The sequence below is a fragment of the Lactuca saligna genome, chromosome 5 (assembly GCF_052625555.1).
Source record: "Lactuca saligna cultivar CGN05327 chromosome 5, ASM5262555v1, whole genome shotgun sequence".
In the NCBI taxonomy this organism is placed as follows: Eukaryota; Viridiplantae; Streptophyta; class Magnoliopsida; order Asterales; family Asteraceae; genus Lactuca; species Lactuca saligna.
This window is the reverse complement of record NC_136421.1, coordinates 272,163,925-272,308,103: the sequence shown is the minus strand read 5'-3', so window position 1 is coordinate 272,308,103 and position 144,179 is coordinate 272,163,925. Positions and strand designations below refer to the sequence as shown.

At 34.7% G+C, this 144,179-nt stretch overlaps 9 protein-coding genes, 3 long non-coding RNA genes, 6 other non-coding genes and 2 pseudogenes across 23 annotated transcripts; 10 read left to right on the top strand and 10 right to left on the bottom strand.

Annotated features, from left to right (window-relative positions):
- The first annotated feature begins 686 nt into the window (after window positions 1-686).
- LOC144997834 (putative nucleobase-ascorbate transporter 10) lies at window positions 687-3,506 on the top strand. Its single transcript, XM_078957698.1, has 13 exons — window positions 687-794; window positions 888-985; window positions 1,093-1,269; window positions 1,368-1,468; window positions 1,550-1,625; window positions 1,727-1,786; window positions 1,892-2,073; window positions 2,151-2,247; window positions 2,354-2,440; window positions 2,530-2,588; window positions 2,684-2,775; window positions 3,021-3,178; window positions 3,263-3,506. Exons 1-13 carry the CDS (start codon window positions 743-745, stop codon window positions 3,467-3,469), a joined length of 1,446 nt encoding a protein of 481 aa, XP_078813824.1. The 5' UTR covers window positions 687-742; the 3' UTR covers window positions 3,470-3,506.
- Window positions 3,507-3,603: 97 nt separating this feature from the next.
- On the bottom strand, window positions 3,604-5,342 carry LOC145047845 (ABSCISIC ACID-INSENSITIVE 5-like protein 2). 2 transcript variants are annotated; one of them, XM_078996209.1, is made up of 4 exons: window positions 5,177-5,342; window positions 4,097-5,017; window positions 3,946-4,017; window positions 3,604-3,848 (listed from the first exon to the last, which is right to left on the bottom strand). In XM_078996209.1, exons 2-4 carry the CDS (start codon window positions 4,898-4,900, stop codon window positions 3,768-3,770), a joined length of 957 nt encoding a protein of 318 aa, XP_078852335.1. In that variant the 5' UTR covers window positions 4,901-5,017; window positions 5,177-5,342; the 3' UTR covers window positions 3,604-3,767. The 2 variants fall into 2 exon arrangements, with proteins under 2 accessions (XP_078852335.1, XP_078852336.1); XM_078996210.1 differs by having other exon boundaries at window positions 4,097-5,342.
- A 12,635-nt stretch (window positions 5,343-17,977) lies between these two features.
- On the top strand, window positions 17,978-20,226 carry LOC145046682 (uncharacterized; annotated as a pseudogene).
- Window positions 20,227-25,264: 5,038 nt separating this feature from the next.
- On the top strand, window positions 25,265-26,997 carry LOC145047844 (putative sugar phosphate/phosphate translocator At3g11320). Its single transcript, XM_078996208.1, has 4 exons — window positions 25,265-26,036; window positions 26,123-26,226; window positions 26,338-26,566; window positions 26,656-26,997. The coding sequence occupies exons 1-4, from the start codon at window positions 25,581-25,583 to the stop codon at window positions 26,800-26,802; spliced, it is 936 nt and encodes a 311-aa protein (XP_078852334.1). The 5' UTR covers window positions 25,265-25,580; the 3' UTR covers window positions 26,803-26,997.
- A 1,292-nt stretch (window positions 26,998-28,289) lies between these two features.
- LOC144999331 (small nucleolar RNA U3) lies at window positions 28,290-28,504 on the bottom strand. The gene has a single exon (XR_013660841.1). It is a non-coding gene; the product is annotated as a small nucleolar RNA U3 (small nucleolar RNA).
- Window positions 28,505-39,496: 10,992 nt separating this feature from the next.
- Window positions 39,497-42,054, bottom strand: LOC145047843 (uncharacterized). The gene is made up of 2 exons (XR_013682477.1): window positions 41,473-42,054; window positions 39,497-40,316 (listed from the first exon to the last, which is right to left on the bottom strand). It is a non-coding gene; the product is annotated as an uncharacterized LOC145047843 (long non-coding RNA).
- LOC144999333 (small nucleolar RNA U3) lies at window positions 40,148-40,268 on the bottom strand (annotated as a pseudogene).
- Window positions 41,749-41,960, bottom strand: LOC144999332 (small nucleolar RNA U3). Its single transcript, XR_013660843.1, has one exon. It is a non-coding gene; the product is annotated as a small nucleolar RNA U3 (small nucleolar RNA).
- Window positions 42,055-57,720: 15,666 nt separating the features above from the next.
- Window positions 57,721-59,564, top strand: LOC145047841 (reticulon-like protein B12). Of its 4 annotated transcripts, none has more exons than XM_078996205.1 (5): window positions 57,721-57,911; window positions 58,002-58,078; window positions 58,638-58,812; window positions 58,921-59,132; window positions 59,239-59,564. In XM_078996205.1, exons 2-5 carry the CDS (start codon window positions 58,009-58,011, stop codon window positions 59,406-59,408), a joined length of 627 nt encoding a protein of 208 aa, XP_078852331.1. In that variant the 5' UTR covers window positions 57,721-57,911; window positions 58,002-58,008; the 3' UTR covers window positions 59,409-59,564. The 4 variants fall into 4 exon arrangements, with proteins under 4 accessions (XP_078852331.1, XP_078852329.1, XP_078852332.1 ...); XM_078996203.1 differs by having other exon boundaries at window positions 57,722-57,911; window positions 58,632-58,812; XM_078996206.1 differs by lacking the exon at window positions 57,721-57,911 and having other exon boundaries at window positions 57,918-58,078.
- Window positions 59,565-76,897: 17,333 nt separating this feature from the next.
- LOC144999397 (U2 spliceosomal RNA) lies at window positions 76,898-77,094 on the top strand. Its single transcript, XR_013660870.1, has one exon. It is a non-coding gene; the product is annotated as a U2 spliceosomal RNA (small nuclear RNA).
- Window positions 77,095-78,498: 1,404 nt separating this feature from the next.
- Window positions 78,499-78,695, top strand: LOC144999398 (U2 spliceosomal RNA). The gene has a single exon (XR_013660871.1). It is a non-coding gene; the product is annotated as a U2 spliceosomal RNA (small nuclear RNA).
- A 4,991-nt stretch (window positions 78,696-83,686) lies between these two features.
- Window positions 83,687-86,022, bottom strand: LOC144998216 (uncharacterized). Its single transcript, XR_013660197.1, has 3 exons — window positions 85,848-86,022; window positions 85,580-85,647; window positions 83,687-84,941 (listed from the first exon to the last, which is right to left on the bottom strand). It is a non-coding gene; the product is annotated as an uncharacterized LOC144998216 (long non-coding RNA).
- Window positions 86,023-100,042: 14,020 nt separating this feature from the next.
- LOC144999403 (U2 spliceosomal RNA) lies at window positions 100,043-100,239 on the top strand. Its single transcript, XR_013660875.1, has one exon. It is a non-coding gene; the product is annotated as a U2 spliceosomal RNA (small nuclear RNA).
- Window positions 100,240-113,104: 12,865 nt separating this feature from the next.
- Window positions 113,105-113,301, top strand: LOC144999381 (U2 spliceosomal RNA). The gene has a single exon (XR_013660856.1). It is a non-coding gene; the product is annotated as a U2 spliceosomal RNA (small nuclear RNA).
- A 1,087-nt stretch (window positions 113,302-114,388) lies between these two features.
- Window positions 114,389-116,278, bottom strand: LOC145047838 (Cysteine proteinases superfamily protein). The gene is made up of 8 exons (XM_078996202.1): window positions 116,117-116,278; window positions 115,873-116,029; window positions 115,452-115,536; window positions 115,271-115,334; window positions 115,041-115,146; window positions 114,888-114,942; window positions 114,745-114,798; window positions 114,389-114,678 (listed from the first exon to the last, which is right to left on the bottom strand). Exons 1-8 carry the CDS (start codon window positions 116,136-116,138, stop codon window positions 114,535-114,537), a joined length of 687 nt encoding a protein of 228 aa, XP_078852328.1. The 5' UTR covers window positions 116,139-116,278; the 3' UTR covers window positions 114,389-114,534.
- A 10,596-nt stretch (window positions 116,279-126,874) lies between these two features.
- LOC145046681 (uncharacterized) lies at window positions 126,875-127,764 on the bottom strand. The gene is made up of 3 exons (XM_078994962.1): window positions 127,719-127,764; window positions 127,218-127,657; window positions 126,875-127,141 (listed from the first exon to the last, which is right to left on the bottom strand). The coding sequence occupies exons 1-3, from the start codon at window positions 127,762-127,764 to the stop codon at window positions 126,875-126,877; spliced, it is 753 nt and encodes a 250-aa protein (XP_078851088.1).
- Window positions 127,765-129,949: 2,185 nt separating this feature from the next.
- DET2 (3-oxo-5-alpha-steroid 4-dehydrogenase family protein) lies at window positions 129,950-130,867 on the top strand. Its single transcript, XM_078996201.1, has one exon. The coding sequence runs from the start codon at window positions 130,055-130,057 to the stop codon at window positions 130,817-130,819; it is 765 nt and encodes a 254-aa protein (XP_078852327.1). The 5' UTR covers window positions 129,950-130,054; the 3' UTR covers window positions 130,820-130,867.
- Window positions 130,868-131,015: 148 nt separating this feature from the next.
- LOC145047836 (RING/U-box superfamily protein) lies at window positions 131,016-133,306 on the bottom strand. Of its 2 annotated transcripts, none has more exons than XM_078996200.1 (4): window positions 133,197-133,306; window positions 132,184-132,451; window positions 131,983-132,041; window positions 131,016-131,893 (listed from the first exon to the last, which is right to left on the bottom strand). In XM_078996200.1, the coding sequence occupies exons 2-4, from the start codon at window positions 132,439-132,441 to the stop codon at window positions 131,116-131,118; spliced, it is 1,095 nt and encodes a 364-aa protein (XP_078852326.1). In that variant the 5' UTR covers window positions 132,442-132,451; window positions 133,197-133,306; the 3' UTR covers window positions 131,016-131,115. The 2 variants fall into 2 exon arrangements, with proteins under 2 accessions (XP_078852326.1, XP_078852325.1); XM_078996199.1 differs by having other exon boundaries at window positions 132,184-132,502; window positions 133,197-133,305.
- Window positions 133,307-133,336: 30 nt separating this feature from the next.
- Window positions 133,337-134,152, top strand: LOC145047839 (uncharacterized). Its single transcript, XR_013682475.1, has 2 exons — window positions 133,337-133,694; window positions 133,741-134,152. It is a non-coding gene; the product is annotated as an uncharacterized LOC145047839 (long non-coding RNA).
- A 743-nt stretch (window positions 134,153-134,895) lies between these two features.
- LOC145046680 (uncharacterized) lies at window positions 134,896-136,870 on the bottom strand. The gene is made up of 4 exons (XM_078994961.1): window positions 136,372-136,870; window positions 135,831-136,300; window positions 135,229-135,752; window positions 134,896-135,161 (listed from the first exon to the last, which is right to left on the bottom strand). The coding sequence occupies exons 1-4, from the start codon at window positions 136,855-136,857 to the stop codon at window positions 134,896-134,898; spliced, it is 1,746 nt and encodes a 581-aa protein (XP_078851087.1). The 5' UTR covers window positions 136,858-136,870.
- Between the last annotated feature and the right edge of the window lie 7,309 nt (window positions 136,871-144,179).

The window sequence follows — 144,179 nt, the reverse complement described above, 5'->3', positions numbered from 1 at the left end:
CAGAACCTATATATATATATATATATATATATATATATATATATATATATATATATATATATATATATATACACACACGCATTAAAGTTGTAAAATAGTATAAGGTTTGATTTTAGAATTATTAAAAGTGTAAGGGCATTTAATGTAACTTGGAAAGTAACTTCTTTGTGAATTTGTATAACACCGATACAAATTTAATATAAATATATTAAAAATGGTCAAATTTAGTAACTGTCGTATATCATTCAATCAATCCATTCGTGTATTTGGAAGTGAATCACTGAATTGGTGCATTTAGAATTCCCCCAATATTATTTGTCATGTCATAAAGAATGTTAAACCCAAGTTATAAACTTGATATTAATTGGTTGATGGGATGTTGCTGGATTATAAAGTGTTGAAGTTCAAATTTGAATCACCTCTAAACATATACAGTAAAGTAACTGAATTTCTTATGATTCCAATCAATTCCATATCTCAGAATTTATTACTAACGAATCAGTAACGGTCAAATTCATACAAATTTGATTCATCATTAATTTCAAGTTAATTACACACAAAAATTCAAGAGTATTTCTTCTTCATTTTGAGCCAACTATATACACAAAAACATCGTCTCTTTGTTTAAGCCACAACAATGTCTAATAATCAAGGCCATGGAGAATCCAGACATAATCAAGGCCATGGAGAATCCAGACAAAATCAAAATGCACCTAAGCAAGAGTTGCAACCACACCCAGTAATGGAGCAACTTTCTGGTGTTCAGTATTGTGTTAATAGTCCACCTCCATGGAGTCAGTAATCATTCTCTTCTTGTAAATTTTTACAATTCTACACATTCAAAAAAGATAGCTGATAATTCTTGTATATATCTTTTGCAAATGTAGAGGAAGCAGTGTTATTGGGGTTCCAACATTACGTTTTGTCTTTGGGTACTAATGTGTTGATATCAACCATGACAGTTTCTCAAATGGGTGGTGACAATGTAAGTAATTAGTTACAAGTATCCATTTATATCTGATTATCAATTATGAAACATTACATTCAATGAAGAAATTACAAGTTTGAATCTTGTTGAATGAATCGATCCAGGCTGAGAAAGCCAGGGTGATTCAAACGCTGCTTTTTCTTTCAGGATTCAACACATTAACGCAAACCATGTTTGGAACTCGATTGCCATCTGTTGTTGGTGGATCACATGCGTTTTTAGTCCCTGTAATCTCCATAATTCATGCTAAAAGATATCGTATGTATCAAGAACCTCATCAGGTACCTACATCATCTTATCAAACATATTGACTGTTTTTTTTCCCTTCTTCTTCTTCTTCAATTCTAATGGTTTAATTTATTTGGTGTGTTGGAAAAAGAGATTTGCACAGACCATGAGAGGAATACAAGGTGCTCTTGTCATCGCCTCAGCTTTCCAGATGATTCTTGGATTCCTTGGTTTGTGGAGAAACGTTGTAAAGTAAAGTGTTTGATGTTAATTACTCAATTTACTTATTGTATGTTTGTTTATATTAACTATATATGTGTTATGTGTGTATAGGTATCTTAGCCCTCTTTCGGTTGTTCCTCTTGTTACTTTCACTGGACTTGGCCTTTATCATCTTGCTTTTCCCATGGTAAGATCCATTTCTAGTTCTAAAAAAGATAATAATTGGGATGAAAGAAAAAGAAAGAAAATAACTTTTTTTTTTTATTTTACTTTTTCTTGTTGTTTTAGTTGGGAAAATGCATAGAAATCGGGCTTGGGGAGTTGGTGTTGATAGTCCTCATCTCACAGGCAAGTTCTAGTTCTGGAGAAATCACTGATAATATTTAGTTATTAATATAAAGAAAGTGAAACTAACTTTGTATATATGCATGATCATTTATTGACTTTTTGTAGTATCTTCCTCCATATATGACCTCCAAGAAGCCAATATGTGATCGGTTTGTGGTGTTGTTTTCTGTGTCGATTGCATGGACATGTGCTGGAATCTTGACATGGAGTGGTGCATACAACAAATCTACAGACACTTTAAACACTTGTCGAACAGATCATTCTGGACTCATACATGGAGCTCCTTGGTATACTTTTATTCAAAACTTGCGTTGTAGTTCTTAGTGATGTTATTGTTATAAATGACTAACTAGTAACTACACAGGATCTATGTTCCTTATCCATTTCAATGGGGTACTCCTACTTTTGATGTTGGTGAAGTTATCACCATGATAGTTGCTTCTTTCGTCTCTTCCATTGAGGTTTAATTAAATTCTAGATCTCCTCTACCTATGTCTTTAATTTATTATATTTTTTAATTTCCTAAATGCATGCATTGGAAAAATTAATCTTTTTCTTCATGTGTAGTCAACAGGGTCGTTTAGTGCATCAGCAAGATATGGAAGCGCCACTCCTGTCCCACCTTCTGTTTTGAGCCGTGGTATTGGCTGGCTGGTATATATACGCATTACAAATTTAATTGAGATTAAAATAAAACTAAAATAAAAAAATAGATAAATAACACATTTTTTTGTTGTTGTTAGGGAGTAGGGACTTTCATCGGTGGCATGTGTGGAAATGTTACTGGATTTGCTGCATCCATGTAATGACAACAACTTAATGATCTTGTGAACTTTCATATTAACAATATTTAGCCATTTTTACCTTTTATGAAGCACAAAATCCCATGATTTGTAGTGAAAATTCTGGTGCATTGGCTTTAACTAGAGTTGGGAGTCGACGTGTGATTCAAATATCAGCTGCTTTTATGATCTTCTTCTCAGTCTTTGGTATCCCCACCTTCTTTCCTTTCATCAAAATTTGCTCTCAGACTAATTAACTGATCATTGTTTTAATGTTTTCCATTCAACAGGAAAGTTTGGAGCTTTTTTTGCTTCAATACCTTTACCAATCTTTTCAGCTTTATACTGTATCTTGCTTGGTTGTGTATGTATGTCCCACTTCCTAATTCATCACTACCATACATTTTCATATCCAATTAATTAATACAAGTTATTGTTAAATTTGAATGCAGCTTCAGTAGGTCTAGGACACTTGCAGTTCTGTAATCTCAACAGTTTCAGGACCAAAATCATATTAGGCCTTTCTTTCTCCCTTGGACTTTCACTTCCACAGTTCTTTCGAGAACATTGGGTCTCCAATCATGGCCCCATGCACACCCATGCAAAATGGGTATGTTTGACTTCATATCTTTTACATAGGCCAATCAGTATCAGTATCAGTATCAGTTAACAGTGCATATAATTTGGTTTGCAGTTTGACAACATGGTGTCGGTGGTGTTGATGTCACATGCAAGTGTTGCAGTGATGATTGCAGTGATATTGGACTGCACGATTACTCATGGGAAAAACGAGAATGGGAAAGAATGGTGGGAGAAGTTTGCAGTGTATGGAAAAGATGTTCGAAGTGATGAGTTTTATAAACTTCCATGGAAACTTAACAAGTTATTCCCAGCGTTATAATTCATATGTTTCTAATGTTAGATGAATTTTGGCAATATGACCCTTTTTTTTATCCTTTCCCACGATATGAATCAAATTCAATTTCTTCATTGTCCAATTTTCTTTCAAAAAAATTATAACTCAACACTACTATATACGCCCAAAAGTCTTGTTGAAGTTACATATCCATGACATATAAATATGACACCTTGATGAAAAAGAAAACTAAAAACTAAAACATGAAATATGAAGTAGTCCCAATAGGAGAAAGACATGAAGGTTTGTTTGTTTGTACATATGATGTTTGACATGAAGAGTGTTAGAAAGAAGCTGAGGTTGTTCTTCTGAGTTGATACTTTGGTTCAGGAGGAGGTACACATGGCAAAACGTTCTCTGCCTCCTGCAAACAGATATTAAAATAATCAACAAAAAAAAATTCGCACATATTCATGATTTTGATTAAATTCTAGTTTTCTTTTCTTAAAAAAAAGAGATACCTGCTCTCTTCTCAGTCTTTCATTTTCCTCTTCCAAACGTGAAACTTTGTTCTCCAGTTCATGGGTATAAGCCTATCCAAGTTTATACAACTTTCTTATAACATGATAGTATTTCTAGGATTAAAAATAAATATAAATTTGGAAAACATACCTGTTTTCTTGCTCGTGAACGTGCAGCAGATTCCCTGTTCTTGATCATTCTTTTTTGCCTTCTTTCCACAGTCTTCTCCATCACATCTCCAGATGCAACTCTTTTCTTGCCAGGAATTTGTGTATCAGAAAGAGTGGCCATCAATGGAGACATTGTCATCTGAGTCTCGGAATAAGCAGTCTCCATAGGAAGTGGCTGCTGAACTTGATGATGACCTGGAATAAACACATGTTGTGGCTGCTGTTGAATTGGCTGGATCTGATACTGCTGCATCCATTGTGCTTGTTGTGGATTGATATTTTGTTGGGGCAATGGAATTGATTCAACTCCTGCAACAGAAACAGGATTCTTCTTCTTCTTCTCGTGAGAAGATTCTGCAACAATCCCTGCTTTGGCCAAGAAATCCTCCAGTGTCATCTCACCAAGAGTTGGTTGTTTCTCTCGTGTAGTTTTCCCTTCAAGATTGTTATCATTACTAACGCTACTATGAGTAGTAGTACTCTTCTTCTTTTGGATATCTTGCCATAACTCATCAACAGTTTTCTTGCTAAGATCTGGCATGGATGATGTGTGTTGATGTACAGGACCTTGATTAGATTCAGCTTCAGCACTCCAAACATTCTTGAGAAGCTCATCGAGATTCATACTACTCAAAGGTTTCCCTAAATCCCCTAATTGTTGTTGAACCTCATCCAATGTTAGGTTATACAAAGGGCCTTGTTTTGACAATCCGTCGGATTTAGGATGTTGGGTTCCACCATTTCCACCACCACCACCATGCGATCCCATGGTTCGAGTCCCCATAGATAAAACCCTAACCTATATACACTAATCAATTTCTTCGAAGAGATGAATTTCAAATTCCGAAATGGAAAAATCGATCCCTTTTCCTCTAAACAATCGAAATCCGCGACTCCTTACCTGCGATTGAAAATTCGAAAGAGAAACAACTCAAATCTGTATGATTTGTTAGCGGAATTCGAACTAAAGTTCATGAATTCTATTCGACCTTCCTAATTCAAGATAATCGGCGTTGAATGAGGAATTGATGATACAAACCGGATTGGAGGAAAAACTAACCAGAGATGCAAAATTTTGAAAAGGGGGAAGAATCATGGGGCTGGTAAGATGGATTTAGGCTCTTCTTCCATGCAGCAGAAGCAGCAGCAACATATGTTCACCATTTTCTTCCATAACAAAACATTTATTCCAGAGAAATCAGCAATCTTAGAACACAAGTGATCAATTATATACTCTAATGTAATAAAATAACCCAAATTCAATCATACTCCCGTTAAATAAATAAATAAATAGAAAATTACATAAAAACCCATAAGTGCTTTTAAAAATTACAGTTTTACACTAAATCATTTTTATACCTAATTTGGAAGTTTTCAAGATTTGTTGCATGCATCCGTCATTTAGCAGAATTCACCATTCTCAGCGGTTACCAAGCTGATGTGACATCAAACGTGTCATGTTAAAAACATTTTTACCCCCGTTTAGCAACGTTATGTCTTGAGAAGCCAAAAAAACCAACTTTGCGTACCTCAATGGAGCTGGAAACCTTGGCCTTTTGCAAGTAATTATTAACGTAAAATGGGGTTTAAGAGGAAATGAAGGCTTACAGGGTGGTATAGTTTCAAGAGTGAGACAAAAAGTTGGGTAATTGAAGGTGTTGGTTGAAGAAATACGTGCACATGTATATTATTTTGTCATGTAAGATAGAATTTTTTGTTCTTTCATAATGTTGTTGGTTGATTGTTGGTGTTAATAACGTTTGTTTGGACCGAAAAAACTGATCGGAATCGGTACGGTTGGTACCGCATAAGGTATGTCGGTCTGGTTATCAGTTATGCATTTGACTCTTATTGAGTTATCAGGAAAACAAAGTTCGATATTACCAAGCGATTCCAAATAACAGAAACCTGTAGTGCAACAATTTGTATTCTGTTTCTCTCATGCTTCTATTCATAGTTGTAAAATGTCTCTATACCTATTTCACATTAAAAGAATATGTTCATGCCCTCCCTTTTGTCTTTTTTTTCCAATCAGTTTAATGATGATGTGTATTTTAATGACAATATCATAGTTCGTCTACAACGTAGCTTAGAAGAAACATAGGTTGCAAAGTGCAACAAAAACAATGAAGTGATGTTGAACAAGTTTAGATTTTTAAACACGCCTAGGATTTTGATTTTAATCATATGACGTGTTCTCTCTAATTGTCTCTAATTGTCTATGTAATCATAAATGCAAGCTATAGTAACCATCATGGAACTTCCCAAAAACCGAGATAAAATTTTCATTTTTAAAATCCAACCAAAAACCACAATTGTTTACAAAACATTGTTTCCAAAGATAATAATCACATATCAGAGTGTCCCAAAATCAAATATCATAAATCAGGAGGATATGCTTAATTACGTCTTTGCTTTCCCCTGATCATGTACTTGAAACATAAAACTTAAAATGTAAGTCAAAACTTACTGACTTCCCCCAAAATATCACACAACAAAACATATACAAAACACATACTAGGTCCACAACCTCCTGGTTGGATTACCCCCGGCCCACAACCTTCCGGTTAGAATGTTCAAGTTTGTTGGCTTACAGCACAAAGTAATGCATCCTCAACCCAACCACACTATGTCGACATATACAACACATAACATATAACCAACAAACATATAATCATATAGATCTTCCAGTATAACACATACTCAACATAACATCAATCTGGTATACCAGGATACATAATCCAGTGGGTCGGTATTGGTGTCATCGATCCACAAGTACAGTGAGGTGAAAATTCACCTCACAGTCTAACGAAATAGTTAAACAACACATCGCTCTGAATACAACTCTACCAATCACCTTTACAACAAACAGTAACCAAACCTTAGACTACAACTCAAAATACCCAAAATACCCCTAGGTCAAAGTCAAAGGTCAAAAAGTCAACCGAGTTGACTCAGGCTGAGTACGCCTAGCGTACTCAGCATGTACGCTTAGCGTACACACAATCTAGGATATGGAGGCTTAATGGGGTACGTGTAGGCGCGCATCGTACTCAAAAGTACGCCCAACATACTCTTCTACCAACCTTTCCTTCTAATAAGAGCTTAATATAATAAGTCTTTTCGTTCCAAAACCCATATCTAGTCCCAAATAGTGTTCTAAACCATAAAGTTTGCAACTTTATGATCTTGCATGGCTATTAAGTGCCCAAACCTTAAAACCCTATCTTCTTAACCCAATAAGACATTATAACCTTTGCATGGAAGGACTAGAAGGGCCAAGATCACATTTCTATCACTCTAGGCACTCTAAAACGTCCAAAAGGACAACACATTTGGTCTAGAGTAGCTCATACTCAAATAAACCAAGGGTATGTGGCTAAAAGCCACAAAACTCTATAACCACCACGATCTAATGAAACAACCAACAAGTTCAGAGCTTTATACCTTTACACAAAGCTTGAGGGCAAGATGCTTTTGGATCCAAAGAGGTCTTGAGCTTCTAAGGTGAATCCACTTCCTTCTTCCACTTTCAAGAACACCAAAAACATACTCCAATGCTCAAAATGCTCACAAAGGTGGATAAGGGTTTGCAATATACGAAATGGTGCTGGAGGCTGATGGGGGAAGGAGTCTGGGGAGTTAATGATGCTTAAATAGGGTCCAAAACCTAAAAACTAGGTTTTGGCCTTCGGCCACATACGCCTATGTACAAGGCTAAAAGGCGTCATCCTCATTAATCCACCATGGGACTAATTTTGCAATAACTTTCATGCATAAGGGTCCAAAATGTAATTTTCCAGGATTATGAATGTCACAATTCTCCCCCACTTGAATCAGACTCGAAGTCCGCTGCCGCGAATACCTCAGGGTTGTAACATACGGATTTCCAGGTATCATAATTTAAATATTTGTTTTTGAGATGAGAAGAGGGACTCGACGAGTTGACGCCTAAACTCGTCGAGTAGGATCGCGACTGATGACTCGGATTAATGAATGGACTCGACGAGTCGGAGAGTCGACTCGACGAGTCCGTGTTGTTGGCAGAAACCCTAAATCTTTGGGCCTGAGCCCTATTTAAAGGCACTTATGGCCTTCAATTACGGCTACCTTTCCAGAAGAGAGAACCCTAGCGAGTTTGAGTGTGTAGAGTGAGAGGAAGAGCTATCTTGAGCTATTTGGTGTGATTTTGCAAAGGAGGAGAAGAGTTCCAGCAAGAAGGACCAGAGGAGGTTGTTGTTCTAAGTTAGTCAAGCAAGGAGCTTAATTCTGAGGTACCAAATCGAACCCCTCTTCTTCCCTATTGTGTAGATTCCATTTTTGGGGTTAGGGCTTAAATCGCTTCATTTTTGGGATCTTGAATGCATCAAATCCCTCTTCCTAGTTGTGTTGTAGATCTGGACCTTTCTAGGTCCAGAGAGCCAGAGAGTATAAAGCTTTAGTCGAGTAATCATAGGGTTTTGAAGGTAGGAAGCATTAATGGGGTTTCTATGGTATATAATGCAAGATACACCATGCATGGACACCAAGTTCAGGCCTTTACGTGATTTTTGGGTGTTAGAAGGTCGGATCTATAAGTTAGAGAAACAGATCTGACCTCAGAAATTCGTTTGAGCATTGTCATGGAGGAAACTTGTCGATCCATGAGAGGACTCGACGAGTCAAATCGTGTTGTTCAGCGATTCGTGATCAGTGGTACCCCGTCGAGTAAAAGGTTAACTCGATGAGTCGAGGCCTTAGGAGGATTCAGAGGACACACATGAACTCGTCGAGTCACCCAAGTGCACTCGAAAAGTCTGGTCAAAGTTGGACCGTTGACTGGAGTTGACTTTCGTTGACTTTTAGGGTTTGGTCAACATTTGGACATTTGGACCATTGGAGGGGTAAAATGGTATTTTCCACTTCTGAGAGATTATCGGAAGGGATTAGTCTAGCTTATGAGAATCGTTGTTAATTGGAGATAAATTACTTTATGTGATTAGGCGGAGGCTAGATCAGTATTTCGAGTTCGAGACTTTCCGAGATTACCCGAGGTGAGTCTTCTCACTATACTTTACCTAGAATGGTAACTATGTGTGACCGGAAGGTCTTATGTATTTGTATGAGTTATGTGACTAATGTGAGATGTTTACTGTGATATGTATATGCTGAATTAATTGGGTCAGAAGGCAAACAGAGTTGGGGCCGGAAGGTCTACCAAAGCTGTGGGACCGGAAGGTCCCACTAAGACACATTTACCGGAAGTTCATGTGATGTTATAGCCTTGAAAGGCTAATACGTGAATGTAGTATTTTGGGGAACTCAATAAGCATTTATGCTTACCGTGTTATGTGATTTGTGTTTCAGGTACTAGCGAGGATCGTGAGAAGGCGTCGACATGATTTGTACACACTGGAAGAGGATTTTGTAATTGAGATTATGGGATATGTTTTACTGTGATAACATTCGATACACTTGATTTCTGAAATGATTTATATGAGATATGATATGTTTGAAAAATGAAAAATTGTTTTAAATTTTCACGTTGTTACAAGGGTAGTGCTCTCGCATCTCCATCTCGGGTTCCCAAGTCCATTCGGAACCCTTCTGATGCTGCCATTAGACCTTGACCAAAGATACCACCTTGTTGCGCAATGCCTTCGTCTTCTTATCCAAGATCGTCACTAGCCTCTCAACATAATTCAGGAGATCTTCAACGTGAATATCATCTAAGGGAACAACCGTTGAATCATCAGCCACACACTTCCAAAGCTAAGAAACATGGAAGGTGTTGTGAATCCAACTGGCTCCTCAAGAAAATCCAACCGATAAGCTACCCTGCCAACCCTGGCAATCACTCAAAATAGCTCAATATACATGGGCCCCAACTTTCCCCTCTTCCTGAAGCGTATTATACCTTTACAAGGTGATACTTTTAGTAGAACCATGTCGCCAACCTGAAATTCCAACTCGGATCGACGACAGTCGTCATAAACTCTTATGTCAACTTTGTGTTGTATGTAATCACTGTCTGATCTGTTGATTAAGAACCGTCGTCTGAAGAACCACCTTTGTTTTCCCCATGACCATGTGACCGACCTCTCCCCAACAGACCGGGGTACAGTATTTCCTCCCACAGAGAAGCTCAAACGGTGGCGCACGGATACTATAGTGATAGTTGTTGTATGAAAACTCAGTTAGGGACAGTTTAGAGTCCCGAATCCCATCGAAATAGGTCACACAGGCTCGTAACATATCCTCGACCGTTTGAATGGTTCTCTCTCTCTGGTCATCAGTCTGTGGATGATAAGAATTGCTAAAGTGCAACCTCGTACCCAGTTCTTCATGGAACCTCTGCCAACACTGAGAAGTGAACTGAACATCTCGATCAAATACAATTGAAATTGGAACACCGTGCCGAGCGACAATCTTGCGCACATAAACATCGGCCAATTTCTCGGCCGAGGAGATCTTTTGAATAGTTAGAAAATACGCACTCTTGGTCAAATGATCCACTATTACCCAAATCTCATCAAACCCCTTGGTCGTCTAAGGTAACTTGGTGATGAAATCCATGGTGATCTGTTCCCATTTCCACATGGGAACCTCCAAAGGTTGAAGGTTGTCATGCGGCCTATGGTACTCGGCCTTGACCATCCGACAGGTCAAACACCTCTCAACATACCAGGTTATCTCTCTCTTTATACACGACCATCAATAACTAAGTCGCAAATCCCAATACATCTTGGTGGCTCCAAGTTGTATCGAAAATGTAGACTTGTGTGCCTCCTCCAGCACCGTCTGTCTGATCCTACCATAATCCAGTACCCAAACCTGACTACACCGGGTCAACAATCCATGATTGTTAGTAGAAAACTCGTCGATCTCACTCCTAATCCACTCCTACTTCCAATTCTCCTTCTTGACTACCTAGGCCTGAGCCTCCCTACTTAAATCCAAAAGTGGAGAATCGATCGAAATCCTCATACATAAGCTCCTAACAGACCTAGCCGACTTGCAACTCAAAGCATCAGTGACCACATTCTCTTTCCTCGGGTGGTACAAAATTTCGCAGTCATAATCCTTAACTACACCTAGCCACCTACAATGTCTCATGTTCACATTCGGCTAATCCATGAGATATCTCAAATTCTTGTGATCCGTGTAGATGGAACATCGGACCCCACAAAGATAATGCTGCCAAATCTTGAGAGCAAACACCACTGCTCCCAACTTCAAATCATGTGTCGGATACTAAACCTCATGTGGCTTCAGTTGCCTATAAGCATACATAATAACCCTTCCTCGTTGCATAAGAAATTCCCCAAGACCAGTGATGGAAGCATCACAATAAACAACAAAATTCTCAACACCCTCAGGAAGGGTCAACATTGGGGCCTCACATAACTTTTTCCTCAGTGTCTCGAAGGTAACCTACTACTCAGGTCCCCCAACGGAAATCCACGCCCTTCCTCGTCAAACGAGTGATAGGCACAACAACCTTGGAGAAATCCTGAATAAATCTCCAATAATACCCTGCTAATCCCAAAAACCTCATAGTCTCCGAAGGAGACTTCGGAACCTCCCACAACATAACAGCCTCAATCTTAGTCGGGTCAGCCAGAATCTCGTTCTGGTTAACAAGGTGTCCTAAGAACTGGACCTCCTATAACCAAAACTCACACTTTGAGAACTTGGCATACAATCGTTCCCGCCTCAGAACTCCTAGTAGTTGTCGCATATGCTCCTCATGCCGCTCCCTGGTCTTGGAATAGACCAGGATATCATCAATAGAAATAATGACTGATTGATCGAGAATCATCCTGCACACTCGATTCATCAAATCCATAAATGTCATAGGCGCATTGGTGATCCCAAACGACATCACCACGAACTCGTAATGACCAAAACTAGTCTGAAATGATGTCTTCTCCACGTCATCGTCTCTAACCCTCATCTGATGATACCCTGAGCTAAAATCAATCTTGGAGAACCAAGATGTACCATGTAGTAGATCAAAGATATCATCAATTCGTAGAATTGGGTAACGGTTCTTCACCGTTAGCTTGTTTAACTCCCGATAATCAATACACATGCGATGAGTCCTATCATTCTTCTTCACAAACAAGATCAGTGCTCCCCATGGTGAACTGCTTGGTCTGATAAACTGCTTGCCCAACAGCTCCTAAAACTGAGAAGACAACTCATGCATCTCTGGTGGTTTCAATCGGTATGACGCCTTAGCAATCGGGGCCGCACCAGGGACCAAATCGATCCTAAACTCAACCTTCCTCTCAAGAGGCACACTGGTAAATTCCTACGGAAACACGTCAGAGAACTCTCTAACCACAGTCACATCTAAAACCTAAACCTCCTTCCCAACCCAGGTGTCAACCACATACGTAAGATAACCCATACACCCATGATGCAGTTGGTGTCGAGCCCAGGTAGCAGAACAAAAGGTCGATTTAATCCTTGTCCTTTCTCCATAAATAATCAGTTCTCCCCTAGTTGGGGTTCGAACTACGACCCGTTGACCCTCGCATGCAATAATCGTACCAAACCTGCTCAACCAGTCCATCCCTACTATCATGCACACATCCACCATAGAGATAGGGATTATATTAATTGGATAAGGCACCCCGAAAATCTCCAAGACACAAACCTGATAAATGCTCGATGTAAAAATCATGTGTTTGTTGGCGATAGAAACCCACAACAGACACTCCAACTCTCCAAGAGTCATAGAAAAACTCATACTTAAGGACTGATATACAAAAGACCGGCTCGCACCTAAGTCAAAAATCACAAGAGCAGGTAAGGAATTCACTAAGAAGGTACATAGAAGAATCATAAACACAAGCATACCATAAATAATCAACAAAATAATAAATGAAAACATACCAGTAATGACGTTTGGCGCCGTCGTAGCTTCCTCACTGTGAGCTGGAACGCACGACCTCGAGACCTCGAGGGCTCTACCCTGCCCTAGCATCCATCTGTGATCCTCAATTTATAAGTAGCGGGTGCCTTCACGGGTCTAGCAGTAAGCAAGAGACATTAGGCCTTCACATGGCCTACCTGCTCATAATGATAACAAATCCTGTAATTTTATAGAGAATGGATAAATAGTGACACGATTGAAGAATTTGAAAATAAGTGGAAAGTTATATGTGGTGAGTATAATTTGGAAAGTAATTGTTGGGTAAGTCAAATGTATAACCAACAGATACACTAAGCTAAATCCTTCTTAAAAGATATTTTTTTGTTGGTATGACAACAAGTGGGTGAAGTGAGAGTGTTAATTCATTTTTTGATGGATATGTGAATTCGAGGACCATGTTGAATGAATTTGTACTACAGTATGACAAAGCAGTTGAGTCTCGAAGGGCCGCCAAAGAAGATGAAGACTTCAAGACTATGAACTCGAGTGCAGTTCTATCTTCTATGCATCCGATCGAAGCAAAAGCAGGTGAGTGTTATACTAGAAAAAATTTTGGTAATTTTCAAAAATAATGGATGGAAACCACTAACAATTTAACTCATGAGACTTTAAGTAAATGTACAGAAGAAATCAAATATCAAGTGGGGAAATTGAACACTAATAAAACATATTGGTGAATTGTTAGCTTTCGGTCTTTGAATCAAGTAAATGTCACATGTTCTTGTGATAAGTTTGATACATATGGGATATTATGCAAGCATAGCCTACATGTGATGAAGAAGAGACATTTTGAGACACTTCTGAGTCACTATATTTTACCTAGGTGGACTATTAATGTAAGGTACAAGGTGGGTAATGGTAGCATCGGACTCGAGAAAATGGATAATGAAAATGGGGTTAATGTTTTCACTTTGTGGTGTGTTCGTTAAAATTTTACTAAATTAATTGAACAAGCAAGGGACTCCCCTATAGAGATTAAAAAACTCAACACTATGCTAATAAGTCTTTAAGATGATCAAGCGAATCGAAAAAAGATTAAAAATTTTTAGAATGCATCTCAAGGTTCTTATGTGGGAATTTCACAAGTCGATATCGTGTCTCGGTTATCCGTTAGGGATCCTCGTGCCAAAAAAACGAACATGTTCTTATTGCCATGGATTGGGTCATTATGCCACTAGTTGTTCCAAAAAGAAAGGTCGTTACCATACTATTAATTTTTCATGATTTTCCTAGTTTCATAATTATACTGATTATTTATTTAAATTTTCATGTATCGGATGAATCGTCGCAAGAGAAACAGTGATGGGATGATTTTCTTTTCAAGTTTTATAGTCTACTTCAGTTTTGGGACCTGTTTCAGAAGTTGCTTAGATCTTGCTTCATTTTTTATTTCCAGTTGTATAACCTAAATCATAACCTACTTCAGTTTTAGAGCCCATTTCATTTTTTTTTGAACCTGATTCGTTTTATAAGTTTTAAAACTTGTTTCAGTTCTGGAATAAATATTTTGAATGATGGATGTTGGTATTTTTGTCAATAACATAAGTACGGTTGGTGGTTGTCGAGGCCAACAAAATAAATACCCTAAATATTACTCACTAAAATAGTGTATAGTGGTAAAGGGATCATATCCACGGAAATTGGTTCAATTATATAACTCTATGATAATCTTGTTGTACAAATACTTGTAAAACTAAAATAAAATAAAATTTGGCGATTTTGATCTTTTGATATGTTTAAAAGAAAACTAGAATCACACTAAGATTTAAAAACACAATTCAACAAAAGCAAAGTTTGATGTAAAATCAATAAGATAAAGATGGTTGAGTTTGGACTTTCAATACTTGAACATTTAGCTAGATAATCATGAGAATACCAAGGTGCAATACTTGTGTTTATAATCTAACTTGGCTATAGCAATTTATACGCATAACTTGCCTCAACTCTTCTTTTGTATTAAAATGACTAGAGAAACTCATAGCATATTTCCTAAATCAAAGTCACAAAACTAATGAAGCATGTAATTTTGTGAAAATCAATTAGCATTAGGTTTTAAGAGTCCCCAAATCCAAAGATTAATCTATTGCTTTCATTACCACTATGGAGAAAATATTTTCTTAGTCTAAATGAAATGAAAACAAACATTTAAACTAATTGTTACTTGTTAAATTGAAGACACATTACTTAGCCAAGAATTTAACCAACAAAAAATAACATTCACATATCAATATTCATGACTAGAGATATATAAACATGAAGGAAGTTTTCATAGAAAATATAATCATAGATATTCGACACAAGTTCATGGAGTTCTTCAAAATAACCAAAACATTCAAGCAATTACATCCACGTCAACCAAATATGAGTCTAGCCAAGCATGGCCAAAATGAAAGAAATGCAAAGTAGATTAGTGATACCAAACATTGTTCAATATGCAAGTTGGAAGAAAAATTGCTCCAAGCTTCTAAATCTTCCAATCTTCTAGAGAGCAAAAGTGTTGTTCTTCAAAGTCTCTCTTTCTCTCTCTCTCTCTCTCTCTCTCTCTCTCTCTCTCTCTCTCTCTCTCTCTCCCCCCCCCCCCCGCTTTCTTCCTCAAAAAGTAGTAAATAGGTGTAAAAAATCGGATCTAAAAGTCCCCAAAAAGCATTCCACCAACCTTCCCAAAATAGAGTCAAAAAGTCAAAAATCCGGATTCTTCACAGTGCGATCCACGCGGACCATTTGTAAATCCACGCGGACCGCGTGGATTCTGGGCCATTTGGCCCATTTGATTGGCCTTCTAGTTTCTGATCCTTTATTTCTTGGTCTAGCCCACATGTAAAGGTTCTTTATAGCCTAATTATGTCTTCTTGGCTCTCCCAAGATGGGCCATTGCTTCCTTGATCTTGTATAGCTCAAAATTCTCTTCACATCATCATCATTCTTCATCTAAAATTAAGCCCAACTTGCTCCTTTGATTATGTTGACAACATGCCCAATCACACCAATTCAAGTCTACAAGCAAACTGCAAGCCTCCAAAAGTCCCGCACTTCTTCCATACCTCCAATGACAAATAATCTTCGATAAATCCTGCAAATAAGCTCAAAAGACTGGAAAGCACCAAATAAAGGAGAAAAATAACAAAAAGAGAAAATATGCATGAAAAATAACTAAAATGAGATGGAATGTACTAAAATAAACTATAAAAAGAAGTAAATAAAATGAAACTATCAACGGTGATATTATATGTCAAACGAATAAGTACGTTGATACTATATGTTAAAGTTATAAGTACATTGCTATTTTTGCTTTGCTTTTTTCTTTAAATAAGTGTCACAATACATACCTATGTAATAAAAAAATGTAACAAAACACATGAAGTACACAATACTATAGCCAAATCCAAAGAAAACTATGTTGTTATTTTTGCTTTGCAATTTCTTTTAAAGCAAGTGTGACAATACACATGAAGTAAAAAAGGGTCCTACCCAAACGTGCCAAATGAACAAATTCTCACTGGTATATGACTGGAAAAGGTTCCTACATAACCATACAGTTAAGTTCAAGATAGGTTGAGCGATGTACCTCAAGATCACCATCAATTCTTGGCTTTTTGTTCTGAAGACCAAGCCTATCTATTGAGATATAATACTTAATTGAGTTAGTTAAGGTAAGAATATTAGCAATAGTATGGTGGAGGTTGAATTAGTAAAAATTAGAACATACATGGTCATTAAGACACATGTGCAGGAGCAGGGGACATCTTGGTATTTGCAAATGGCCCACAAAACCAAGATATCTTACATATGCTACAAAGTTGGTAACAACACAACCACCGAGTGTTTACAGGGGATTAAGTGAATAAGTATAATGTAATTATCGGTAAAAAGTAGAAGTGTGCTACTATTATTGTAGAAATTATAAGGAAAAAAAAGTACAGTGTTGGAGGCCAGCCAGGAGGTGAAACACATAAGTACTTTGCTATTTTCAGTTGATTTTACAAGTACAAGTTCTTTACTTAGGCATTCTCACCAGATGCAACATCATTTGTCACTGTTTACATATACAGAAAGGTAAAAAATGTATTATTTTCCCACAAATAAAACTCAACAAATGATATTAAAATATACATATATGAGAGAAAATCACTTACAAACTTCCTTATTGAACAACATTAAGAAAGTGGAAAACAACAATTTCTTTCTCTGAGGCATTCTATCGAACAACATATATGCATTCCAACATCCAAAAACCTTAAATTACCTACTAACATTTAAAAATTTCCATACCTATTATCAAAAGTAATTTTTAAAATAATTGATTTTTATGCAATGATTTTCATGAAAAAAAATAGATAAACTTTTTGCGAACAATCATCAAATATCTAATATCCACACAAAAATAGAAAAAGATAAAATTATTGCTTCAAAGGCTTGTACATATTTTTACCTGGTAGACTAGTAATGCGATTTATAAAACATGGCAATTTCCAATGAAGAAAATAAGTAAGAATTAGAGCTATTCTTGACAGGAATCGTGAATTGTTGGATTTGCATATGACACTTCGCAATTGAGAGTTTACGGTGGAGGTTGAATCGATTTAAAAGATGTAGATTCATTTTGTTGAAATTTATGAAAATTTATACTTTCAACCATTTATATATTGTCGTTCAATTAAAAAGATGAAGAATCCAATTACATATATGATGATTTTTTTTCTTCGACTAACCAACATGATTGATTCCTAGAAGTGGGAAAATCATCCGATATCGAAAACAAATGAAACAATATATGATTATTAGGGATTTCAGTCGAGTGTTGCAATTAGCTCAAAACGACAACTTCGGGTGTTGCAATTAACTCATACCGAAAACAAATGAAACAATATATGATTATCAAGGAATTCACCTTCACCACTCACCATTCCACTAAACCTTTTGCCCCTACAATCATTCATAAGTAGTTACAGTTACACCACTGTTGTTATTAGGGAACCAGGATACTACTATGTCACTTGCCCAATTCTCCTCGCTTTCTTCTTTCACATTTCTACCACCGCCTATGCCAACCACTCGGGTCCTTCCGATCCGTTGTTTCCATACTTGACCATCCACCTCCACCAGTGCAACAACCTTAAGTAGCATATTAAATTATATCGTTATTGCTTGTCTTCGCGCCAAAAGGTATCATCCTCATCATCTAACACTCTCTGCTCAATTCCCGTGTAATGAATTTTCGATTTCAGGTGATTGTTGTTTCCTCGCTATATCAATAATTCCAATTATCATGTAATTCTATCCGTTCATGCGTGTGTTTATGGTGTTTAGCCCGGATGTGGCATTGGAAGCTGCAAAGGCTGCAATTACGGGTGGAATATCGGTTGTAAGTATGTTGTTGTCGTATTGTTAGTAGAATTAAGGATTGAAAACTTGAAATTGGTGTATGTTTTCTTCTTTGGGTGAGTGAATTCATGCAAAGTTCCACCTAAGCTATGCTCCCAAAAGAAATAGCATTCGTACTTGACGTAGACCTGGCAATTTCAGACACAAAGACACGAATCTGTGAGAGACACGAAACGACACGAATACACGACATGAATACATCTTAAAAATTGAGATAATGCTTATTTCTCATCATGTAATCGTATCGTGTCAAATTCGTGGCTGACACGTTTTCATGACACGAATTGCCATGTCACCTAAGATTCATATACAAAGTAACTTCTCAATTCATTATTGCAAATTTAAAATTCTTATTAATAATTTACTTGAATTAGGTTGTTAGTTCTAAAACAAAAAGCATATGAAAACAGATTCTGTAATTAGCATCCAATTAAACTTTCTGGGGTGATTTCACCTTGTAGCTCACAGTGTTCTTGAGTATTGCCCTTGTTAATTGTGATAACTTGCATATACGATAAAGTAGCCAAAATGAATGAAAGTAAAGAAAACTAAATTAATGTAATACTTGTACTTTTCACTCTCCAATGCTTTTAACTCACATGATTAAGCTAGAATAAGTATGCAGTGACAAATTATAATTATTAGTTTAATTTACAAATAAACAAGGCCTTAATGGATGTAATTGTGATGTTTTGACGTAGAAGCAATGTTTGTTGATTTGTAGCTGGAGATTGTGGTTTCTACCCCAGGTGTTTTTGAGGTTGTTTAACATAAAGCCACTTGTATAAGTTACGTGCATTCCATACATTTCTGGTTGATGATCTTGAAAGTTTATAGTTTCCCATATTTTTTATTTGATAGGTTTTACATCAACTGGTGCAGGATTTTCCAACCACAACTCTAGGGGTAAGTATTCCACAATCATCAATTGTATGATCATTTTTTAGTGAACTATTTTTGTCATGGATGAATTCTTAACATATCTTAAATTCTTAATGCTCTAACATGTTCCAGATTGGCACTATTTTAAATATTGAGGATGTAGAAAATGCAAAAAAAAAAAAAAAAAAAAAAAAAAAGTCGGTGCAAAATTCATCATGAGTCCTGCAATTGTAAAGGCATGTCACAAATTATTACAACAATATAACGTTTGTGTACTATTTTTAAATCTTCTGTTAATAATGTAAATTGTTTGCAGGGTATTCTTGATGAAGACAGTGATGATTCGTTATATATACCTGGTGTAATGATCCCAACAGAAGCAAGTATACAATCATATTTGTTAATAGAAAAAACTAAGGCATTTGTAGAGTTATATATTATCTGTAAAATTATTTTGCAGATACTTTCATTATATAATGTTGGTGCCAAAATCGTGAAGGTATACCCTATTTCTTCACTTGGTGGTGTTGGATACATAACAATTGGTAGGTTATAATGATATATACTATGTTTGTTACACATCACATGATATGATATGACATGATATGATATATGTGTTATTATATAGATTTAATTGGTGAATATATTTGTGAAGGAGCATCAACGATTGTTTTATCTGATGTTATTTTTGAGAAAGAGGCGATGGCTCAAAGAAACTTCACTGTAGTTTATCAACTTGCAGCTTCACAAGGCAATGAAGATGTAGAAAGGTGTTACTATTTACTATAGCTTCTTTGACTGTTTTTACTTTTTTACTTATTCATATACCATAATATCTGATTATGATTTATGCATCTCATGAAGCAAATTATTTGAAATTTTGTAGGCGTAAACGCCTTGCTGTTTCAATACCTTTTTCTTAATAATTACTTTATATTATTTCAACATGTTGGAGTTGGATCCATTTGATGCCATTTTGAAATATAAAAAATGTTTCAATATCTTTTTCTTAATAATTACTTTATATTATTTCAACATGTTGGAGTTGGATCCATTTGATGCCATTTTGAAATATAAAAAGATAATACAAATTAAAATTCAAATGTTTTTTTTCAAGTATTAGACCATCCCTGACTCTTAACAGTATCTTTTACACCAAATGGATAAAAATGGTTTGAAAGCAACCCTTATATTTATTAGTTTGTTACAAACTTGACACGTATTTTTTTTTTATCACACTAACTATAAATTATATTGTTAGATACTGGTAATGAAATAAAATTATTCATGTATAATTAATTATCATATTATTGAAACAACAATTATATTAATAACACTGGTAACAATATTAAGTATACGTTGTTATTGTACAAGCAATAAACTAAAAATAAATAAGTTCAAAGTTGAATGATCAATTTTTATAAGTAAAACTTTACACTATGGCCTATGGGTATGTTCGACAACAAGATTTTGAGAACTTCTAATAGGAGTTTTCACTTTTATTTTTAAGAAAAAAAAACTCGAATTAAAGAAAAAGTTTAGTTTGGAGTATGAGCTTAAAATTTTATTTTAAATAAACAACTTATAATCCAAAAGTTACTTCAAATAATTTTTGAGAGATTTTAGTTTTTAGTCTTTGGGTATGTTTGATAAAATTAGTTGGAAATTGTAGTTTTTATTTGTGTTTAGATTTAGGCAAGAGTAGTTTTAAGTTTTCAAAATATATAAAATTATAAATTAAAAGCTCCTAAAATTCTAAAATCTCCCAAAAACTATTTTAAATAGCTTTTGGATTGTTTAATATAAAAACTAAAAGCATAATGAAGTTTAATCATTAGTTGAAGCTTTTTTTAAAAGCTAAAAGCTTTCGAAAGTCAACTGTTGTAAACAAATAAAGTTAATAAGTTTAGCTTTGAGCTTTCAAAACGTACATAAATAAAAAAAAAATATAGCTTCGAGCTTTCAGGTAGTTTTGGGCTCAGGACTTTTGGGCTTGAACCAGGCCTTAGAGGCTTGGACTTACGTAGAGGTGGGCCTTGACCATTTTGTCTATTCTACAACCAATAAGTCCTTTTACATTAACTACACAACAAAAATATAACATAATATAAACGAACGTAGACCCATTAATCTCTTTTAGTAGTATTAAACTGTCGACGATAGTTATTGAGTCTCATCACATACAGCTATATTTTGTCAATTTGATTGACTACACTATTAGAAAAACACGATAACTAAAGCAAATTAATAAAATAACTTCAATACCATCTATCTTCAAAAGGAAGGCTCATCTTCATCCTCATCCTTATCCTTGTGATTAAATAAAAAATGAGCCACTAACAACGAAATTGGTGCATCTGCTTTTTAATTCCAAAGTTCAATAAAACTATAGGCTAAAAAAACAATAACCCTAGTTTACATGCAAGACTTGCAATAAAGAAAGAAACCCCACTATCACTTCATAACGACTCTCCTTCTAGACAGTTTGATATCCTAACCAATTCGTGTCCCACATGCCTTAATAAGGCAATAAGTAGGGTGGATTTTTTCTAAAAATAGAGATGCCTATTTCCTCAAACAATAGTTTTTCCTACACAACAGATTTTGTGCATTTCCATTAAAATTTTGTTATATAACTTTGGATCTATAGGGATGTTAGTTAAATGCTCCTGATCTCAGGTATAATTTTTTTATATACAATAATGTTTTGTTTTTCACAATTTATACTACAATGTTTACTTTTCTTAATCAATAAGTCAATAAAGGTTTATGTTCTTACCAATCTATGTAATTGATACCAATTAGGAGTAAAATATTATAAATTTTGGTCATCGTATGCAACATGATTACGTGTTGTCTAAAAAACAACTCTATACCATAAAATAATAACGAAACGTCATCAAGTAAACAAAAACTTGATTTTTTTTTTTTATAAAGTTATGTACTTATATATTAAAGCAAAATTTTAAAAGTATTTTGGGATGAAAAGGAGATTAAATTCAAGGGATATTTATGGTTAAAAAAAATGGTAAACCAAACCATTTGAGTGGCTCACATCAACCCGCCTCCTACATAAGATGTCAATAACGGAACACTGATTATATTTTGGATGTTATATATATATATATATATATATATATATATATATATATATATATATATATATATATATATATATATATATATATAATGAGAATGATAAGTTATTATACAAAATACCATTTTTTTGCCATTCTAGAAAAACTCACATTTGACAAAATAATCATTTTGGCTCATAATTGTTATTTTTTTGTTGTTGTTTATGGTGTTTTTGATAGTTTTAACATTAAAATATAAATAAGACATTTGATTTCTTTTGAGAGAGAGAGAGATGTCATGTCTAGTTATTGCTGACAAAATTCATATTAAAATTTATTTGCAGGATGCTTAAAGTATAACAGGTGAAAAACATTTGTCTAATCCTGCTTAACAACGTTTCTAACGGATAAAACATGAAACCTTATATTAGATTATAAACATAGATTGTTGTTGTCTAATCTTGCTTGGCAATGTTTCTAACGGACAAATTAAACATGAAACCTTAGATTTGGTTATAAACATAGATTGTTGTTCAAAAACTATCATTCTCTTTAGTTCTTAAAATAATTTAAGATACCAGTTCAAATTAGATCACTTTTATACACATTGTATAATCTCCTAGCATCTTACAAATAGATTTTGATATACATTACAAACAGGAACTTGAAACATTAGTCTTTTTTTTTTCAAACAAATCAAATGTTTTTTTTTCATATTCACATGTTGAAAATCATTAAGAACATTATAAACAACAATAAAATAGAACATGAGAATTATGAATCAAAAGAAAAAGGTTGGTTCAAATGGAAACATAAATTGAGTCTCAATGGTATATAAAAATATTATTACAGATCAAATCACTTCTAAAATTAAAAATATTCTAAATAGAAAAACATGAAAGTTAAATTAAATTTAAAAAAAAAAAAAATTGTCACATGTGAGTCTCTTTTTAGGGAAAAAAAGGTGAGAGTTTTCCAAAAAAAAAAATTGTGTAAAACCGGGAAATTACCACTAAGCTTGCCAAAAGTGAAGAATCGAAAATAGCTGAAAATACAATGTTTTTTTGAGGAAACAACCAAGAGAGTTAATCCAAAAAAATCAATATATAAGGTTTTTATGATATTAATCCATTTGAAAAATGATCATAATATTAGGACTTCCGTTCCGGATTTAATGTTGTTTTTGAAAAACAAATATGTGAAACATGACATAAAGGTGTATCAGAATATATTATATTTGACCGGGTTTTATGATCCAAATGAATCATTCTGAATTTCATCCCTATTTAAAGTTGATTTCATTGTCATTTTGCATCAACCCCTCTCAAAAACTTTTTCTCAACCCTTTCTCCGAGGAGATGTTTGGATTCACTGAGAATTCCTCGAAATGCCAGTCGACAATTGTCTTATATCGTAAAAAACTTTGTTATATTTCAAACCTAATTATGTGTTCCGATTTAAATGTGCAGGTCCAAAAGATATATTTTATAAGGTTTTAATATGTTACGAGCTTTTTCAAGTTGCAACGTTAATATATTATCTATTTTTTATTTTATGTTTGTTATATTGCACTGGTTTTGAATAGTAAGTCTAAATTTAGTTGTATGATGCTACAACAAAACATTCAGAAAGACCTGCATATGTGTTTCGATTTTAATAAACGAGTCCCAAAGACATCTTTTCTAAGGTTTAAATGTGTTACAAGTTTTTTCAAAGCCGCAACATTAACATAACATCTATTGTGTTTATGTGTTTGTTATATTGCACCGGTTTTAAAGAGTAAGTCCTGATTTAGTTGTACGTGGCCAAAACAACATTATGAAACATTGTTCTTGAAGACTCCGTTGTATTATAGACTAAATCATCACATTCAAGCTTGAATATGTGTTCTGATTGACGAGCCCAAAAGGCATATGTTCTAATTAATGTACTCCTAATTAACGTCATATATGTGTATATGTATTTGTGTCTATATGTAGACAAACTATGAATGGTAAAAAAATTCTAAAAAAACATCAAGAAAAATGTTACCTTTTTTTAAATTCCTTTTTATATTCCTTTGTATGTTTTAAAGACCCCAAGTGCGCATAGAAAAAAAAAATCTAGGTTAGTAGCTTAGGGACCGAAAATAACCAAATATAATTCCTTATATTTTAGGCTTGGTTGAGGGTGTCGAGAGGCCTACTAAATATGCATACTAAGCGATTCAAAACATCATTTGCAAAAGACATCGGGCCAATCTGTTGGCCGCAAGTAACAGAGTACCTAAATCAAGTAGACATACAAATGATATTCTATTTAGTTACAATTCAAGTTTTTGGTTTAGGGAATATTTTGTAATGCATTGTATTTCGTTAAGATTTAAGGTTTATGTTGCACATGTGATGTGTAAAAATATATTTTCTTATTTATTTATGTTATATGTATTTCTAAAACTATTAGTATGAATTACTAATAGTATTTATGTTATAACATAAACATTAAGCTAATTTGTTATGTTAGATGAATTACTTTTCGGCTAAAGTCGGTGGTATTTGTATATCTCATTCTTAGCCAATACATATGTAAATACACATGCAATGATGCGAACATCAAAATAAGTATGAATTGTGTATCTCAATATCTTGAGACGTTTGTCCAAAATAAATTTGCCGAAAACATGTCCGATATATCATATTTCAAACCATTTTATGTCAAATTAAGTCTACCCACCAGCACTTCGGAACAACTTGCTCTTTTCCAGAAATAAAATATTCAAAGACTAAATGATCATTTCACCAATAATGCAAAAACATGGATTTTTTTTATTTATTTAAATCCAAAATAAAAATTGGTGATTTTAGTCAATATCCCCTTGTATGAAACCATTTTATGAAACAAGAGACGATGGAGAGAGATTGCACATTCTCCTTTCTTACCGTTGCCACGTCAACCTCGCGCTTCTTCTTCTTTTCTTTTCTCTCTCTCTCTCTCTCTCTCTCTCTCTCTCTCTCTCTCTCTCATATCAATCCAAAACACAATTGACTTGAAATCCACATTGCAAAATTCGTCCATCAGATCCATCAAAAACCCTCACCAAACTCCCCAGATCTCCCACATTTTACTCAATTCCTAAATCAATCCCAAACATCCATCATCATCCATGTAAACCCACAAAACTCAAATCCCACCAAACCCTGCAACCTCCCTCCTTCGATTTAATGAAGGGAGGCAGCACAAAGTCACAGACACAGTGGTTTACGATCGGCCTCGTCTTATCATGGTACACATCCAACATTGGAGTACTCCTTCTCAACAAATACTTACTCAGCAACTATGGATTCAAGTACCCGATCTTCCTCACCATGTGCCATATGACCGCTTGTTCTTTGCTCAGTTACATCGCCATTGTTTGGATGAAGATGGTGCCTCTCCAAACTCTTAGGTCTAGGGTTCAGTTTTTCAAGATCTCCGCCCTCAGTTTGGTGTTTTGTGCCTCCGTCGTTAGCGGAAATGTCTCGCTTAGGTATTTGCCCGTTTCCTTTACGCAGGCCGTCGGTGCCACCACACCATTCTTCACGGCGGTGTTTGCCTATATCATGACTATGAAAAGAGAGGCATGGTTGACCTATGTAACTCTCATCCCTGTCGTCACCGGCGTTGTCATTGCTAGTGGGGTAAAAATACCTAATTTCATTCTCAATTCTCAATTCTCAAAACTCAAAATCCTCATCTGTCTGATTATTTCATTTCGTGATGACAGAGTGAACCGAGTTTCCATTTATTTGGTTTCATCATTTGTCTTGGCGCCACAGCTGCAAGAGCATTAAAGTCGGTGCTTCAAGGAATTTTGCTATCCTCAGAAGGGTAATCTTCTCTTCTTCTTCTTCTTCTCCTTCTCGATCTCTCTTAGTTGTATCCGATTGATTAACAACATAACATATTGTAATATTGGATTGATTTGAAATATGATAACAGGGAGAAGCTAAATTCCATGAATCTTTTGTTGTACATGGCTCCAGTAGCTGTTGTGATCCTGCTTCCTGCAACATTATTAATGGAAGATAATGTGGTTGGGATTACTATAGCTCTTGCCAGAAAAGATGTGAACATTGTGTGGTATCTGCTGTTTAATTCTGGTTTAGCGTATCTTGTCAACTTGACCAATTTCTTGGTTACGAAGCATACAAGTGCTTTAACTCTCCAGGTATATACAATACTATATGATATGAATGCTTCCATTCAGGGAAAATGTAGCTGTAAATCTTATTAATGTTACTACTTAATACATACCAGGTTTTGGGGAATGCTAAAGGAGCTGTAGCTGTTGTGATATCAATTTTGATATTTAAGAATCCAGTGTCAGTAACAGGGATGCTAGGTTACTTGCTTACAGTGTTTGGGGTGATTTTATACAGTGAAGCCAAGAAGAGGACCAAATAAACCTCCTCCATATTCAGTTAACCTTTTGTATTCTTTCACTTGATAAAACAGTTTCCATATATTTTGTTTGATTTTTAGTCCCAATTTGTTGTATACCTTCATGTGATTATGAGTTTACAGTTATACTGTTGTATAAATACTTATACAATACCCTAGAATCTCAATAAAGTAACATAAATACCCAATTGTTTCGTACTGTTTTTCTTGTGTTATGCCGAGTTACAATTTGACAAAAGTTGGTTTTTCTTGAAATAGTCTTTAATACTTCTATTTTGTTTTAAACCATAGTGTTATGTGTTTCTGAGAAATATGAAATTTACCTTTCTTTTAAGGTGCTAACGTGGTATCACGTTATGCTGATGTGTCGCCATGTCATGTCCAAATAAGCAAAACCAACATGTTGCGTCTTTTAAATTTGTAATCTACTAAAATTGTCAAATCAAAGTTATACCTTACACTAAGCTTTAAATTGAAAAACAAAAATGTTAGATATTTTTAGAAAATAACCCTGATATTTAATCACAAATTCATTGAGTTAAACATTAATCTTAAAGTCAAACATTGGTTACAATCAATTAACAATTTCATCCAAAATTTATCCACATGTTTTGACTTCTTCATAGTCGATTTGACATATTTGGGGTTGCAACAAAGGATATCTTGTGAATTCCATCATTTATTGTAGACTTTAATGAATATGACTAGTTTTTGTTAATGGTTAAAATCTCAGTTTAATCATCATATAACATTCATTATGTCAAATAATTAAAAAAAAAAAACATCTCTCCTTATTATTGCTATATTGCAACTTCTCGTGTACTTATATATGTTTTTAATTAGTGCTTTTTATGTAATTGTCATCCTTTTGCAGCTTCCCAAACAACTCCAATATTCCCATTCTTGACAATCCAAAGGTCTAAACAACTATAAATATTAGCAGCATACAGAGTATCCTTTCTAAGGTTTTAGAGAACACCCTTTTAGCTTCCTCAATGAATCATGATCAAAGTAAAGGATAAACCATGGGACACAAGACAGTAGAAGAAATTAATTTCTTTTCAAACATTTCATCAAACACTTGCTTTGCATATCCAAAATTCTCCACATTTTCCATACGCACATATTACTAGATACAAATGAAAACATGAAAATTTGGTTAACTGTAATGAGGAATCTTGAAGTAATGAGGAATCTTGAAGGCAAATACAATCTTGACCACATTCCCACAGTACCAAAAAAATGATGAAATTGTATTTGAGACAACCATGTAACGATGCTAGGACCCAATCAGATGGGCTAGCAACATTCATCTACTGAGCCATGGCTAAACCATGAAGAAGGCAAAATATGTAACCTCTAAGGCATTTCATCAAACAGTTGGCCCGCATCTCTAATTTGGGCACCTATCCATATGACCTTGCAGAGGAATCATGGAGAAATAGAACCTTAGGCAGCCTCCACCGGAGAAAAAAAAAAAAAGATGAGATTGTCTGTCAGACAACCATGTAACCATGCCAGGACCATAATAATATGGATTGGCAACGATCATCTACTGAGCCATGGCCGAGACCATGAAAATCTGTTAATCACGCTCTGGTTACATGGTCGTGATTCATCAACCAGACATGGGTTTCTGTCTTCTTAGGAATCAAGAATACAGAGGTACGAGCCTATAGAACAGATCCTGTTCAAGTAAGGTCGTGCTTCATCTTCTCTCTCAACTTTCTATATAGCTGCTCTGATTTCCAATCTGCACCAATGTGGGATGAAGTCATGAAACAAATCGGATCTAAGCGGCTAAGCCCACGTACGCCTCTTTCCTCTTGGAAAATGCAATCTTCCAAATACAAATGTTTAAAAAAAAAAGTTAGCTTTTCTTTTCATTCCATATAACTACTATTTTTTTATTTGAATAAACTTTAATATCGTGAATCTAAGTCTGAATATACGGACATATCGTAGTGTATGAAATATCATATTTCAAATTTTTTATGTTGCATTTCAGTGACCTTTTAACATTCCAAATTTTAGTTTGAAATTCAATATTTTGGTCAGTGTGGTCGTTTCGGTAAATCCGAAAAACTAAGGTTATAACAATCATGTGTTTATTTTTGTGATTATCTCTTTTATTTATATAACGGAATGAACTTTATCAATTTATACAACAATATTTAAAATCCCATTAAGCCTACTTCCCTTAAAACCCCTCCAATTTGGGAGTAAGATTATGAGAGAGATCATTCATCCACTTCTATTCTTTTCTCTCCAATTCCTCCAAAAAAAAATCTCGATAACAATATACGTTTTTTTTTTTTCAGTTCTTTTCACTGCCTTTCTCTTCTCACTTTAATTTGGACTCGGGAACAAGGTGTTAAAGATGGATTATTGTTCTTGATTGTTTGACGGTTACGGTCTTCAAGGTTATAATATGGTTTGGTTATAGATACACAAATAAATGTTAAAATATAGATTTAATGGTGTGTTTGTTTCCCTCATCTCGTTTAGACATCTTAAACACAAGTTTACTTTGACACCAATCTCCTCTTCCATGCTTCTATCGGAAGAACAAAAGGCGAATTAAGTTCATAACCAGAATGTTCAAAATTTTCACTTGGATCATTTAAGAAACAATCAATGTTACTATTGAGGAAATCAACACAAAGAATGTCGTGGATGATGAAGCGATCGTGGAAAAGGCACATGACTTGACGACAGTCATAGTGGCTTAAGTGGGGGCTTGTGTGGTATCTATGAGATTAACCCCACCGTCAGTCATTGCCGAGTGCCCTTTTGAGTTACTTGACTCGCAACAAGTAATGTTGTATCACACAAGGCCATTTAGAGTTTCGAGATTGGAGAAAAGGATTGTATAACCCAAACGATTGAGAAGTAGCTCGAAAACTACATCTAGCCACTTCTAACCACAAACTAATCTCTATGACACAATCCAAATAAAAAACTCCTCCAATACAAAAGCAACATGTTGGAAAATTCAGGGAAAAGATTAAAAAATATATATTATTTTACAAGAGTCATGATAATTACCAAAGTATAAAGCCATTACCTAAAAATGGAGAATAACTACATGTAACACCCCAAATTTTAGCCCAGAATTTCCAATTAAAAAATTAAGTGTTTATTCAAATCACAACTACAAGATCTTAAAACAGTTATCATAGTATCATTAAAAGTTATCATGTGCACAAGTCCCCCATTGATGCGATGCAATCGAGTTGTACTCTTCCTTTAATATAAGAAAACTTGAAACATGTAAACCATAAATCCTAAGCACAAAGCATATTGAGTTCCCCAAAATACCACACACAACACATCACAAATAAACAATTATAGGTTATCAGCAACCCTGAAGACTACCTGAAGTTTTAGTGGGCAAACAGCACGCCCGGTGGGTTATCAACAACCCTGGAGACTATCTGAAGTCTCAGTACACAATAACACATATCACAATGTAACAACCCGTGATTTTTCAAGTCAATAAAAGTCAAACCCTTCAAATGAAATTTGAGTTTTAATGATTTAATTAAGAACCTAAGGGTTAAATATGATTTAAATTATATAAATTATATTTTTATATAAGTATTTGGAATAAAATACACTTGAAAATCAACATTTTTCCCTTTGTCAAAAAGTCAACGATCAACGAAAGTCAAATTCAACAAGTCAAACTTCAGGCTGAGTACGCCCAACGTACTCAACTCGTACGCATGGCGTACTCACCATCCAGAAACGGGACCCCATACGAGTATGCATAGCGTACTCAAAGTTAGGCCCAACGTACTCAGCTAAATGACACTTTTCCATTAGGTGCTTAATCTCTTAAGTCCTTTCATCCAATTGTAACATTCAAGTTATTGGTAAGTTTCCTTTTAGCCCTTTAATGCAAATTCTTTTCATTTTGGTCATTGGCTAGTATGTGGGGGCGTACTCTATGAGTACGCTTAGCGTACTAGCTATTTGTTGGTCGCGGGCATTACTCATATACGTTAGGCGTACGCACAGTTTGGGCAAACCTTAGGGTTTGCACCCTATTTAAACCTCATTATAGCACCTCTTGGACATGTTTGACCAACCTCCACCTCCCTTTACCCTGAAAAGGAAACCTAAGTGCTTCTTGTGAGTTTTGAGCTTGTAAGTGTGATTTTGGTGGTGTTTTTGTAACATCCCAAAAATTTCAAAAAATTTAAACTTTTCAAAACAATCCATTTACACTTATCATTCCTCTCTTCTTATTACCCCATACCCACCATATACTCCCCTAATAGTACCTATTCACAATCTTCAACCCCGCCTTCAAAACAATAGTCGAAACTTCTACCCTTACCATCCCCTACTATCTCTGTTCATCTTATGCAAACCCGCCTAAAAATGGTATTGTACGAGCAAAACGACTCTTTACTCTCAGTACTCAACATATTTCTCCCGTTCCGTCGAATCATAAAGTTGCTCTATGTGATCAGAATTGGAATAATGCTACACAAACCAAGGTTGTAAAAATCGCTTGATGGTCGATTAGTGTTAAGGGATTAATCGGTCTTGGTGGGGATTAATCGGGGACCACAAATTATTAACAAAATATTAAAATTAATCAAATATTAATATATCTTAAGAAAAACAAGTACTTCAAAATTAGAAAATAAGAAATTTGAAATTTGAAATTTTGAGAATACGAAAATATAAACATTTTGGTATAAATTTTGAAAATTTGAAAATTTTGGGGTGAAAAAAAAAAGTTCGATTTTTTGAATTTTTTTTTTTACTATTTTGACTTTTTTAACGGATTAATCCCGCCAATACCGATTAATCCCACCAAACCCGATTAATACTAAATTTACGATTAATACCTTAATCATCGACGGTTGGAGAACGCAAAGTGATTAATCCCGATTTCTGCAACCATGATTGAAACTGAGATTAATGCTTTACTTAAACAAGAAACTTGGGACTTAGTGCATGAGATTAATGCTTTACTTAAACAAGAAACTCGGGACTTAGTGCCACGCCCACTGATGAAAATATTATACGTTTCCATTGGATTTTTAGACACAAGTTCCATGCAAATGGTACACTTGAACGATATAAAACAAGATTGGTGGTTAATGGCAACTCACGGATTGAAGGAATTGACTGTGTTGAAAATTTCAGTCTTGTAGTTAAACCTGCTACAATATGCACGCTCCTCAGTTTAGCAATGAGTCAAAATTGGTCTATACATCAACTTGATGGCAAAAAATGCATTCTTACATGGCGATCTAAAAGAGACAATGTATATGCATCAACTGCCCGAGTTCTTTAATTCCTCCTATCCAGATCATGTTTGCAAACTTCGCAAATCACTGTACGGTCTGAAACAAGCACCACGGGCTTGGTATCAACGGTTTGCTACTTACCTTTTGCACTTGGGTTTTACTTGCAGCAAAAGCGACAACTCCTTGTTCATTCTTCGTCGCCAACAAGAATATGCCTACTTGCTTCTCTGCGTGGATGATATTGTTCTCACTACTTCTTCTGACTCTCTCAATACCGCTCTCATTGTTGTTCTTAAAACCAAATTTGAGATGTCTTATCTTGGCCTGCTATCTTATTTTTTGGGTATTTCCGTTAAACGAACAACTAATAGTATGTTCCTCACTCAACAAAAATACATGGAAGAACTGTTACATTAAGCCAATATGTCCACTGGTAAACCTGTTTCTATAAACACATAACCCGGATCCGAACTCGTTTATCTTTCATGTATATTGTACACATGTTAATTACCTTTTGATTTTCTAGATAACTATAGAACTAGTCTTCCACATTTGTTGTAACAGATCCAATACATTCGGATCTCTGTGTAAATGTACCTATTTCATTCTCAGTGAAATACAAGTTCTTTTCACACATTTATATGGTATCAGCCAGGTCTCCTTTCTCTCTCTAAAAATCACCTTCTCCCACTACCGATTTCATGGCGACTGAATCAAATTCCTCCTCTTCTGTCGTCAATTCTCTTCCCCTCTCCACAAATTCCCTAACCCTAGTCCAATTCCCTTCTTCGCTGAAATTAACCTCCACAAATTACATGAGCTGGAAAACCCAAATTGAAGCTCTACTTTACGGATTGGACCTCTACAAATTCATTGACGGTACCCATCTCCCTCCGTCACCTACTATCAACGAAGAAGGTGTATCCACCCCTCACGCTGATTACCCAGCTTGGTTCCGCCAAGACCGCCTTCTTTTTGGCGCCATCGTTGGTACCCTTTCCCCCGCCATTGTTCCTTTGATCACAGGTGCGACCTCATCTCTTGAAGCTTGGAAAATCTTATCCAATACCTATGCTAAGCCTTCTAGAGGCCACATCAAGCAGCTACAGCACCGACTCAAACAAACTACCAAAACATCTTCTTTATCCATCACTGATTATATGCAAACCATCAAAACCATTGTTGATGAATTAAGCATATTAGGCAAGAAAATGGATCAAGAAGACATTACCGATGCCATCCTCACAGGTTTAGACTCCACAGCCTACAAACCCGTTATTGAAGCTATTCATGCCCGTGATACCCCCATTTCCTTCTCTGAACTTCATGAAAAACTAATAAATCATGAACTCTCTCTCATTCAGACACCCTCAGTTCCTACCTCTATTCACCAACCTACCACTGCCTTTGTTGCCAACAAACGACCCCCTACCAGATCCTGGAACAACCGACAAACAGCCACAAACACTCCCCTCTTACCTACCCCTACATCAGCTCCACACAAAACAAATAACTCACCACGCCCATTTCTTGGAAAATGTCAGTTCTGCTTTGCTCAAGGTCACTCCTTATCCTCCTGTTATTCATTCAAGAATAAGTATCCTCAGATTGCCTTGCCATCAATATCTCGCAACACATACACTGTCAACTTGGCTCAAGCCCCTGTTCCCTATACTCCCAACAACAATCCATCTTGGTTATTTGATAGTGGAGCCTCTCATCATGTGACTAATGACCTCAGTGCATTGTCTCTCCACACACCTTACGACGGTACTGATGAGCTGGTTATTGGTGATGGTTCGTCTCTCACAATCTCTCATATTGGCTCTTTTTATCTTAAGTTTTCCAATACATCTTTCAAATTAACTAATGTCCTCTGTGTTCCTTCTATCTCCAAAAATATCATCTCCATATCTCGTTTATGCATTGATAATCATATACTAATCCAATTCTATTCATTCTATTTTTTTATCAAGGATCTCAAAACACATCAGATGCTACTCCACGGAATGGCTAGTCAAGGAATCTATGAGTTGCGTTCCACTCATCCACATTTGGCTTTTCTCTCCAATAAATCCATCCCTTGGCATCACAGGCTTGGACATCCACATATTAGAGTTTTAGACCACTTAGTTTCTTCTATTCCTGCAATTATTTCCTTGAAAAACAATTGTAATTCTTGTTGCATTAATAAAAGTCACAAACTTCCATTTCATCATACTTCTCTTACTTCATCACGTCCACTTGAACTCATCTTTTCAGATGTTTGGACCTCCCCAATTCATTCAATAGATGATCACAAATATTATATCATTTTTGTCGATCATTTTACAAAGTATACATGGCTGTACCCATTGAAACACAAATCTGATTCTTTAACCACATTCATAAAATTTCAAAAACTTGTTGAAAATTTCTTTCAGGTCAAAATTCAACAGTTCTTTTCCGACAATGGAGGAGAATACATCAAGCTATCTTCTCATTTTGCATCATGCGGTATCTCACACCTCACCTCCCCTCCCCACACTCCTGAACACAATGGGTACGCTGAAAGAAGACATCGCCACATTGTTGAAACTGCTTTATCCCTACTATCTCATGCACAAATGCCCTTACAATTCTGGACTTTTGCTGTTACCACCGCTACCTATTTAATCAACAGGTTACCCACAAACACTCTTAATAACACCTCCCCATATTTCCAGCTTTTTCATAAAACTCCCAACTATGAGAAACTCAGAAGTTTCGACTGCCTTGCTTACCCATGGTTACGTCCTTATACACACCACAAACTTGAATCTCGCTCTAAACCATGCATCTTTGTTAGTTATTCATCTTCACAAAGTGCATATCACCTTCTAGATCCTCTAACCAACAGAATATACACATCACGCCATGTTTATTTTGTTGAAACTGATTTCCCGTACACCAGACTCACAAATACACCTCCACCATCTATCCCTGAACCAGACACTTGGCTCCACCTTCAATTACTTCCTCTTTCACCTTCCCCAACTTCACCACCTCATATTACACCACCACCATCTCCTCCCTCCTCTCCAGACCCATCTCCACCTCCCTCAACATCCACTTCACCTCAATCCTCTCCATCCACCTCTCACCCGTCCCCATCCTTATCTGTTGACTCAAATGAGTCTTCCAACTCACACCCTACTCCAAATCAACCCACCACCACTTCCGCACCTACTTCCCATCTCAACCCTCACAAAATAATCACTCGCAAAAATCCCAAACCCAACCCAAAATACCATAATGCTGACTTTCTTCTTTACCATGCTACTCCCTCATCTTTTCCAGAACCTCATACCATTTCTCAAGCCTTGAAACAACCTTCATGGCGTAAAGCTATGCAGAATGAGTATGATGCTCTCATACACAACAACACATGGACATTGGTTCCTCGTGATTCAGCCCCAAATGTCATTGGGTGCAAATGGGTCTATCGTAGTAAATACCATCCTGATGGTTCTCTTGATCGATTAAAAGCACGCCTCGTAGCAAAAGGTTTTCATCAAAGACCTGGACTTGATTATGTTGAAACCTTCAGTCCGGTTCTTAAACCTGCCTCTCTTAGACTCATTCTCTCATTAGCCACTTCTCAAAAATGGTGCTTGCGCCAGTTAGATGTCAACAATGCATTCTTGCAAGGACATCTCACAGAGTCTGTCTACATGACCCAGCCCCCGGGCTTCATTGACTCCACCTTCCCAGATCATGTTTGTAAACTAAACAAAGCCATTTACGGTCTCCGCCAAGCCTCTCGTTCCTGGTACAATGAACTCAAATCCTTCTTATTATATTCCAACTTTAAACCCACAATCTCTGATTCCTCATTGTTTGTTTATCATTCACAAACCTCTCCCATCTACATCCTCGTTTATGTAGACGATATTATAATTACAGGTCCAAACACTTCTCATGTTTCAGCTTTCATAAATTCACTTGCTAAACGATTTTCCCTAAAAGATCTAGGTACTCTTTCTTACTTTCTTGGAGTCGAAGTTGTTCATCATCCTCATGGCCTTTTTCTTTCCCAAACCAAATATATTCTTGATCTTCTTCACAAAGCTAATATGACTGATTGTAAGGCATCAACCACACCAATGTCCAGCTCTCAACCTTTGACTATTGATGATGGTACACCTATTTCTAATGTTACAGATTACAGGTCACATGTTGGAGCTCTTCAATACTTGTCCCTTACAAGACCCGACATTGCTTTTGCTGTCAACAAGCTCTCACAATTCATGCAACGCCCAACCGACATGCACTGGACAGCCCTCAAACGCTTACTACGTTATCTTCATGGCACAATGCATCATGGTCTTCTCATACAGCGCAAGTCCCCACTACAACTCCATGCCTTCACCGATACCGACTGGGCAGGTGACAAGCAAACTTATCGCAGCACTTCGGGTTACATAGTCTACCTTGGGTCTAATCCAATAGCTTGGAGTTCTAAACGCCAACCAACTCTAGCCCGCTCATCCACTGAAGCTGAATTCAGGGCAGTTGCCTCCACCACTACTGAAATGCAATGGGTTATCTCCTTATTATCTGAACTCGGTTACAAATCTCACACTACACCAACCATTTTCTGTGATAATCTCAGTGCTACACACTACTCGGCCAACCCTGTTTTTCATTCACGAATGAAACATTTAGCACTTGACTTTCACTTTGTCCGGGAAAAAGTACAGGAAGGGTCTATTCGTGTAACTCACATCCATGGGGACGATCAGCTAGCTGATGCACTCACTAAACCCCTTCTCCACCACAGATTCAACACTCTTACCTCCAAGATTGGTCTCCTCTCACGATCGTCCATCTTGCGGGAGCATATAAACACATAACCCGGATCCGAACCCGTTTATCTTTCATGTATATTGTACACATGTTAATTACCTTTTGATTTTCTAGATAACTATAGAACTAGTCTTCAACATTTGTTGTAACAGATCCAATACATTCGGATCTCTGTGTATATGTACCTATTTCATTCTCAGTGAAATACAAGTTCTTTTCACACATTTATAGTTTCCACTCCATCTGAAACTAATTCCAAGCTCAGTGCAACTGATGGTTCCCCTCTAGTCGGCCCTACTCTCTATCGCAGCTTAGTTGGAGCTCTCCAATATGTCATGTTTAAACGCCCCGACATTGCATACGCTATCGAACAAATATGTTTGTTTATGCACTCCCCCAAATATTCGCACTTTAATGCATTCAAACGAATTTTAAGGTATCTGAAAGGGTACTATCGACCTTAGCCTTCATCTATATCCTTTTCGGTCCTCACAACTAGTTACCTACACAGATGCCGACTAGGGAGACTGTCTGGACACTCACTGATCGACATCAGGATATTGCGTTTTCTAGGTGATAACCTCATTTCATGGTCCGCCAAACGGCAATACACTCTTTCCCGATCGAGTGTCGAAGCCGAATATCGGGGTGTAGCTAATGTTGTTATTGAACCATGTTGGCTACAAAATCTTTTGCTTGAACTTTACACCCCATTGAAGCGAGCGACTTTAGTTTATTGTGACAACGTTTCTGCTGTTTATCTGTTGGGTAATCTAGTCCAACATCAACGGACAAAACACATTGAAATGGATATTCATTTTGTCCGGTAAAAATTCGCCCTTAGCCATATACGCGTCCTGCACCTTCCTTCTGCCTTCCAATAAGCGGACATCTTTACAAAGGGTCTTCCTCGTCAGTTGTTCCTTGACTTTAGATCCAGTTTGAGCATTCGACCACCTCTTGCTCCAACTGAGGGAGGCTATTGTAGATATTAATTTGATGTATATTTGTAGACTTAATCCTTTCCTAAGTTACATAGGATTTGTTTAATTGTATTATATATACACGTTCAATTAATGAGAAGGACCAACGGGTTTTACCAATCTTTAGTTGATAAATGTTTTAAACACAATCCTTGAAACTACCAAAATGCACATGGAGTAGATATCTAACATTGTCATACTGATCTACAAGAACAAGGTAGATGCCTAAGTTGCAACATTAATATAGGCATTAAGATTCTTGGTGATACCATGAAATTATAAGAGAATGTCCTTGAGGCCAAGTTTAGAGAGGTGTTACATACATGTTTAATAAAGAGTATGATAACATGCCTCGAGAGATGAATCGGGGGACCGTGATTTCTAGAAAGGTCAAAAAGATATACTTTAGAACTTTGTTTGAAAAAAAAATTGAAATAATGCAACTAGAAATGCGTTAGGTGTGTCGTCGATCATCGATAAATTGAGGGATGGAAGAGTGTGATGGTTATTGTTGTGTTGCCCATGGGGTCGGGCTAGCCTAACTTCCATAGGTCCTTGGTTCGACCTCCTAATGAGAATTGAGGTGGACATGTCCATAGGAGGCCATCACATGGCCTTAGGAGGAGGGTAGAGACAAGTTTAGTTGATGGTACAAGAAGGAGAGGACGCCTTAGACGTTAAATTAAAATGCGAAGGGATTGTCTTTTTTTTTTTTTCTAGGACAGGCCCTCTAATAAGAGGGGGAGAAGACTTAGAATGAGTGTATTGGGATAGTCTAGTCATTACCTCTCTTCTAATTTGTTTATGCATGTCATATTAGCGCTTAACATCTACATGTCCTTCCACATATTCATTAGTGATATATGTTTTGAGCACCTTTGCTTAATATGATTATATTAAGCATTCTTTGTAAATACTCGATGCATTTATTTACTGACTGCACCGCCTTTCTCTCTACTTGTTTCTATCCACATTATATCCACAAGGTGGAAGCAAGAGTGCAAGACTAACTACATTCATCACCCATATCCTATTGCTATGAGATCTTGGGAGCATCTTTTTGATGTTACTATTGCTATTATTTGAACTTGACTACCTGTAACAATACTCTCTATATTATCAATTTACGTAACAATGTATGTTACATTTTTTGATCTTTAAAACAAAAAACATAATACTGCCCGTTAAAAACAAATTTATAAAAAAATATAAATAAATAATAAATAAATAAAACTTATTTTCATATATTTTAGGAATAAAAATGTGAGCGCAACTAGCAACAAAAGTCTTTTATTTCAAGAATATGGATGATTGTAGTAAATAAGAAGAAAACACTTGAAAGGTCTACTTGAGACTCTCACAGTGCGATGTGGGATAGAAACCCTTCCCCGTTTTCTTTCTAATTTCTATACACAAACCATTTACAATTTACCCTGATGTCTAGCTTTTTTTATTAATTTAAAAACTAAATACCAAAGATTATATTTGTATTTTTCTATATTTCACCCAATCAAATGTTACCATTTTTTATTTCTTATCTTGTATCTCATAACACCTGGAAACCAAAACCTCCATTTCCACAGAAGAAGACCTTGAAGAATGCAACACCAAAACAAATAAATAAAGGTAAACAAATTGGTCAACTGAGTTTATTCTTCTCCAAAATCCACTTCCTTACTTTCTTTATACATTCATCATCAAATATTATAGACAAGTCCTTCAACTTCATATTTCCATTCAGTAAAACTGAATCAACATGTTCTTCACTCTTCAGATCATGTATGCGTACAATACTGTTGAAGCAACTTAGTATCAAACATTCATATCCTTTTATTCCAATCCAATTATCACATGTACCAAAAAACTTAGCACATAGTATCACTTTGTTCGTAATGGATTACAATTTAGTGATTTACACACTCCCATTGCATCTTCCTAAACAAATTCAATGCCTCAAGAATTCTATCATTCTTGAATCTTTGACAATCCCATTAATCATAAATAAGCCAAGCAACATACAGATTATCATCCTTTCTAGAAGCACCACCCCGTCAGTTCACTCATGATAAAAATAGGGATAAATCATTACCTGACTGTAGAAGAAGGCAAAAAAGAAAAGGCAATCTCCTTCAGGCATTTCATCAAACATTTGGTGTGCAGCTCTAGTTTGGACAAATTTCCGTATGACTTCAGAACCTTCCATATAATAAAAACTAAAATAACAGAAGAGGGAGATAGATTGAGGAATCATGGAGGAAAAAATGAGATTGTCTGTCAGATCTGGTTACATGGTCGCGGCTCATCAACCAGACATGGGTTTCTGTCTTCTTAGGAATCAAGAATACAGAGGTACGAGCCTATAGAACAGATCCTGTTCAAGTAAGGTCGTGCTTCATCTTCTCTCTCACCTCTTTACATAGCAGCTCCGCTTTTCGATCTGAAACAATGTGGGATCAAGAAGTCTGATCTAAGCCGAAATACGCCTCTTTCCTCTTGGGTTTAATAACTTCAATTTCAATTAATATACTAGATAATTTTTCTTTAATAAATATATAAAGTTTTGAATCATTAAAATGTTGTTAATAGTAAAATATCAAATTTGCTGCAACAATTTTTACAATCAGCTTTTTTTTTTTTTTTTTTTGTTATAGTTTTGGTATTTACAAACTTGTCTTCTAATTTTGAGATGTATACCTTGTTGGATTGTATAATGTATCTTTAATGAATCGGGTTTTTATTAAGTTTTAGGTGTTAATAGCTATATTTTTCAAGTATTCAAGTTATTATAAAAACTTGTTAACTTTTTGTAGATAAAACACAATAATATGTTTAATTTAAACAAACCACTAACATGTATATATTAATACAAAAACCTGATCAATCGTAGAAGTTAAACTCCATGGTCATAAAATAAGAATATGAGTAAGGGTAAGAGTTACAACTACATGGTATCTATTCATCACTATGATCAAGAAGATGTGTTTTCTTGTCTAATTGTATTTGTTAAATGTAATTTAATGTATTTGGCCTAGATTACTTTTTAATAATTTAAAACATAAAAACATATAACATACAGTGTATGTTAATACGAAAACATGACAAGCTAAGAAGTTAAAAATACATGACCAATAAATAGGTTATCATATTCTAACACCCTGTTTTGTTGTAAAAGATAACGTACCCAGTCTTTAACTTTAAATTTAAGCTTTTTTTCTTATGATATTAGCATTTGTTTCTAATATTACAATTTGTGATTTTATCCTCTTTTTTTTTTTTTTTTTGATGTTGCTATAATTCATAGATTTTTAAAAGTATCATCTTGATAAACCAGTCCAATTATAATATGTACCAAAAAAAGTAAAAAACTAAGCACATAGTGTCACCTTGTTTGTAATGGATTACAATTTACACCCTTCCATTCTATCTTCCTAAACAAATTCAATGACTCAAGAATTCTCCCATTCTTGACAATCCCATGAGGCTATGAATCATAAAAAAGCCCAGCAACATATAGATTAATGAGATTATCATCCTTCCTACAAACACCACCCTCTTGGCTTCCTCAGTGATCAAAGTAGGGAATAAATCATTACCTGACTGTAGAAGAAGGCAAAAAAGAAAAGGCAATCTCCTTCAGGCATTTCATCAAACACTTGGTCTGCAGCTCTAAGTTGGACACATTTCTATACAACTTCTGCACCTTTCATGTAATAATAACTAAAATAACAGAGGAGGAAGATGATTTGATACTGAATACAAATGAAAGAACGAAATTTATGTCAACTGTAATGAGGAATCATATGGAGAAATAGAACCTTGACCTTAGGCAGCCTCCACCGGAGGAAAAAAAAAAAAAAAAAAGATGAGATTGTCTGTCAGACAACCATGTAACCGTGACAGGACCATTAAATGGGCTGGCAACGATCATCTACTGAGCCATGGTCGAGACAATGAAGTTCTGTTAATCACGCTCTGGTTACATGGTCGTGGTTCATCAACCAGACATGGGTTTCTGTCTTCTTAGGAATCAAGAATACAGAGGTACGAGCCTATAGAACAGATCCTGTTCAAGTAAGGTCGTGCTTCTTCTTCTCTTTCAACTATTTATATAGCAGCTCCGCTTTTCGATCTGAACCAATGTGGGAGGAAACAAATCTGACCTAAGCACGCGCCTCTTTTAGTTTGGGCTTGATAACATTAATTTCATGTAATGATAATATAATATGAATATTCTCAGAAAAAATAATAATAATAAATAAATAAATAAAAACTATAAGTTTTTACATTTTTATCTTTTTTTTTTTTCTGCTTGATTATACCTTGTAACATTTATTTGATTTTTTTGTTTTATCTTTTCTATACCTTTTACCACCAATTTCCAATATTCCCTAAAATGAAACCGGCAAACAAATCCTAACGTTTGTAATTTATTTTCACGATATTACTTTAAGTTTTTCTTTTTTTAGTTTTATGTTTTATCTCATAATTTTCATACAATTTTTAAGTGTCACTCGATTTATCTTTTTTTCTTTGAATGTGAGTGGTATTTTTTGTGATGTCACATGACACCTAAACTTATAAAAGGATTTATGGCAGAAAAACCGTTATATATACAACTGTTTTAGTCTCAATTTTATTTTTTATTCTTTGTTTGTCATTATATTTTAGAAAACATTTTATTTTCGGGCATTTGACCAGTCACCAACAAGTTAAGATGACGTGTTAGATTTGTATTTTTTTTTTTCAGTTTACATTTTGTCCCAACATTTATGTGTGGGTTTGCATGTAGCCCCAATATTTACGTATGAGTTTGCATTTAACCCTAATATTTTTTTTGTTCCACATTGCTATTACTTTCTAGAAAAAATTTCATTTTAACCATTGGTTAGTCTCGAATAGGTATTTTAAATATTTGGTTTCTCAACAATGTCATTAGAAATAACTGATTGTTTCTTAGATGAGTAACAAATGAATTAACAATTTTAATTTGCTCAAATCTTAGAATGTCATATTGTTTATTAGATGTCACAGACTCAAGACCTACATTAAGTTTTTTTCCTTCATTTTAAAATATATGTATACATTAATTATAACTAAAATTGATAATACAAAAAATAGAATCGTTGATTTACTAGCTAACAAACCCCGTCTCTCAAGGAGAAGTCGTAATTTGACTCTTTAGAAATATTTGGTTTCTCAACAAATATCACTAGTAATACTCAGTTGTTTTTTAGATAAGTTACGAATGAATTAACAAATATTTCTCATTGAGAGGTGGGGCATGTCACATCGTTTGTAAAAAATAACCATCTAATTGGCTTAAAAATTAACAAATATTTCTCATTGAGAGGTGGGGCATGTCACATCGTTTGTAAAAAATAACCATCTAATTGGCTTAAAAATTATCATGTCATGTTGTTTATTAGATGTTTCGTCCGAAACTTACACTAGGTCTTTTTTTCTTCATTTTAAAATATATTTGTACATTAAATACAACAAACACTAATAATACAAAAAATAATCATTGGCTTATTGGTTAACATACCCCACCCTCAAGGAGAAGGCATAATTTCGACTCTTGTCATTGTGTTTTATTTTTCTTTTTAAGTTATTATGTTTTACAATACCTATTTCTGACTGGTCAGGGGCTAAAATTATTTTTTTTTTCTAAAAAGTAATGGCAAATGGGGAAGAAATAAAATGTTTGGGTTAAATGCAAACTCATGTGTAAATGTTGAGGCAAAATGGAAACCGAAAAAAATGTAAAACCGACACGTCATCGTGACCTTTTGGTGACCGGTCAAAGGACCAAAAAATGAAATACTTTCTAAAATATAATGGCAAATGTAACATCCCAAAAATCATAGTAAAAAAAATATTTTTTAAACCATTTTGATAATCGACAAATCATTCAAAACATTGTTCCAAAAGCCATAATCGTTAATCAGAGTATCCCAAAAGCATTTATCAATAAAATATCCAGGGATGATGTGCACAATCACGCCTCGCCTTGTCCCGATCATCTGATGTACCTAAAACCATAAATCGAACTGTAAGTTAAAGCTTAGTAAGTTCCGCCGAAATACCCCACACACAAACATATAACATTATGCATATTGGATCCACAGTTATCGGACTGGATTACCCCTAAGCCCACAACATAAGTCTGGATTGCCCTCCTGACCCTCAACTTATGTTTGGATTGCTTCCGAGCCCACAACATAAGTCAAGATTGCCCTCCCGACCCTCCGCTTATGTCTGGATTTCTCCTGGGCCACAACATAAGTCGGGATTGCCCTCCCGACCCTCAACTTATGTTTGGATTGCTCCCAAGTTTGTTGGCTTCTGCACAAAGCAGTATCGCCTTAACCCAATTGCACTATGTCGACATATGCAACAGAATAACATATAACCAGTAAATACATGTAATCATACAGATCTACCAATTTAACAAATCACTACAACATTACATCATCATATATACCAGGATACGTAACACGACCTAGTGGTCCGATATTGGTGGCTTCGACCCACGAGTATAGTAAGGAAAGCTCACCTCAAAGTTTAGAAGATAGTTAAATTGATCACTGCTCCAAATATCGGCTCTACATGTCACCTAAACATAAAAAAGGGACCCAACCTCAATATACTATTCAAATTACCTCAAATGACCTAAAGTCAAACTTGGTCAATGGTCAAAAGTAAAAGTCGACATCCAGTCTGACTACGCCCATCGTAGAGCCCAAGATGGAAATTACGGGTGGAAATGAGGCTATGCATTGTGTAACCAGAATTACCCTCGCATAATAAGCTATTGTCCAACTTTTCCCATTAAGTGCTTAATACATAAAGTTAACCATTCAATTCCCCGATCTGATTCCTAAAAGCTCCATAATGGATAAAGTTTCCAACTTTACCCATTCGGATGGTCCAAACAACCAAGATTTAGTCTTTAAGTCTCAAAGAGACCAAAATGCATCTTTCTCAACTTATCCATTAAGTCTAAGTATCCAACCTTCATATCTGAATCATTTATGATGTTTAGATGGATAAACTTTTCAACTTTATCCATAATAAGGACACAAACTTTCAAGATCTAAACTTTATGACCTAAAGTGACCAAAAAGTGGCAAATATGAAAAATGACTAGATCTATGAAACCAATAAGCAAGTTAGAAGTTGTCACACCCTCGAATCGGTAAAACGGCGGAAACATCCGGGGGCGGGCAACGTCATGTACAATATCATAACAATTTAATAATAGAGATCAAGAAAACACAACCATCATAAATATAATTGATAAAGTTACGTGATTGGTATGTGTTATATATTTCAAAAATCAATTACAATATGATGATATAAGACTTGATTGGCGTCTTAGCGTCTCGTCTTCAAAAGCTTGTTGTTACCTATCTTAATTTTTCACTGAGAACACAAGTAGTTTTGAAAGAGTATCAACATTTAATTTGGTGATTTCATAAACATTTTGTATGAGAAATATGTTTCCTTGTTCCTTAAAAATTGTAGTGTGTTCTTCCAGAAAATCCAATATTTTCTTTTATACGTAATGTAGTCTTAAATGTTCCAAGACCGTAGTATACAAGTATTTTCCATACTTAAAATAGTATTATTTTGCATGTTATTTCTGTCATTTCATAGCATTCTACTTCATAATTCTTGCATTTAGTTAATTATTTGGGCAATTGCATATTTCATTAAGAATGTCTGGTACTTCACCATTTTTGATTTATTTTGCAGGCATTATGAAGCATGGAACGTGGAGCTTGGATGCTTGGAGCTTTGGAGCATGAGGAGAAGATGAATCGGTTATTCCATGGCAGAAAACATGAAGATGGAACCCGAGTCATTATGCATTGTCATCGTAGCAAAGGAGTATATTTGAAACGCGGTTCTTGTCTCACCGACATGGTTCGTGTTTGTCCTTTATCATCTCATAATTGAGCAACATGAATCGTGGTGAAGTTTGACCGAATATGGAGCCAACATTGAAGACTTATTTGTATTTTAGCAAAAAGCATGGGACATGCCAAAAACACATGGGCAAGACAAATGGCCATGCCAAAAACGCATGGCCTCATGGCATGCACGTGAACATTAATTAAAACAAGAGGAGACATCATTTTTGTAGGGCAGACGGTTTTTGGAGCAGTTTTGGGGATCGTGGGTGATTTTGGGAGAATTCTTGGAGTTTTTGAGAAGACCTAATCATTGCAAACACTTTGGATTTTGTTTTTGTAAGGATTAAATATTCCAATTCCATCTTTATTCTCGTTTGATTTGTTCTTAGCCATGTGTGGCTAAGAAACCCTAGTTTCTAGTTCTTGTTCAAAACATGTTGAATGCTTGACTTGAAGCATATGATTTGATGTTTATTTTTTATTCTATTCTAGTGATTATGTTTTTGTTTAAACTAGAACCCTTAAATTTGATATGTGTTTGATTGACCACTTTCATGAATTGAATTTTTGTGCAGTTAATTAACTTTTAGGGCTTCTAATCGTTCTGTAAAGTTGATGATTGGTAACAAACAATAAGTTTTCTTATTGTAAAACATATATTACATGTTTTTAAACTTCCGAGCATGTGAGAATAAATGAACATTGTTGGGAAGCTTGTACAAAACTTAATGCAGTTTTTCAATACAATCTAAGAGCGTGTTTAGGTTGAACTAGTTAGGATAGGTCTAGTCAAAGAGCGTGTTTTGGTTAGATAATTTGTCAAGCGATATGTATTAGAGCGTGTTAATATCTTTCAGTACCAACTTAGAATAACAATCACAAATTACATCAAGTCATAATCAGGTTAAATGACAACATTGAGAACTATAAGTGGAAGCACTTTTACAATTTATTTACAAATCAATTTCATTTTATGCATGTTTCAAAGTTGATTGTTAATTTTTATTATTTGACTTTAGCAAACGAACCCCCCCCCCCCCTTTGTGACTAAAGTACATTGCGCAAATAGGTATAGACTTTAGTCTCGTGTCTCTGTGGTTCGACCCTATTTGCATTGTACTACTTTTTAGTGCATTAAAGCAGTGTATTTGGAGTATATTGTACCCCTATTATTTGTTGGGTTTGACATGCCTAAAAGCGCGACTCTTCACCGTTGGAACATCCGCCTTGGCAAAAGCGGCCATTGGTAATCCTCAATGTAGCGGGCACAGGCGCCACCACTGCTCCACCCCCCCCCCCCCTTGAAATCTTGGACAATTGACCCACTTATGGATGATCTGGTTGCAATGAAAACAAATCAAGCTCTTCATGGGGGCAGTCTCTGCTCAAGTGCCCCTGCTGACCACATGCATAGCATCCCGAGCATGTAGCACAACAAGCTCTATTGTGCACCCTAATGCATTTGGCACACCGACCCCGACCTTACTGACCCTTGATGGAAGTATCGAAGGTATTAAGCTTCATAGCCTGACCTACTGCTGCTTGGGCCTGCTCAGGCTTCCGCTTCATGCGGAAGTCCAACTCCGTTTCCCGTTCCCGGGCCTTCTCTACCATCTCATTCAGGGTTTTGCACCCTATAAAGCTCACAAATCCTGGATATAATCCCTCAACATGGAATGATATATTGTCCTCCGCATGTCCTCATCAGTAGCGTACTGAGGGATCAACAAAGCTCATTCTCGAAACTTGGCGGTGATCTCCGCCACAGTCTCGGTGGTCTACTGCAGGGCATGAAACTCTCTCACAAGTTGTTGCACCTCGATGGCTGGTGCAAACTCCAATTCAAATCGTCGAACAAACTCGGCCCATGTCATCTCAGCCACACCGGCTGCTCCCATCTAGCTAGTAACCTCACCCACCAATCTCATAACCTATCTCTCAGTATGCAAGAAGCAAATCCCACCTTTTCCACATTCGGGAAAGAACTCATGCGTTGGGAGTTCTCGATATCCGCCACCTAGAGTTGGCTAACGATGGGGTCCCGGTCCCCAAAAAACTATGGCGCACCGCACGCCTTGAACTCCCGAAGTGAGGGAGTTCATGCCACAACCTGACCAGCAACAATCTCCGCCCTTAATGCCCTAAGTCTATCCTCCGTAACCTCCATCATACCCTCCTTGACCGTCCCATAAATAATTGGGGTAGCGTCAAGGATTCCCTTGGTAACCTCGGTTGCAATAAGTTCGTGCAGCCTCTCATCAATGTCTCCGGTAGTGTCGCCTGATCCCGCCCCGGGTCCAGATCCTGATCCTGATCCTCCTGCTCCAAATCATGTCACCACCATGTTGGATTGAAATGTCATAAATCATAATGATCAGGATCTCCATATATGTGATCTTCCCACACTGTTCATCCTTGAAACTGACAAATCTAACATTGGTTCGAGTGCAGGTCCTGTGCTTTCACTAGTACGGGCCCAATACTACCTTCCAACCTACTTGTACCTTTCCCCAATGTTCTACTTGATAACTTCAATTTGTTCCAAAACTAAACCATATCCCACAAACTAACGTATATATCAAATCTCAGGTTGTCCTAAGATTTGCTCTACTCATTTTAATCAAACCAATCATAACAGGTTGCCTTTATGCATGCAAATTGTACACAAAAAAGGATCAAATATGATTTGGAATAAAAGATTCTACCCTATGTCCACAACCAAACAAGGAATAGGAAATAAGGTCAAATCAATCATTATGAGGCTATAAGCTCCTAACCATATACAAGTTTAAAAGCATACTCATAGCAATTCCATATAATCAACAAGGCTCAAGTATCAATATAGCATGGCTAACACATTGGGGAAACCACTTACTTGGCTCGGTTGATCATGCGCGTTGCACTCTCATCTTTTTCCTTTCTTTAAAAGCTTTTCCATTTTATATTTGAAAACAATGTTACCATTTCCTTAGTTTGAGTCCTGACACACCCGAAACTGTGCTCAAATCCCTTAAACCAAGGCTCTAATACCAACTTGTAATGACCCAGTTTGTACAAAGAAAAATTTCATTTTAAAATAACAAACACAATTCCAATATTAATAAAATCCACTCATAATTGTTTTCAAAACATAAGTCAAATACAACTTTTATGCCAAACATCAAAGTGACCCGTGAAAAACGCTCGAGAGAGTGCACGCCGCGCAATCAAGCTTTGCCCTTGCCCTTGGGCTCCGATGTACCTGAAACAAATCCACAAACTGTAAGTTAACACTTAGTGAGTTCCCTAGAGCATACCCCAACACACAAGCCACATAACACATATATAACAACTATAAAGGTTTCCTCTACCACATATCACATATCATCTTAGTTGTAAAGCTATCTCTACCATTAGGCATAAAGGCTATCTCTATCGTTAGCTATAAAAGTTATCTCTACCGTTAGCCATAAAAGCTCTCTATTGTTAGTTATAAAGTTATCTCTACCATAGCCATAAAGGCTATCTCTACCACATATAACCACATATTCATGTCACACATCTCTACACAACGAGCATACCAACTATCACAAAATAGGTCGACCTCGGTGCCTTAGACCCAATGGTATAGTGAGAAGACTCACCTCTTGAAGACTAAACGAGAAAGTTGAAGTCAAATATATCCCACACGTTGTTCCTTCTTAACTGCCTATAATCAACAAGTGATTAACTTAACACCATCCCATAAATACTCTCAGGTCAACCCTGGCCAAAGTCAAGGTCAATAGTCCATGTTGACCTCAACTCATCGAGTATAGCCAACCACTCGTCGAGTCCTTGAATTACTCATTAACTCGCCGAGTCACTTAAGTAACTCATCGAGTTCCCTAATGTTTGCGGCCACAAACTCTCAACCGTAAACTCCTGACCGGAAACTCATGCCACCCATAAACTCTAAAGTGAAAATAAGTAACCCTACTCAACTCGTCAAGTTGCTTCAGTCATCCTAAAGTTCGGTTTTTCTAGAGGGATCTAAGGTCCCAAACTTTGGATCCAACTTCTCCCAATGAAGATACCACATAAAGTTACAAACTTTAAGTGCATGCATGGTCCTCCAAAGCTAAAAAAACTAGACTTCAAACAAGGTTCTTATGCATAGGAATGACTGAACTACATAAAGGGAGCAACTTTATGCTACTGGGGACCTAAAGAGGTCCAGATCTAGGACCATAAGTCCAGATCCAAGCTTGACTCCATTTTTCCTTCCAAAATTGGTCATTTACTTCCAATAAGGAGATCTAGACAACTAGAGGTCAGGGTCACGACTTTTTACCGTATAATGATAACGATGTAGAAGCTTGATCTATTGCTCCTCTCCTGTTTCCTTCTCCGTCAACCTCCATAAATCCTCCAAAAATGCTCACAAGGCTCTTACTCTCACTCAAGGGTGTTTACAATCACAAACCACTTTCTATAGGGTGCTAAGGTGCTAGGGGAGGCTACAAGAGCGGTTAATGATCTTTATATAGGGGAAAACCCCAAAATTAGGTTTTTCTCTTTACAGCTCAAACTCGTCGAGTCGGGCCTTCCGACTCACTGAGTTGGTCCCGATTCGTGCCCATGATTAATGCCCCTACTTGATGAGTTGAACTCTCAACTCGCCGAGTCGATGCACCAAAAACCCTGAAATTAACTAAATCAGGTAATACCAGGAACATGTGTTACAACATTAGTGAGTTGAGCCACACTTATCAAATTATGCTTTAAATCGGCCACATATGCCACGTTTGAAATAGAGAAGTTTCCATTTGTAAGGATGCCATAACCTCTGATCTGAGAGTTGGAGTTATTGTCATACGTCACGTAGCCAACATTTGGTTAAAGTTTGACATCTTGCAAAAATTCCTTATGCCCCGTCATGTGCATAGAGAAAGCACTATCAATATATCATATCGTTTCTTGCTCTGAAGCACTAAGTGCCTGCAAATTTAGTTAGTTGTGGAGATTTTAGGCTCTGAGTTAGGTTTTGGGACAAAGGCACGAGTTTTGGACTTTGGTTGTGACATTTGAGCAACAGATGTTTTGGAAGGTTTGTTTTGAGATTTGTTTGGAAACAAAGAGAAAGTCATGGTTCTTTCATCTATCCAATAATCATACTCAATGACATGATGGTTCGGAACAACCTTTCTCAGACTAGCAGCTTCCGCAACAGTGGTAATCATTGTGTCTCTCGGAGTTGCAGTTTCATTTTTGAGATTTTTTACTTTCCATACAAGATTTTGTTTTGAAGATTTTTGTGAATATGTTTTCTTAAAAACTTATTATTTGGTTGATGATACATTTGGTTTTGAAAGATGTTGTGGTTTGAAAACTGTACCATCAGATTTGGCTATAAAAATAGATGAAACAGTTTGAGGAGAGTTAGTTCTGACAGATTGAGTATCGACAATGGGCTTTTTCGAGGTAGGACTGACAACTTGCTTATGTTCTATCTGATTGGAAGGATTAGAAGGCCTTTTGAGAATCGTAGTGGGTGCGAAGGTGCTATGACTCCTAGTTGGTGGAATGGCAATCCAAGATACACTCTTTTTGGAGTTCTCAAGGAATCTTGAATTTTATCTCGACTTAATTTCATTTTTGAGAGCATTTTTGGCTTCTACCTTAGGATCAACAACATCTTTCCTATTCAACATGGGTTTCTTTTTGGAGTTGAAAGAAGACTTGGAAGTTTGGCCAACATAGGGGTTGTCAAACACATGTTTGATTGGTACAATTTTGGTTTTAGAGACCACTTGTGGATCATAATCACATGAATTAGATGAATTATCAACGTCACTATCTAACAATGCCCAAAAAAACTCAGAAGTATCAGGTTCAGTTGTCTCCGGAATGATTTCTTCAACAACACAATTTTCAGGAGGACTGTGGTTCGGAGTTCGAACAACAATGCTTAGAATGCTAGAGTGGGACTTCGAGGTCTGTTTCAAGTCCAGGTTTTTCAGAGGCGGAAAAGGTGTGGAATCGGGACACTTGACAACTATAGGCTGAAACTCAGGAATCAGTAATGCAAATTAGTCATAAGTATCAGGAAGAGGTGACAAAGGTAAGACAGGGGTGTCCGAATGTTTGATGTTCGGAATGTCTCCCATAAAAGTTAGGTTTTGCAAGTCCTTCAAGGGATGAGCAATAGGTTTTGGAAACTCTCTTCCAAGACTAGGAGCTTTTGACCAAGGATGACGAAAATTATGAGTCATCCGTTCATTTGCTTTAAGAATGTCAATGGAATTATGCAGAGCATCTATTTTAGCATTAGGACGTTAGTTGTCAACAATTAAAACATTTCTTTCAGAATAAGTGATTTCACATTTGTCTTTAAGAATGATACGTTCATCTTGTGACATTACAAGCTCTCATTGTAAAGACTCTATTTTCAACTTCTTATCCTCGAAACGTAACCTAAGATGACTTAATTCACTTTCCTTCTTTTTACTGGCTTCTATGGTTGACTAATAGGATTTGTAAATGATGTTCATATCTGATTGGATTTGAGTTAGATAAGGTTCACAGAGAGATAAATCAAAATTATTATCAGTAATCATAAATTTTACCTGTTGAACGATGTTTCTGCCAAATGGATCGTTGGTAGCCATATAGCAGTAGTTGGGTTCAACATCACCATAATCTTCCTCCGATCCAGATGACCATTAACCATCATCACTTTAAATTGTTTGTCTAGCCTCTAGACACATGTTTCTACCAGTACTTATGTCATCATCATCTCCAGAAGACCAATACCCTTTCATATCTCTTGATATAGTGGTAACAAAGGCTTTTTCACTCTCTGCCAATTCTTTAGCTCAATGTGTATAGTAAGCAGAGTCCTTGATCTTTGGTTTATGTGGGACTTCGGCTAAACAATCTTTGGCAAAGTGGTTCACATGACCACATTTGTGACATACAATCTTGGGTTTGTCAGACATCAGAGTTTGTGAATATTCTGGGGTATGATTTGGTGTGGGGATGTTAGGTTTGTAAGCTGGTGGGTTTTCTGAAGGTTTTTTGAATGGTTAAGGGTTAGTTTGGTGAGGAGCCTGGAAACGGTTGTGATATGGGTTGCTAAAAGGATAATTGTATTTCATGGAAAGCAAAGCAAACTATTGTTAGAAACAGTGTTCGGAGTTCATATCTTTAGGGTTAAGGCCACCGTTTAATTGATAGTTGTTGTTGGTAGTAGTTGGTATGGTTGGAGGTGAGAGTTGAGCATGTGGGATATATGGAACAACAACAGTGAAGGGGTTCGAGACAGTAGGGTTTGGAATCCGAGGATCATATGAACTAACAAGAGCTAATAGACCTCTTATGAGTTCTCGTAGAGTTTGTGCAATTCGTGACCTTGAAACTCATCGAACAGTTGGTAGAGCTTCATCTTTTTCAAGAATCCATTACACTGAAGACATGATTTCACATTTCCCCAGCCCTTTCTGATACTGTTAATGAACTTGAGGTTGTATTCAAGTGGGGTTCGGACTATTCCATGAGTTGTCATGTTGTTGACAATGATTCAGTATCTATTTGAAGCTGAGGCAATAGATTTGCCAGGAGTTGTAGTGAAGGTATTGAACCCGTTAACAATAGAGGTAAGATGCTTATCCTTCATGTTCTCTGATCCCTCGAACAGGTATTGAAGTGTGTCCTAAATCTCTTTAGCAGATTTACACAGTTTAATGTGCTCAAAGAGAGAAGGTGGAACACCAAACACCATTTATGAAAAGGCAACTTGGTCTGTAGGCAGCTTTTCGATGTCACCAGCAGTGAGAGGTGTCTGATGTTGTTCATCTTGTCCCGTGAGAGTTGCAACAACATCTCTAACAATTGTTCGAACTGGGACGTGTGGACCTTCTTTAACGGATCTCTAGATAGCTTCACCTTTTTCTTTACCAAGTAAAAATCTTTCCATTCTGACTTTCCAATGATCATACTCTTCAACAACTAGCATTGGCGCACGAGTAGTGCAACCCACGTTGTTTGCTATTTGCATTGAGTACATTTGTTGAGAATTAGAAGCAACCATTGAAGTTAAGACATATTGAGCAAAAGCGATATATTGAAGAACTTTTATCCTGAACACATAAATGATTGAAATACCAAGGTAATCTCGAATCAACTATAATATGTTATTATGGATTCAAAGGACAACCACTCAAGCTCTTATACCAATTGTGAGAACAGGGATCTGATTGCGTAGGGACAAGGTTTGAAAATTCAAACCTTGAGTTAATGCTTAAGATCAATGTCTGCTTCTGATTAAGTGTTCTAGTCAAGTATGGCAAGACCAGTCGAGACTGAAGATGTGAATCAACAAAGTACTTCAAGTATTAAATATGGAACTATGAGTGTAATCAAGGTAAAGGAAATAAATGAACAAGTAGAATGTTTGAAAGAGTTCGATTAGAGAGAAAGGTGCAAGTAAAGTAAATGTGAATATAACTATCTTTGGAGCAACAATATGTCATATATTCTTGTCATTAAACACTCCTTATATAGGAAAAGGAGATACAACGTACATACTAAGATGTATACAAAGCACTGGATAAAAGTATAACTCCTGACACTCTGATTATCCATTTTGACAAAAAGACTTAGTCCTATGTAAAGTTACATCAAGTAAAACGACAAGAATAATTAAAACAGGGACATACACTACATCACGAAACTATTCTTCATTTTGTACTTGCCTCTGTCTCGGACGTCATATCCATTTCGCATTAGTAAGCATTCTGGACAACCTTGGACCCATCCAGTTCAGGACCAGCTAGCAAGGAGCTGGGCCAGGCCTTCATGGGTCATTAGTTGAGCGCCCAGAGGCCGTCAGTAGAGCGCACGGAGGTCGCCATACAAGGTTATCGCTCCAGATCTTGAGGTATGGGCCATACCTTAACAAATGGTAAATATGAGCATGGTTCTTAGGGTTTTGTTGAGTTTCATGATATATATACAAGATTTACAGTTGTGTATACAAATACTAACTTCAAAGAATGAAGTTTTACATCGAAAATCACCAACTAAAATGGATTTTCTTTGTAATATGAACTGATAAAGGGATAAAAATTCATAAAACTTTTATTCATTCTCATATTTTTAAACAAAACGCCAAAATATAAACAAAAATCGATCTAAAATCATTTTTGCAAGCTTCAGAGATGTTCAAATTAACAAAAACAAAATAGATATTGTTATCTGAGCGAAAATGATGAAGTTGATATGGATATCTGTGCAAAAATGGAATAGATCTTTGAGGTCTGAGAGACTTTTCTTATGTTTGAAAAACGTTTTGATTTGCTGAAAATGGATTTTGTTGCTCATATAAACTGAAAATAGTGTGGGGACTTATAAAACTCATGTCCTGCTCAAATTATTGGATAAAATGTGAACAAAGACTGGGTAAAAGCTTGTAGAAACTTATTTTTCTTCCCATCTTGTTGATAAACCCGCCAAAGCATGAACGAAAATGGAACTGAAGAGATATTTGCTAGCTTGGACAATGTTCAAATGAACAAGAAACGGATCAGATCTAGAGATTCAAGGGAGGAAACGAAGCATATCTAGAGATCCGAATGTTTGGAAATAGATTTGAACAGATCTTGGCGGGAACCGAACGGATCTGATCAAATAACAGTTCAAATGAATGAATCTGAGGGGATATGAGGCGAAGAACAACATATCTGAACAAATCATAGGTGAAATTGATGTTGAGACCAAGAGACAATAGTTGTTCGTTATTGGTCCCATGAATGATCCGGGACGGAGATCCGGGTCCAATGTCGTCTGTGTATTCTTGACTTGGCACCTAGCAAGAACCAAAATAGATTGTTAGAGTTGATATGAGGAAGAAGCCCGGGAAGCAAGCTCCGACGAGCAAGTTAGATCGGTGAAGATGATGGATGGGTTTCTCCTCGTCGGAGAGAACCATTTTCGTGTGTGGGTTATATGTTTAGCCATGGCGGTTGTGTCAAGGTTGAGAAAGAAAATAGGACTCTAGGGTTTTTTCTAGGAGAGAGGAGATGCCTCCAAAAGGTAGAGGACATGTTCTATTTACAGGGGACCATTAGGTCAGAAGGGCAGTTATGTGTTTTCCTTTTAGAATTAGTTCAAAGGGAGATTAGGTTAGGCCTTAGACCCATCCAGTTCAGGCCAGCTGGTAAGGCCTCCTGGTGTCACCTGGCGAGCGCCCACGCCCGACGAGGCTGGGGTGCGGGCGCTAGACAGAGCTGGCAAATGAGGGCCAGGAGGGCGTCAGACAAGCTGGTGGTCAAGTCTTGTTATTTGGTTCACGCCAATGTACCATACGTCAACAAATAGGTAAAAGTAAGGGATAAACAAACGCTATGAATCAGACAGATTTAGAGTTACCTCTTATTAATAGGCAATAAGAGGCAAATAAACAGCCCTTAAGAGATGTATCAATGAATTGATTCGGTAAGTGAGAAGCTCCCTGTGACTCATACAAAAAAACATAGACCGAGTAAAGTGGTGGTTGCAATGTGATGGTTATACGTATGAAGAAAGCTTCCCGACAAAGGGAGCCATGTGAAACGCTTTTCGCACAGCTATAGTTACTTATGTAAGGCTTCCGGTATTATGGTTTCTATTGACCAGGGTAGGAGGGGTTCTTAAAGACGACAAAAAGACAATGACATAAGAGTTTGTCCATGCAAGTTTCATCTCCAAGAGGAAGGATACATCATAGCAGCACAAAGGTGGATTACATCTCCAGAAGGAACTCTGGAGTACCCTCCATTGTTGTCGTTCCAAATCTAGAGAGTTCAAAGTAGTGGTGGTTGTGACATTTTGCCTTTGTTTGGTGCTTGGTAATGCTTGTGGTTTTTATTTGGGAAGTTCTTGTTAAGTCGCACACGAGAGAGAGGCTTGGGTCGTATTGTTATTCGATCGGATGTCCGGTTTCATAGTATGAGCAACGTAAGGTTTTTGATGCAACGGTGTCTACAACTTTTTGAACCATTTGGAATTTAAGGATTTCACTGTCTTTGGCATGACTACACCTAAAAAATTGGTTGTTTTTATTATATTGTTCATATGACGTTTTTTAATAGGCATAGAAAAAATAATGTTTCTTGAGTTTCTTGGTTATATAACCCAAGTTTAGCTCTACATTTGTTGTAATGGTTTTTTTCTAGTTTTTTGTTAGTTTTTAATTCCACCGTTCCAAAAAAAAAAAAACAACAAAAATGTTTTTGAAAAAAACCCAACAAAATTATAATAGTCATTTTACATCTATCACGGTAAATGCATTTTATGTCTATGAGGGTACATAAGTAGCATATTCGTTTCGTATTGTATGTTGTGTTTTGTAATCTTTATTTTGATACATGATTCATCCTCATAAGTTTGTATTTTGATTTATTCATTTATATGTTTTACTGCTCATGTCAACTTATTATTCATTATTTATTTTAACGTTCACTTTAATTTACTCTTTGATTGTTGCTCGTTTACTCTTTAATTGTTTCTCATTTAAAGTCTCCGTTTTTACATGAGAAATTAAATATGATCGTACTTTTCTTCATAGTTATCTCCGTTTCTATTTGAAATGACGATACACAAATTAATTTATCAAAATATAACAATTGTCTAATTTCATATAGACAGAAAGATAATTAAAAATAAAAAATAAAAATATATTTAATTTCTCTTTTTACATATGTCACCAGAGTATACATTTTACCATCAATTGAGACAACTATTCACATTTATATCTAATCCATTTTATGGGATTCCGAAGTATAATGTTGTTGTATATAGGCCTTAGTATTAACTACATAGAATTTAAGTATTTAACCCATATTTAAATTATTTTATTGGGTCTGTGGGTCCTACTCGGCCTCACGGGAAATTGGTAGGAACGTCTTCACCGTCCCTGTGTATTGTTATGTGTATACTGACGGGAAGAATGACTTTTATATCTCTCTCTCATCATTTTATAGAAAGAAAAGCCAAACCAGAGACCCATTTTTGCTTTTTGATCTTTTAGGCTGTAATCTTACAACTCTCAAACCCCACAAATTTCACCCACCACTACCCTAACACTCTAATTGCAATACAATACTATCAGAAAGGTGAACGCAGTCCTTTACAGTTTTTTCCCTTTTTCGAAATCATATCAATCCCCTGTAGGATTTACTTTGAGATCTTTGATTGCTCTGCAGAATCTTAATGAGTTCATCAGATCGATTGTTGTTCAATAGGCAAACAAGTGTTCATCAGGCTCTCGGAGGCGGACTTTGTAAGTCTTTCTGATTTCAAACCTTCTTTTTTTTAATTCTTATCGCATATCGGATTTGAATTCCTGGGTTTCTGTGATTGATGGGTCAGGATCTCATTTTTATCTTGAACAATGTTCTTGGTTCCCGATAGAAGTGTACAATTTGACTTCTAACTTGCTTTCAACTTCAATTTTTGCGTCAAAGTGAAATATGATAACTACTGATTTTAGCTCGACTTGAAAAATTCAAAACAATCTGTATATCTTTCGTAGTTAAAGGTAGAGCAAAATTAGAAGAGGCCTTAATCTCAATTGTTCTCAATGTACAAACTTATCTTATCAAAATTCCATTCATGGGTAATGATTATCATTAATCAAGATCTTGTTTTGATCACAATTCAAGATACGATCAGCTCTGTTGTCTTGAATCTTTATGTCATTTTGATCTTGATTCTGGGTATGCTTTAGTTCTCAAGATACAAAATTCAAATTCGTAATTGATGCAAGTTCCTAGAAGGGTGTTTGGATGTGTATTTTCGAAAGTATTCGAAGTCTTATTATATGCATTGATCAGTTGCAGATGTGATTCTATGGAGGCATACAAATGTGACGATGGGAATATTCATAGTAACTTTAGCTTCTTGGATGATGTTTGAAAGATCCGATTACACATTCTTATCATACGTCTCCAATGTTCTCTTACTCCTACTTCTCATTCTTTTCCTTTGGGCCAAATCAGCACAAATTCTCAACAGGTAACATAGATTTCATCCCTTATCTTCATGATCATTATACTTCAATTTTATTTTAAAGGGTAAATTATAAACATTTTTTAAATCTTTTTCAAACACGATGACAAACAGACCTACACCACCAATACCATACTTACAGCTGTCAGAAGAAACAACAAATGAAGCTGCAGCTTTGATTCGTGAACAAATAAACAGAGTGTTATCTGTATCCCATGATATTGCACTTGGAAAAGACCCTAAAATGTTTGTTAAAGTTGCTGCGTATTTATTTATCATCTCAACTATTGGAAATCTAACTGATTTCCGAACATTGTGCTACACAAGTAAGACTTTTTTTCTTTCTATTTTTTTTTTCTCATTAAGTAAAAAAAACATCCATATATATTCATAAAGATAGATTATTTAAGTTGTTATGTTGTTTCATGACAGGTGTTTTTGTTGCTCTTATTGTTCCGGTTTCATATGAGAGATATGAAGAACATGTTGACTCAGTTTTAGTGAAGGGAAATTTGAAGTTGAAGGAGTTGTATATAAGATTTGATGAGGAATGTGTAAAGAAAGTAAGGAAGTGGATTTTGGAGAAGAATAAACTCAGTTGATAAAATTCTTTATATTCTTTTTGTGTTATATTTGTGATGGTCTTCTTGTATGGAGATGGAGGTTTTGGTGAATTGATGTCAAGGTGTTGTGAAATACAAGTTGAGAAATGAATGATTATAATATTTTATTGGGTTAAATATATTTTTTTTTCTCAATTTTATGTAAGTAAACAATGAGCGAACCTGTCTTTACTGAATTAGAGACAAATTTTATTATTATTATTTGTGGTATTTATGTTAATAATAATATTATATAGACACCAAATTCTATCTCATATGGGTGGTGAGAGTGAAGTTGAAGTTAATTGCTTTTGCTTTTTATAAAAACGGTCTTACCGCGTATTTTAATAATGGCTAGCCATCATCCTGAGTTGAAGGGCCCTTTTCATGCGTTTTTTTTTTTTTAATTTTCTACACCGATCCAAATTCAGAAAGAAAAGCCTTTTCTTTTTGTGGGTCAATAAGGCAATTTACAAATTTTCATGTTTATCTTTGAAGAAGATGAAAAATAAAGCATTTGATAAGGGCCCATGGAAGATGGGACCCGTCTATGGTTTTATGTCTTGTATTAGAGTTTATAGACAAGGCGGTATGAGTCCAAAATTACTTGGTATGGGCTCACGTGGACGGCCATAACGCCGTTGTAACGGGGAACACTGTCCCCTCCCCCTTCTCGTTATGGCATCACTCATGGTCGTTACGATGGATTAAAACGGGTGAAATTTGAACGTTGTAATTAGTCGACCGTTTGCAAACGGTCAAAACTTAAATTAAAAAATAAATAAATAAAAATACTTTTTTATCTTTATAAATACTAATTTTAACCCATTTTTTAAACATTTCTTTCATTCTCTCTCTATCTTATACACCTACTTTCTCCATATTTTTATAAAATGGATCAAAACCCAAAACAACCCCCTCCATCATCAAACCCAAACACACAACCAAAAACAATATCGTCTCTCGGATTTGCGGGTTATGAAAAAATTATTTCAACCTTTTATCGTCTCAAGGATCACTACAAATCTTATACCAAGGTGTTGCTTTCAATCCAGCTTCACAATCACTGCAATTTCACAACCCACCTTACCTTCAACAAAATCTTTTCCCTACTTTTGCTTCGATGCAACAAATAACCACCACCTACAACACAACCATCAGTTGAAGTGGAAGCGAGAGGTAGTAAGAGAGGGAACAGAAAAGGAAAATCAAAAGGGAAATCGATAGTGGTTGAAACAGAAAATGCAGACATTCCACAATGTTGGACACCTGAGGACGAATATGCTTTGACGGCGGCTTGGTGTGCTACTTCAAACGACGAACTCCGTGGAAATGAAATGAATAAAGGAGCTTATGGGGGGGGGGGGGTTGAAGAAAAAACCGTATTGCAAAAATGACATGTTGAGCAACAGGTGAGGTCAAATAACTAATTGCTGCAGCAAATACAATGATATTTACAACTGGCTTGAGGCGCAACAGCAAAACAAAACCAACGACTTCGATTTGTTCAAATCTGCAAAAGAACAATATCGGGTCGAAATGGGACATGCTTCCGAGTTTGAAAAATCATGGGAGTTGTTGCGAGCGGGTCCAAAGTGGAATAAAACGTCAACATCGTCGGAGGTTCAATCCAAACAGTCTCGCAATTCGAGCTCGGCCAACGTGTCGAACGCACAGATTCACATCGACCTAAACGTCGACACTGATGAGATCTCGTATAATATTGAGGAGATATCCCCACCACGACGACAGCCCGGACACGACAAAGCGAGGTACACTGCAAGACATACAGAAGAGGTTGAGGCGAAAACAAAAGATGCGGCGGAAATGAGAGCAAAATTTGACGAGCACAATTTATTAATAAAAGAAAAAATGATTTGAAACGTCGTCATTTTGAGTTCTTAGAAAGATAGGCACGGGAGAAGCAGGAGCAAAAAGAGAGGGAACTAATGACACATCAGTTGTCAATTCTTTGGACGAGCGAGAAAAATTTGACGCCTGGGGATCTAGTGTTGCTACAAGCAATAAATGAACAAATTAGGAAAAAATATTTAGGTTAATTAGGGTTTTATGAGTAATTTGAATGGTATTCTAGTTATGATTTTAGGTTTAAAATTATATTTGTTTAATTGTAATCGTAATTTTAGATTTTAAATATTATGTCTTTTTTTGTTTTAAAATTTTATGTTTTATAAAAATATATTCATTTTAGTGATTAAAAAAATGTAAAAACGAAAAAGGAAAAAAAAAATCGAAAAAAAAAGAACATATTTATTTTAAAAAAGTTGGTGTTGCATCTTGTTGTCCATTTTCTCATTTGGTGTCATAATACCATTTGTTTATGTTGCATGTGAGGTGACACAATTTGGTGTTGCATATTGATGCTCACACACAATGTTTTAAGATGAGCGACGATGAATAATTATAAATCAAGCTCCGTTAAATGTTAATGTTAAAGTTATATATTTTGGAAAGTCTCTATTCTTGAAAGCTTAATTTGAAAAACTGATCCAAAATATTGTAAATTGGTTGGTTCATATGATAATATAATTTAATTTGGATTATTCAGATATATTGTTAAAATGGAAATCAAATTGAATACACTTATTGAATAAATATAAATAATCCATCCCAATACCCGTAAATATCCCAATAATTATTAATATTTGCTCAAAACACCATTGAACGATTGTTTAATATTTATATTTTGAGAATTAAAGATTTTAATATATTAAAAACTAATTTAACAACTCAACCAAAGATAATAACACTATGTTATAAAGTAGCTTGTTTTTTAAACTTATAGTAATTTATTTTTTCACATCAATGTTATTTACCAAAAAAATATATATATTAAAAACCTGACGCCAAAAAAGACACAATTCTAAAACTTGACAAAAAAAAAAAAAAAAAGACACTCCAATACTCGTCGGCCTTGCTAAACATCATAAAAAGACCGTATCGATCCGATATCATTTTTATTAATGACTGGATATAACTAAAATGTTAAGAAAGGTAAATAACTATACTCAAAGCGAGTTTTTTAGATGAAATTTTGTTATTTATAATATAATGATACATTGTTCTTGGCCAACCAAATATTTTTTCTCTATATATCAATTTTTAGATATTAGTTTTATATTTTAGACGACAAACCTTTCACAATATTGTAAGGTTATTGAAGTTCAACGTGTTTTGCATGTACAAATTTTACTTTTTCTTAAATCCACTCCAGAGATTGTATATAAGTTTGTAAAATGGGTGGAATTTTTGTGACTTTTTCTTAACTTTTTTTTTTTTCAGGCTTTCAAAGCTAAATGGAAAATTAACTATTTACATATTTTTATCTTGAAAATACAATTACTATTTTTTACAAATACAGTGTTAATTTATTTTGTGTATAAATTGATATGAGATCAACTTAATTGCATCAATTGATTAATTGCTACTAGATTTAAATATCAATGTGTAAACTAATAAGAAAATTATTTTCATCGTATAAATTATTATAACATATGATGTTACGCAGATCTCCATCAAGCTATATTGAGCATGGTATCAAAAGACAAAACAAAAAAGAGTCACAAGTATTATCGGTGTGTCCGCCATCACACATTTTGATGCCCAAGTCTGGACTCGTAGATGATGTATATATGAGAGGGGGTGTGGGACTTGAGAAAGAGTGTATATGTATACGTGATAGTATTGTTGATATGGTTTTTCTCTATGTCGTTTCCTTTAATGGGCATTTATAGGGGAAATCCTTAGGGCATTTGTAAACTAATTTTAATTTTGATTTTACCTTATATTTATAAAATGTAAAATAGAGTAAAGTCTTCGACACAATTCTATTTTACACTCTATATAAATATAGAAATTAACATGAATCCATAATTTTGAAATGTTACTATTCATTTTCTTTGTTTATATATATGGTAATTTATTGTCATATTCGATCCCTATTATCTGGTTTTGTGTGTGTACATATGTGTGTGTGTGTGTATATATATATATATATATTATATATATATATATATATATATATATATATATATATATATATATAACTTGTTTTAAATTTGTGTTTATATAATTTGAAAATGTCTAATTATGTTTGTATATTTTAAACTAGGTGTAAAACTTATATATTACATGGGTTAATTTAAAAATAAATAAATATAAAGATCTAAATAATTTGGTTTTGTGTGTATGTGTGTGTGTGTCTATATATATAACTTGTTTTATATTTGTGTTTATATAATTTGAAAATGTCTAATTATGTTTGTATATTTTAAACTAGGTATAAGACTAATTTATTACATGGGTTAATTTAAAAAAATTAAATATAAAGATCTAAATATTTTAGAACTTTGGATTTATAAGAAAATAAAAAAAATAATGAATTATTAAGATTGAATTTTTTTTCTTTTAAATTTAAATAAATAAACAAAATAAAGTAATGAACTTTAATTGGAAACTTTGAAATAAGAAAATAAGTGCATTAATGTAATTGATATTCATTTACTACAACTTTTATTGTAATTATTTCATTAAAATATTATGTAGAACTTATTAAAATAAAAAAAAATCATTAAATGACATGTGGAAAATAAGTTAATTCAAAATAACTACAAAATGATATTTGACAAATTGAATTAGAGTGTGATGTGTGACAAAAAACTAATCATTTATTAGGGTAGATTATTGTAATTATTACATTAAAATATTATGTGAAATTCATTAAAATATAAAAACTCATAAAATGACATGTGGAAAAGAAATTAATTCAAATTAGAGTGTGGCATGTGACAAAAAATATTCATTTATTATGGTAGATGTGATAAAAAAAATTAATATCTTTTATTAATTTATATTGCTAACTTATTTAATAAAACGTCAAATTGACTACACACATGTTTTATAAAACATCAAATTGGCACACGTAAATATAATATTAATATCACAACATTACATTACTACTAATCTAAATCTAAATGTATGTATAATATTTCTTCGATAACATATACAATTTTAAATATATTTTATTAATTTATATTGCTACCTTATTTAATAAAACGTCAAATTGGCATACATATGTTTTATAAAAATTCAAATTGGCACACATATATATAATAGTAATATCACAATATTACATTACTACCGATCTAAATGTATGTATAATATTTCTCCAATTACATGTATAATATTTTTGTAAATGAGTGTTTATATTTATTTTAATGTGTTATGAATGAAATTATATATTTAATAAAATGTTTGTGCTATTAGTACCCTCTTAACCATTTTTACCCCCTTAAATTAATCAATCAAATAAAAAATTTGACATTTGATTTGCCATTATTTTTTTTTTCCTTTTTTTATCTTTTGTTGTTTTTTTTTCAATTTTGTTTTTTTGTTATTTTTAATTGACAAAACTGTAAAATTGGTCCTTGTGGTTTGCGAAAAAACTTTGGATAAGGTCCAAAAAGTTTTCAACTTGCATGGAAAGTCCAAAATCAAAAACTTCATGTGATTTTGGTCCAAAAAAACTTGAAAAGATGGTTATGCCCTTTTGTTTTCTTTTTGTATTATTTTTAATTATTCTAATACTATCATAATACCTTTTTTGTATTTTTTTACTTTAAAAATAAAAAGAAAAGAAAAAATTATCCCCCCACTCCCACCCACCCCACCGTTACCCCCTCTCTCTCCCATTCTTCTAACCCACCTTCGACATCATGGGGAGCTCGAACTCCACAATCCAAAACTACATATCGTCTGATAATTTTTATCTAAATTCAAAAACTTGTTATGGGTACCCATTGGGGATCAAAATTTGTGGTAATTTTGAGTTTAATTTTGGTTTCAGAATGAGGAATGGAGTTAGGGCATTGAAGAACGGTGATGATGGGAATTGGTGGAATTTTCCGACGATGAATGTTGTGAACATTTCACCACTGATAGTGACAACAATATTGGCTCCGAGAAAGGTAAAGAAAGCTTCGGTGGAAAAGAAGTATAGGAAAATGGAGGAATTGATGAAGATGTCGGAATCGGAATCGGAGCAGGGGAATTCGAATCAAGGAGAGGAGAATTCAAGTCTTGAAAATGGGTCCAGATTGTTGTTGAAAATTGAATTATGAAGAGATAATGAAACCTACAAATCATACCTGCAGATCGGTCCAGATTTCAAATCCATTTCCTCTAAAATCGGACAATGAAATTCCTAATATTGTTCTCCTCTAAACATGGACAAGGAGGAGGCGAAGAGGCTATCACCGTTGACTGTGGTGGTTCTCTTCGTCGGTGGAGTGAGAAACGGTGGAGAGTGACGAGGGGATGTGGTTCCTAGCAGTCTTCTTCGGTCAGTGGAAACAAGGAAGAACCAAGGTGGTTCCTGGTGGTTACACAGCAACAACACCACCCTTGGCTTGGTCATTATGGCAGCAGCACAAGCGAGTGAAGGACAGGGAAGTGCCAGGAGCAACAATGACACACTTGTGGGTGCTTGACTTGCTCCGATTATCAACAAAAGAAACACACGGTGGATCAATGGTGGGTGGGTTTTATTTTTGGGTTTGTTGTGTTGTTTGAGAGAGAGAGAGAGAGGGAGAGAGAGAGAGAGAGAGAGAGAGAGAGAGTACGGTGGGGGTAAGGGTAGGGGTGAAAAATTCTTTTTTTTTTCCTTTTTTTTAAATCAAAATAACATTAAAATACTTATAGAAAAAGGAAAAAAGAAATCAAAAGGGCATAACCGTCTTTTTAAGTTTTTTTTGGACTAAAAAACCATAAAAACTTTGATTTTTGACCTTCTATGCAAGTTAAAAACTTTTTGGATCCTATCAAAAGGTTTTTGAATACCATAGGGACCAAATTTGCATTTTTGTCTTTTTAATTTTTTAAAAATCTATATTATTATTATTATTATTATTATTATTATTATTATTATTATTATTATAAATATCGCACAAAATTTAAACATCTGGACGACAATATAAATTTGAACATCTATATAAATCGTTTTTTTAAATATATTTTAATAATAATAATAATAATAAAATATAATAATAACAATAATAAATTAAAAAAGAATTAAAAACAAGAAAAACAAAATAGAAAAAAAAAACAACAACAAAAGACAAAAAATCAAATTAGGGGGTGGAATTGGAAAAAAAAAAAGTGGGGTACTTTTAGAAAAACCCTTAATTTTATGTGAACTTTTATTTGGTTGTATTTATTTAACAGCGTTATTGATATGAAAGTACAATAAAGTTTTGGTTTGGTTTTAATTGGTCATTTAAGGGGTTTTTTATTTTTTTTAACTTTAACCCCATTAAAGTTGAAAATTGCATATCATTTACACCATTTTGAAATAAGTGAAGCGATTGATCGAGGTTGTTGTCTCAATAAAAAAATAACCTGAAAAACCACTAGATAACTATGGTAAGCAAGAGTCGAATCCATTAGGAGTTTGTGATCAAACTTTGTGTTAAAAGTAGTCAACAGAAAATAACTAACACTTACAATTACGGTAAAACTAATTCAAACTGAAAATAAAGCAAGAAGCTTGAAACTTTATTAATTGAAGCGAAACTTTTAATTAGAATACTAAGGTACTCCCGGTTTAGTTATTGGACACTTTAAATTCACACATCTTCTTCCATAAAATTATAACTCAATTACTTAGATGCAATTGGGGTTACTATTTTATAAACATAAAATTGGATGCACAGTATCTTAATTCAACTAGTTGTCTTGCTCTCTATATCTAATTGGATCAAGAAAAAAATAGTGAATTAACATTAAAGTGTCTTACAATTACATATTACAATATTAAGATTCAATATCGCAAGTTAGAATAATACATGTGGATTCAACCAAATGTCTTTGTTCCTAGATTACTTGAACCTGGAACAATTGGTGAATTGACAATTTACTATTTTAGTTATGATAGCATACAAATTCATACAACCCAATTTCAATTATCACCACATAAAGATAATCACACGAAGCATAACAACAATTAAAATGAAATAGAATCAAGTAATAATCAAGTGTCTTCATCAAACTTTCCTAAACATCCCCGAAAGTAACCCTAATGGTTTAGCCTTCTATGAATTCATAAAACAGATAACTTGAATAATAACAATGAAATCCATACTAAAATCCACGAACACATTTGAAATCATAAAACCAATAAGCATAGTGATTAATCAACTATGGAGTGATGAAACCTTGGGGAGAAAGTAACCAAATATGGAGCTTGATGGAAATGATGAAGAATCACTAGTTAAATGATCTTCAAACGTTTATTGATGATGAATTCGATGACTTATCACCTTGGTTTTGGATTGGGATGATTACAAACATGCTTCGATTATTTATCCTCTCGACATTAAAATCGTCCAACATGATTGTGAAATCGTCGAGGACGATTTCTTCATATTTAACATTATGGAAAAGTACATTTCTCTCTGACCAAGATCGTCTATAAGTTGTTAAAATCGTCCTGGTTGATTTTAGTTGCACCCAAAAAACGTCATGCACTATTTTGATTGTTCTTTGGTTATTTTTTTCGGTCTTTTTTCGCCTTCCTCATTATTTCATTTTAATATTCCTTCATTGAAAAGCTTCAACTTTATGTTATTCTCCAATTCCATATGTTTGTAAGCTTCCTTTTGCTCGTTTGGCTTTCATGTTCTGCTTACTTTTAAGCATATATGATTACTTTCACATAATGTTCAACATTGCACCAAATTAATGTTATTTTTGGAAAATCACACATCAATTGAACATATTTAATATAAGTTATTATGTTCTTGAAATAGACCTCTCTCACTCACTCACTCTCTCTCTCTCTCTCTTTCTCTCCCTCTCCCTCTCTCTCTTTCTCCCCCCACATACACACACACACACACACACACATATATATATATATATATATATATATCCTCCCTAGTAAATAGAGATTTTTTTTGCCACATGACATACTCTCTTTCAATTTGACAAATGTCAATTTGTAGTAATTTTGATTTTTTTTCCACATGTCATCTCATGGATTTTCTTATTTTATTAAATTCCATATAATATTTTAACGTAATGATTGCAATAAATATAGTAATAAATTGATATCAATTTCATTAATTAGCTTACCTTCTAATTTCATATATTTGAATTAAAGTTTATTAGTTTCTTTTGTTTATTTATTTAAATTTAAAAGATATAAAATATTTCAATTTTAATAATTCATTATTTTTCTTATTTTTTATTAATTCAAAGCTCTCAAATATTTAAACCTTCATATATATTTTTTTAATTAACCCATGTAATACATGGGTCAAAACAAATATATATATATATATATATATATATATATATATATATATATATATATATATAGAGAGAGAGAGAGAGAGAGATTTTAAATGTTTTGATATTAGCATTTACTGTATTCATAAAGTTTAGAGTTTAAACTTATGTTGGCTTTTCCCATTTCCCTCCAATGTCTTAACTTCTAAACTAATTGTAGAAATTAATAAAATAATTTTAGATCAAATTTTAAATCTCGACCATTACAAAAATCTTATTCACAAAACCCTCATTTACGTTTTATAATGCTCAAGAACACGAAAATCCGCATTCACAAAACCTCCCATACATGTTGGTATATATCATTACCAACATGTACCAACCGAATTTATTGGTAATCAAACAAATTGATATCAACTATACTTTGTACGGTAGTGGTAGTAAAATTTGTGTACAAATTATATTGGTACGGTATACGATTTAGAAAAAAATAGTGGGTACCATATAAATTCCATCCCTACTATAAAACTTTACTTCGCACTCTAAAATAAAGAGTTGTTTTAGATGGTCTTTGGTAGAATACTAGACATGGTAAAATAGGCACATAAATATGGGTTATGGAAAGAGTGTCATTGGAGTAACTCAAAACACATGTTTTAAGTTGAAGGTAAAAACAAATCATAGCATATTTTTTGAAGTGTTGGTCAAAACAAGTGAGGTTCGATGAAATTTAACCATTAACATGTGATGGTAATTTTGAGATGTGTTCTCCTTTTGTTGTGTTTTTTCCAGGTGAAATCCTCGTATCATCTTTAACTCAGCTTTATTTTTGATTTTACCTTCGATTTATAAAGTGTAAAATAGATTAAAGTCTCCGAACCAACTTTATAAATCGAAAAATAAATAGTAAAACTCCAAATTTTGAGTGTTGGTGGTTCATTATTTTTATTTGTAGATAGTAACTTTATATTGTCATATTTGATTCATTTAGTTTGATTTTGTATATATAACTAGTTTATCTAACTTGTTTGAATTTTTTATGTATATAATAATTTGATAATATTTAATTATATTGTTATATTTTAAACATGATAAAATTCTAAAATATATTTAAAAAATTTTATATTTTTTAATAATTTATAAACTAATAACGATATAATAAACGTCAAATTGACATACATACATATTTTATAGAAATTCAAATTGGTATACACAAATACAAGGCTAATATCATGATATTACATTATTATTTGTAACGATCCAAATTTTATAACATCTGATATAAAGGATTGTCAGGGTTATATCTAAAAAATTGCGGAATTCTATTAACTCATAAAAATAAAAATATTTTACAGTCCAAGCAATAATTATGGGTTTACAATAAAACAATACATGCAATTTGGAACAAGAGAATTCAACTAAGATATCAACCTAGTCTAAGTCCCTATGCTCTTGTTTTCTCTTCTGGTACCACAATTGTTCTTACATGAACCTGAAAAACATGAAACATCTCTACAACATCAAATAATAATGTCTGGTAAGTTATATTCTTTATATTTTCATGTTCTTTTACTCATTTCATCTTTCATACTCTAATATTTCTCGTTCTCTTTCATCTCGTGCTCTACGTTCTAAACTCTTCTTCTCATGGCAAAGATTGCCAATCTTTCTCGTCTCATCACATTTATCTCTTATCATGCCTTAACATTATACTCTCTCATTATCATACTCCACACTCTATTTTTTAATAGCACACACTGCTATTCTTCCCGCTCGTCTATCTCTTTTATCTCTCTTAGCATATTCTCAAGCTTATATCATGCTCTATGGTCCACAGGAGGTGGTATTGGTCGATGAGCGACGATGAGGTAATAAGGTAAGGGCGCATAGTAGTCTATGGTCTTTTTTATTAACAAAAGTCAAAAATTAAGTTTTTGATTGAGTAGGACACGCCACATTCAAAAGTCATAATTTACACACACACACACACACACACACACACATATATATATATATATATATACATTGGCGGGTTGACTCACGAACCCAAGCACCAAGCACATAACCCAAACCGACTCATGAAATATGTGGGTTGATGGGTTATAAATCTCAACTTAAACCCGTTTATTTTCGTATCAGGTTATGGGTTGAGTCGTTAATTGTCAATCCTAAGTTGGAATAGAATGTGCATTACAATTTACGTAATTTAGTTTATTTATTAAAAAAAAGCCGAATTAATTATTATATGATAGTTAAAAACTTCAACCTCTGAATGTAAATATACTATCATTCAAGTTCTTGGAAATTAAATCAGTGAAATGAGTGTTAAAGAATGTTAAAAGATGATTCAAGATGAAACCCTTAAAGGTAAAAGTTTAAGGAATATGATGTTTGATGTACATTTTGGCTCTAGCATTTCGGCTAAATTAAGAATTGGGCCTATTTGTGAGCTGACATAATCTAAGACTTGAGTTTATTTCAAGACTAGGATTCACCTAAAGTTTTTCCAAGTGAAACTTAAAGTACGCGACTTCTACCTATTTTCATCTCATATCGTCATCTCTTATAGTTATAGTTATATATATCAAGGTATACTGAATATGTATTCCAATTTCTGATTGTCGAAATCAATGTTACAGAGATGGCTTTATAGCCAGAATACAACAATTAACTAGGAGCTAAAACAGGAGATTGAATCGGTAAACTATTGACTAATTATTTACATATAAAATAAATACTATAAATTAAATGTAAATTATCCATGTGCCTTAATACGCCCCCCAAGATGGAGGATCCATCGGAGACTCCAATCTTGGATCTTAACCGAAGAAATGGACCGCGACTGAGTGGTTTTGTAAGGGCATCAGCAAGTTGATCGTTGGAGTGAACATGTAGAGCTTTTAATGTATTAGCTGTGACTTTTCTCGGACAAAATGGTAATCCAATGCGACATGTTTCATGCGTGAATGGTAAACTGGGTTGGCACAAAGATATGTGGCTCCTGTGTTATCACAAAATAAGGTGGGTGGTGTAGATGGAAAAATACCAAGATCTTGAAGTAGGTGCTGCACCCATGAAATTTCAGAAGCCACATTAGCCAATACTTTGTATTAGACCTCAGTTGAGGACCTTGAGACAGATTTTTGTCTTGACGATTTCCAAAAGATAATATTGGACCCCAAGTATAAGATATAAGCAGTAGTAGAACGACCTCCATGTAGTATACCTCCACAATCTGAATCCGAAAATGTTGTTAAATTCAAAGGAGACCCTCGTTTAAAATATAACACGTGATGAATTGTGCCCTTGAGATACTGTAGAACCCGTTTGAGAGCTTGCCAATGATTTTTAGTAGGAGAGTGCATGAATTGGGCCAACCGATTAATGGCAAAAGACACACCAGGTCGTGTAAAGGCAAGATATTGAAGAGAGCCTACCAATTTTCGGTATGGTGTTGGATCCACGCTTGGTGACCCATCCATGGGGTGGAGAACTTGGGAAGAGTTTAGAGGGGTAGCCACGTCTTTAGCACCATCCATGTGAAATTAGGTTCAAAGGTTTTGGATATGACGATGTTGAGAGAGGAAAAGACCATCAAACGTGGGAATAACTTCAATGCCAAGAAAGTGATGTAGAATCGGATAGACAAAGATTTGATGAAGGTGTCAATGAAGGAATTGTTGTTGCCAGTGAGGACTATGTCATCGACATAGACCATACAGAAACAAGAGATGTTTTAGTGGTTGTAGATAAACAGGGAAGCATCAGCTTGGGATTTTCGAAAGCCATAAGAAAGAAGGAATGCAGTGAGTTCTGTGTACCAAGCCCGTGGGGCTTGTTTTAGGCCATAGAGGGATTTGCGAAGTTTGCATACATGTTTAGGGTAGTATGGATGAATAAAACCAGGGGGTTGAGTCATGAAGAATTCTTCGTGAAGTGTACCATGTAAAAAGGCGTTGTTGACATCAAGTTGGCGAAGGGTCCAGTTATGAGAGAGTGCAAGAGAAAGGATAACATGAATGGTGACGTGCTTAGCAACTGGACTGAAAGTATCAAAATAGTCTTTGCCATGTTGTTGAAGAAAACCTTTTGCTACTAAACGAGCTTTGTATTTGGAGATTGTGCCATTTGGATTTCTTTTAACTCGAAAAACCCACTTACAACCGATAGGAGTGTGGCTGTCAGGAAGAACTAATTCCCAAGTTCCATTTTGCATAAGAGCATTGAATTCTTGATCCATTGCATGTCGCTACTTTGGATCTTTTAGGGCTTGATTATGTGTAGTCGGTTCAATTGTTGTGGGAATAGGATGAAGGGTGGTGTTGCTAACAAAGGATTCATTGAAATATCTAGAGTTTTTCTTTCGTGGTCGGGTGATATGGGAGGGTGAGTTGACTTGAGTGAGTATAGTATTTGATGGAGGTGAGGTTGGTGAATTTTGGGTTGGAGGAGAAGTAGGTGAGTGGGTGGATGTGGGTGATGTTAAGGAGATAGGAGTGGATGGGATGGTAACCGAGGGATTGGGGCTGGAGGTGGGAGATGGTGGCTGTGATAATGGTTGATGTGGCAGAGAGGGTGGTTCAGGAGGAACATAACCAGATTCTTGTGAGGGTTTTAATATAGTGGAGATGAGTGTATGAGGTGGTAAGTCGGTGTTGGGAGTGGTTGTTGTTGTAGGTACGGTGGCTGTGGAAGGAGGAGTAGAAGTGGCAGCAAACTGATCAGGTGTAGGTAAGGATAGATCGGAGGGAGAGAGAGATGGGAATTGATCATCGATGAACTGAACATGGTGTAAATGGTATAGGTGGTAATTTTATGGATCATAGCATTTGTAAGCAGATTTTGAAGTTGAGTAACCAAGGAATAGGCAAGGGGTAGGGCGTGGTTGTAGTTTGGAAGTGGTATAGGGACGCAACCAAGGGTAGCATAAGCAGCCAAATGGCTTGAGTTTGGTGTAATTTGGAGTTTGACCGAATAATCGATAAAATGGAGTGAGATTTTGGAGAGTGGGGGTAGGTAATCTGTTTATGAGGTATATGGCGGTTTCAAAGGCATGAGACCAAAATGTTAATGGAAGTTTGGCATAATGGAGAAGAGATAACCCGGTTTCAACGATGTGGCCATGACGCCTTTCCGCAATTCCATTTTGTTCAGGGGTGTGGGGGTGGGGTAGTGTAGTGAGAAATGCCATGTGTTTGAAGAAAGGAGGCAAGACCAATGTATTCACCTCCATTGTCACTGAATAAGGATATGATGGGTGTTTGAAGGAAATTTTCAACAAGTGTTTTGAATTGAGGAAAGATAGTGGCAACATCTGATTTCTTTTTCATGGGATAAAACCACACATATTTGGAGAAATAGTCAACAAAAATGACATAATAGCTGAATTTGTCAACTGAGGTTTGAACAAGGCCCATACATCTGTGTATAATAATTGTAAAGGTTTAGAGATAACAAAGGAGTTGGAGCCAAAAGGCAATTTATGACTTTTATTGATTGAACAAGATGAATAATGCATATTGGAAATTGCATAATTAAGACCTAACTTAGACAATAGACACTTAAACACTTTGGTGGATGGATGACCGAGGGTGTGATGCCAGTGACAGGAGGCTGTTTTGATGGTGAAGTGGAGTGCATCTTCAAAGTTCTCCCCCCGCATGAGAAGCGCCCCCGTGCGAAGATCCTTCACAAGAAAATAGTGGGGAAAAAATTCAACAGAAACCCAATTAGTTTTACATAACTTTGCAACAGAAATAAGATTCTTTTTCAGCTGTGGAACACATAATACATTAGGAAGATTAAGTGTTTTAGATGATGTGTGTATGTGTGTAGAGCCAGTGTGGGAAATGTTTAAAGCTTTACCATTCCCAATAACTATTTCATATGGGCCACCATAATCTGATACACTTTGGAGGTTGGATCGATCACCTGTAACATGATTGGATGCACCACTGTCAAACAACCAGGGTGGAGACACAGTAGAAGAGCCTGTCATGGTTACATTTGCTACTGGTGGAGCTTGCTGCAGATTAGTGAGAACCACATTGTTTTCTCGAAGAAATCGGGTCAGCTTTCGGCACTCAGAGGTCATATGACCTGATATGTTACATAATTGACAAAAAGTGTTGGATTTGGGCTGTCGAGTACTACCAGTATTGGAGGACCAGTTGGGGCGATTTGTGGTTCCACGTTGCTGCTGAGTAGAGGAGCGATTTTTGAAGCTGCCACGTTGGTAGTTGGAGTTGTTTGATCTTCCATGGGAACTATTAGATTGGCGAGCAGTGTAATCAACAGTGGTGACTACCGGAGTAGTAGAGATTGTGTGCTCTTTTAGGGCTCGCTCAAAGTCTTGTAATTTATCAAATAGTTCGGAATAAGAAAGTGGCTTTTCTCTGATTTTGATGGCAGCTACGATGGTGCCGTATTCAGTACCTAGTTGGGAGAGCATGTGAACCAGTAAGTCTTCCTCTGAAACAGGGCTCTGTGTGAGAGCTAGGTCATCAACAATTGACCTCATATCTTGAAGAAACTCAGCAATTGATCGATCCCCCTTTGGATTTTTAACAAGTTTCGATTTTAGGGATATAACCCTAGATCGAGAAGCGCTGGCAAAACTGGTAGTGAGGCGTTCCCATACTTCTTTGGATGTGGTAGCAGATGAGATTAAAGGCTGAATCGAGTCTGAACAACAACCAAGAATAGCACTGATGATAGTTTGATCTTGACGATACCAGATGAGATACTCTGGATTCGTTTTTGATGCGGAGCTGTCGTTGTCATTCAAGTGTTTGCTTGGAGGTGGCTGGTCACCAGTGATGAATGAATCGAGATCTAGTCCGATTAAAGTAGCTTCAACCTGTCGTCGCCAGACAGGAAAATTGTTGGCGGTGAGTTTGATTGGAAAGTGAGTAGCAACAGTGACTTGAATAATTGTTTTGGCCATCGTGTGTGTGCGACCGAGAGACAAGAAAAAAGGATGAGGCGGAAGTGTGGGATCAACTCGTGAGAGCAATTATGGGCTCTGATACCATATCAAGGTATACTGAATATGTATTCCAATTTCTGATTGTCGAAATCAATGTTACAGAGATGACTTTATAGCCAGAATACAACAATTAACTAGGAGCTAAAACAGGAGATTGAATCGGTAAACTATTGACTAGTTATTTACATATAAAATAAATACTATAAATTAAATATAATTTATCCATGTGCCTTAATAATGTAACCGTATGCTATAAAGGAAAAGTAAAGATGAATTATTGTGATAACCTTAGCCATATTGTTTATCAAAGAATAAGATATAGAGAGAATGAGAGGAAGAGATTAAATTGATCAAGTGAATTTTGAATTTGAGGCAAAGGGGGTTGATAGTAGTTAAGTTGCTTCGTCATTAAAGTCCACACGAGTTATAGAATCGTATGTCCGCTTAATTGAAAAATAAACATTGCAAAATGTAAAAAAAAAAAAAGCGAGTAAAGTGTTTGGATTGTTGAATATTGATTTATTATTTTGATCCATGAACTAAACATAAATATGATGTTATTGGGATATGGATTATTTGCTTCAAATACTGTTTTTGTAAACATATTGGATGGCAGAATGGGTATTATAAGAATCGAATTGGAAGTGATTATAAGATGTATTTTTTTTGCCCAAAAGTGTGTGAGTTGTGCATTTTACACGAGTTTTGTAATTTTTGTGTTAAAGTGAATCTTTATATATTGGGTTTTTGGTGACCAGTTGGTCGATACCAATGGGTTTCCATGGATTATATTTAAGAGACAAACGTAATGAAGAAACATTACCCAACAAATCATAAATCTTGTGCGTGTCAACTTTTTTAATGAGTATCAAATGTGTTGGATATGAATATAAAATTCTATGGTTTTAACATATAATATGTGGTTTTTATTAACAAACAACTTTTAAAGGTTTATGCTCATTAAAAACACATATTGTTAATGTGTCTGAAGATGTTGGAGATATTTGATTCGTTTGTCCATAAACTAGAAAGTAAAAAAGCAAGAGAATATAATGAAGTTGTCTTTGGTGATGTTATTGTTATGAAGTATGAAGGCAGTGAAAGCGTTTGCACTTTGCATCCCACATCGGATGGGTGAAGGAAGCAGCCAAGCGAAAGCTGTGTATAAAAGGAGAAGCCAAGGAGCGGAATAAGCATACCTTTCTCGGCCTTTTGGCTAAGATCAAGTGTAGTATCTGTTCTTATCAGTTTAATATCTGATATGTGGGCCATCGGCCCACTCGATATTAATCTTATTTTTTATGGGGGAAGGCCCATTACAGTAGCTTGCTGCTGGGGTTCTTCACGAGTCGCCTTGGTCTCACACTACTGCCGAGGCCTGGCTCACCCCTCCAATACCTAGTTTAATAATTTTTATGTGCATATACAAAGAAATTGGTGTATTGAACGTCTTTCAGTCAATATTTTTCATTACAGATACCTATTTTCATAATTGAATTGTTTTAATGTGATGTATAAGCCAGCGTTATGGGACTAAATATCCAAGGCAATAGTAAGTCACAAAATCCAATGATGAAGAAAAGAGTCTACATGATTTATAAAGTCTTCTTGGAATCGTTCACTCACTATTTTTCTTAATTAACAATTCCACCAACATATTCAACTTATGGTGATGTAAAACGAAACGATTTACTACAAACATGAAACGATTTTGCTGGGTTGATGATTACTTATTAATCCAATATTTTATGAATTTCTTTCTACCCCACCAGGATTGCATTGGGAAAGATGATTCATGTGATGAAGAGATGACAATGTGACCATGGACACCCAACGTTAATCATAGAGGTAGTTATTTCAACAATATATACTAAGGAACCACACCAAAGTGTTCGTTTGATGAAGTTTAAGGCAACTCAATAAGAAACTAGGAAAAAGTCCTTAGGAATTAGAGTGTTGATGACTTAGTATTGTTTAGTCGGTTGGATGTTAGCCTATTTAAGGTACTTTTTGGATGTTGAGTAAAACACTCTGCAATCTTTCTTCTTTCATCTACCCATCTTTTCTTTCTTTCTCTGAAACCGATGTGTTGTTTTCTTGTTCAAAAAAGAAGCTTTATCTTCTACCGCCCTTGGGAAATGTTGGCGCATAATCAACAACCCGACATGTTCATGGGAGCCCAGAAGAATACAACGTAATATGTGCGTATATAATAATATTACATAATATGATTTTTATCTTTTCTTTTGTTGCTTCAAGGTCTCGGCTGTATGCATTTTCAATTCTATCGTATCTTATCCAACAAACTAAATCATGTGTCATCTTTTCTAACGAGTATCAAATGTATTAGATATGATTATAAAAACACATTTTGTGAATGGTTTGAAGACGTTGGAGATATTTGATTAGCGTGTCCATTAATTATTTTTTATTTGTTAATTTACTTATTTTATTGAAACTGATAGGTACATGAGTAGAAGCAATTGTAATTGTCAACAAGAAAAGTTGTTTCTTTGTTGGCGTTGAGTGAATTTAAATAAAGTACAGAAGAAAAATAAGAAAAGTAACGTTATGATGGATAAACACATATATGCACTCAAACTTTTATTTGAATACAGAAAGTAAAGAAGTAAAAGAATGATGAAGTTGTTTTTGGGTGGTGTTATTGTTAATTTGTTATGAATGAAATATGAAGGTAGTGAAAGCGTTTGCACTTTGCATCCCACATCGGATGAGTGAAGTAAGCAGCCAAGAGAAAGCTGTGTATAAAATGAGAAACCAAGGAGCGGAATAAGCATACCTTTCTCGGCCTTTTGGCTAAGATCAAGTGTAGTATCTGTTCTTATCAGTTTAATATCTGATATGTGGGCCATCGGCCCACTCGATATTAATCTTATTTTTCATGGGGGAAAGCCCATTACAGTAGCTTGCTGCTGGGGTTCTTCACGAGTCGCTTTGGTCTTACACTACTGCCAAGGCCTGGCTCACCCCTCCAATGCTCAGTTTAATAAGTTTTCATTTGTCGATAATTTTTATAAATAGACTCGATGATTGGTGTCGTAGAATCTATCATGCTTTTCATTAGACGTATCAGCCAAGCGTTATGTGACTAAAGATCCATGCTCAATGACCAAATAACAAAATCCAACCCCCACTTGGGGGTTATAGGTAGCATTAACAAGCTCAATGACCAAGATTCTACATGATAGATTTATAAAGTCTTCATGACATCGTTCACTCACTACTTTTATTTTATTATTATTATTTTTTTTGTAATCAACAATTCCACCAACATTTTCAAATTATGGTAATGTAAAACGAAATGACTAGCTGCATAATTAAAATATTTTGTTGGTTCAACAAAACAATGAGATGATTTCTTCTTAATCCAGCTTTTTATGAATTTCTACCCCAACAGGAGATTCATGTTATGAAGAGATGACGATGTGATCATGGACACTCATCGTTAATTCTAGAAGTAGTTTCACAAGAACTATGAAATTATATGGATTCTTTTGGTGTTGCTAGATCTAATAATGACATCAACATTCTAGATCAATCGTTGATATTCAACGACATCTGCTAAGGAACTACACCTAAGTGTTCGTTTAAAGTGAATGGTTCATCATACAACTCAAGAAGGAACTTGGAAGTAGATGGAATGTGCCTTTGATGTCCTTAAAAACGTTGGCACATAATCGACAACCCGGCATGTTCTTGGGAGTCGAGAAGAATAACAAATATAATACGTGTGCATAATATTACATAATATGATTTTAGAAGACGAATAAACTAGACAATGTCTTCGACACCCGATGATAATTCTAGAAGTAGTGGCTTTACAAGATTTATGGATTTCACGTACATTTTTTGTGTTGTCGGATCCAACAATGGCATCAACATTCTAAATCAGTCACTAACTTTCAAGGACATCTATGAAGGATTACAGCTGAGTGTCCATTTGAATTGAATGAAGTATCATACAAGCACATGTTTCAAGGACATCTACGAAGGATTACAACTGAGTGTCCATTTGAATTGAATGAAGTATCATACAAGCACATGTATTTTCATGACTGTTCTATATTGGTGAAAGCATGAACATGACCAAATGATGAAAAAACAAATAAAATTTAAGGCAATTCACAAAGGAGTTGGGAAGGATGTGTAACGTGCCTTTGATGTTCTTAAGAAACGTTGGCACATAATGGATAACCCGATATGTTAATGGGAGCCAAGAAGAACAAGAGACATAATGCATACTTGTATCATGTTACGTAATACGATTAGACGAAATAAATATGATATGTTAATACGACGAAAACAAAGTTTTACAAGTATATAAATGAGTAGAAGTTGGTACTACACAATACATGGCAAATAGAATGGAAGTACAAAATCAAGATACACATCAGAATCTTTTGCTGATTTAGTTGAACACATTTACGGAACGTGGCTATTTTTTGCTAGTGATTAATCATCAGCACTCTACAAACATATTTTAGTTGAAGAGAGAAGTAACTAATCGATACATTGTTACATTCATCACATGAAGACAACATAGTCTAACCATGAACTTGTAATATTACTTTATGATAAGTCAAATGTAAAAAATCCCTTTTTTAATCACAAAGCATAACACCAGTTAGTTGTTATACAACTTCTAAATAATAAAATTTTTCAGAATAATAATATAATACAAAGGAGATAGAGTGTTGTTTGTACAAGGAGATCATAATGAGAAAAAAAATACAGAAAGGCACAACTTTCTTTTCTTTTCTTTAGCCCTTGCCAATGTCGGCTCCATACTAAGTTATCGGTATATCCATAGCAAACTCTTGTATGCTGCAATACCAAATTCATTATAAAGAAAAATATAGAAAAACACAACCTACTTTCATCACTATATGAAAAAAATAAATAAAGAAAGGCACAATTATCCTACATGACACACTAGTAGCTGATTTTAAGTAAATATTGGTGTTTTGATATTTGGAACCTAAGCATTACTCTTTAAAGATATGATATGACATACTTGGTATGGCCATTTCCATTTAAATTACTACATTCTATATTAACATTAACATGTTTTAATATATAAACAAGTAAGTTATTTTAAATGCCCTTAGTCAGTCATGTTATGTTAATAATGTGAACCGAGATTAGTGTGAATGTTGGCATATATTCATTGTTGATGAAAATGTATCTTGATGAGAGCACAAATTCTCATGCATTCATTGTTGGTGAATATTGGATTGACCTAGCCTTATGCATGGATCGACGCAATTGGTGAATCTCCAAAATGATTATGTCTATTTTATCTTAATGCGAGATGTATGTTGGCTTTAGAATGAGTGAATCATTATAGTTTGATGTAGTCGAACGTTGTTCTAATTAAGCCAATAAAAAATGCTATTACCCAACATAGTGTTAACCACATGATAAACGCACATAGTCAAGACAATATTTGTTTCTCTACATGTTGGGAATGTGATATCACCATACACTTAAATGAATCAAATAGACAACATTAACAAGTTCGTCAACTTAGTCTGATGATCTCATTCGAGTTCTAGATCGAGAAATCTATTATTGAACTAATATATAAATGACCATACCCATACAACATTGTCAAGTTGGTTAATATAGTTTGATGATCTCATGCCAGTTAGATCAAGAAACCTACTACTGAACTAATATGATAATAATTAGATGCATGTCTCTAGTGCAACTCATATCATATCATATCAAAACAAAGGGACATACAACTAGTCATGAAAAATTACAAGTTAATGTGAGTTTTGTAAAAAATTACAAATTAATGGAGTGTTTTTAGACCCTCTATATAGTTAGTTGGTTTTGTTTTGTGCACGAGTGAGTCTATTGAATTTATGGGGAAGATTTGAAACTAGAAATCGAGTTAAGTGAAAAATCCGATAATTCAAATTATAAGAACCACAATAGAGTAAGAACACGCACCAAGAAGAACATGTTCGGAAATTTTGATATATAAAATTACCGGAGAAGCTAACCTTGCAATTTCAATTTTGATGAGTACCACAAAATTGAATAGAAATTAGTACCAAGAATCGATTAAAGCCTATTACTTTATAAGTGAATGATTCACTGCTAATTTGCAAACGTATTTTGTTTGTAATTTCGATGTTGTGGTGGTTGATTTCCTACAATTTGCCTAAAATTGATAGACATTATGCTACCAAACGCACGGTAGGGAACAATTTGGGATGAAGATTACCAAATCAAATCCCTTAACATCACCAACATATGGTGAAGGAATAACACAATATTTTGGATAAATAGAGGGGTAGCATGAGATACTCGTGGCTACTAGTCGGATTCGCCTTTGATGAAAAGGTTGGTTAGTTATTGAAACTATCATTCTCATTCAATCAATAGTTTTTTTGCCTTTTCAGCGGAACTTGTATCTCAATATACTTTTTATCTCAATATATTGATGTTGCCCGTTGGCATTGTTGATAATAATAGTTCAAGTTTCATTAATATTTAGTTAGGAAAGTCATATGTTGGTAATGTTGTCATGATGTAGTTTTTACATTTGGTGATTCTCTGTTCCTATATAAAATGTTTCGTTAAATATGACTTTATTGTGTACTGTGTTTATTTTTCTTACATGACAATTTACTTGGAACGTGTAATTTTATAGTTCAAATTCAATTAGAATTTTAGTTGAAGGAGGTTATTATAGAAGTCCATGTTTGGTTTTTAAGTACATGGTATGAATTATGATCATTTTTTTTGGGTTTATTAGCACTTTTTGCGTGCCATTAAATAACATATTTTTGTAGTGAAATAATTTAGACACTTTATTTCTCTTTCTTTATGTTTATTATCTCTTTATTTTTTATGTCTATAGAGATGGACAAAGCGTAGTGAACTATAAAATAGATATATGGTACAAAAGTATAATAGATATATGGTGGTTGAATGTATAATATATATAGTACAAAAGTAGATGACAATTTTACTTTATTAATGATAACTTTTATATTTTATTTATTTATATGTTTTAGTAGTATGTAAAATAAATATGTAAACACTTAAATCCTATATTGTTACTATAATATAATGCAACTGAAATCCTATATTGTTACTATAATATAATACAACTGATATCAATTATGATATGTATTTAGGAATCAGATACTAATACAACTGATATCAATTATGATATGTATTTAGGAATCAATTCTACTCAAAATCCTCAAAACCCAACGTCTAGTGTTCTTGTTATGGAGTGCCCAATGTCTAGTATTCATGTTGTGGAGTACACATCTAGTTTTCGTGTTGTAGAGTACCTTATTCCTGTTGTAGGGAACCTGTCCAAAATTCATCAACTTGAAGTGAATAAAATTGATCTTAGTATAGTCGAACGAGATTCCGGTTTGCGTATGCAGATTTACGATTATCCAATTAATCAACGAGATAGTATTCGTCTAGCTTACATAAATCTTGGCCCCTTTCAACAAAAACTTCAAGCATATCCAAAATCTGGACCAGAAACCCATAAACGTAGCTTTCAAGTTTCTTGGTTTAGTTTATTTTCCTAGCTTGAATACTCAAACAGTCGAGATGTTGCGTTTTGTTTCCCATGTTTTCTATTTTACAAACCTTCTGGAATGAGACAATACGGGAAGGAGCATTTACTATACATGGTTTTCAAAATTGGAAGAAAGTAGGTGGGAAAAAATGTGTTTTTTTGAATCATATGGGGACTGAGTGTACATTGCACAAAAAGCATATGATAATTTATTAAATCAAGAACGAGATATATGAAATATTTCTGAGAAATATACAGAAGAAGATCGTAAGAATAATAGACTAAGATTGATGGCTACTATATTTTCAGTCTGATGATGTGCCTTTTAAGCAGTTGCATTTAGAGGTCATGATGAAAGGTCAGATTCAATCAACAAAGGAAGTTTTCATGAAATCTTAAAGGCAATTGGTTTTTTTAGCACCGAGATGATATAATTGTTTCATACTACTCCTAAACATGCATCATATAAATCACCGTCAATTCAAAAATAGATTTTAAACCTTATCTCAACAAGGGTGAGACAGATGATTTGTGAGGAGATTGGTGGTGGGAAATTTTGTTTATGTCACACCCTCAAACCGGAACGGCGGAAACGTTCGAGGGCGGAGGACGTCATGTACAGTATCACAACAATTGTATAGTAGGAATCAAAGCAAAGACAACCATTACATTGATAAAGTAAAGTATTTACATATGTACGATACATAGTTTGTATGACATCAAAATGTATAACAAAAGTATAAAAGACGCGAATCTAAAAGTTCCATCTTCTCAAAACCTGTGGGTGTACCTGTCTACCGATTCCCTAAGAATACAAGTGGTTTTGAAAGTGTGTCAAAATTTAAGTTGGTGAGTTCATAAGTATGTTTTAGTGATGGACAGTTTGTCTCTGTACTTTGAAAATGAAAGTATGTTTTTCTAGAAAATCCATTATTTTCTATAGTGTATGTTGATGGGTTTTGGTCATAAGACATCCTATGTGCTCATACAAACCCTAATGCTTGGATCTAGGTTTCTCTATTGTACATGCTTTGAATCCAAGACTATAAACCCTAATTCTAGCATACATATAATCATATTAACATGAGAATAAGTTTATAGTGTTACCTTGATTGTTATGTAGCAATAACAATCCCAATTTCTCCTTGGATTGACTTTGGAAGGCTTAGAGTCACAAGTGTCACTCCTCTAATGGTTCACAAACAACATAAGCAAGAGGATGAAGAGGAGAGAGGATGGAGGCTGCCAAAAACGTGTGTAAACCCTTACAAGAACATTAGCCACGTTTTTGAGCCTTAAGGGGTCTTTATATAGTTGGGCTATTAGGGTTATCTAACAAGGAAACCCTAATTTGGATGCTTAATGTGACATCCCCAAAATCACAGCCAGAAAAGACCGGTTTGTTTATGCTTTGTTTAAAAATCAGAGTAACATTTTAAATAAAAGTGTTGTGGAATTTGTCCCAAAACAATAATATGATAAAGATTTATCAAAAGCATTTCCATAGAAATGTATTTCATTAAAAGACTCGGGATGTCATGTTTGTACAGATCAAAAGCATAAACAGTACAATACAAGCCTTACTACATTATTTCATATCTACAGGCCTATATCCGTAATCCCTCGTCCAAACATCATATATATGCTCAAGCGCCACTACCTGTAATACATAAAACTGAGTGGGTCAGGCTTGGGAGCCTGGTGAGCACATAGGGTTTTCAACCCACAATAAATAGTTTATTAATTTCATCAATCAACAATAACCCGATTACCCGTTCCCGTTATCCTCACTTTACGTCCCTAAACACCTATCATAAGGGACCTAGCCTAAGGATCATCATCGGGACGGACACTACTACTAAGGGGATTCCTCAGCAATAAATGTCCTAATAGGCAACCATGTGGGGGATGGAGTACATCTGGTGAGCACACAGTTCAAATAAACACACAGTTCAAATAAACACCTACAGGTTGCGAGCCTGCTAGTGTTCCACTGGACTGTCTAGAATAGTCCGTGGTCGTCATCTATACTCCGCTAGATGACTGGATCATCAATAACATCTATAACAAGGCCTCTCATTATTTTATTTTGTCACACAGCAACTATTACATCTACCCATGTTTTACCCAACACATTTTGTAGATATAAAATACATATACAGTTTAAATCTTTGAAAACATGTATAAAACGTTCATCCAGCATAGATAGCAAGTATTCAGATAATATTCACACATAGCACGTAATTTATATTAAATACTTCATATCTATGTGTAAGCTGAAAGTAACTATGCACTCACCTGAAAAGGTGGTGATTCCGAACTCAGTCAGCGCTTCGCTTCTTAAATAGAATTTTCTTCGACGAAACCTAGTATTATTACCACTAGAGTTTAGTCTATTATTCGCCGAGACTAATTAATAGTCTAGCTATTATTATTATTATATAAGCGTTAAAAAAATACTTATATAACCCATAATAATAGCCCAAGTATTTATTATAAGTTCATAATAACAATACTAATTTTAAATATAAGCTATATTAAAATAAGGTAAGCATATCTTACTTACAATGGGGTTTTAGCTAGGAGTCGGGCTCTGCAGGGGCAGAACTTCGTCGCTGAATCTTTCTAAGAAAGATTCGTGCAGCGCTTCAGCGCTCACCTTACTATACTAAACTACAGAAAGAGAAGTCGAATCACGAGGGACCGAAATGCTCGGGGGATAAGGAGAGAAAGACTCTTGAATCAAGAGAATGGTGCAAGAAATATGAGAGCCCAAGGCTCTTATTTATACTAATTGAATTTTCAAAAACTACCCTCCATAATTACTTAATGACCTTTTAGTTATATAAACAACTAAACACCCCTTTATAATACTATTTTAAATGGATTTAATGATATTTGTACTAAACTAATATCGAAAGAACTCAATATTAGTCTTATAATGACCGCATCGTCGATACCTTTCTAATGATATATACATATGTATATATATGTGTACGTATACATGATTTATACTTTATTTTAATACGTAAATATGTCATTATAATTTGTAACTCGTTCATACGAACTCCGTTTTTGACGTTATTTATATCCACGCGTAGGTAAAATCAAGATCTACAAATTTCGTTTAGACTCTGTCGGCTAATTCTCGACCGATCTCAAATTTAACAGTAGGAGGAGTTTAGACTGTTAAATGACCGCGAAGAGTTCATAACTCCTTCATACGGACTCCGTTTTCGTCTGTCTTTTTACCTTTGAGTTCCTATTAATGAGATCTTCAACTCCCATTTAGGTCATGTAAGCCAAAAACCGCTCGAACTAAAATTCGAGTTTCAGGCCGTGTACTGCTAAGCCGAATCTTAGAAAAATCATAACTTTTTCATACGAAGTCAGATTTGGGCGTTCTTTTTATCGATGTTCTTAGTTTAACATATTCTACGACTTTTGTTTAGATTGCTAAGGCTAAAAAGTCTTCTATCGTAAATTCACTATTTACGTCTCCCGGTGCCGTGCCGGTTTTGCCGTAAAACTTCGGCGGGTCATAACTTCTTCGTTATAGCTCGAATTTCGGCGTTCTTTATATGTACGGAAACCTTGTGACATATTCTAAAACTTGCTTAAAACTATTCATTCTAAATAATCTTTTGTCGAAAAGTCATTTTTTTGACCCCTATTGCCTCTAAATTGACTAGCCCGGATCTGCGGGTGTTACACTTAAGCCCTAAGCAACCCATAGACTCCTTTAATTAAGCCCATGGACGATTTCCTTATGGGTTTCCCATTAGAATTCGTCCATCCCTTAATACAAGGCAATCCATGGCCCAAATTGCAATTATCTTATAATTACAATTCCAGTCCCTTAAGTTTAATTAATCTCTTTTAGTCACAAAACTAATTACCAATTAATTATTGACTAATATTAATTAAACAATATGATTTCTCCTTTAATATATTATTCCCATAATATATTAATAAATCATATTTAATCCTTACTCTCCATAAATCATCCTATCAAGTTGCTTTGGTGAAGGCAACCCAAAAGGACCATGCACCATCGGGTCAAGTACATACCAAAATAGTTATGGACTTAGACACTAATCCAACAGTCTCCCACTTAGATAAGTCTAAAAACTATTCTGCGTATGACTTCAGATCCCGATCTGCAATCGTAGCTTTCCAAAGCCGCTGTCAACTCTGATCATATCAGATACGCGTGTCCTTAGATAAGGGATCATATATTCCTCCATTCTAGATATCGTATGAGATATGATTTCAAATCATTCTCTTTGTACTATATCTCGATTTCCGATTTATGACGACAGACTAATTGAACAAATCAAATTAGCCCTAGCCCGGCCGACCATTTACGTATGTCATCACTAAACCATCGAGGGGCCCAAAGATATCGCTTTTATCCTACTTTGGATAAAAGGAACGGATAAACTTTGATACAATGCTCGCTTGCACTCACTCACCGAATTACACACAACAATATGTTTTATAACACCAATTACTGGTGCGTTTACATATTATCAATGTGCAACCGATTCGCAAGATACAACTCACACATCTCGGTTTCAAGAATATAAGATGTTATCGTCTCACTAATCACTCGTAATACAATTCACGGAGTGATCCAAGTGAGCGTGGGTTTAATCCAATGCTCAAATCATATTCATAAGCACTCATGAACGTTGCAGCAAACATTTGCTTATGTCTAATACTCTTCTAGATAATCCACACACCAATTCACGACAGTCTTCATTCATATCTACTTCCAACATATGAACGACTGTGGCCCGTTTGAATAATTCGATTATTCTTAATAAACTCAATTATTCTGGAAGTCAAAACATGCAAGGTGAAACACAAGAATAATACTAATCCCATATGGCCTCAAACCTTTGAGTATAAACAAAACACGTTTTATTTATCACCATATCGATTACTCATTATTTGTCGTTTCGGGTAATCAACTTCTTACTTGAATTATTACACTTATCCCATGCTCCTAGCATGCACACAATGTTTACCTATGGTTCTTACTTTTGTGAAATAGACAAATTGAACATATTTCCAATCATTCTCATTTTACAACTCCAAATCCATTTTCTTAAGTGTAAGAATATCAAATTCTTGTTACTTATAGAATATACTAGATTCTAACACTTTATGCAACGATCCTTTTGTAATGTCACTGCACTAAAGTCTCAAAGACTATTGCCAATGTTATTACAAAGTTCTCTATCGGAGATTGTTACAAGACAATTCCTTAGATATGATGTCTCTCACTCAAAGTACATTCCTTTGAACATCCTTTTGCATAAAAGTTTCTAATCTAGACATAGATTTTCAATATTTACTTCCTAATATGGACACGCTTCCATATTTTCCATATGACAACTCATTTCTTAATAGAATCTTATCTATTCGTAATGATGTCGATATTGTCCATCCAATATGGAAATATTTCCATAATTTCCAATACTATACTTCCTACTACTCACAAGCGACCAATCCTCGTCGAACTTTGGATTGTCCTTTGATAGTTGTTTAATTATTTTAGTCAAAACCAATTCTAGTCCCTTTTCCCTCTAAATGCACTAGACATTTGGAAAATTTTAGAATGGTCAAACATTAAAGCATTTGCAATCGATCCTATACCCATCGCGTATGGGACACGATGCACAATGTTTTATTTGCTATGTTCTCAAAATTCGAATTGTGAAGAGGAATGCCGTAATCATAATCGAAATTTTAAGAACACACTATGTACCTTTGACTAAATTTATTAACATTCCACAACCTAATCCTTTAGATTTGAAATGAAGCATAATATTCTCTCCCTTAATTATAGCAAAACAACTTTATAACCCTTACTACTTTGCAAGGTTTAACTCTTGTTTTCTATAATTAATATTGCTAACTTTGCAATACGTGTCTTAATAATCATACAATCATAGCATTTATGCTCCCACTATCATGATGATTATTATAAAACATAACACTTATGCTCCCACTAGCTCCGTCATGTATTCATAAACATCTTAATTTTCAGAAAACAATACTTATTGAATTTCTTAAGTTCATGTTTCTCATACTTAGTGCTTTGATAATCTTTTATCAAGGCTTCTTGAACTTATACACTTTTGCCTTAGATAGTTCATATGTGTGTCTTAACAATTAAGACTAATTACCAAACCTCACAATTCAAATTATGGAAAGGGATGCCGTAACCATGATCGAATTCGAGAATGCAATTTTACAATCACTATCTTTTAAAATATTTCTTAGTGAAAGCATTTTTCTCACAATCATTTTCATGAAGGAGGAAATCTTATGACACTTAGATTTATACGGTGTATGTGTTCCTATCCGTGTGAATTTGTTACAACCAAAGTTTACGATAAATTCAAACTCATATGGATCGAACTTCCTTAATCTTGATTTCTTGCCTTATGGTAGCACAGCTGCCCACCACGTCTTCCAAGTAGTTAAGCAGCTCACCTTTTCCTATCAATGTACTTTCCATTGATCAAGGTCCTTGCCTTTTATGCATTCAAATGAGAACTCATAGGACTCACATGCATAATTAACTCGATTGGATTGGCACAGAAACAAAATAATGTCTTCACGATAAGTTGTAAACCTCAACTCGTGTGCTAGTGATGATCGATAAGGCTTATTTGATTTGTTCTTGAAACTTTTCAAGACTATTAAGACTCCCACTGACTCCTTGACATATACGATTCTCTTATCAAAACATTTTTTGATAAACAAATATTCAAGAGTTAGTGTAGCTTTTATCAAAACACTTCATAAATTGGTCCAAGTTGGTCTTTGTCTTATTCAAGACATCACAACTTTCCACATTTGATGAATGTTATAAACCTTTAATACTTTTCACTCATTGTCACAATCTTAACTTTAAGACTTGTTATTGGAACGAAGTATGATAGACTTCTTGATTTAACCATTTCTTCAATCCTTGATTCCTCTTCTTAAACATACAATTGTACTAAGACTCACTTAGAGGATCAATTGAGATATGGTTCTTAATCATTAAGACCTATCATAAAGCATAAAAGTTACTCTCCCTTCTTCTTAGAGTGGAGAAACTCTTATCTTTCTGCCTACTTGATTCTTCTTATTCGTTTTGCTATTGATCTAAACCCTTTAATCAATTCAAAATTACACTTAATCTTGTAAGTGTAATCATGTTTACTAAGCCTATAGTAAATCATGACGAATATCTTTGTTACTCTTATGGTGAACTTGATCAACACACAATTTTGTGTACTCGATCTCCTAGTCCTTCACTTGACACTTTGTCAATGAATTTGTCTAATTTCCAAATACGAAATTTCTCATTCATTGTGCATCCACGTTGCATGATTCCAAGTTTCTGTCCAATTGAAACTTGGGCGATGAGAAACTCTCCCTATTTGGTAAATTCTTGACATTTCCATAAATAACATAACTAAGAATCATATCCATTCGTTGTAGAAATATTCAAACATCAATTTTCATAACGATTTCATTGCAAGGAAATAAACAAATAAATAAGTGAGTCAAAATTTATTTTATTTATAAAAGCAGCGGAAAAACATTTGTCCTTGCAATGCAAAATCCATTGAAAACTATGTAAAAGAAAATTTCTAACAACTCTATCATAACTATCTAAACTCAAAATCCAATCTTCAAGTCCATGCGATCGAGATCCATCACTTGTGATTAGATTCATCTTGCTCTCTTATCAAGCTTCCCTTCTTTTTCACCGATCCTTCAAAATATTCAAATGCAATCTTATCACATCATGTATTAAGAATCAATGAATAGGAACTTAATGGAGTTAGATAGTGGATTCTTACCTAAAGCGTAGTCATACTTTTGACTCTCCCATCTCTTAGATCTCTTAGGTAAATAGGGCAACTTCATCTCCAATGCCCCTTCTCTTGGCAATAAAAGCAAATTGACTCTTTTGGAACAACACATGGAACTACTTCAGACATCGCCTTTCTCTTATGATCAAACTTTTCGATCATTGCATGTCTTTCATTGCCATTGTCTATATCCATAGAGGTCTTGAAGGCAGATTCACCAATCAACTTTGCTTTTCTATTGCGTCAAACCATTGTTGATTTAGCAGCAACAAGCATATAGGTGAGATCTATAAGGGTCACGTCGTAGCTCATCATATAGTACTCTCTTACGAACTTACTATATGAGTTGGGAAGTGACTGAAGAACCCAATCAACAGCCATTTCCTCACAGACAACGGATCCCATCAATGTGTGACTTCATCCCTAAGACGTGTGCACACACGGACTTTCCCTTTTTACGTTTACTTGCCAAAAGGGCTTGAGTGATATTGAACCTTTCAATTTTACAATCTTGTGGGTTAGGGAGAATAATTGGAGGAGGAGGAGGAAGTGAAGCATGATTTCTTGTTCCTCGATCGAATCGTGGAATATCATCTTCATGTGGAATGCTTGTTCCACGGGACTTGAGAAGACCATAGTTGTCGAACTTTGACATCGGGAGAAAAAACGAATTCAAGTTAGTTGATTGATTGAGTCCTTGGTAAATCACCCAAATGAAATACTAAGGCTAGGACCCAACACAATATTCTACAACTCGGGAGAGGGATGCCGTAACCCAAATTGCAGAACATTTGAAGGTAAGTGAATGACGATTCACTAGTTTCCACCATGAAAAACGAAAAAGAAATTTAAGTTTTAAATCTATGAAAACTCCTAGATCCTTTGAGATTCATTGATCTTTCAATGGCATGTTTAAATCTCGATATGCCCCTCTTGTTTGTGACTGGGATGCCGAGGATCACAAAGCGGGTGTGAATAACCATGCAAACTACATGGTGCCCTCACATGTTACAATCACCTATTCAATGTGCCGGTAAACCACACATGCTCCACCGAACTATGACAAACATTGAGTCACCCTTTGCTACCTTTGCTTAGAACCATTTAGTGTGCCGGTAAACCACACACGCTCCACTAACGTCTTCGCAAGGGCACAAAGTGTAATTTCATGGAATTGCATCAATTCACTTTTGCCTAAGTAACTAAGATTGGGAATTTGAAAAACATTTAGTTACTTTGTATTTCATTATACTTATAATGGAAGGTTTCGTCCTATCCTACCCGTTCGGCTAACGACCCTCCACTAGTCAAGAGTGCGGTGGGTAAGAGTGGATACCCATTCAATCGCCATTTTATAGGCAATTTCCTTAAACACCCCTTATAGACCAGCTTCGTGAATGAGGCCTACTAACGGTAAGACTGACTTTTACTCATACATATATATAATGTTAGACTTTTAATGTTATATATAGTATAGGGTGCATTTTATACTTTTAAAATACTATATGGTTAACTTTAACAATTACACTTTTAATTCAATTAAATGGTTAACCTAAACTTTTATGGATTTATTAAACCTCTTTTAATTATACTCCTTAATTAATTAATAAAACCATAAGGGTGTGATTTGAACTTTTCAAAACATTACTAGAGTTTTAGAATTTAACATTTCTAATTAAACCTTTTAATCAACTTTTAAATTCCAAAACTTGAGGGCAAGTTTTGAAACATTTCAAAACATTAGGGTTTTAACTATTTAAATTTCAAAACAACAAAACTTTTGGGGTTCAAATTTAAACTATAAAACCTAAAGGGATAAATTGAAACTATTTCACAAGATAATTCAAATCTAAATTACAAATAATCAAACTTTATCTAATAAAACAAGTGATTATCTAAATTTTGACAATTATCTTCTATTTAGGTAAGGATAATCACATAATAATGAAAAAATTCGGATTTTATCACAAAAACGAGTTTATGGTAATTATCCAAAACCAAAACAGGAAGAAAATCGCGAAAACGAGCTGTCAGACACTTTGACTCGTCGAGTCGGGCTTGGACTCGTCGAGATCAGCTGACTCGGCGAGTTCACCAAGTGACTCGGCGAGTCAAACCTTCAAAACTAAAAAAAAAACGATTTTCAGTGCTTATTACGATCAAATATGCATCAATACAATAGAAACCAATCAAGGCTCTGATACCACTGATGGGTTTTGGTCATAAGACATCCTATGTGCTCATACAAACTCTAATGCTTGGATCTAGGTTTCTCTATTGTACATGCTTTGAATCCAAGACTATAAACCCTAATTCTAGCATACATATAATCATATTAACATGAGAATAAGTTTATAGTGTTACCTTGATTGTTATGTAGCAATAGCAATCCTAATTTCTCCTTGAATTGACTTTGGAAGGCTTAGAGTCACAAGTGTCACTCCTCTAATGGTTCACAAACACCATAAGCAAGAGGATGAAGAGGAGAGAGGATGGAGGCTGCCAAAAACGTGTGTAAACCCTTACAAGAACATTAGCCACGTTTTTGAGCCTTAAGGGGTCTTTATATAGTTGGGCTATTAGGGTTATCTAACAAGGAAACCCTAATTTGGATGCTTAAGCCCTAAGCAACCCATAGACTCCTTTAATTAAGCCCATGGACGATTTCCTTATGGGTTTCCCATTAGAATTCATCCATCCCTTAATACAAGGCAATCCATGGCCCAAATTGCAATTATCTTATAATTACAATTCCAGTCCCTTAAGTTTAATTAATCTCTTTTAGTCACAAAACTAATTACCAATTAATTATTGACTAATATTAATTAAACAATATGATTTCTCCTTTAATATATTATTCCCATAATATATTAATAAATCACATTTAATCCTTACTCTCCATAAATCATCCTATCAAGTTGCTTTGGTGAAGGCAACCCAAAAGGACCATGCACCATCGGGTCAAGTACATACCAAAATAGTTATGGACTTAGACACTAATCCAACATATGTAATGTAGCCTTAGGCCTTAAGACCAAAATGTATGTTGTTACTGTATTTTGTAGTAGTGTATGTAGTAATAAAACCTTATAAGGTATGCTTTCCATAAACTGTATGTAGTACTAGTGTACTCTATACTAGGAATATATTGTATCGTAGTAGTGTTTGTTATGAAACCTTTGTATGAAAAACTTAGATACCACCAGCTGTAATGTATAGTAGTGTACTGTTTGAAAACCTTTGTATGAATCCCTGGATACCACCAATAGTAATGTAATTGTATAGTATAGTAATGTACTATTTGAAAACCCTTTGTATGTATGCATGGATACCACCAGTCATAATGTATATTAGTGTATTGTTTGAAAACCTTTGTATGAATCCCTGGATACCACAATAGTAATGTATAGTAGTGTACTGTAGTTTATTAATTAAATAAAACCATTGAAGTAGTGTTAATCCCATAAACAAATATTTTAGTTAATATTGTTGTGAGTTTCATATAACCATGCTAAACTGACTAGTGGCCTCTACGACGTTCTTCATGCGTCGAAATGTTATGATGTTTGTCACCCCATGCCTGCCGGCCTAACTGTAGCTAACAGTTTAGGTGCGAGATTGTCAATCTCGTATAGATCTACACACAAAGTCATGCTCTCCTTCTAGAAGACTCTGGTTATATTGTATATGACTTAGACCCATACCCCGAGGGGTACGATTGAAGTAGAGTCTCACAACCATGTATTTACTAGTTTACGTGTAGTATAATAGTGTTATTTTGTACTTGAAATTGTATGTATTACCTTGTAATATTGTACTTTGTAATGTAAAATAATTATACTTAAATTATTATTTACTAGTGTATCCTTGAATCAATGTAAAATAAAGTAGTGTTTCCTAAACTATACCTATTATAGTTTGAATATATGTTCTTGTATGGGTTCTTGTACTTAGTAAATTAGTGTAGTAGTTCACAAACTATACCAATTATAGTTTAGATGTAATGTTATGTAATGCACTGAAAACCATTGCAATTTAATTTTATGTAAGAAGTATTGGAAAGTACCCTTTTGCTCGACATGTTACAAAGGGTCAAAATTATATTGTAACGCCCGCAGATCCGAGCTAGACAATTTAGAGTAAATAAGTGTCGAAAACGACTTTTCGAAAAATGACTATTTAGAATAAATAATCTTAACCAAGTTGTAGAATATATCTCAAGGGTTCCTTACATATAAAGAATGCCGAAATCCGAGTTATAACAAAGAAATTATGACCCGTTGAAGTTTTACGGCTAAACTGGCACGACACTGCGTAACGTAAAAATGAATTTTTGATAAAATATTTTTAAAATAACGTTCAAATTTGACTTCGTATAAGGAAGTTACGATTTTACCAAGATTTAGCATAACAATGCACACCCGAAAATTCGAATTTTAGATCGGTCGATTTTTAGCCAAAATAATCTAAACAAGAAATGAACATATTCTTAATAGGAGTTAAACGATAAAAAGATACTCGGAAATGGAGCTAGTATGCAAAAGATATGGACGAAGCTTAGTCTCTAATCTTCGAGCGCGGCGAATTCGATGCAAATTTGTAAATCTGAGATAGGATAAGAATTAGGCGACGAGGTCTAAATAAAAGTTATAGTACTCGCAAATCCCAATGTGTGGATATAAAGAACATCGAGAATATAGCTCTTATGAGAAAGATATGGACGAAACTTAGTCTATACTCTTCAAGCGCGGCGAATTCGATACAGTTTTGTAAATTTAAGCTACAATGAGAATTAGCTGACAGGGTCTAAATGAAAGCTGTAGTAATTGTAAATACCAACGCGTGGATATAAAGAATGTAGAAAACTGAGCTCGTGCGAGGAAGATACGTATGAAACTTAGAGACTACTTTACGATAAAACCCCTATAAATAAAGGATGAATCCTTCATATTTCTCACACCTTTCACCCTCTATTTCTCTCTCTAACTTCTCTCTAACCTCCTTAAACCCCTCCCAAGTATATGGAACCTCCCTAGCACGAGAAGGAAGCCCCGGAGCGGCCGACGACTCTGAGAAGAAAAACTTTCGGCTTGGAAACGTTGCTCTAACGAAGCCCGATTTTTAATAAAAACCCGTTGTAAGTGAGCTACGCCTAATCTATATTTAATATATATTTTATTTAAATATAGTAATGTTATTAAGACCTTATAATAAGTATTTAGACTATTATTATGAGTTATATAAGTGTCGTTATGATGTCTTTTTAACAACTTGCGGTACGGAGAATTTGGTTTGGAGAGCCGCTTAGGTTGCTGGATTCAGAAGTGTTGTATGCCAAAATGATCATGCCCTCCGGTGTTCCATGTCTGGCCCTGTCTATACATAGTGGGTGAAGAGTTTTGTTTAACGCTTATATAATAGTAATAATAGTTAGATTATTAATTAGTCTCGGCGAATACTAGACTAAACTATATTGGTAATGATACTAGGTTCTATCAAAGGAGTTGTTTAAAGTAAATGAAGTGTTGTCCGAGTACCGAGTCACCACCTTATCAGATGAGTGCATAGTCACTTTCATCTTACACATAGATATGAAACATTTTATATAAATTACGTGTTATGTATGCATATTATCTGAATACTTTTTTTTTATGTTGGATGAGTGATTTTATACAAGTGTTGTATGATTTAAACTATATATGTATTTATATCTACGTAATATGTTGGGTAAAACATGGGTAGATGAAATATGAGTTGAATGATGAGTTGAGCGGTGATATAGACCATGAGGTAAGAGTGAGAAGTGGACGATGTGAGAAGTCTTGTTCCCAAATGTTGGACCCGTTATTTAGCAAAGTATGGATGACAACCACGAACTATTCTAGACAATCCAGTGGAACACTAGCAGGCTCACTACTTGTAGGTGTAGTGAACGACGTGTTCACCGGTGTACTCTAAAAACCCATCGACATGTATTGCGAGTGGAATCTCGAAAACGATGCTTTCAATAAACGAGATAAACTCGGGCGACAATGCAGACTTAGTGCCCTAATCCTGGAGACTATGCAAACTTAATGCCTAAACCCTGGTGACTATGCAAACTTTGTACCTAAACCCTGGCGACTATGTGGACTTAGTGTCTGTTGTATAAACCTGACGACTATGCAAACTTAGTGCCTAAACCCGGTGACAATGGACTTCGTACAAATTCCTTAGGATAATCCTTATGAATAAATAAACGAGGAATAGTTGATTCTTAGGGTAGATCATTAAGAGTAAAGAATATAATGGGGATGTGTAATTGGGTTAATTAATTGTTTGAAGATTAAACATGATAATTATATTATTGTGGGTTGAAAACCCTATGTACTCACCATGTTTCCTAACCTGACCCACTCAGTTAATTTATATCACATGTGTTGATATGAAGTCACATTACACTGAGGGATTAAGGAGATATAAATCACTAGTGATAATGAATTTAAGTTATGTTTATGTTTATGTTTTTGTATTGACGATGACATCCAAAATGTTTTAAAATGAATAAAAATACTTTTCTTCGGAAATGCTTTGAGTTGGACAGTGTATACTGAAAAGATGATCCTCGGGCTAGCGTACGTGGGAAGAACGGTATCCTAGTGTAGTGACCAACTAAGAAATGCACAAGCCGAGAAAATTGCATATTTGATTTCTATCGATGAGTTAGAGATAGGTACAACTCTCAACCAAATTGGTACATTACAACGAGATGGAGATACTGGATGGATTTCTCACATAAAATTAGCTTCGAGCTTAATCAAGATGTTTAGTCCTACTTGCGAGGTTTTACTTAAAATTATTGAGGAAGACACTGGTTCAATCAAAGGGGATGCAAATTAAGTATTTGAGACTATTACTACATTTGACTTCATTTTTTTTCTGCATCCCGAGTAAAAAATAATGCAAATCACTCATTTACTTTGTCAAGCTTTACAAAGAAAATCTCAAAGATAGTTGTAATGCATTGAATCTAGTTGCACCCACCAAATAAATGTTCCAAAAGATGATAAGTGGAATGGTTTGCTCTCTCTCTCTCTCTCTCTCTCTCTCTCTCTCTCTCTTGTATAGTCATTTTGTCAGGATCGCAAGATTGATATCCCTAAATTTTTCTTCTACCTACGTTAGCAGAAGGGCTCGAGCTCGTAAGGAGCTTAGTGGTTATACACTTGAACATCATTACCGAGTGGATATTTTTTATGAATCCATTAATTGTTAATTAATGGAATTAAATCACCGGTTTAATGACATACCAATGGAGTTGCTTCAACATCAAACCCTAATCGTGCTACTCGAAGTGGTGATGTATGTCAACTAGTAGAGAATTTTTATCTTGAAGATTTCAGTGAATAAGAGAAATTAATTTTGAAGATGCAACTTCAACATTATGAAATTGATGTTGTTAAACACACAAATTATAAACAATTGACATCTATTTCTGAATTATATCAATGCTTGATAAAGACCGGAAGAGTAGCTAATTTTCATATTATTTATCGAGTAGGTAGTCTCATACATACTCGTTCGGTTTCCACCGCTACAACAAAACGGTCATTTTCAACGATGAACCTTATTTGAAACATCAAAAAATATGATCCCAAAAATTTCATTTTTAAAATAGATAAAATGGTGTTTTCAAATATCTTTCATACATATTAGCAAAACCAATTTATCAAATGATAAAAATCAGAGTAAATATCGTATGCGGAATCCCAATAGTTCATATTCAATTAGAATTTTAGTTGAAGGTGGTTATTATTATAGAAGCCGATGTTTGTTTGTTTTTTTTTTTTTTTTTTACGACCAAACGAATTCTAATATATAGATTTTTATAATTGTGTTTTGTTAAGGAAGGAGTTATAGTGTCTTTATGTTTTGTACATATTCCAAATACAATATTGAGGATGATGTTATAATAAATAATAATCCCAATCTTGTATTTGGGAGCAAAAGTGAAAACTTGTAGTTGCAGTGTTAGTGCTTTGTACGGATAAAATAATGGTTGGTTTGTCATGAAAAGCTAAAGGATTGGGTTTAAAAGATGAAACAGCGGACAAGGATTAAATGTGATACAAAGCTAAAGTGGAAGGGCTTGGAGCTAAATTGCAACTGCTATATAATGAAGAGTTATTACATGGTTTGCTGATTTTTACTTCTTCGTTTGGTCTAAATATTTCTAAGAGAAACCGATCGTCTCCTTCATTCAGATTAGTTGTTTTCTAATTTTGTTCATCAATCAGTTTTTGTTTCTTTAAATTTTATACGTGATGTGTAGCTAGTAAAGATAGCTTGAATATGTGAGAGTGAGAGTTAGTTTTTTTTTTAGTGATCTGTATAGTGTTAGAGTGAGGTTTTATTTTGTAAAAGTATGAACAGGTTCTTACATTAATAAATAAACTGCTCTTGATAATCCTATGGTGTTTTAGAACAATGGAGAGGTAGGAATCACACGTTATGTGTTGGTTAAGCCTCTTTCTTTTTCTTCTTTTCGAAACTGTCTTTGATCAGTTTAAATCATATACGAAATAGTAAACCTCCAGCATGGTCTCTCTCTCCCACCCACCCATTATGGATATGATAGTGTGAAAATTGGATATGTTGGTTCTCTGAATTTGTTCTACAGAAGAAAAATAAGAAAAGTAATGCTATGATGGATAAACACATATACGCAGTCAAACTTTTATTTGAATACAGAAAGTAAAGAAGTAAAAGAATGATGAAGTTGTTTTTGGTGGTGTTAACTGTTAAATGCGTTTGCACTTTGCATCCCACATCGGATGGGTGAAGGAAGCAGCCAAGAGAAAGCTGTGTATAAAAGGAGATGCCAGGGACTAAAATAAGCATACCTTTCTCGGCCTTTTGGCTAAGATCAAGTGTAGTATCTGTTCTTATCAGTTTAATATCTAATATGTGGGCCATCGGCCTACTCGATATTAATCTTATTTTTTATGGGGGAAGGCCCATTACAGTAGCTTGCTGCTGGGGTTCTTCATGAGTCGCCTTGGTCTTACACTACTGCCAAGGCCTGGCTCACCCCTCCAATACTAAGTTTAATAAAGTTTTAATTGTCAATGAAGGATTACAACTAAGTGTGTCCATCTGATACTCAGTTTAATGATTTCTCCTTACTCAAAAAATGGTGGTAGATGTTCAGTTATTTCTTTTTATTTATTGACACTGATGTTTAAAAGGTAAAAAATTGTAATACGACACCCGTGTCACCGTTATGGGACTAACGATCCAAAACTTCTAATCTGTTAAGCCATGCTAACAGATACAACTCTCAGACTTGGAACGACAAAGTCAAAATACCCACCAACAAGAACCAATGAACTTGGGCCAAATCACAAAATCCAACTCCCACTTGGGTTACAGGTAAGCATTACCAAGCTCATTGACAAAGAGTCTACATGATAGATTTATAAAGTCTTCGTGACATCGTTCACTCACCATTTTTGTTAATTAACAATTCCACCAACATTTTTAACTCAATATTTGAGTTTAGGAAAATAAAGACCAATAAATTCAGGCCGGAAAACTTCCAAATCTCACCGGAAAAACATCGCCTGCCTCCCAACAGTATCTCCCCGCGTGTCTATCGTTTCTCCGCCTTGCTTTATTTTCTCCAATGTGACTTCGCCTGCTGCCAATGACCATTCTTCCTCTCCGATCTCCTCTCCACAAAAGTCATAAGAGTATTTTTCATCTTCCTCTCTCTAAACACTACAAAATATATCATTTAGTGGCATGCATTTTTTATGAAATACATTTAATGTGTCCCTATATCATGTTTTTAGTGACATATTCTATGTGTCAGTATAAAAATTAATGGATTTAGTGGCACTTCATTTTATGTTGTAATATTCATAATTATTAGTGGCATAATGTTTTAATATGTCACTAAAAGTTTATTTTAATACCCTCTACTACAAAAATTATTGAATTTAGTGGGAAATAAACAATTTTATCTTTTCACATATTTTGCAATTTGCCCCTACCACTATTAAAACCCCTTACAAGCAATGATTTTGACAATGAGTAAAATCAACTCTTCAACTCACACCATCACTGTTGCTCCACTGTAATGTCTGTAGATTCAGGCTAGTTAATTTAGAGATGATAAGTATTAAAAATGATTTTTTGATGGAAGATTATTTAGAATGAATAATCTTAACTAAGTTGTAGTGGTCGTGACAAGGATTTCGGATATATAAAGAACGCCGAAATCCGAGTTATAACGAAGAAGTTATGATCTGTTGAATTTTCGCGACAGAACTGGCACGGTGTTCTGTAACGTAAATAGTGAATTTATGATAAAGTGTTGTTTAGCCTTATCAAACAAAAGTCGTAGTATTCGTTAAACCAAGAGCGTGCATAAAAAGAATGTCTAAATCTGATTTCGTATAAGGAAGTTATGAATTTTCTAATATTTGGCATAACATTATGCACCTCGAAACTCAAATTTTAGATCTAGTGATTTTTAACTGAAACAACCTAAACGAGAATCGAAGATCTTGTTGATATTAGTTCAACGGTAAAAAGACTAATGAAAAACGACGTCAGATGAAGAAGTTATGAATTTTTAACGGACTCTTCATGTCTCGGTCTGTTAAAAATATAACTTTAGAAATAAATTCAAAATTAGCCGACGGAGTCTAAATAAGAGTACGATCATACCTACGTGTGGATATAAAGAACGTAAAAAACAGAGTTCGTATGCGAAAGTTATGAATTTTTGAAGTTTGAAAATTCGGAGTACGCCCAACGTACTCGTGTGTGTGATCCGTAGTTGGCCACGTTGTCTACTTTCTCGCATGCGGCACGTATCTTGTACCGTCGACACGTCCGAAGCCACTAAGCTTCTACGCCCAGCGTAGTGGCTATTAAGGATGTACACCCTGCGTACGACGACTTACGCCCCGCGTAGATCACCGTTAAGCAATACGCCCTACATACTTAAAACTACGCCCAACGTACGGACAGTTTTCCAACCACTATAAATAGAAACCGAAGGCTTCCGAATTTTGTTTAGAAATTTGACACTTTAACACCCCCCGAAGCCTAGAAAACATCCCCGACACTAGAAGCAAGTCCCGATGCCCCGAAGATCCCGAGAAAAAGAGTTTTCAAGCCGAAACTCTGCCCACGTGAAGCTCGGTTTTTAAGAGAACATCCCGATTTCATCGAAGAATGTTGTTTTAAGAAACGAAGTGCTCCCCGGTTATTATTAAATCAAGTGAGTGTGTCGTCACTTTCATCTTACACATAGATATGAAGTATTTTCTATAAAATACGTGTTATGTGAATATATATTGTTTGTTTATTTGATATGTATGCTGAATGAATGATTTATACAGGTTTTAAATGATTTAAACTATATATGTATTTTATATCTACAAAAATGTTGGGTAAACTTGGGTAGATGAAATAGTTGGTATGTGATGAAAGATGAGTTGTGTTAATGAGATGATCAGTGAGTGATATAGATCATGAGATGAGGGCGAGGGGTAATATATGAGAGAAGCACTTACCCAAACGTTGGCCCCCGTCATTCAACAAAGTATGGATGATAACCATGGACTATTCTAGACGGCTCGTGGAACACTGGCACGCTCGCAACCTGTAGGTGTTGTGACCTATATGTTCATCAAATGTACTCTAAAAATGCATTGACATGCATTGCGGGTGGATTCTCGTGAATAATATTGTTGATAAATAAGAGCTATGGACTTAACACATGTTGTATAAACCCTGGCAACTATGGACTTAGTGTCTGTTGTATAAACCTTGGCAACTATGGTTTTAGTGCATGTTGTATAAACCATGGTGATGATGTACTTGGTGTCTGTTCCTTAGGATGAATCCTTAGGAATGAGTGATAGATGATTCTTTGGGTAAATCCTTAAGAAATAATTAAGACATGGTTATTTGTTATTAATCCGAAAGTATGGATTAAGACATAGTTATTTATTATTAATCTGTTAATATGGATTAAGACATAGTTATTTGTTATTAATCTGGGAGTATGGATTAAGACATAGTTATTTGTTATTAATCCAGGAGTATGAGTTAAGACATAGTTATTTGTTATTAAGCGGGAGTATGGATTAAGACATGGTTATTTGTTATTAATCCATGAGTATGGATTAAGACATAATTATTTGTTATTAATCCGGGAGTATGGATTAAGACATAGTTATTTGTTATTAATCGGGAGTATGGATTAAGACATGGTTATTTGTTATTAATCCAGGAGTATGGATTGAGACATAGTTAAATTATCCCTTGTCCGAGAGTATGGAATGGGTACAATTATTTATCCGGGAGTATGGATCAGACATACTCGATCCGGGAGTATGGATCAGACATACCCGATCCGGGAGTATCGATTAGGTAGAGAGGTAAATTTTAGATACGGGAGTATGGATTAGGTAAAGAGGTTTACTTTAGATCTAAGGGTATAGATTGTGTCGTTGTGAGGATCGATAAAGTAAGATAATAAATATGATAATAGGGATAGAAAATTAGGTTGATTGTTGATGTTTAAACATAATAAATTTATTTATTGTGGTATATGCTCACTGGGTTTTCCAACATGACCCACTCATGTTATTTAATCATAGGTGTCGATACGAAGTTACGTTACATTGAGAGATTAAAGGAGATGTAAAATCACTAGTGCAAATGAATGTAAGTTCTGTTAATGCTTATGTTTTTGTATTGACGATGACATCCAAAGTTTTAAAATGAATAAAATACATTTCCTCGGAAATGATTTGATAATATATTTATCATGTTTTTGGGAACAAATTCTGCAACATCTTTTGGAAGATTACTCTGATTTTATTTTAAAAACATAAACTAAATCGGTATTTTCTGGCTGAGAAATTTGGGGATGTCACATCCACCGCCACCATTATCCTTATGCACAGGTGTTCTATAATAAGCAAAGTGTGTTGGTTTGTGTATGCATATATACATACATATTTCTGAATTTTTAATTTTTTTTTCTGAAGAGTTCCATTGCTAGGCTATCTAATGGAGAGAGATGACATGCTTGGTGTTTATATTATTCTATGAATAAGACAACTCTTATAACTAGTTTCTAGGGTTTTATTTGAGGAAAGTAACAAAATAAAATTCCACACTAATGCAAGGATAGAATAAACAATGTAGCATACCTTATGTAGAATTTTCTTATTTTATATTAATTTTATCCATGTTGAATGTGAAAAGCCTCTTTATTTTTGGTATGTTGTATCCCTAGATGTTTGCATATGCTTTTACATTAGTTTGTTTCTTAAAGATCATCGTCCCAACATTTTTATTGAAATGTTTTCTTTGTAAGCCAACTAACTTCATTGTATTTCCAATATAATATTGTTTTGTAGTTGTACCTTTATAATTTTGTTGTTTTCCAGCATGGTGAGATGGCATATAAAGGTGTTCATACGAAGACCTTTCAAACAGTACTCATAATTTTTCAACCTGATGGTGAGGTGAGAATTGCAAAGATGATTTTATACTCTATATTTATTTATTTAATCTTTCTTTGTCTAGATTTTCCTTTCAGACTATTGTATTTGTCTATTTTTTTCAAGCTATCTATATATGTTTGTTTTTTCCAAGGTATCTGTCTTTGTCTACTAATTTACTCTTTCCTTTTTATGTATATATAGATCGTTTTTGACTTGACTATTTTGTGGATTATAGGAGCATATTGCCCAAGCTCTTGGTATTTGTCTCTATCTTCTTGTGAACAACAAATTGCCTGATAGCATATGAAAGTAGGATGTAACCGAAAACTATTATATAGATATTGTCCCCTTCCAAAAAGAACTTCAAGTATATCCAAAATTTGGACAAGAAACCCGTAAACATAGCTTTCAAGTTTCTTGGTTTAGTTTATTTTCCTAGCTTGAATACTCAAAGAGTCGAGATGATGCGTTTTGTTACCCATGTTTTCTATTTTACAAACCTTATGGAATGGGACAATACGGCAAAAGAACATTTACTATACATGGTTTTCAAATTTGGAAGAAAGTAGGTAGGAAAAAATGCATCTTTTTGAATCATATGGGGAGGGGAGTGACTGTACATCTTTTCACAACATTGCACAAAAAACATATGATAATTTGTTAAATGAGGAACGAGATGTATAAAATATTTTTGAGAAATTTACAGAAGAAGATTGTAAGAATAATAGACTAAGATTGATGGATACTACATTTTAGTTTGTTGGTGTGCCTTTCAAGCAGTTGCATTTAGAGGTCATGATGAAAGCTCATATTCAATCAACAAAGGAAAATTTCATGAAATGTTAAAGGCATTTGGTTTTTTAGAACCGAGATGAAAGAATTGTTTCGTACTACTCCTAAACATACGTTATATACATCACCGTCAATTCAAAAAGAGATTTTAAACCTTATCTCAGCAAGGGTGAGACGGATGGTTTGTAAGGAGATTGGTGGTGGGAATTTTTTTTACTTGTTGATGAAGCAAGTGATGAGTTTAAGAAAGAACAAATGTCAATTGTTTTGAGATTTGTAAATAAAGATGGCTTTATTATGGATCATTTTTTTGGGAATGTTCATGTACCACACACTGCATCAGAAAGTCTTAAGAATGGAATCTAGTATGTATTGTCACATAATAAACTTGATTTTAGATCAATTTGTGGCCAATGGTATGATGGTGCAAATAATATGCAAGGTCGGTTCAAGGGTTTGCAAGCATTGATTTCAAATGATAGTCCATATGCGTGTTATATTCATTGTTTTGATCATCGATTCCAATTAGCATTAATGGTCGCTTCACAGGGAGTTGTCGCAGTGCATAAGTTTTTTACTAAGTTATCTTTTGTTATTAATGTTGTTAGTGCTTCCTTAAAGCGTACCGACCAAATAAGAGATGCGCAAGCTGAGAAAATTGCATATTTGATTTCTATTGATGAGTTAGAGACAGGTACATGTCTCAACCAAATTGGTACATTACAAGGAGTTGGAGATACCATTTGGAGTTCTCACCTAAAATTAGTTTCGAGCTTAATCAATATGTTTAGTCCTGCTTGCGAGGTTTCGCTTAAAATTATTGAGGCGGGTACTGGTTCGATTAAAGGGGATGCAAATGCAGTATATGAGACTATTACTACATTTGACTTCATTTTTGTTCTGCATCCCAAGTAATTAATAATTGAGACCACTGATTTATTTTGTCAAGCCTTACACAAAAAATCTCAAGATAATTCTAATGCATTGAATCTAGTTGCACCCACCAAATAACAGTTGCAAAATATGAAAGATGAAAGATGGAATGGTTTGCTCTCTCTCAAGCTCATAATAAGCATAGTGGTTATACACTTGAACATCATTATCGAGTGGATATTTTTATGAAGCCATTAATTATCAATTAATGGAATTAAATCACCAGTTTAATGATAGATCAATGGAGTCGCTTCAACATTCAACAACTTTAGAACCTAATAGAGTTACCGAGCCTTTCCGAAGTGGTGATGTATATCAACTAGTAGAGAAGTTTTATCTTGAAGATTTCAGTGAACAAGAGAAATTACTTTTGAAGATGCAACTTCAACATTATGAAACTGATGTTGTTAAACACGCAAATTATAAACAATCGACATCTATTTCTGAATTATATCAATGGTTGATTAAGACCGAAAGAGTAGCTAATTTTCATCTTATTTACTGAGTGGCTAGTCTCATACTTACTCCCGGTTTCCACCACTACAACAGAAAATGTCATTTTCAACAATGAACCTTATTAAAACAAGGTTACAAAATAAAATGGAAGATTAGTTTTTGAATGACACACTCGAAAAGTGAACTTGCTGAAAAGATTAGTGTACAAAACAATTGTACTAGACTTTAAAAATGCAAAAGATCCATGAGTTCTACTTTGAATTGCAGTGTAACAATATTTGCTATTAATTTTGTAGTTTCAAATTGAGTAAATTACACGAATGGTCCCTATGGTTTAGGGTAATTTGCGTGTTTAGTCCCTAACTTATTTTTTTAACTCGGAAGGTCCCTACTGTTTGTTTTTATTACGCGCTTGGTCCCTATCTTACCTAAATATACTATTTTTCTCTTGATATTTTAATTTATTTAAGTAAACACACCCCCAACCCTACCCCACTCACCTTACCTTACCTACCAACCATTTTTTCTTATTTAAATAATAGTCGTTTTAGGTAAGACAGGGACCAAGTGCGTAACAAAAACAAACTGTAGGAACCAAGCACATAACAAAAACAAACCGTAGGGACCTTCCGAGTTAAAAAAATAAGTTAGGGACCAAACGTGCAAATTACCCCAAACCACAGGGACCATTCGTGTAATTTACTCTTTCAAATTTTGGTCATAGCATAATTTTAAACCAATATTGTTTTTTCTATATGGTTTTGTTTTGAAGTTTTAATTTTTGACACCCTAGCCATAGTCTTTGTGTTTCGCTGCTGTTACATTCATCACATGAAGACAACAACGTCTAACCATAAACTTGTAATAGTACTTCACGATGAATCAAATGTAAAAAAACTACATTTTTTAAAACCAAATCCATAACAAGCTTCTTGCCTTTTACTTTTCTTTATCCCTTGCCAAAGTCGGCACCATACTCAACTATTGGTATAAAACCAAATCCATAACAAGCTCTTGTATGTTGCAATACCAAATTTATTATAAAGAAAAATACAAAAAAACACAACCCACTTTCATCACTATATGAAAAAAAAATACAAAAAGCACAATTATTCTACATGACACGCTAGTAATTGATTTTAAGTAAATTTTATTATTTTGATATTTTGGAACATAAACATGTTCTTTAAAGTTATGATATGATATACCTCGTATGCTCATTTTCATTTAAATTACTATGTTCTATATTAACATGTTTTAATCTATAAACAACTAAGTTATTCTAAATACCCTTAGTTACTCATGTTATGGGAATAATGTGAACCGAGATTAGTGTTAATGTTGGCATATATTCATTGTTGATGAAAATGTGTCTTGATGAGAGCACCAATTCACGTGCATTCATTGTTGGTGAATATTGGATTGAGGTAACCTCTCTATGGATCGATGCAATTGGTGAATCTCCAAAGTTATTATGTTTATATATTTATCAACGTGAGATAAATGCTGGCTTTAGGATGTTGTTCTAGTTAAGACAATAAAAAGGCTATTACGAAACATAGTGTTAACCACATGATAAACGCATATAGTCGATACGAGATTTGTTTCTCTACCAATTGGGAATTTGATATCGCCAGACACTTAAATGAATCAATTAGACAACATTAACAAATTGGCCAACTTAGTGAACTCGTTCGAGTTCTAGATCGAGAAACCTATTATTGAACTAATATATAAATGACCATACCCATACAAAATTGACAAGTTGGTTAATTTAGTCTGATGATCTTATTCCAGTTAGATTAAAAAACCTGCTACTGAACTAATATGATAATAACTAGATTCATATCTCGAGTGCAAATCTTATCAGAACAAAGGGATAGACGATTAGTCATAAACAATAACAAGTTAATGTGAGTTTTGTAGAAAAAAAACGTCTAGATGTAAGTGTTTATATACTTAGTTGATGTAGTCAGGGGATAGTGGAGTGTTTTTAGACTGTTTATATAATTAGTTGGTTTTATTTCGTGCACGAGTGAGCGTGAGAGTCTATTGGATTTATGGAGAAGATGTGAAACTAGAAATTAAGATAAGTGAAAAATCCGATAAATTCAAATTATAAAAACCACAATAGAGTAAGAACACGTACCAAGAAGAACATGTTCAAAAATTTTGATATGTAAAATTACAGGAGATGCTAACCTTGCAATTTTGATTTTGAAGAGTACTACGAAATTGAATAGAAATTAGTACCAAGAATCGATTAAATCCTAATACTTTATAAATGAACGATTCACTGCTGATTTGCAAACATATTTTGATTGTAATTTTGATGTTGTGGTGGCTAATTTCCTACAATTTGCTTAAAACTGATAGACATTACGCTACCAAACACACCGTAGGGATCAATTTGTGAAGATGATGAAGATTGCCAAATCAAATCCCTTAACATCGCCAACATATGGTGAAGGAGTAACACGGTCTATTATATAAATATGAGGGGTATCATGAGATACCCCAGGCTACTAACCGAATTCGCCCTTTATGAGAAGGTTGGTTGGTTGTTGAATACTATCATCCTTATTCAATCAATAGTTTTTTTTGCTATTTTAGTGGAGCTTTTATCGCAATACTAATGTTGCCCATTGGCATTGTTGATAATAATAGTTCAAGTTTCATTAACATTTAGTTAGGAAAGTCATATGTTGGTAATGTAGTCATGATATAGTTTGTACATTTGGTGATTCTCTGTTGTGTTATAAAATGTTTCGTTAAAAATGATTTTATTGTGTACTGTGCTTATTTTTTTTACATGACAATTTATTTTGATAGTCTCATTTTATAGTTCATATTCAATTAGAATTTTAGTTGAAGGAGGTTATTATAAAAGTCCATGTTTGTTTTTTTACGACCAAGCTAGTTCTAATATATAGATTTTCATATTTGTGTTTTGTTAAGGAAGGAGTTATATTGTCTTTATGTTTTAGACATATTCCAAATACAAGATTGAGGAGGATGTTAAAATAAATAATAATCCTAATCTTGTATCTCGGAGGAAAAATGAAAAGTTACTTATAAGGGATAATGACTTGAAAGGGTAACGAACTTTCGACTTTTGTCACATTTAGTCACTAAACTTTTTTTCGTTATCTATTTGTCATTGAACTATTGAAACTGTTCACATTTTACAGCCGGTCATAAGGGTAAAATGTGAACAATTTCAATAGTTCAATGGCAAATAGATAACGAAAAAAAGTTTAGTGACTAAATATGAACAAAATTGAAAGTTCGTTTCCCTCTAAAAAGTTCAATGACTAAATGTGAACAAACCTCCTCTTGTATTATGTTTTAGCAAGTTATTTATTTTTGTTAAATTGTAGCAACATTTGTTGATGAAGAAATCTATGAAATAAAAAAAAAAAAAAAAACAAACAAACAAAACAAAACAAAAAAAAACCCTGAAAATATATTTAAAAAAAAACAAAAAACCAAAACCGAAATAAAAAACCAATGGTTTGACATTTTCCAAAATAAAAAATCAAAATTTTCAATCTGATTTTGGTTTTACAAAAAAATGAACCATTCTCATTGATGTGAATTATGACCATTGGTTTGGCATGCGAAATTTGTGACATCACATGAATATGTAGTTACAACATCGTCTGAACTCGTAATTCATAGTAAGGGTTAGAGTATCATCACATAAATACGTAGTTACAACATCGTCTGAACTCGTAATTCATCACCTACAGGTTATGGGCATGCTAGTGTTTCCACTGGGTTGTCTAGAATAGTCCGTGGTCGCCATCTATACTTTGGTAGATGACTACATCGCTACATTGCTGGTTAAGGTTATGGTATCTCCTTTCATCCTACATTACATATTCATCATCATCTATTTACCTAATTATCACCACCTTTCTATCATCAGTTATCTCTCATCATTTTATTTCATCACACACCAACTATTTTATCTACCTATGTTTCATCCGCAACATATTTGTAGATATAAAATAAATATACCGTTTAAATCTTTTAAAACATGTATAAAATCGGTCATCCAACATATACAGCAAATATTCAAATAATATGCACACATAGTACGTAATTTATATAAAATACTTCATATTTATGTGTAAGATGAAAGTAACTATGTATACCATAAATGCTTCCTAACTTTGAACCCCAAGGTTTACTCTACTAAAGCTTCATATTCTCGGCTCTCTGAACCTAGAAGGGTCCAGATCTATCACACCAAAAAGCTCAAGATAACTCTTCCTCTCACTCTACACACTCAAGCTCGCTAGGGTTCTCACTTATGGGAAAGGTAGTCGCAATTGAAGGCTAGAAGTGCCTTTAAGTATGGCTTGAGCCCAAAGATTTAGGGTTTCTACCAACAGCACGGACTCGTTGAGTCGCCTCACCGACTCGTCGAGTCCATTCATTAATCCGAGTCATCAGTCGCGACCTTACTCGACGAGTTGAGGCGTCAACTCGTCGAGTCTCTCTTATTAACTCAAAAGAAAAATACTTAAATGATGATACCTGGAAATCCGGATGTTACATTTTGTTTTTTTATTTCATAGATTTATTTATCAACAAATGTTGCTACAATTAAACAAAAATAAATAATTTTGCTAAAACATAATACAATAGGAAGTTTGTTCACATTTAGTCATTGAACTTTTTAGAGGGAAACAAACTTTCGATTTTGCTCACATTTAGTCACTAAACTTTTTTTCATTATCTATTTGCCACTAAACTATTGAAACTGTTCACATTTTACCCTTATGATCGGTAACAGCCGGTCATAAGGGTAAAATGTGAACAGTTTCAATAGTTCAATGACAAATAGATAACGAAAAAAAGTTTAGTGACTAAATGTGATAAAAGTTGAAAGTTCGTTACCCTTTCAAGTCATTATCCCTACTTATAATTGCGGTGTTAGTGCTTTGTACGGATAAAATAATGGTGGTTTTGTCATGAATAGCTAAAGGATTGGGTTTGGAAGATGGAATAGCGGACAAGGACTAAATGTGATATAAAGCTAAAGTGGAAGGGCTTGGAGCTAAACTGCAGTTGCTATATATTGAAGAGTTATTCGACGGTTTGCTAATTTTCACTTCTTCATTTCGTCTAAATATTTCTAAGAGAAACTGATCATCTCCTTCAAACACCAACCCTAACAAAATATTCATTCAGATTAGTTGCTTTCTAATTTCGTTCATTAATCAATTTTTGTTTCTTTAGCTTTTATACGTGATGTATAAGCTAGTAAAGATAACTTGAATATGTGAGAGTGAGAGTTAGTATTTTTTAGCGATTTGTATAGTGTTAGAGTGAGGTTTTATTTTGTAAAAGTATGAATTGGTTCTTACATTAATAAATAAACTGCTTTTGATAATCGCATGGTGTTTTAGAACAACAGAGAGGTAGGAATCACACGTTATGTGTTGGTTCCTAGGCACGCCTCTTTCTTTCTCTTCTTCTGAAACCCTCTTTGATCAGTTTAGGGTTTTTGAAGGTTCTTGGTTTCAGCTTGTGTCTCTTCTATAATCCTGGTTCTCTTGGTCACAAAGCAGTGTTTATGTAGCTAGTAAAGATAGCTTGAATATGTGAAAGTGGGAGTTAGTATTTTTTTCTTGATCAATCTTCTCAGATTCTGATTGTCTCATGGGTGATATACATTTTCTTTCTTTGCTTCAAGTTTTGGGCTGTATGCATTTTCAATTCTATCGTATCTTACCCAACAAACTAAATCATGTTTCAACTTTTTTTTAACGAGCGTCACATGTGTTAGATATGATTATAAAAACAAATATTATGAATGGGTTTGAAGATGTCGGACATATTTGATTAGTTTGTCCATTAATTATTTTCTGTTTGTTACTTTACTTAATTGATTGTAACTGATAGGTACATGAGTGGAAAGTGATTTGTAATTGTCAACGTGAAGTTGTTTTCTTTGGTGGCGTCGAGTGAATTTAAACTACAGAAGAAAAATAAGAAAAGTAATGCTATGATCGATAAACACATATATGCAACTCAAACTTTTATTTGAATACAGAAAGTAAAGAAGTAAAAGAATGATGAAGTTGTTTTTGGGTGGTGTTATTGTTAATTTGTTACGAATGAAATATGAAGGCAGTGAAAGCGTTTGCACTTTGCATCCCACATCGGATGAGTGAAGTTAGCAGCGAAGAGAAAGCTGTGTATAAAAGGAGAAGCCAAGGAGCGGAATAAGCATACCTTTCTCGGCCTTTTGGCTAAGATCAAGTGTAGTATCTGTTCTTATCAGTTTAATATCTGATATGTGGGCCATCGGCCCACTCGATATTAATCTTATTTTTTATGGGGGAAGGCCCATTACAGTAGCTTGCTGCTGGGGTTCTTCACGAGTCGCCTTGGTCTTACACTACTGCTAAGGCGTGGCTCACCCCTCCAATACTTAGTTTAATAAATCTTCATTAATTTGTGTGGTGTGTAAATCTTTCTGACATAAATGATTTTGTTTTTATAGTAAAATTTTTTCATGGGACGTATAAGCCAGCGATATGGGAGTAAAGATCAAGGCTTGTAGTGAAAAGCTAGCCTGACAACACCAAAGCTCAATGATGAAGAGTTTACAGGATATATAGAATTATAAAGTCTTCTTGGCATCATTCACTCACTATTTTTCTTAATGAACAATTTCAGCAACATATTCAACTTAAAACGAAAGGATTTAACTACAACATGAAAAGATTTTGCTGGTTGGATGATTACTTCTTAATCCAACATTTTATGAATTTCTACCCCACCAGGATTGCAGTTGGAAGGATGATTCATGTGATGAAGAGATGACAATGTGACCATGGATATCTACTAAGGAAGTAGTTGTTTCACTAGATCTATGCATTTTTTGGTGATTGCCGGATCCAATAATGTCATCAACATTCATATTCAATGATATCTATTAAGGAACTACACCTAAGTGTTCGTTTGAAGTGAATGGATCATCAATCAGAATCGGAACTCGACAAGACAGACAACTCATTTTTTTTAATACATGTAAGTCTAATTTCGTAATCTGTGAACTATTTTGTTAAGAATCTGCATGATTTAGGTTAAATACACGTCTCTAATGTTGATTTTGTTATGAATGATTATTCATTGTTTATTGAAATAAATTTTCTTATTTCGATTTTGTATGAATCACTACTTAGTTATAGATAGTCAGATTTGAGATTTGAGATAATAAGATATGAAATTATTTATTTGATTTCCCTGTTTACTGTTGTCTATGATTCTATCTTCAGATAATCAAATCCCTTAACATCACCAACATATGGTGAAGGAGTAACACAGTCTATTAGGTTGTTATAGAAGTCCATATTTGGTTTTTTAAGTTCTAATATATAGATTTTCATAATTGTGTTTTGTTAAGGAAGGAGTTATGCTGTCTTTATGTTTTAGACATATTCCAAATACAAGATTGAGGAGGATGTTAAAATAAATAATAATCTCAATCTTGTATTTGGGAGGAAAAGTGAAAAGTTACTTATAATTTATGGACAAAATAATGGTTGGTTTGTCATGAAAAGCTAAAGGATTGGGTTTGGAAGATGGAATAGCCGACAAGGACTAAATGTTATATAAAGCTAAAGTGGAAGGGCTTGGAGCTAAACTGCAGTTGCTATACAAGGAGATCATAATGATTTCTTCCACTGTACAAAAGCTTCACAGCTTTCTTGCCTTTTTCTTTTCTTGAGCCCTTGCCAAAGTCGGCTCCATACTCAGCTATTGGTATAAAACCAGATCCATAGCCGCCTCTTGAATGCTGCAAATAAAACAAAATAAAAACTTTATTTATTATTTTTTAAGAAAAAAAATATATAAATAATACCTCATGTTCAGGTATATAGACCACAATAGGTTGACGACATAACTTGGAAAGCACCTGTAAAATAAAAACCACATTAATTAATAAATAAGATGAATTGTAATTATTAATTATATTTTTCCATTTTTTTTTGTTATGATACTAACCAGTAATTCCGACTCCCCTCCCCAAAAATCCGGTCGTCCAATGCGTTGACAGTAACTACAAAGCATAAATTAAATTAAATTATTAACAAATTACATAACTTGAATTTAGTTATCAAAAAAAAAAAAAAAAAAAAAACTAATCAAATCTCTAACCGTTTTAAGGGTTCTTCAACAGTGATAGCAATCAATGCTTCTTCATACTTATGTCTTTCTTTCTCATTATCACATAACACCTCTTTTATTGCCATGCGTAGCTCATCTGCAGCATTTGCACATAACAAAAACATTTTGGCAAAAAAAGTGTATGATTTAACAGGTTCATATGTTAACATCTTCATGATCAAACACAAAACAAAAGACTGATGCATGAAAACACAAAGAACCTGCATTTTCTCTTTCTTCACGGAGGCTAAGATTAACACTCTTGTTCATAGCCATTCCTTTCACCTACAAGACATTAATCTGGTAAACTATACATACAGATACAACACTTATGTTGCTCTTTTCTTGTTTGTTTTCTCAACATTTTATAAACAAAGAATCATTAGGGTATAGAAATGATACCAATGCACGAAACATACAACGTCCATCACCAGTAACTTTGTGCACCCTAAAGCTCTCCACTTTGCTTAATGCTGGTGAAACTTCCCTAATATTAAAAGGAACAAGAAATTGGATTCAATATAAATGGTTTATCCATTGGTCATTGTTATAGTAAGAAGATTTTCTATGTATAATGCCTTAGAAAGAAATATTTTGATTTGAAAGTACAGTGTTGTAATAAGGAGAAATGAAAGCGCAATGCAACTATAAATGAATTTTGAGAGCACATTGCTATTTCTTGCATTTAGCCCTAACATATAAGGCAGATTGGACCCCTGAATTGGTTGTAAATTGTAATTGCCCTAATTTCATAAAGCTGAATAATCTGAGAATAAACAGCGAAAACAATTGACATAATTGCTCAACGTACAAATACACTTACATTTTTTGTCCAATTCGCGCGAAGAATCGATGGGTGTGGTCAGTTATGAAAACAGATCGTATGGGATTCCGATAAACGTTGGTAGAAATTGAAGTGACTGGAGACGAGACGAGTTCGAACTCCGCCACACCATTTCTCAGTTCTTCAAGGATGATTCCTGCCATGAAAAGAAACATAGATTTATCAATTAATGGAGCATGTTTCTAGCTGTTGAGAATTGAGATGAAGAAGATTGCGAAGTTACCGTTAGAGGGTTTCGCCACCATGATTTGTTGTTCCTTCGGGGGACTTGGAAGAGGTGCCGGATAAGGAGATTCACCAACTTCTTAACGACGTCGTTATGCCGTTAGAGGGTTTCGCCACCATGATTTACTTGATAACCAAAAGTTATGGGCTAAAATACTCTTTTAGCTTTTATTTCAAGGGTAATTGTTACTATAGTCCAACAAAGTTATGTATAATGGTTTAAATGGTTATTTGTGATTATTTTTTTGCGTTTTAAGAGCTTAAACTTGTTAATGACCGATTGAGAAAGTCACCTTACCCATTTTAGCAGGTTAGCCTCGTCACTTGCCATGTATACGTATGAGGTAACCCACTGAGTCAATACCGAGTTGAGTTGATGACACATAAGTTGACACATGCAGATTAGTAATTATCGCCTTTAATGTCCACCAACACCCCAACAACCTTACACTGTCGATTCGATTGAGTCCCATGCACAAGTCTCGAATTATAAGGGAACATACGCATGTGGGGTTTGAAGTAAAACAAATCTGAAACTTGTTTACCATTTTCGGGCAAACGATCTTGTGGAAGAACCCTTAAAAGCAACAATGCCGGCTCCACCACCTTCACCCGACTCTTTAAATTCTGCTGAAGACATCAACTATAATGTGCTCCACTCAATTTTCTGTGATTGTGGTCCGAAGATTACAGAAAACCAAACTGAAATGAAAAAGTTGAAGGGGCAGCTAGGACAAGAGTATATCGTTTGCAGGATCGACCACATAAGTCTCCAACACAAGCTGGATGACCATGATAAGAAGTTTATAGTCGTTGATGTTGCTCTGGGTGGCATGATGTTAGGGATGCTCTTGTTGCTGGTTGTTGTGCTCCATTTCCTTGTTAAGCTCTGGTGATGGGTTGATCTGCAACTAAGGTGGTTAATGGTTAAGAAGGTTATTAGTATGTAGTGTTCGTGTGTTTTAATTTTTTTTTTCTTGTCATTCTGTTTATTTTGGCGAAATATGTAAAAGTCATGTCTTAATGACATACATTTTGTAAGTGAAATCGAATGATTAATGAAAGACCTATCAAAATGATAGGCGTTTTGTAAAGTTTTCTGATGTTCTTTGCCGATTGTTTTTTATCTGAATTAGTTCTTAACTTTGATAGAACGGATCCGTTGAAAGTGCAATAGTGGGGGTAATATAGTCTTTTTTATGTACTGCTCCTTCATATATACCGTCTTGCATTCATTCTAGCACATTGTTTTCTTCTTCAAATACTCTCCACTGTGAAGGTACATAATGAAGAACATGGAATGTGGATGTGGAGCTGAGGCTATAATAAGAACATCTCGAACTACCAATAACCCAAGAAGGCCCTTTTATGCATGCCAGAAAAAGGTAATTTACCATTTATTCGAATTTTGGTGTTAACCCTACTTTTTTTAAGATGTCTTAATTGAAGCAAATAGTTGAAATCAGGATGCTCGTTCAGGTTTTATAGCTTGGGTTGATGAAATGGAGTGCAACAATGAATGTGTGCTCATAAATGGGTTGTATAAGTCCAACAAAAAGCTTCAAGCCGAGGTCTTTAAGTTGAAGGTTTACCTAGTATGTAGTTGGGTATTTTTTTTTTGTTTAATCATGTACAAATTGTAATGAAGGTCAGTTGGACCACTTGTCATGTTATGTATCTTGTAATGCACTTTGATGTCTTTTGAAACTTGTAATGTACTTTATTTCCTTTAAGTTGTTATGTAATCTGTAATGTACTTTATTTAATTAAAGTGGTTATATTTGGGGTTTGATATGTTTTGTATGTACGAAATATTAACAATCAAATTAAACAAAGTTAACACTTAAATCCAACCAAACACAACAAAGTTAAAACATAACAACTAGTCCAAGTCCAAACTTAATAACCTACCATATCCCAATACCAAACTTAACACTTAAATCCAACCAAACACAACCAAGTTAAAAGATAACAACTAAAACAAAATAAGATCCTAATCATTAAGCTGCAATGGGTTTACACTTGTTTCTCCTTTCCCATCTTTACCCTTCACCCTTTTAGCAAGTTTCATCTTTATGATTCTCTCTGATTTCTTTCTTTTAGATATCCTTCCAACAGCAACAATTGTTGGTCGTTGACCCTTTTGCCCTTCATACACTGATTTTGCTCATTGACCATTTTACCCTTCATTGACACCTCCTGCTCCTTCACATTTATCTTTTCCATTGACACCTCCTGCTCCTTCACCTTTTCCATTGACCCCTCCTGTTGCTTCACCTTTTCCATTGACACATGTTTTCCTTTTTTTTAACATTTAGTTTGTGCCTCCTACCAACTTAAGGTTTTTGCACTTGAGGTCTTTCAGCTTGAGGACATGTGACCTTGTTATGCCCTACATTTTTACAAACACTGCATGATATTTTTTTCCCCTGCCTTAGACACAGTGTGCCTTGGTAGCTTTTCTGATGCATCTCTTCTTCTGTTAACCTTTGGTCTACCTGGCATTCTTCTCTTCATTGGTGGAAGAGGTGGTATGAAGTCAGTAGGTGGTCACATGTTGCTACCATTCATCCCCTGAATTAGATACTTATAGGTGTTCTTGTAGATTGCTCCATAGAATATTGTATCAACATAACCACCAACATCTCTATTGAGTAATGATATAGTTGCAACTCAATGCACACATCCATACCCATTAAGTTGCCACACTCTACAAGTGCAAGTCTTCTTGTCCAGGTCAACAACATAGGACTCAACCATGTTTCTTGTTTCAAATTGGTTTAGACCACTTGGTAAAACCTGCCAATACCTAGTGTAGACATCACATAAGTAATTATATTAATTTATGAGTTCAGAGATTAGAAAGTACCTTTGTGCTTTTTTTAATTGATTCAGAAAGAGTGTAATTGCTGGGCAATGCTTGTAATTAGGCCATGAACTACCTTTAATCTTTAAATTGTATATTCTCTCCATAACATACAATCCAATTGTTGGATTAGTGTCTAAGTCCATAACTATTTTGGTATGTACTTGACCCGATTATGAGCATGGTCCTTTTGGGTTGCCTTCACCATAGCAATATGTAGGATGATTTAAGGAGAGAAAGGTTTAAATATGATTTATTAATATATTATGAGAATAATATATTAAAGGAGAAATCATATTGTTTAATTAATATTAGTCAAGAATTAATTGTTAATTAATTTTGTGGCTAAAAGAGATTAATTAAACTTAGGGGACTGGACTGCAATTATTGGATAATTGAGTTATTGGGCTAAGGAATGCTAAAGGAGTAAGGGGTGAACGAAATTATGATGGAAGCCCATCATATTTTCGTCCATAGCCTTATCCAGAAGGTTCCATGGGCTGCTTAGAGTTTAAGCTGTCCATTAGGGTTTTGACTGAAACCCTAGCAGCCCACACAAGTATATAAAGGACCCCTTAGGCTCCAAAAACGTGGACAACACTTCCATTAGGGTTTCCAACCGTTTTTGGTGCCTCTTTTTCTTCTCCTCTTCATCCAAGTTGCATATGGTGTTTGTGACTCCATTAGAGGTACTACACTTGTGGTACTTGCTCTCAAGAGCTAAGGAAATTCAAGGAACAAGTTGTTATTGCTATATAACAACAAAAGGTATGTATTATAGTTTTATATATGAATTTCGAAAATTATAGTAGCATGCCAGGTTTCTTTTTGTGTTCATAAAATTGTTAAGTAATAGTGAAAACATAGATCCAATACTAGGGTTGCATGCACACATAGGATTGTTTGTATAAGACCCATCAGTGGTATCAGAGCGATTGGTTTTGTTTTCAATTAGCTTTTATTCAAATTTGTGAACTTGACATATTAGGGTTTATGGCTAATAAACCCTAAAGGCTAGGTAATTTTCGCAATTAGGGTTGCAAAACCCTAGATGGCGATTTTTGCTAGGGTTTCCCAAATCCTTTCCTTAGCCTCCAAGATTTTGAAATCTAGGGTTATCCAACCCTTGGATTTCGAAATTACCTCCTTCCCCAAGGTTAGATCCTAAATTTTAGGGATTTGGATAATCCCATATCTTGTAATTATCTTTTAATTGTTAAATATGGTAATTAAAGATCTTGAATTATCCCATCCCTTATTTTCGAGATTTAGAGAGGGATTCAAGGGATTAGGATATCTTAGATGTATAATTGGTAATTATCCTCATGATCTAGATAATCCCTTGTGATTTAATAATTTAAATTAATTGTTTAATTTATGGTAATTATTAAATCAAGAGTTTTAATATTTAAAATTTTAATTTAAATGTCTTAAATTCGAAAATTTTAAGTGAGATTAAAACCTAATTGTTTTGAAGAGTTTCAAAACTTGCCCTCAAGTTTTGGAATTTAAATTGTTGATTAAAAGTTAATTTTGAAAGTCTAAAATCCAAAACCCTGATTTTGAAAAGTTCAAATTAAACCCTTATGGTTTTATTAAATTAATTAAGTGTATAATTAAAAGAGATTTAATAAATCCATAATGATTTTGGTTAATTAAAAGTATAATTTAAACCACCTAGTATTTTAAAAGTGTAAAATACACCCTTATACTATATATAACATTAAAAGTTTAATATTATATATGTATAACTAAAAATTCAGTCTTACCGTTAGTAGGCCTCATTCACGAAGCTAGTCTATAAGGGGTGTTTAAGGAAATTGCCTATAAAATGGCGATTGAATGGGTATCCACTCTTACCCACCGCACTCTTGACTAGTGGAGGGTCGTTAGCCGAACGGGTAGGATAGGACAGAAACCTTCCATTATAAGTATAATGAAGTACAAAGTAACTAAATGCTTTTTCAAATTCCCAAATCATAGTTACTTTAGGCAAAATGTGAAATTGTATGCTAACCCATGGAATTACACTTCGTACCCTTGTCAAACGTTAGTGGAGCGTGTGTGGTTAACCGGCACACTAATTTGGGGATGACATTGGTGGCAAAGGGTGGCTCGATGCTTATCATAGATCAATGGAGCGTGTGTGGCTAACCGGCACATTAATTAGGTGATAGTAGCATTGGGTGCACCACGTGATTCGTATGGTTATTTACACCTTGTTTGTGATCCTCGGCATCCCAGTCACGAATAGTAGGGCATAATCGAGATTAAACATGCCATTGAAGAGTTCAATGAGTCTCAAAAGATCTAGGAGTTTCAATTCATTTAAAACTTAAACTTCTTTTTCGTTTTTCATGGTGGAAATTGGTAAATCGTCATTTACCTACCTTCAAATATTCTGCAACTAGATTACGGCATCCCTCTTCTAGGTTGTAGAGTATTGTGTTGGATCCTAGCTTGATGTTTCATTTGGGTGTTACATCAAGAATTCTAATCAACATAACTTGAATTTTCTCCCGTTTTGTAGATGTCTGAATCTTACAATGGTCTTCCCAAATCCTTTGGAACAAGCTTTCCAAATGAAGATGACGTTCCGAGATACGATCGAGGAAATGAGAGTCATGCTTCACTTCCTCCACCTCCTCCAATTATTCTCCCTGACCCACAAGTTCAAAGGCTTGAAACGTTCAAGCTCACTCAAGCCCTTTTGGCAAGTAAACACGAAGATGGGAAACCTGTGTGTGCGCACGTCTTAGAGATGAAGTCATACATTAATAGGTTAAACATGTTGGGTGTCGAGATTTCAAGTGAGTTGGCTGTTGACTGGGTTCTTCAGTCACTTCCTGAATCATATAGTGAGTTCGTTAGAGAGTACTATATGATGGACCACGACGTGACCCTAATTGATCTCACCTATTTGCTTATAGCTGCTGAATCAACAATGATTTGGCGTGCTGGTCAAGCAAATTTGTCTAGTGAATCAAACTCCCAAACTTCAATGGACACTGGCAACATTGGAAGTCCAGAAAGAACTAAGTCTGTGATTGTCCGATGTGTTGTGCCAAAGGAGTCTATTTGCTTTTATTGCCAAGAGAAGGGGCATTGGAGACGAAGCTGCCCTAATTACCTGAGAGATCTAAGAGATGGGAGAGTCAAGACGTATGGCTCTGCTTCAGGTAAAATCCATTAACTAACTCTTTTAAGTTCCTATTCTAGATTCTTAATACATGATGTGATAAGATTACATTTTGATGTTTTGTAGGATCGAAGAAAAGAAAGGAAGCTTGAGAAAAGAAGTGAGCTGAATCTGATCATGAAGAAATGGATTTCGATCGCATTACTTGAAGAATGGATTCTTGAGCTACAACTTGGAGTTAGAATAGATGGTTAACATAGTTTTTCAGTTGAATTGCATTGTAAGGACAAGTTTTTTCCGCAATAAAATAAATTTTGATTTTGTCTTATTTATTTATCCTTATAATGAAATATATGAAAAATTGATGTTCATGTACTTCTATTATTAGCAAAATGGATTTGATTCTTAATTATGGAAATGTCAAAAGTGTACCAAATAGAGAGACTTTCTCATCGCCCAAGTTTCAATTGGACAGAAACTTGGAATCATGCAATGTGTATTGTATGATGAATGGAAAACTTTCACATTTGGGAAACTTAGACTAATTCTTTGGCAAAGTGTCAGTTGAAAGACTAGGAGATCAAGTACACTAGGTTGTGCGTTGATCAAGTCCACCACAAGAGTGACAAAGATATTCGTCATGATTTACTAAAGTTTAGTAAATGTGATTATACTTATAAGATTAAGTGTAATTCTGAGATTGATTGAAAGAGTTTCAATGAATAGTAGAACGAATAAAGAAGAATCAAGTAGGCAGAAAGATAAAAGTTTCTCTCTTCTAGAAAGAAGGGAGAGTACCTTTTATTGTGTTTTATGATAAGTCTTAAAGATTAAGAACCATGTATCAATAGATCCTCTAAGTGAGTCTTAGTGCAATTGCATGTCTAAGAAGAGGAATCAAGTATTGTAGAAATGGTTAAATCAAGAAGTCAATCATACTTCGTTCCAATATCAAGTCTTAAAGTCAAGATTGTGACATTGAGTGAAAAGTTTTAAGTAGGTTTATAACACTCATCAAATATGGAACTTGGAAAAGTTTTCTCATTCTTGTACATTTGAGATTAGTAAGTTGTGATGTATTGGATAAGACAAAGACCAACTAGGACCAACTTGTGAAGTGTTCTTGTCTTGATAATAACTGCACTGACTCTTGAATATTTGATTGTCAAGAAATGTTTCTTGACAAAGAGAATCATATATGTCAAGAGGTCAGTGGGAGTTTTAATGTTTTGAAAAAAAGTTTCAAGAACAAATCAAATAAACCTCATCGATCATCACTAGCGCACGAGTTGAGGTTTACAACCTATCGTGTTGACATTATTTTGATTCTGTGCCAATCCAATCGAGTTAATTATGCATGTGAGTTCTATGAATTCTCATTTGAATGCATAAAAAGCAAGGACCTTGATCAATGAAAGTACATTGATAAGAAAGGGTGAGCTGATTAACTACTTGGATGACGTGGTGGGCAGCTGTGCTACCATAAGGCAAGAAATCAAGATTAAGAAAGGTCAGTCCATATGAGTTTGAATTTGTCATAAACTTTGGTTTTAACAAATTCACATGGATAGGAACAAATACACCATTTAAATCTAAGTGTCATAAGATTTCCTCCTTCATGAAAATGATTGTGAGGAAATGCTTTCACTGAGAAAGATTTTAAGAAGATAGTGATTGTAAAATTGCATTCTCGAATTCGATCATGGTTACGGTATCCCTTTCCATAATTTGAATTGTGAGGTTTGGCAATTAGTCTTAATTGTTAAGACACACATATGAACTATCTAAGGCAAAGGTATATAAGTTCAAGAAGCCTTGATAAAAGATTATCAAAGCACTAAGTATTAGAAACATGGACTTAAGAAATTCAATAGTTATTGTCTTTCTGAAAGTTAAGATGTTTATGAATACATGTCGAAGCTAGTGGGAGCATAAGTGTTATGTTTTATAGTAATCATCATGATAGTGGGAGCATAAAAGTTATGATTGTATGATTATTATGGAAAGTATTGCAAGTTAGCAATATTAATTATAGAAAAACAAAGATTCAATTTGCAAAGTTGCATGGGTTGAAAAGTTGTTTTGCTATAATTAAGGGAGAGAATATTATACTCCGTTTCAAAATCTAAAGCTTAGATTAAGAAATTTTAATATTTTCAGTCAAAGGATACATTGTGTGTTCTTAAAACGATTATGATTACGGCATCCCTCTTCATAGTTCGAATTATGAGAACATGACACATAAAATATTATGGCAAAAGATTGGTAAAGTATCATATCTTTATGTAGGACATTATGCATCGTGTCCCATACGCTTCGGGTATAGGATCGATTGCAAATGCTATAGTATTTTACCATTCTAAAATTTTCCAAATGTTTAGCGCATTTAGAGGGAAAAAAAAGGGACTAGAATTGGTTTTGACTAAAATAATTAAACAACTATCAAAGGACAATCCAAAGTTCGACGAGGATTGGTCGCTTGTGAGTAGTTGGAAGTATAGTATTGAAAAAATATGGAAATGTTTCCATATTGGATGGACCATATCGACATCATTACAAATAGAAAAGATTCTATTAAGAATGGGTTGTCATGAGGGTAATATGGAAGCGTGTTCATATTAGGAAGTAAATATTGAAAATCTAGATTAGAAACTTTTATGCAAAAGGATGTTCAAAGGAATGTACTTTGAGTGAGAGACATCATATCTAAGGAATTGTCTTGTAACAATCTCCGATAGAAGACTTTGTAATATCATTGGCAATAGTGCAATGACATTATGAAGGGATCGTTGCATAAAGTGTTAAGATCTAGCATATTCTATAAGTAGCGAGAATTTGATATTCTTACACTTATGAAAATGGATTTGGAGTTGTGAAATGAGAATGATTGGAAATGTGTTCAATTGATCTATTTCACAAAGCATGGACCATAGGAAACACGGTGTGCATGCTTAGAGCATGGGACAATTGTTGTTGTAATTCAAGCAATGAGTTGATTATCCGAAACACTAAATGATAAATAATGAGTAATCAATATGGTGGATAAATAGAAGGGTTTTATTTACTCTCACAAGTTTGGGGCCATATAGGATTAAGTATTGTTGTTATGTTTCAATTTGCATGTTTTGACTTCCAGAATAACTAGGTTATTCAAACATCCACAGTTGGTCATACGTTGGGAGTAGGTATGAATAAAGACTGTCATGAATCTGTCTGTAGATTGTCTGAAGTGTTTAGACATGGCACAAGTTTGCTGCAGAGTTCGTGAGTGCTTTGATAAGATTAAAGTATTGGATTAAACCCACGCTCACTTGGATCACTTCATGGTTTTATCACGAGTGATTAGTGAGACGATAATATTGTATATTCTTGAAACCGAGACATGTGAGTTGTTATTTGTTGGTCAGTTGCACATTGATAATAAGTAAACGCACCAGTAACTTGGTGTTATAAAACTTATTGTTGTGTGTGATTCGATCAGTAAATGCAAGCGAGCATTTGAGTCAAAGTTTATCCATTCCTTTTACCCAAAGTGGGATAAAAGCGATATATGTGGGCCTCTCGATGATTTAGTGATGACACCTAAGCGCTTGGCCAAGCCGGGACTAAGTTGATGTGTTCAATTGTAGTCTTTTGTCAGTCGTCATAAATCGGAAGTCGGGAAACAATATAGAGAGAATGATTGAAATTCATGTCTTATGTCTATACGATATCTTGAGAATGGAGGAATATATAATCCCTTATCTAGAGGACACACTATCTGATAAGATCAGAGTTGACAACAGCTTTTGAAAGCTAAGATTGCTGATCAGGTTCTGAAGTCATACGGAAAATAGTTATTAGACTTATCCAAGTGGGAGACTGTTGGATTAGTGTCTAAGTCCATAACTATTTTGGTATGTACTTGACCCGATTATGAGCATGGTCCTTTTGGGTTGCCTTCACCATAGCAATATGTAGGATGATTTAAGGAGAGAAAGGTTTAAATATGATTTATTAATATATTATGAGAATAATATATTAAAGGAGAAATCATATTGTTTAATTAATATTAGTCAAGAATTAATTGTTAATTAATTTTGTGGCTAAAAGAGATTAATTAAACTTAGGGGACTGGACTGCAATTATTGGATAATTGAGTTATTGGGCTAAGGAATGCTAAAGGAGTAAGGGGTGAACGAAATTATGATGGAAGCCCATCATATTTTCGTCCATAGCCTTATCCAGAAGGTTCCATGGGCTGCTTAGAGTTTAAGCTGTCCATTAGGGTTTTGACTGAAACCCTAGCAGCCCACACAAGTATATAATGGACCCCTTAGGCTCCAAAAACGTGGACAACACTTTCATTAGGGTTTCCAGCCGTTTTTGGTGCCTCTTTTTCTTCTCCTCTTCATCCAAGTTGCATATGGTGTTTGTGACTCCATTAGAGGTACTACACTTGTGGTACTTGCTTTCAAGAGCTAAGGAAATTCAAGGAACAAGTTGTTATTGCTATATAACAACAAAAGGTATGTATTATAGTTTTATATATGAATTTCGAAAATTATAGTAGCATGCCAGGTTTCTTTTTGTGTTCATAAAGTTGTATAACTAATAGTGAAAACATAGATCCAATACTAGGGTTGCATGCACACATAGGATTGTTTGTATAAGACCCATCACCAATCTCCTCTAACATGGTGATGATTGGCTTTTTCCTAGCATCTCTTATCACACTGGTGAAGCTCTTAGATAACACATTCTCCAATGCATCACACATCTTCCCCTTTTGAAAAAAATGCTCTACTCCAAGATTTGGGGTTGGTGTCCATAAGATAAGCAAAGGCTACAGGGTTAAGCCCTTCAATCTCCTTCATGGCAACATTAAATAAAGGCTCAGTGGATGCCTTGCTTGCCTTCCAAAACATGTTTTCATAATGCACACCACTGAATCTTTTCCTAAAGTTGGCAAAAATATGCCTTGCACACTGCCTATGTTCAGCAATAGGCAGTATTTCGTTCACAACCTCTAACAACCCCTGTGCAACCATGGTAACAGATTATATAAAGGGTATGAAACTAGAATTTATTAAATTAGGAAGTAAAACTACTAACCTTATGTTGATATGACATTAATGTTATACCAAAACCATCATTCGGTTGCAAGTCATATCTAAGGTTTTCCAAAAACCATTTCCAATTTTCTTTGTTCTCTACACAGACAACTGCCCATGCAATTGAAAATATGTGATTATTGGCATCTCTTCCTACAACAGATATGAGCTCACCACTACGTAAGCCCTTTAAGAAACATCCATCTAAATTTATAACCCTTCCATAACGCCCTCTCCACCCTTGCTTAAGCCTTTCAAAACACAAATAAAGTTTGCTAAAATAATTCTTACCATCTGGCATAGAATTGACATCAATTTTGACTATTGATCCTGAATTTGATCTTCTAATCTCCTCACCATATGACCACAACTTTGCATAATGCTCCACTAATGTTCCTTCAATCAGTTCAATTGCATACTTCTTTGCTCTTCTACAATGTCCTATACTCACATCTATACCAAATTTCTCTTTAACCTCATCCCCAAGTAGCCTCACACTAACCTTTTGTTTCTATAAGAATTGTGTTGTGTAATGGGTACCTATCCATGAATAATTGACAATTGAACCTAACTTGAAGTTTCTTGCACAATTATGCTCATTTATAAGACTCTTTATCTGGAAAGACTTTTCCTCACTCATCCAAGAAACCCACATCCTAAACTTGCACTGCTCAGAACAACATTTAACTAACAGGGTTTCATTTTATTATTATTATTATTGTAGACTATCGATTCACGCATGGTTAGCTATATATAGCTGTTTCCAATGTCACGAGTAAAAAATGTTTGAAGGTACTTTGTGACGAGCAATATTGTTCAATTAATAAAACAAAAAATATGTCTACGAAAATGTCCTTCAACGACTATATATATTTTTACCAACTTCAGTATATTTTCTACACATTTCAATAATACTAATAACCTTGATTTTTTATAATTATTTTGCAATATCTATATACACTTATTTTTTCTTTATGCGTTCCACCGCGTTTAATGCGGGTCATAATCTAGTTAAAATTACACAAAAAAGAGTTAAACGACATCCCTTTTCATTCCAAATATGTCTTCAAAAATATCTAACCTCACATTGAAATTCAATAACTAAGTAAATAATTTAAATTTTATTTAAATTCAATAACTTGGTATTTAAATTCAATAACTTGGTAGATAATTTAAATTTTATCTTAATAATCACTTTTCTTATTCTTAATTGCTTACATGATTATCTGAATTAGTAAAAAACAAAGTCGATTATTATAGTCTCAAGTAGCTGTACAGGATTAATACAAGAATGATAACATGTTACGTATTTTCATTTCTATTATAATATTATATTTAAAAAAACTCTAACAACATTATAAATGGTGTAGTTAAGTATACTTTGAGCCCAAATAGAGTAATTTACGTAAAAATGACTGTTTTTGGGATCAAAATTGCAGAAGTTAAGTATACTTTGAGCCCAAATAGAGTAATTTAACTTGGAACAGGTACCGAAAATGCTGCAAGAACTTTACATAAGAACGAAAATTGCAAGTAATAACTTTTTGGGGCCACAATTAAATCAATAGACTATATATTAGGGACCAAAATGTAACTTACACGAAATTTTTGTTCAAAGAGTTTACGAGATTTTCATTTGGAAGAGACAAAAAGTGGACAAGGTTATTGGGGAATGTAAGTTCATCAATGATTTAAAAGATTCATCATTCATTTGTGATGACTGATGATTGAGCTGAAATGATAACTCCTTTCATTATAACTGACTAATGTAGATTTTAATTTTATGAAAGGCCATTTTGTAAGGCTGTTCAGCTGCGAGATTGACTTCAATATAAATTCCTTGCTGCTGTTTATTTCATCCTATGTCACTCTTTTAACTAATTCACTGATGTATAAAATAAGAGTAAAAACACAAAACTCTAAATTGTGTTTACATATATTCTATTGTCAGTTTGTCACATTTTAGCAAATGAGTTGAATATTTGGTTAAGCTACAAAGGAACAAATTTTTAATCATGTAAAACGGTCATTTACACTAAACAGCAGGATGAAATGATCATTCCCTCACATAAATAGTAATTTTTAATTCAACAGATGGCTTTCTCCTATCCCATTCAACTTTGACCATTTTGCACTGCTTTACAGGGTTTCTTCCCTAGTTACTAGTAAATAACAAAATCGATTATTATAGTCTCAAGTAGTTATACAGGATTAAATACAAGAATGACAACATATTTCCTATTTTCATATCTTCTATTATAATATTATAATAAAAAAAACTATTTAAATTTTAAAATCACACACAATGTATTTATCATTGCCATAAACTGGTACAGTTTCAACATATATAATGATATAATCCTTTAATTAACAAAATCTAGTTTTGATTGTGTATCAGTTTTAGTTTTTTTAACACAATTATAAACTAGCTTTGATTATATCGTTAATTTTGGATTATATAACCTTATAAGAAACATTAAATTACGAATGAATTGTATCTTTTTAATATAATATTCCATTTTAAGTTATCAATTCGATGGAAATAAAATTAAAATTGTCATTATCTATTATATTCTGATTTCTTTTTTCGAAAAAATTATATTCTGATTTCAAAACCTGTAAATCATCTATTGCTGTTAAACGACTTCTATAATGATATTAATTTTTTTTACTAAATTACTAAATAAAAAAAAAGAACCATTACCTTAACCATATAATAAGGATATATTGGTTTTCACATCGGTGTCCACCATTTTTAAACGAAGTTTGCTTTTCGGAATCGGAGATGATGCATTTAACCCCAATTTCTTAAGGATCACAGTAGATCCTTCTGCAGAGATGCCTTCCGATCAAGCTTTCTTCCATTACTCCGTTATCTCCTACTTCCTCATCGCACCACCCACCTTCATCTCCTGCCAGTTCACGACCGCCCCTTACGGCAAGCACCACCGGAAGGGATGGGGTCCCACCATCCCCCCACCACTAGCCTGGTTCCTCATGGAAAGCCCCACCCTATGGTTCACACTCCTCCTCTTCCCACTGGGCCAACACCGTTCTGATCCAAAATCAATCATCCTCATTACACCTTTCATCTTTCACTACTTCCACCGCACTATCATCTACCCTCTCCGCCTCCGCCGCAAACTCTCAAATGGGTATCCGATCAGTGTCGCTCTCATGGCCTTCACCTTCAACCTCTTCAATTCTTACTTGCAGACCAGATGGGTGTCTGAATACGCAGATTACCGGGCCGATGAGTGGTTCTGGTGGCGATTTTGCGTTGGATTGGCGGTTTTCTTGGGTGGTATGGCGGTGAATGTGAAATCAGATATGGAATTGATGAAATTGAAGAGTGCCGGCGGTGGGTATAAGATTCCGAGAGGCGGTTTCTTTGAACTTGTGAGCTGCCCAAATTACTCCGGTGAGATAGTAGAGTGGTTGGGTTGGGGATTGATGACCGGGTCATGGGTCGGGTTAGGGTTTTTCGTATACACTTGTGCCAACTTGGTGCCAAGGGCACGTGCGAATCACAAGTGGTATATGGAGAAATTTGGTGAAGATTATCCCAAAGGGAGGAAGGCTGTAATCCCATTTGTGTATTGAGTTGTTGAATTATCGTGTTCATTAATGTCAAACTTCTTTTTCTAGTCATATTCTTGTTGATAAATGTTTTTTGTGTGATTACATCTTGTGTATATGTTCACTTGAGGATTAAACAGATGATATCAGACTCAAAATTGTTATGAAATCCTTGTAAAAACGTTCATTTTGAAGCTAAAAACACCTAAAAAACGGTGAGTCGGTTAAGCCAAAGATTAAAAAAATCAGTTTAAAGTTTAAACAACAAGATATAAACCAAAAGTAGCAAACAAGAAGATATATGAATTGTAAATTCTAAACTAATCTTGACCTCCATTAAAAGCATCACGCTTCTCTTGTTGCCACCCGTACCCCTGACCCTGTCCATGTTGTTGCCCCATATCACCACCACCACCACCAAAGTAACCACCACCCACAAACGGCGGCGGTGGTGGCGGCAATATCCCCCTTCCATCCCTCAAATCATTACCAACACCAACACCAACACCATTCCCCCCTTGCAATAAACCTCCCTGAAAAAAACCAACTCCACCACCACCACCACCTTGATTCATCATCATAGAAGGATCAAACGGTGCCCCATTCCAAGGACCCGTTTCCGCGGGGCCCACATACATCGGTTGACCAAACGAAGCAGGCCCACCACCCATTACATTGACCGGGACCACAAAATTAGGAGGCATACTCATCCCCATATTCATTGGGTATTCATAAGGTGGTCCATCGAACCCGTGGGGTCTGGTGTCCATTGGTGGTTGTGGGTTGGGTTTAGGGTTCATGAGCGGTCGAACCGGAACCGGAACCGGAACCATGGGTGGTGGTTGGAGCCCGTCTTGGACCGGTCTTGGGGTCGGGGCTTGAACCGTTGAGTCGGAAGTGGTTGGTTTTCGGGGTGGTTCGGATTCGTTGTTGACTTCCTTTTGAGTATTTGAGTTGATGAGATCGGAATGGATCGCGTATACGTGAGCCTCGAAATCGGTTTTTTTAAGAAAGGATTTTAGACAATGTGGAGCTGCACATATCAAGATTCCTTCCATCATTTTAATTGTTTGGATCTTCTGTATACGTTCATCACACCTATTATCACCCCAAAAAAATCTCATTAGTGATTTACTGATTTATTGGTTGTCTATTTTTTTTTTCTCTTATTAAGACATTCTACTTACAGATAACATATAGAGTCACTCCTAGCACAATCCAGACAGAATGCATGCTCACAAGGAATCTGCAACAACCACAAACCTGTTAAAGAAAAGTCTATACTCTATTCCATTCCATCAGGTGATTCCAACGGAATCAACGATTCCATCATAGAAAATACTGAAAGGAAAGGAGAAGGTGGAATATATATATAACATGTAACATACCAAGCGTCCATAAATGGCAATGGGGAAGTCGCATTGAACACAAAAATGGACACGTTCACCGAGGTGGCGGCGGGACCTACGCCCAACCGTCTTCACAAGAGTAACACCGCTAGTAGAACCGAGGCTCTTGGCCACTGGAAGCTCAGCAAGAACAAGGTGGTCAGGGCATGCAACTGTCACTGTCTCCCCTGATGGAAGCTTTGCTCCTCCACCACTTTCTGAAGTTGCAGCTTTGTTGCTTAGCCTGATTTGAAGCATCTTTATGTGCCTTCAAAAGTTTTTAACAAATAGAAATGATGACAAAAAGATGCTTTTGCAACTGCAGGATGAAAGATTTAACAAAACTGAGCAAGGGTGATTACAAGTATGACATGAGATTAAACTGATGTTTTAATACATTAACATGTTGCAGTTTAAATGTTACAAACTTTGGTCCTAGAATGAAAAGTGGTTGCAGTTTCATCTAAAAAACCACGTTTTTGAATGAACAAGTTTTAATCCTTCTAAGAACCAAGATGTATAAACTGTCCACTAAATTGAAGTCTAAAGTTACTAGCTCATCCACCCTTACACCCAGGGCACACGAAGATGAAAGAAAGTTCTCTAGGTTAATGCAAAAGAATAAAATCAAAAAGGGTATTCGAATTCGCGGATTCCCCACATTTACAGTTTGTAGATTTTGAACTTTTGGGGGCAATCAAGTACATCAAACTTCATAACTGATGCTACAAACTAAAATTTATTGGGGGTAAATTAGAAACAGAACCCGCATTGATTCAGCATAAGAAGTGATATGCTTGGACATCAAAAATTTCAAAGCGAAACTCGCTTAACAAAGAAAACTTATGCAATCACATAGATTAAGTGACAGCAAATTAGCAAACCCTAACCTAATAAAAAATGACAAAATTCAGAGTGGTGAAACTAACGAAATCGCAAACCCTAATTGATATGAAGTTGTGATCAGACTGTCAAATGTCAGTGCGTTAATGTAAGAGCCAACGAAGACTTACCGGCAACGTCCACAGACCGGAAGAGATGAAAACAGAGACGACGAATTTCGCCACTCAGAGAGTCAGAGACGACGAACGAAGGTTTGGGGATGTTTTCGGTGGTTATATACCGGGAAAATGACCTTTGAGGTAATAAAGTATTCGTCTTGTATTCATTAGGTCCCTTATCTTTTTTTTGTCTTTATTATACCATTGAACTTGTAATCCCTGTTCACCAAAGCCCTTGATACCGGTTGTTGTAGGTTACTAGTGATGTGGATATTACGTGGCATTATGTGCCATAAACTGGGCTTATTAATTGCAAAGTTAAGTACTGCATCTTCTTGCCCGTTCTTGCCCTAGATCGACATGTCTTCTTCTTCTTCTTCTATTTCTTCCAAACGAAATGTTGAATTTCAACCTGAAAATCCTTGTTACTGTGGGTTACCATCTCGTGTACGAACTTCACGAACTAAAGACAATCCAGGAAAAAAATTCAGATTGTGCCCTAACTCCATGGTAAAGCAATTGTTTTTTACTTTTCGTTTTATCTTCTTTCTTTCAGCAATTTGTTACTTTTTTCAAGAATGAAGGACCAAAATGCAAGTTCTGGGAATGGTTGGAGCCTGAAACCCCCGAAAATGAAGTCAATTCTGGGAAGGACAAAAAAGAATCGTGCAATTTAACCCTCAAAGTTTCTATATTGGAAAACGAGATCAGCATATGTAAGATGAAGATGGAACAAGAAAATTTGGTTGTTAGACAAGAGTTTGAAAAACTCAAATGGAAGCTATTTACTCATAAAGTTGTGATGATTGTGTTGTTTCTGTTGTTTGTGTTTAAGAAGTAGTTTAGCCCTTAATTTAACCCTTAGTTTAGCTGTATTCAAAGACTAAATGTAATCCTTAATGTTGTAATTTGTTTGATGTATTATGACTAAATCTTTTTGATTAATGATAGTTTGATGTTTTGAGTGCTTTCCAAGAAGTATTAATATGTTTAAAAGGTTAATGAATTGGACATGATGCATGGGTAATATGGTCCAGATTAAATTTGGCAGTCAATTGTTATTGTGTTGATGTGATCCAATGGTAAAATGGTCCAGAATAACCACATTGGATACATCAAACATTTCTTAATGTATTAAGACTAAATCTTGGCATTAATCAATTGTTAATGTGTTGATGTGATCCAAGGGTAAAATGGTCCAGATTAAATTTGGCAGTAATCAATTGTTATTGTGTTGATGTGATCCAAGGGTAAAATGGTCCAGATTAACCACATTGGATACATCAAACATTTCTTAATGTATCAAGACTAAATCTTGGCATTAATCAATTGTTAATGTCTTGATGTGATCCAAGGGTAAAATGGTCCATATTAAATTTGGCAGTAATCAATTGTTAATGTGATGTGATCCAAGGGTAATATGGTCCAGATTAACAACAACAACAACACCAAACTTTGCTTAATGTAGTAATACTAAATTTACTTGATTTATGATAGATAATATAAGATTAAACAATCTATATGCAAATAACCGTACACCAAAGCATATAGATAAAAGACAAAGTTGTAATATTCCATCATCATGTGCACTATTACAAAAGTTGTGCCCACAGTTGTCCTAATATGTCAAAAGATGTGCCATGTGCCCACAGTTGTCCTAATATCCCAATTACATATTTATAAGACTAAAAGTTTGTCTTTCCAAATAAAATCATTCCAACACCATTGGGTTGTGTCCAGTGCTTCCTTCTTTCTTCAAAACCTTCCTCCTCAACCCTATCTTGGTAATTCTTTCTGAGTATTTTCGTATCCTCTGCCTAGTTGCAACTGGTTGAGCAGGGACATCAACATCTGGATGTGGATCATCAACTGGATCCACTGGATCTGCTTGAACTGGATCAACCTGTGGAGCTGGTACTTGAACTGGATCCACTAGATCTGCTTGAACTGGATCCACTTGAACTGGTTCCACTTTACCTGCTATACAAATATGTAGCTAATGAGTTGGATGTTCCATTTAAATTATATTGTTTTAATAGCATACCTTTCTCTTTTTTACATTTTTTAGGTTTCTTGTTTTTTGGCCTTGAAGTGGATGCTACATCTGCTAGTCTAGTAGGACATGTTGATCTATTGTGGCCCCTTTCTCTACAAATACTGCATCTATTAACTGAACCTGCTTTTGAGATAGTATGCCTTGTTTTCCCCTTGCTTTCCATCTCAGATTGATCTTTTTTCCTTTTAAGGGTTGGCCTTCCTGGTAACCTTCTTTTTTGAGGAGGCAATGGCTTCATGTAGGGAGCTTCAGGCCACATGGAACTACCATTAAGTGGGTTAATGGTATGGTTGTAACAAGTCAAGAACATGGCTGTATGGAACCATGGTGCAACATAATCCTCTGCATTCCTATTAAGGTATGAAATGGCTGCCACTGCATGCACACATGGGATACCTGATACTTGCCAAGATCTACATCCACATGTGTTGTTGTTAAGGTCCACAGCATATCCATCATTTCCAATCCTAACTTCATATTGTTGTATCCCAGATGGTATAACACCCCAAAATCTGCCCAAAAAAATAAGAAGTTCTATTAATCTTATAGATGAGACATATAATATTTATAAAATAGAAGTTATATCATACCTTTGCTGTTTCTTTAGCTTTGATATCTTCAACCTTATAGATGGACATATTTTTAAATTCCCCCAACTTTGTCCCTCTTGCAACATTTTATACATCCTCTCCATTGCATAAATCCTTATCTCTTCCAACATGGTGATGAGTGGCCTTTTCCTAGCAAGATCAATAACAGAGTTGAAACTTTCTGATATGCCATTCTCATAAGCATCACAAGCCCTGTCCACTTCAAAGAATGCCCTGCACCAACTTTTAGGGTCCCTTTCCATGAGGTGTTCATAAGCCAAAGGATCAATTTTTTTTATGGAATTCATTTCTGCCTCAAATTTTGGTTGAGTAGTACTAGCAGCTGCTGCCCAAAACAACTTCCTATATTGTTCACCTTTGAAACTTTTCTTGAAGTTAGCATAGATGTGCCTAGCACATTGTCTATGCTCTGCTGCTGGAACCCTTTCTTTGACAGCCTCTATTAATCCCTGAAAGAAAGCATGAAATAGATGACATAACAAAAAACATTCAACTTAAACAAAACAAAACAGAAATATACCTTGTGTTGGTCTGATATGAGGGTCAATCCATGACCAATTCCCATTTCAATGTCATCCAGAAGGAGGTCAAGAAACCACTTCCATGTTTCCTTATTTTCAACTTCCACCACAGCCCATGCAATAGGGAAGATGTGGTTGTTTGCATCCCTACCCATAGCTGCTAACAGTTGGCCTCTACATATACCCTTTAAAAAACAACCATCTACCCCTATTACCCTCCTACATGCTGCAATCCAACCATCCTTCACACCCTTAAAACAAACATACATTTTAGAAAAGTAGGTTGTGGAATCAGGCATGACATTCACATCTATCTTTACTGTTGAACCAGGATTTGTCCTCATTATTTCTTCTCCATAACTCCATACTTTACCATAATGTTCTATCAAACTACCCTCTATCTCATCCAAAGCATATCTCCTAGCATTTCTACATTGAGTGACACTAACAATCAAGTTAAACTTTGCACTCACTTTGGCCTTCATTTTCCTTATGCTCATTTTAGGGTTCTTCAGAAGTTGATTCTTAAAATGCATTCCAATCCATTTATATGTTACAATGAACCAAGTTTGAAGACTCTTGAACAGTTATGTTCATCAACTAATGACTTAATTTGGAAAGACCTTTCACTGCTCATCCAGGAAGCCCACAGTCTAAAAGGACAAGAGGGGTTCTTGTTCTCTTTACAACATCTCACTAATAACCTCTGACTATCATTTTTCTCAAAATAAAGGTTGTACCCATTCTTCACTGCATAGTTAGTCAAACAATTTTTCAATTCCATGGGGTTAGAGAATCTCATACCTAGAATTGGCACCATTTTGTCCCATTTCTGGTTCTCATTATGGACAGGGTACACTGGTTTGTCATCTCCATTCTTGGTTTCAACCTCATCAATTTCAGCCTCATCATTTATATCCTTACACATACCTGACACCCGATGTAAGAATTCATCACCAATAGTCTTGTCAAAAGAAGGAATGTAATCATCTGCTTCATGCTCATATGGAATATCATCAGAAAGTTGTGAATCTTTATCATCATCCAGGTCTTCGTCGAAATAATGCCCTTCATCATCAGCCCAATCAAGTACAGGTTCATTTTCGTGGTCTATATACACATTCATTCTTAGACCGGCTTCATCACTATAACCCGTTTCAATAAACTCAAAGTAGTCAGCATCATTCGAAATTCTCCTAATACCCTCTGCCAATGGTTCATTTCTAGTGCAATAATATACATTATCACAACTGCCTTCAATCAACTTTGCAATGAACAAGTTAAAGTCTTTGAAATCCATTGCACCAAAATCGACATCACAGATTGAAACAACAACAGCGTTCAAGTACACTAACGGTTTTGGTGCGAATAAACCATTATAATGTAAATAAACTGTTAAATACTTACTTTGTTTGGAATCGGAGGCCATCTTCTTCACTATAACACTCGCATTCACCAGTTGTCTTCAATTTCCTAACCGTATGCTTCGATTGAACTTTTTCTTCCCTTAATTAAAAACAACCCTAACTGTAAGGACAAACGGGTGAAAGAGAAACATGTGTTCTAATTCCACGTAATAAGACATGTCATCTCTAATTAAATGTGGTAACCGGTAAAACAGGTGATAACCGGTCACGGTGGCTTTGGTGAACAGGGATTACAAGTTCAATGGTATAATAAAGACAAAAAAAAGATAAGGGACCTAATGAATACAAGACGAATACTTTATTACCCTCAAAGGTCATTTTCCCTTATATACCACATCCGTCCACTCGTTCGATCGTACTTAAACGTCTGTAAAAATTAAATAAATAAATAAATAATAGACGGTGTCAAAAGATACATTTAATATTTATTTCTAAAATAATTTGAATATAATAATATGAGAAATTTACAAAAATAATCATTTATACTAATGATATTACAAAAATAGTTAAAAAAAATCGAAATTACAAAAATGGCCACCCATTTCGCAGATGAGAAGATCCCATCTGCGAAATGGGTTTCTCATCTGCGAAAGTACAAGTACCTAAAGCACAGTTGTGCTTTAGGTACTTGTACTTCCGCAGGTGGTTTTAATATATATATATATATATTTTAAATTTTTTGCTGTATATATAGGGGTAATTTTGCAGATGGAATAGGTCCATCTGCGAAATCCTCTGACTCTATCTGCGAAATCGTTGTTATTGTTGTATTTTTTTTTTAGGTTGACTATGAAATGGTTTGTTTTGACTTGTGTTTTACGTTAATGTTTTGTTCGTATTATGTCGTTGTTTTTCATGTAATTGTTGTGATGTTTTTAATGTAATTGTTGTGACTTGTGTTTTACGTTAATGCTTTATTCGTATTATGTCGTTGTTTTTCATGTAATTGTTGTGATGTTTTTCATGCTTTGTTCGTATTATGTCGATGTTTTTAACGTAAAACAATATTTATATAGCAACCTGATTTCGTAGTCAAAACAAACAATTTCATAGTCAACCTTAAAAAAAAAAAAATACAAAAATAACAACGATTTCGCAGATAGAGTCAGAGGATTTCGCAGATGGACCTATTCCATCTGCGAAATTACCCCTATATATACAACAACAAATTTAAAAAATAAATATATTAAAACCACCTGCGAAAGTACAAGTACCTAAAGCACAACTATGCTTTAGGTACTTGTACTTTCGCAGATGAGAAGCCCATTTCGCAGATGGGACCTTCTCATCTGCGAAATGGGTGGCCATTTTTGTAATTTCGATTTTTTTGGCTATTTTTGTAATGTCATTAGTGTAAATGACTATTTTTGTAAATTTCTCTAATAATATTATTTTTTTAAGATGTTTAAATGGTTCAAATTGTTAAGCTCAAAGTACTACCGATTAATAATAAAATAATATTAAAATTTAAATGAGATTTTATCTTTTTGGTATGACCCAATCTCTTTAATACTCAGTAACATATTGTTGACTAAAGTCTCGTCCCTCCCCTTATAAATCGTTCAAATTACAAGCTTTAGGTACAATCATTGAATGCATAAATACCCTTATGTCACATGTTTTTTTGACACAGTCCACTATCATTTGAATTCCCAGTTAATTCGTTTAATTTGAAGTTTAAACCAACACTCCAACATGCATCTATTATTTCTTTAGAAAAACTAGAATCTTCTCTCCATTCCAATTGATTTCCTATAAACCCACATCCTTTCTGCACCTCTTGTATGTATACTCGATTTTCTATAAATCCAACAATAAGAGGGTTTCTAATAGCAAGAGTTCGCAACATCTTCAAAAAAACTGCACATTTATCTCTCAACAAACCCTAAAAACATCACCTTAAACTGCCACTATCACTAATTGAGACGCTCCTGGAAAATGAGTCCTATTTTGCGACTGATATTGTTGCAATATTTTTGTCTTAATGAGAGTCACGACCTTTCTATCACCCAAATCTTGATCAACAGTAACATTTTTATTGAGTTTCCCATGAATAGTACGGTTTCTTCATGTTTCAATTTCCGTAAACTACAAACATTATAATTCTTGAATTCCCACCTACAACAAACTTTGCAATTATTTGATTGGTGTTTTGAAGATAGTGAAACGAAACAGGAGGTAACCCTACTGTGTCATTCAAATCTCGATCAATAGCGAGCCATTTTTGTGTTTTTCATTACTTCTCATTCTGGTCATTTTTTTAGATATAAATCGTAGGATTATTCACTTCTATTGATTTTGTGTAGCGTTTGGCAGGGTGATTAAGATAAGGAACAAATAGAAGAAGTTGACTAAATGAGTTAAAAGTTGAAGGTATATTTTGGAAGCATGTTTTGCAAGAGGAAAGTTGAATGGATGGGTTTAGAGTTCAAGGTATAACTCATTTTTATGATTTTTTTTTTGTTATTATTCATGAATATTGATTTGTTTGTGTCTGATGAATGAAACACCAACATGCTATGCATTCACTGAGACATGTTACAAGATTGTAAGCTCTTATTTGATTAGGGGGGATTGCAATCCATGTCCCTAAACCCGAACTTTGATCCCCACATCCACCCTTGGCCCACTAATCCATGACGGTCTGTTAGTTAGTTCTTGGTTTATTGATGTTTATGCAGATAGAGACTACATTAGGTGAGTTAATGCCAAAAATGAAGATTTTTTTTTTGAAAGAGAAAAATGAAGAAAATTTTAAAGATAGATATGATGGCGAGAAACATATAACTATTGTTTCTTTATGCATGGATGTTTTTCTTTTGAGTACAAAGTAATTTTAGCGATTAAACTAATAAAAGTTATTGATCTTTGCTATAGTTCTTCATATCATAATTAACGTCCTGTTTTCTTATACTATGTTTATGTGTTGTATCATAAATAAAATTTATCAAATAAAAAGAACAACATTCTTGGTTTATGTTGTATAATATTTAAATAAACAAAAAATAGAAAAGATTTTTATTATAAGTTTAGTATTTTCGGATATCCAAAACAATGTGTCCGGCCTTTAGTGGAATGCATTCGAATTCTGATACATTGCATGTTCTTTGGAAGATAGCATGTTTCCGTACGAAAACCAATCGTTGAAATAAATATAATCACCAATATTAAGAAATTATTTTCGCTAAAAGAAACAAGTCGTTGCCGCAAAACCGACTAATAACAATATGTATTTGTTTTGTGTTCCATGAAATAAAACATGTTTTCGATATAACTAATCGCCGAAAAAAATTATTTTCTGAATGCAACTATTTACCGCTGCCGCTTTGCGAGGATAAACGACTAGTATATATATATATATATATATATATATATATATATATATACATATATATATATATATATACATATATATATATGGGACGGTTAACTTGAGAATAAAAAAAAGTAGAGATCTTGAGATTAAACCCCAGCCACATATTTCACATTTGTCGCTCTAATGCTCCAGCGTACCAGCAGCAACGATGTATGCCTAATCATAAATGATTATATGACAGAGAGGTATAATCATACATGATTATACATGTTTATACGTATATGCATAATCATAAATGATTATACATACATGTTTGTTCACAGATTGAGTAATCATAAATGATTATTACAGTTAGTCGCATAAGAGGTGGTGGTGACAGAGGTGGCGGTGGTATAAGTAATGGAGGTGACAATGGTGAGGTCAACTGGTGTCAGAGGTGGTGGTAGTGGTGGTGACGGTGGCGGTTACGGTGGTGGGGATGGTGGCGGAGGAGAAAGGAACGGGTGGCACTGTGTAATCATTTATGATTACACCAGATCTGCCGCGCCGCGCCGGTACGCCGAAGGGTTAGAGCGGCAGATGTGAAATACGTGGCTGAGGTTGAATCTCAAGATCTCTATTTTATTTTTAATCTCAACGGAACGATATATATATATATATATATATATATATATATATATATATATATATATATATATATATATATATATGGGCTTAAGGAATATGTGGCTGTTATATACCTAACATTAGGTATAGAACAATCAAAAACTACATAGTTTTAACAAAATGCAATCAAATCTCTCTACCATCTTTCTTATATTCACTATTGGAGTAGATGATAGGCTTTGTACATATTTTCATGGAGTTTTAAATATTTTATTTTGCACCACAAACCATGTATAAAAATACATTATCAACTACCTATAAATCTTGATATTCAAATTTAATATAAAGAGTTATAGTGAAAGATTAAAATTGTTCATTAAAAACCAATAAACTTCTTCCCATAACACATTAAAAAGAACCATGCAAGTATATATATGGTAGGTGTCAAAGAAAGTTATAAAGCCTACTAGAGGTCTAGTAAAAACAACACATTCGAAATACATAGATGTTGGAGAAAAATTATAAAATCAGGAATAAAATGAGCTCAAAAGCAATATGAAGAAGTTAACAAAGAAAAAAAATTGTGTTTTTTAATCAAAATGAAGACAGTTTTAATGGTTCTATACCTAATATTACATACATGACAGCCACATATTCACTTTTCCCTATATATATATATATATATATATATATATATATATATATATATATATATATATATATATATATATATATATATATCAGAAAGGTTTTCGGCCCGTGCTAAGCACGACCCAAGAAGATGCCCGAAGGAAATCTTTATTGATTACATCAAATGATGACATAACTTTAATTTGAAAAAAATGATAATACAATGCTATAATTGGATGGAATTTTTCTCGTACAATTCACGAATGCTATAATACACACAAAAATGAGGGTTAATTTAGTCCATGAACCCACAAACACTTGTTTTTGCAACAAAATATAGGTAGAACATTGTTGTAAACGAAACAAGGATGTGGAACTCCTTTTGAACTTCTTAAGAATGTGATCGAGAACAAACAAGCTTACACAATTTTAGGATGTATTCTTTATCGAATTAACTTTTAGGATGAAAGAAATTTGTATCCTATGACTGAAGATTGCATTATAACAGAAATTTAACCCGGGACTGCTTTTTCCTTACTGGTCGGTTTTTTACCGATAAATAAATCAAGTAAAAATCACTCCAAAATTGAAGAGACAGGTTTCAAGAGTTATGTCATTTGCTTTGATTAGGTTGGGTGGCTTGTATCCTTCAAGAACATGGTCTTCGAGCATTTCTTGTGTAGCAAAGGGGTTCAAGAGCATATGTAGATTGTAACAAATGGTTTTTTTTTATCTTTAGACTAATGTATCGTTTGGTTCGTTGGAATCCATTGTAGTTAGAAGGAATTTGAGTTTAATTCCGGCACTTTCCTTTGTTTGGTGAAAGCTTTCAAAAGGAATTGGATTCCTAAGTGAGTCAAGTTTTCCTTCCAATGAGAGAATAAATTTCATCAAAAAATTTAAGGAATTAAAATTTCTTTCAAATGAGAATGTTGAATGTTACATATTTACCCATTTTACTTTTAGCACTACATATGAAACCCCTTTGTAACCACCATCACCACCACCGCTACACACTACCACCACCACCACCTCCACTGCCACCCACCACCACCACCACCAGAACCTCTGCTACCAACACCCTCCACCCACTAGCACCGTCATCTACACCACCATTAACCACTGCCACCGCTACTGTAACGCCCGTAGATCCGGGCTAGTCAATTTAGAGCCAATAAGTGTCGAAAACGACTTTTCGGAAAAATATTATTTATAATAAATAGTCTTAACCAATTTGTATAATATGTATCAAGGTTTCCGTCCATATAAAGAACGCTGAAATCCGAGTTATAACGAGGAAGTTATGGTCCGTCGAAGTTTTACGGCAAAATCGGCACGGCATCGGAAAGCATAAATAATGAATTTATGATAGAGCGACTTTTAGCCTTAGCAATCTAAACAAAATTCGTAGAAAATGTTAAACCGAGAGTGTCCATAAAAAGAACGCCCAAATCTGACTTCGTATAAGGAAGTTATGATTTTTCTAAGATTTGGCATAGCGATGCACGACCAGAAACTCGAATTTTAGTTTGAGCGGTTTTTGGCTTACGCGACCTAAATTAGAGTTGAAGATATCATTAATAGGAACTCAACGGTAAAAAGGCAGACGAAAACGGAGTCCGTATGAAGGAGTTACGAATTCTTCGCGGTCATTTAACAGTCTAATCTCTTCCTACTGTTAAATTTAAGATCGGTCGAGAATTAGCCGACGGAGTAAAAAGAAAAATTGTAGATTTTATTTTTACCTACGCGTGGATATAAATAACGTCAAAAAATGAAGCTCGTATGCGAAAGTTATGGACGAAACTTAGTCTCTATTTTCGTGCGC

Bases quoted from the DNA above. Each gene is read 5' to 3' on its own strand.
- LOC144997834 (XM_078957698.1), top strand. From the start codon at position 743: ATGGAGCAACTTTCTGGTGTTCAGTATTGTGTTAATAGTCCACCTCCA. The intron at 1,270-1,367 runs GTACCTACATCA...TGTTGGAAAAAG, and splicing joins TGTATCAAGAACCTCATCAG to AGATTTGCACAGACCATGAG. The intron at 2,248-2,353 runs GTTTAATTAAAT...CTTCATGTGTAG, and splicing joins CTTTCGTCTCTTCCATTGAG to TCAACAGGGTCGTTTAGTGC.
- LOC145047845 (XM_078996210.1), bottom strand. From the start codon at position 4,900: ATGGGGACTCGAACCATGGGATCGCATGGTGGTGGTGGTGGAAATGGT. The intron at 4,018-4,096 runs GTATGTTTTCCA...AAACTTGGATAG, and splicing joins GTTCACGAGCAAGAAAACAG to GCTTATACCCATGAACTGGA. The intron at 3,849-3,945 runs GTATCTCTTTTT...ATCTGTTTGCAG, and splicing joins AAAGACTGAGAAGAGAGCAG to GAGGCAGAGAACGTTTTGCC.
- LOC145047844 (XM_078996208.1), top strand. From the start codon at position 25,581: ATGAAGGGAGGCAGCACAAAGTCACAGACACAGTGGTTTACGATCGGC. The intron at 26,037-26,122 runs GTAAAAATACCT...TCGTGATGACAG, and splicing joins GCGTTGTCATTGCTAGTGGG to AGTGAACCGAGTTTCCATTT. The intron at 26,227-26,337 runs GTAATCTTCTCT...ATATGATAACAG, and splicing joins ATTTTGCTATCCTCAGAAGG to GGAGAAGCTAAATTCCATGA.
- LOC145047841 (XM_078996203.1), top strand. From the start codon at position 58,009: ATGAGTTCATCAGATCGATTGTTGTTCAATAGGCAAACAAGTGTTCAT. The intron at 58,079-58,631 runs GTAAGTCTTTCT...TGCATTGATCAG, and splicing joins GGCTCTCGGAGGCGGACTTT to TTGCAGATGTGATTCTATGG. The intron at 58,813-58,920 runs GTAACATAGATT...GATGACAAACAG, and splicing joins TCAGCACAAATTCTCAACAG to ACCTACACCACCAATACCAT.
- LOC145047838 (XM_078996202.1), bottom strand. From the start codon at position 116,138: ATGGTGGCGAAACCCTCTAACG. The intron at 115,537-115,872 runs GTAAGTGTATTT...TTTTAATATTAG, and splicing joins GCGCGAATTGGACAAAAAAT to GGAAGTTTCACCAGCATTAA. The intron at 115,147-115,270 runs GTTCTTTGTGTT...CAAATGCTGCAG, and splicing joins TGAAGAAAGAGAAAATGCAG to ATGAGCTACGCATGGCAATA.
- LOC145046681 (XM_078994962.1), bottom strand. From the start codon at position 127,764: ATGGATAGGTACCCATTACACAACACAATTCTTATAGAAACAAAAG. The intron at 127,658-127,718 runs GTTAGTGTGAGG...ATGTGAGTATAG, and splicing joins AATTCTTATAGAAACAAAAG to GACATTGTAGAAGAGCAAAG. The intron at 127,142-127,217 runs GTTAGTAGTTTT...ATGGTTGCACAG, and splicing joins TAATGTCATATCAACATAAG to GGGTTGTTAGAGGTTGTGAA.
- DET2 (XM_078996201.1), top strand. From the start codon at position 130,055: ATGCCTTCCGATCAAGCTTTCTTCCATTACTCCGTTATCTCCTACTTC.
- LOC145047836 (XM_078996200.1), bottom strand. From the start codon at position 132,441: ATGCTTCAAATCAGGCTAAGCAACAAAGCTGCAACTTCAGAAAGTGGT. The intron at 132,042-132,183 runs GTATGTTACATG...TGGTTGTTGCAG, and splicing joins TTGCCATTTATGGACGCTTG to ATTCCTTGTGAGCATGCATT. The intron at 131,894-131,982 runs GTAAGTAGAATG...GGGTGATAATAG, and splicing joins AGTGACTCTATATGTTATCT to GTGTGATGAACGTATACAGA.
- LOC145046680 (XM_078994961.1), bottom strand. From the start codon at position 136,857: ATGAAGGCCAAAGTGAGTGCAAAGTTTAACTTGATTGTTAGTGTCACT. The intron at 135,753-135,830 runs GTATGATATAAC...TTTTTTGGGCAG, and splicing joins AAGCTAAAGAAACAGCAAAG to ATTTTGGGGTGTTATACCAT. The intron at 135,162-135,228 runs GTATGCTATTAA...TTTGTATAGCAG, and splicing joins AAAATGTAAAAAAGAGAAAG to GTAAAGTGGAACCAGTTCAA.